Here is a 144,179-nt window from a genome sequence, read left to right on the forward strand (position 1 = left end):
TAATATATAGTTCTTTTTAAAAAAAAAAAAAAAAAAAATCTGTGTGCTTGTGTCTTTTTTCAGTGATGTTGTAATAGGATAGTACAACTACGGTAACTGGTGAGAAACCAGTTGGTGCTCTTAGTTTTATGACAGTCAGTTGCTCAGAGCACTTCGGAAGCTGAATTACTAGTATGTGGTATTAAGAAAACAGAAATTCTTACCTGGATGTTTTTGTCTTAATTTTCCATGGTTAAGCTGTATAATTTGTCATGTATTTTGCAGTGATTTTGATTCGTTCTCAGAAGATGAGACTGTTGAGTGGGTAGATTCAGCTGTCAGGATGAATGGGCGTATTTGCGTAATAATCTTTTTTGTTTGATTTGTTGCTGCTGTTCAAAATCATCATAAAATAGCTTATTGTAAAGCTAATAGACTTTCATATGATGTCGTCTGAAGATGGATTCAGTATGTATAGTTTCACTTTGCAGTGGCCGTGGGAAGAACAATTCGAAGAAAACAGTGCAGAGAGGAAATTTGCATTTTATTTCTTAAAAGTTTTTGGTACTTTTCATTTTTTTCATGGGTAGTAAAATTTGTGCTGTTAGAAATCTTTAACTTCTATATTCAAGAAGCTATAGGATAGTTTGTAGTTGTGTGTATTTAAGGTGTTGATTAAGAAAAGAGGGTGTGAGGAGGGGCACTGCGGCTGGTGGAAGGTGGGTGTCTAAACAGCATGGGGGTTCCTGTAATCATCTCCTCTTTGGCCAGTGCACAAGACCATAACAGAGAACTAGAAGCTTTGCTTGTCACATCATTCGAGGTAATTACTACCATAACTGGCCCAGCTTCCCTGTGAGTTTTTTTTCCCAGTGGCTTTTTCATTTAGTAATATAAGCAGCTGGTTTCCAACTAACTGTGCTGATGAAATTCCTCTTACTTGAAGAGGTAATTATTCAAAAATATACTTGCTCAGGCAAGAAATGCTTCTGAGGAAAAGAGCGGCTGTGCTTTGAACGTTGACGTTCGCTGGGGTTTGGGGCTGGCTGTGATGAGACTAGGATGTGCTCAGCTAGGGTGGGCTCAGGATGGGTTAAACCTCACCCCAGAAGGCTCTCGGTTCCTCCTACCGAGATTTCCAGGCAATATTGAGTCTCTGCTTCTGCGGTTTTAGTCTACATTGTGCTGATTTGCCCATCTCATCTCTAAAACTTATTTCTTATCAACAGCTGAAGGTTGCCACGAGGCCTTTGCCAGTAGCCATGAAATTCATGCAGGACAAGCGTAACAGCTTATGCTGTCATTTTGGTAAGACGTTTTATCAGTTTTGGTCACTCCTATACCATGAACTAATTTTAATACAGCGCTTTGAATTCCAGTCTCCCAAGGTACAGAGACGTGGGGTCTCTCCCATCATCCTCATGCCGGTCGGGGTCCCCCTGCCCGGGCAGCAGCGCGCTGGCGTGGGAGTAAGGAGAGTTTCACCTTGGCAGAGGAGAGCAAAGCATCCTAAATATGCTCTGCATTTCCTCCGTGCTGCTTCCATCCTTGAGTGGAAAATCGCTCCCGATTTCCTCAGATGTGGAAGATTTACACTGGCACCCTTCCCACGTTCCCATTTTACTTAGTTGTATTTATTAGATAACACGCTTGCACAGAAGCTTGTTTATAAGCAAAAGGAATGTTTTTCCTCAATCTGGTCTTACCAGAGTTAAGCAGTTAAATGTTCCCTGAGTCCCAGGGGGGCTGTTTCTCAAGACTGAGGATCATGAATCTTCACAGGATCACGAGGCTGTCAGAAGCACGAGCACCTAGAACTCCGATTTCAAATCGTGTCAGCATAACAGCTGTATCTGAGTGTATTTTCCGAGCTGTCAATGCTATAAAATAAAATTATAGAAGCAGAGGGGATATTAATATTTAGGCAATTTGAATCTCTGAATAACCAGACTTTCTGTGTGAAGGTCCTAATGAAGATCAAGAACGATAAGAGAAACGGCGCAAAGTCTCCCGTGTTGGATCAAATGATTGATCATCTTCTTATATGCTTGGTAATTTCTCACTTGAAGACATTAGTTTGGGCGTAACAACAGGTTTACCAGTATTGCCACAGCATGGGGTGATCACTGCGTGGGCAGACAGTTTAAGTCCAATTCAGGGATCAGTAATAAAGAATCCTTGTTAATAGAGAATTTGTTTCTGTCAGATGTGCTCCATCTTCTCTGGATTTTGGGTATCATGTGAACAGTGATGCACTAGGGATATGCAGTCTGGCTGTCCTGCCCTGAGGATTCCATCTCCTAAAGCAAACTCGGTTTTTGGCACCCATATTGCAGCACGCCTCTCTGGGCTGGGGTAAATAATTGCATGCGTGTGATTTTATTTGTACTAACTCATCATGTAGCTGCTCTACATTGATATAAAGAAGACTCTTGCTATAATTTTTTAGAATTATTTAGGAATTACTAGTTCCCTTATTTATAAAAAAATACGGTCTTTTTAAAAAAGTTGCACAAGTATTCACAGGCAGATTTAAAACCTTTTAGTCTGTTCTTTCAATTTAAAAAAAATTTATTTAGTTACACCTGATGGGAAGACTGTGGAAAATGAGATGTTAATTAACTTTCTTCAAAACATTCCTTGAATGGTTTTGGATTTTGATTGCTTTGCACTGCATTATATATCCAGGAAAAACAATTATTTCAGAAAAAAAAAAAATTTGTATGCCTGTCGTGTGTGCCAGGTAGGATGTTTGGATGCTATAACATTAATGAGTCTCCGTGAATGATCTGTGCTTTTCAGTCAAGAGAGATCATTAGAGAGGATAATGCAGAAGTGGGCAAAATCTGAGTGATACGGAGTAAACAGAGAACAATTACTCATAATTTCACATAACTCAAGGTTTTTAAAACGTGAGAATAAATGAGCAATTTTTTTTTTTTTCCTGAGGTACTTTTCATAGAAGCATAATTATCTATGGAATTAATTACAGCAGTATCTTCCTGTTGCTTAAGATATAAATGAATTTTAAAAGCTGTAAAGCAAATTAATAGAGGAAAGTGTATGCTAGGACTGTTAATCACAAAGATGCAGATACAATTTCTAGCTGAAGCAGCCCCTAAATCACAGATTCCTGGAAAACAGGAGATTATTTTGCAGGCAGAATAACTATATAATTTCCTGACTTTATATTCTTCCCCTGAGCATCTGCTTTTGGTCAGAGGCAGCTTATTGGGCTAAACTGATATTTGGAGTGGTGCAGTCCGTTTACATCCTATATATGATGAAAATTTGGATGGGTTTTTCTCAGATCATTACTACTTGGTCCAAACCAGTTCCAAGCAGGTGAATGTTTAGACGTAATTTCAATTTTCATACTTGGGGAAGAACCTGCAGTAAATAGTGTGCTTAATGCTCTGTTTCCTTAAGTTTTGATTAACTGGCTACTTGGAATCTTCTGTTAAGAACACAAGTTCATCTGACATTTTGCAAGGCTACACTACTACTGCAAAGCTTCATTGTGCTATCACTTGTGAAATAATTGGGCTATTATATGAAAATCTGGAGGATGTTATGATTTTGGTTTTGATTTCTATTTCCCTAAATGCAGGTTGCTATATTTTTTGAGGCAGGCTTATTTTTTTGTTATCTTCCCATAAGCGGTCTGCTGACCTTTGGGCATTTCAAAACTTTTGCGTGTGTCTCCGCACTTTCCCATTGCCTTCAGATGTTGCTTGTCCAAGGAAAACAGATCTTTGAGCTGGAAGTCTTCAAGGCTGCTTGTGGAATTAGAGCTGGAACGTTTCTAGTTTGGTCACGTCCAGCTTCCCCGGCCACCACAGAGGACCTTCGTGTTTGTAGGTAGGACGCACATCGTGACCGCCTTTTGGTCTTGCAGGAGAAGATCTTGGTAACACTTTCTGCTGGACCTCATTAAAACGAGTTAGTTTGATTTCTTGCTTCTGGGTGCTTGGTTAGTTTATGGTGAGAGTTGGACATCAATGACCTTGGGAGCGACTTTTCTGCCTGCTGTGGTGGATGCCTGTTTCATATGTATTTACACAGATGCTCCTTCACTAACTTGTTTTCACTTTCCCACAAAACCAACTTGATTAAATACAAGCAAAATAGTAAAGTAGGTTTTCAGATATTTGTTTTGTTTTGTTGGTCTTTCGGAATGAGGAGGAAAAAAAAAATGGGATATCTTATTCATATCCTTCCTTTCTGGGAAGTACTTGTACCCTTGACAATTCTTCCTGTTGCCCACTCCTAAGAACTACATTTGTAGTCTGCAAAGTAAATTCTGCTTCCCTGGAAACTTTCGGTTTGGGCAAACTTCATTGTTTTGGAAATTCTTGGAACTGTGTAGCTTTGCTCCTGCAAGATCAGAGATAAGAGCTAATTTGGAAATAAAAGATGTCCAACTGTGTGTAACACTATAAATTAAGATGCAGAAGCAGCTCTATCTTTTCAGGATTTGTGAGTGCATGCTTTCATACCTTTTTGGTGCTAAATACATAAATAAGACTTACTCTAGAAGTAAGTTTTGGCCAGGAAAGGGTATATAATCTTTCTTGTTTGATAATCTCTTAATGGAAATGAGATGGCCATACTAATTTATTTGAGTAGGCATTTGTCTCTTGCTATTGATGAGGAGGTTGGTGATGATTTGGGGCTGTCAGTGAGGACAGGGCAGACTCTCGTAGCCCATATTATCATGGATGCAAAATTATTTTTAAAAGCCTGGCTCATTTGGGTTTAAGTGGGAAGGGATTGTGGAGCTCTGTTCTTTGAAATTTTATTGAATACAAGTCCCCGTTAAAGTAAAATCCTGTTGAACCTAATGGTTTTGACAATTAAAACAAAATATCCAAATGGATGAAGTAATATAAGTCAGCTTCTTGTTGCTGCTTCCCTGGGTTTCAAGTGGAATGTGTTTTTTTCCCTCTTCCCTCATGGGAAACATCTGCAGAACCAAATGGCAAATCATTAATGCTCATTCAATAACAGCCTTTGTTCCCAGTGTCTTGTACTTGGAAACAATTAACTGTAGAGTTTTGTTTTGTCTTGTTTTTCTCTTGGAATGCAAACATCTAATTCCAGTTATATATCTAGTGGATTTTTTAGAAGTCCTGCTATTTGAGATTGCTTGAAGTTATTTTAGAATATATGTTCCCTACCTAAATTCAGATTGTGATAGTATGTTTGTGATTAGGGGGGTGGCGGTTTTTTGTGGTGTGGTGTGTTGTTGTTGTTTTGGTTTTTTTTTGGTTTGGGTTTTTTTTGTTTTTTTTTTTTTTAATGTGTAAGTGGCTGAACTTTGTTCAATTTTGTAAAACTATAATTTAGGACACAAATCTCATTACAAAGCTAGGGGAAGACATTTGCATTTTGAAATGCGTGCTGTTTCCTTTAGTTCAAGAAGGTTTCTGGTTCCTAACATCCACCAAACAATCTTGGACGTTTCATAGTAGCATTTAGCAAAAAACCTGTCTTAACTTTGCTACTAAGCAAAGGTGAAGAATATCAAGCATTCAACAACTTAGGTGCAAAAATTGTTTGAACCAGAAAACCTCCTAATCTATTTAGCTGACTGTGAGCAGTTTGTGTTTCAGGACACCTGCCGAATAAGTGACTCATACCTGTACCTGCTAAAACACAGGTAACTGGAATGTGAATAGCTCTTAAACCTATTAAAAAGCATTGCTATGTCTTGAAAGGGTTTTATTGACACCTGTTGCAAAAGTTTTGGTTTTGAACTCTGTGTGGTTTTAATCCATGAACAAAAGCAGGAGATGGAGTAATCATGGTAGCTGAATTAAAATGTCTTTTAGTTAGTATTCACCAGAACTAAACATTCATGATTAATAAACTCTGCATTTTGTTTGTTAATTATGGGCTAAGTGGGCATAATGAATGCACTTAACATTTAGTTTTAGAATATGTGAATGGGGCGTTATAATGACAAGTGGTAGTGGTTAGTTTGATCTATTCTAAACTATCCTGCCTGGAGCTGTGAATGCATGAAAGGAGAATTAAAACCAATAAACCCCCTCATTGTGGTAACAGGGTACAAATGAGCAGTCTGTGTGGTTGGGCAGCATGAGCAAGGAGCCGTAGATATGCTTAAGGGAACGTATTTAAAGTTTAGCAAACTTTTCCCACCCTGCCTATGACAAATTTACCCCAGATGAATCAGGACTAAAGTGTTTTCTAAAGATTGTGTAATCTGCCTGCAGTTTTTCACAATAAAAGGAGCTTGGTTCGGACAGGCACTAACGTCTTCGTGTGTCTATCATCAGGATGTAGCATGGGGCTGCCGGGAGTTCTCTGTTTGGACCTAGGATTTGTGTTCTTCAGTCTGCAACCAAAATGGAATAAAATCCAGCAAACTCCAACTCTAAATGGAGAATCTCTTGAGTTCCATTTAAAAAAACTTCTATGTTGAGGTTTGGTTGTCTCATGCCAACGGATAATGGCCCCATCATTCAGTGGTGTACAGTGGGAATGATAATGTTTTTAAGGATGGATGCAGGTTCTGCCATGAATCACTGGTCCGTAAGAGCGTTCCTCAGAGTGTGGGGTGTTTCCTTCTTCCCTCTTCTCCCCAAATGCATTTAAGGGAGGCGTGAATGAGTCATATTGTGGCTGGAGATGCTGAAGTGAGGCAGGCATTGGGATGGAGCACTGCTGTGTGATGCCCACATGAACCCAAACTTTGGGACAATGGCTCCAGCAACGGGTTCTGTGCAATGTGATGGTGGCCATACTGGGTGAGATCAAAGGTCCACATCCCCAGGACCTGATCTCTGACAGTCGCTGACAGGGTATGCGGTCAGAACAGTGTAATATCAGAGAAACACAGGAGCCTAGAGAGGACAAAATATCTTAGAAGAGCTGACCATCAATTTTAAATTACTTTATGAAGCACGAGTAAAAGAGGCATCATCCTAACTCAGCAATGCCAGTATTTCTGTTTTGGGGAGCTTTTCTGGTTACATCACTTCTAGAAATGCACCAGAATAAGTAAAACTGGCCTTTAACAAAGAGTTGAGGTTCTCTGAACTTCTGCAAGTAAAGTCCTGAAGAGGCCACTTAATATTCACCCCTGCATGGGATTGTAGCAAATCTTCTTTTCAGCTTTCTTAGTGGCAATGCACAAGACCAGGTATCTAAGCATAGTGATTTTCTGTAAGGAAACTTGTCATTCTTGCAGAAAATGAGGGCTATTACTGGTGCAATTCCCTCGTTCATTGATGGTACAACACACCAATGGCTGTTTTCTTCAGGGGCAGTTGCCTTCAGCCTCCTGCCTTTGTGAATTAAGAGACTGTAAAGACACTGGGTCATTTTATTTAGAGATATACCCAGACTGTGTGGAGATGCCGAATGTGAAAGGACATTTAATCACACAGGTCAATACAGATTCAAAGTACAGAATAGAATCAGAGAATTGTTCTGATTGGAAAAGACCTTTAAGATCATGGAGTAATCTCAGCTCTCCTGTGTACTTGACTTTCACCATGAGTTTTGGCCCTGGCACGGACCATGTTGCTGCTGGGACAAGAAACATGCTGTAGTAAGGAAGAAAAGGGGGTAAATTGTAACGGCCGGCTTAGTGCTGGCTTTTGTCCTGTTAGAGTTAGCATCAGGCCATTTCTATGGCTTGAAGTTGTTCTGTTTATGCCACTTTAGTAAATTTGTGTTAAATAAAGAGTCATGCAGAGCTTTTAATAGATCTTTCCTCTATAGTTACTGAGTTTTGAGAAGTAGTGTGGCAGTAATAGTAGTTATTTAGGGAGCAATGCTGGCACATGCACAAGTAATTTGCATATAAACACAAGCTTCTTTTATTTAAATATGTGACTTAAGTGCTAGTAAAAGGCACTGGCTGATTTGGCATCCAGTAGAAATGACTCTCCAGTTTCCTTCCTAGGTTTGTTTTCCCTGAGAGTTATGAAAAGGGATGATCTATTTCTGTGCACCTCTTGTTATAAAAATATACCTTTTGTTACGAGAGAGATGAGCAAGGACTTGGAGGAGAGAGTGAGGAGGGAGGCGGCTGCAGGGCTGGATTCCCACCAGAGCTCCTCCAGACAGCCACTGAGTCCTTCAATAGAATCACAGAACCAGTTTGGTTGGAGGAGACCCTCAAGATCGTAGCGTCCAGCCATAACCTAACTCTAGCACTAAACCATGTCCCTGCATCTCTCCTGATCTTGTGCTGCTCCTCACGTAAGCCCTGATGAACCTTTCCTTTTTCTATTTATTTTAGAGTTCTCCTTATCTCACTGTTACTCTGCTTGTACCTACGTCTCTCCTTCCTCTTGCTGCTCATCAGCTTTCCCTCTTCCCCTGCTCTCTAGGTACCACCTTTCCCAGGGCTCACCTGATGTGATTGGGAGCAATGAGGCGGATTATAAAACAGACACAGTCAATGGCAAAGAGATGTATTTTTTGGAGTCTGGTTTGATGTGCACATCATCTGCCGTGGTACGGGGCTGCAGGAAGCAGATCTTCATGCAGAGGTGTCCCCAGAGAGATGTTTGGCAGGTGTGATTGAACTGTGAAGATCAATCTGATTGTACCAGCTTGGTACAGTCCCATGAATTAGACTGAAAAACTTGAAGCAGCCTTCTGGCTTACACAGGTACAATTATGAGCTACACTATTTTGAAGGAAGCTGAAAGAGTGGAAGGAACTTGTGAAATATTTTTGTAAAAATACACCCAAACACTTCCTCCTTCATTTCCCCTATACATACTCATCCTTTTTATTCTGTTTTAGAATAGACTGAAGCAAACCGAAAGCAATACTTTTATAAGCTGGGGGCAGGTGCAAGTTTTTTTTTTTCTTTTTTTTTTTTGTTTTTTTTTTCAGTAACTTTCACTATCAGATGCTATTTTAAGATGGTTGTAGCAGTTGGTTGTTCTGTTACTTCTTATAGTTACTGTCTGCTCTCAAACGTTGAGAAAAAAGCCCTGTAGATTGTGCAAAAGGGTCTCTAAGGAGTTAGAGCATCCCTGTTCCTCTGTTGTGTGAAGAGTGGAGGAAGATGTGTTCATTTCATGTGTTTGTGAAAGATGGAGCTCATCGTGTTTGAGGCAAATAAAAAAATGAAAAGCCAAGCATGGGATCTAAAAGCACAGAACCTAAAAACCCAGGGATCTGTAAAACCACTCCCCCAAAACCCAACAAACCCAAAACCTAAAAAGAAAAAAAGTGTCTGTAAAAAGATGCCTTTATTATCTGCATAGAATAACCGAGATTTTCTTAAGCTTTGTGTTTAGATAGTATTTGTGATCTTCTGCAAGGACTGTAGATTTATTTTGCATTACATCAAAAATATAAGGCTGGTTTTTCCGTTGGTCATATTACTTCTGCTCAAGCATTGAACCATATCAAATTGTCTTTTGTGAAGCACCTGTACTAAGTTGAGAGCCATGCGTCGAGTTTTTATTTTATATTTGAGTTTGGCATCCCAGTATGCTTTGGAAATGACTCTACAACAATAGACCAACAGAAGAGCAGGATCTGTATCCACAGACTGGCATCATTTGAAGCTTAAGCTCAAATGCAATGGCAGGATTTGGAAGGTGTCCAAGACATGACCCTGCTTTTGCAGCAAGTCACTTCTGCAACGGAGACGTTAGCTACACTTCAGCAGTGTGCTCCCTTTGATGTTTGTTAGCACTAAAAATAATTCTGACACTGATTTCCCCAGGGTAATTAGCCCGGGCAGAATCAGACTTTTTCTGGTGCCTTATCGAATTTAAGTTCAGGTATTTACCCTATGCCGTAAAACACAGCTGCAGGAAGAGAAGGCTGTCTCACTTTCTCAATGTTGTGATGTATGTATTTAATTTAGTCTCCCTCGTTAGCTTATGTGATTACATTCAGAGAGGAATGGCCTCAGGCCCACCTAGGTCAGCCTTTCATTTTGGACTTGTGTTTTCTGCCAAGGAAGCTCAAGGCTCGAAGGTGTTGATAATCCAAGGAACATCCTGTCCCTGGTAAAGTATTCCCTTTTCTTTTAAATATTTTAAATATCATATATGAGTGTAACTGGTGCTGAGTTTGGAACATTCCAGGCGAAACTGGTGACTCTGAACAAAGAGTTGCTTTTTTTGGATGATATTTTCTTATCTCTGTGGCTGATGATGCTTATCATAAAGCTACTGCATTTTCAGATAAGGCACCGAAATAAACCACTGCAAAGAAGGAAGTGTAGGTTTCTTTCTAAAGTAATTCCACTCTTAGTAGTAATGATTCATATTTGACTGGGTTCTAGAGAAGAGTGGTGAGAAAAACCTGGGGTACTGAGTATGATCTGTTATTATTTCCCCCCTTTTTCCTTATCTCTTTCTTCATGTTACCCCTCATTCTCAGAGAGCTGAGTTCAGAAATTACAAATCTAAAAATGATAAATCTGCGCAGCAGAAGTGTCATTAGCTTTGCTTCTAAGTTGTACAATGTCTGATGGTTTTGAGCCACTGCATCTGTGCCAGGCAGGCAGAAACTAGGGTGAATATCCCATGCCAGAACAGCCAGAATCAACAGAGGTTTAAATTTTCATTAGTTCCTTCCAGTCTGAACCTCTGTTAAGTTGTGTGCAAGCGAGGAATATCTTCCTAACAGGCCCTAATGCATGTTAGTATTTTCAGTGTTGGCTGGCCTTTAGCTGTAGCTGAACACATACTAACTGAATCACAGGTGATGAAGGTGCAAATTGACCCAATGTTTTGACTTTAATTGAGCACAATGATTACTAGATTTATGAAAGCTGTCATGGCGGTGTTCTCGTGTGCAGTTGCATTTTTATCTTCTCGCTGGCTTTGACGATGCTTCTTAAAAGCATTAGCAGGGAGCGTTTCAGGGTGCTTCAGTGAGCGGTGTGCAGCAAACGATTACTTAGTGCAGAAAGACAATGTATTCTGTAATCTCTAGTATGTAAATCAGTTTGGTTTTGTTTGCCAGTTTAGTTATATTGTGTACTTTTATAATGTTTTCGGAGTGTCTCGCAGTATTTCTCACTTGTGGCTTTTCTGGCTTCCTGACAAGAGAGTAAGTGAAGTAGAATGGCAGAGCGATTTCTCTAGGTTTTCAACGGCATTTGAAATACCTCTTATAGCCACCTGTTAGAACATCTGAAAAAATAATTTAGTTCTAAATATTATACAATTTAAAGGAGTAAGTAGAGAGTGTTATAGCAAGAGAAACCAAAGCATATTAAAAAAATAGTCCCAAGGACCATAATAAGAAGATACTTAAGGGAAGATAAAATGCTAGAAATATATGTTATATCAGTCAAATGGTGAGCTGTGACCAACTTGTTTGTCTCTAATCCTTTCCTTCTAGCCCCTATTGCTCCCAAAAGAGGAGGAAACACAGCAAAAGAAAAAGGTATAATAAAAGTGGCAGGTGCAATCGGAAGTGGTCTCTCTGAAGGAAGAGATTAAACTATATGGATTCTTCTGAGCACTGGAGATTTAGAAGCACGTTAAAGAGGAGGCTGAAGAAGATAGGCTGAAATGATATTTTTTATTACATAAGAACAAGGAGCCATTCGCTTAAATTAAAAACAAGAAAGTTAAATTTGATAACAGGAAATGTTTCTCTTGGAATAATTACTGCTTGCAGCTTTTTGCTACAATGTGCTACTGATGCAAAGGAAGAATAAAGAGGCCAAGTGTAGACGAAGAAGTTGGCGAAGTGCACTTTTCCCTGTGGTGGCTGAGGGAATACTTGGCAATACAGTTGGCACTGAACTTCTGAGGCTGTGGAAGGAAGGGAAAACTTCTGGCCGGTGGAGGATAAGGAGTACGTGAACAATATGTTGGTACTGAGACCACACTTTTTACAAGCAATGGAGAATTTCTCTCTCTTTAAAATTGTGTGTTTCTATTGACGTTGCTCAGTAGGGAAAAGAAAAGCAGAGAAAAAATTATGTAGGAAGAAGGAATGGTTGTGCATGTGAATAAGTGCTGGTGTGGCATGGGGGTACCCCAAAAAGCCTGGCACCTCTGGTTCCAGCACTATGGAGGGGGGGTCCCCAGCCTTGGTCTTCCAGTGACCTCTCTGAGGATCAGATTTCTGGTCACAATGGTGATGTGTATTTTTTTCTGCGTGAACTGGAGAAGTGAAAAAAAGCACCAGTCTGTAGATGGCCGATGTGAGAGTGGTTTTGCCCTTCAGGCTGTATTTACCCTTTTCTAAGATTAGAACAGATTGTGTGTTTCTTTTTATTTGTGTGTTATAACCATCATTTGGATTAATTTGTTTATAAATACAATATTTATAAAAGAAAAGTTATAGCTGCAGCAGGAGTGTGGGTCTGAAGGTTCTGAGGTGGAGTACGGCTGAACCCCTTGTCAATCCAGGGATGAACTTGCTGCTTCTGTGGCATCAGTTCAGGCACCCTTGTGCTCCCCATACAGTACCCTGTTGCCCCAGAAACTTTTCCCTTTTTTTGTGTGTGGTACTTTTTTTTCTTCCCCTGTGATTCTGCCTGGCTGGAGGATTCTGCTCATTCTGGGTCAAATACAAGTGGGTCTCAGAGATGCGGTATGGTACCTGCATCATCCTTGCTGAGTGGGCATTTATATTCAACAACTGAGGGAATGTAACTGCAAAAACATTCAGTTGGGGGAAAGTAACTGGAAAAAAACTACAGGAACAAGCTTGCTGCTAGGAAACAAAATCTCAAAGCAAACAAAATAAAAACGACGGCAGTGGGTCGTCAAAATGAGAGGGGTGGAGAATAACAGGAAGGGAATAGGAAGCAGTAAGAGCCTTGGGAAGTGGATGTTGTGCTGGGTCCTGCCTTTATTGACAACGTCTTAACTTGAGCAGGTTTCTGTGTGTGTAGGCGAGCAAAGCAGAGAGCACTGGCAGGAGATGAGTTGTTTAAATGAGTCCCAACAGTGGTGTTTCATAATGTTTTGTGCAAATATGTTTAGCCTAATAATTTCTGTTACCGGCATGTGATGTAACGCTACCAAGGATGCCTGTGGCTGCCTTGTCACGTTTTTATTTAAAGAGGAAAGAGCCTAAGTGAAAGCTACCGGCTGATGAGAGCAAATTGAGCCCTGTCTCTGGTGAGCTTGCACAGAGCATCAGGTGATGCTCTAACACGGGCATCCCTTGGTTTTCCATTTCTTTCTTTTCTCCTTTTCTAATAAATATGATCATCTTGCACCTCACCCTGAGTTCCATGAGAAAAGAAGGTCCCTCCTCCCAATGCCTTTGTGTGCCTCAAATTCCACTCCGAGAGTGGAAAATTGTTTTTGCTTCTCAGTGATGCTGTAAAAGGGAAAATAGTAATTTCGTTTTGTCCATGTCATTTTAATACCGGGTTTGACTTCTGGAGATAAAGGTGAAAACACTGTGTTAAGCTGATATATCTATACTAGTACTCTTTCCTATTTGGGAAAAATTTGTTACTGCCTTCTGAATGCATGTAATGCCATTAAAGCTTATTAGTTTTTGTATGGAATATAATGATGCTGATATTAATTTATATGCAAATATAAATGGGGGATTGTGTGGCTTCAGTTATGTACTAAAACAGTTAAGGCATTTTTTGTAAATGCTTGAACACTCTGCAAGTATGATTGGGTTAGTCATAAAGTTATTTAAGTAAGTTATTCAGTACCTGAGTATACAACCTCATTCAAATTAATGAATGTAAGAGGAGATTTCTTTGAAAGCAGATAGTGATTTCTCTACATGGGTTTATCTAACAGTTAAACTTCTATTACTTTTTCTGGCATTTTCCCTAATGATCAGGAAAACAGTGGGATAAGTCATTTTTGGTCAACTGTGCAATTGTTAGAATGTAAAGACGTGAGTTTTGGAAGCAGCGGTCATGTAGTTAGCAGGTATAGGTTTCTTAGCACATATGTATATACTGTAAACTCTGTGTGCATGTCTTTGGGACTGCAAAAGAGTAAATTTGCAGGTTTCATCAGCTTTTTTCTTAATGAGATTTGACTTTCTCTGCTTCACAGAATAAGGATGGTTGCTCAGCTGTTAACCACGAAAGACGCCGTCCGTGAGGATATTCCTGTGCAGAGGTGTCTGTTCGGCTGCTCCCTTACGATGCAGATACAGTAGGTGATTTTGTGTTTTGGGTCGTCTTCTTGTCCCTCCCTACTGTATAAATGCTCAGTATGAATCAACTCAAAGACGAGAGTCCATCAGCAGGTTTTCCAAGTCTAAGTGATCCATCTATCCATTTTTATCCTTATTTTCTCTCAAATTCCTTCCTTATGAGGAAAATTAATTCTTCAGCGACAACTTTCACTGGCAGTGGGTTGACATAAGAGAGTGTTTTAGGGTCTCACCTGGGATTTCTCATGTCTAAAGTGTTCTCTTCAGCCTCAGTCACGTAGTTTATGGAGCTGGTTTTCATGTTGTGCTTGTCCACTAATAAGTCATGTAAGAATCCATGTAACCTAGGAAAGAGCAAAAAAAAAAAAGAAAAAATACATGGGATGGAAAAGCATCAGCAGGAATTATGGTGTCAGCTTTGCCAGCATTTTTTGTGTGCTAGCATTATCACGATTTAACTCCCATCAGTAAGTTTTTTACAGAAACGGTTTCAAATAGGCTAAATCTCAAATTGTTGCAAATTGGGGCTTGGCAGAAGAAGAAATACAACATCTCGTCTTAGCAATCACATAGTGGGCAGACATTGCATTTTAGTGTAGGATTAAATACTTATTCTGGCTGTTTTCCTCCTAAATAATCAAACCTACCCACCAGATTGTATTTGGAAGCACTTACTAATATGGCATGCCTTGTTTTAACTGTTTAGAAAAACGACTGAAAGTTTTAAGATGAGACAATATGAATCATAATCTTCGGCGGCTGTTCATGTTTGTGATTGACTTGCCATCTTCCTACATTCCTTTTAGTCAGCCTGGGAATCGCTGAAGCCATTTCTTGCAGGAGACGTCGCTGAGATTCCCTTTGCAGCGATGGACTTGGATAAACCATCCGTCTGGGGATCCCTGAAGCAGAAAACTAGACCGTTCCTGCGAAACCTAAGCGTGAAGAAGACAAAGAAGAGGTCTAGCAAAATGGTGGAGAGGAAGGTCCACTTCTTGGACCGACGCCTCAGTGTGTCAGTGCCTGACATGCTGGAGGTGGAGACTCTAACGGAAGAAGAAACGACTTATTTGAGCACTCAGGTGTTGTCGAGCTGCTCCCCCAAAAGCCTCTCCGGGTCTGTGGTGTCCCTGAAAAGCAGAAGCGCTTTGGTGAGGCCGGCGGGAGAGGACTGGCCGCAGGCGTCGCAGCAGGCGATGTGCACGGAGGTGACGGTCGCCCACCCGGACACGCAAGTCACGGGCAGCCCCGTGTCCGAGGCGAAGAGAAAATCCAGCGCCGACCTCTTTGAGCTGCTGCAGAGCGCCCGGCTGAGCACCGCGCTGACGGACGAGGGGGCAGAGGTGGGTCCTGGGGCATCGCCCGGCTCAGCGGCTGCCTCAGCCTCATCGTGCTTCTCCTTAATTGTCTGGGGCATAATGGGATGGAGGAGGGGGCCCTATTCAAGGAAGGAATGGGGGATAAAAATAAGCATAAACCTTATGTGGTATTTAAATTATTGGAGACTAGTTCAGATATCCTTTCTGTCAACCTGGAGCTGCAATATAACCCTGCTCCATTTTTTTACTTTGGCAATATTGTGACACTTGAGATTTTTCAGATTTGTTGGAATTGCTCACTTAAGTCAAAAGTCGTTGCAGCCCTCTGCTTAAACTTAAGGCAAAAGTTGTAGCAACTCAATTGGTAGATTGGACATTGTGAACATGTCATTATCAGAAGGTTTTCCAGATTGTTTTAATGATAGCAATTGTTCTTTCCTGCTTTTGTAGACCAGAAACTCTAACCCCAAATTTACTGAATGTATTTGCAGCAGCACTGAAGTTAACCCTAAATCCTGCTTTGACTTTGAGCAAACTGAGTGCTTTACAGGAAAGAGGTACCTCTATAGTGATGCAATAGCTTAACTTCAAATCGGGTTTCATCCAGGTGCACAGTCTGAATCTGGCTTATTCTCTGCAGCATTTAATCTTTCCCAAAATGTGAATTTGTGTGTATGCTTGTTTGTGTAAATTCATTTAATGTTTACTTTTATACCAAAGCATCTCACTATGTGGATATCCTACCTACCTTCCTATAAACCTTTTTTTTTTTTTGAGAACATACAGCAGAGAGTGAAGCAAAGAAAAATAGAAATAGATAAGGAATTAACGAATTTAATTATTTTTAAGTTGAATGTCATAGAAACCTCAATATTCAGCTTTCCTTGTACTTCACTGAACAGCTACAAAATTTGTACTTAGAGTGCCTCGGATGGGGACAGTTCGTTGCAGAGGTTGTTGGTCTCCTGTTACTGGGTGGGGTTGCTGTGAGGAGCGCAATAGCTCACATAGTTCTTTTGTGAGCATCATTCACTGCTCAGCGAGGTAAATCAGAAGGAAAGCATATCCCTGGAACAAAGCAAACTAAAAAAAGAAAAAAATGTAGGTTGAGCTTTTTTCCCCCTGAATTGCTTGTCACATGCCACCTACTCATTTCCTGGTTATCTTTGGTCACCCAATACCGTGAGATCCTTTCTGAGCATCATGCATGAGCTTGGTGTGGGCTTGTGGTTTTTACACTCATCTAAACTCTTGGTAGGTAGCTGTCAGTGCTCAGATCTTGCCATCTTCAGTAAAAGCTCTTGCCATAGGTACCATATTTCCAATTTATTAAGAAATTTACTTCATCTGTTAGCTATTGCAGCCCAGCTGGGCAAATTTGAAGGGTGCAGAAGCAACAGAAGTTGCACTGAACCCCATCCCTGGTTGATGTAGGTTGCAAAGAGCATCGTTCTGATGATCTTCGTGGGTTGCTTCCACCTCAGGATATTCTATGATTCTATGATTAATGTCACTTTTGCAGTTGGGTTCAGTCCGTGGTGACACGTCATTGCTGAAGTTCTCTAACCCCACTTCTTCGTCTTCTAACACCTTGCAGTGAGTCACTGGCAACCCAAAACCTCGTCTCCTTGCTGATGCACTCAATGCCCTTGTGTTTTGAATCATTCTCTGCAGAAAACAAGAGGTTGTAAATCTTATCAGAGGGAACATTTGGTTGAGTTGTGTATATATATTCATATATATACTCCTGTTTGATTTGTTTTTACGCAGATACATTTGGGACTGTGACCTACTTGGTGGATGTGGCCACATTTGTTTATACTTTAAAGTTCAGAAACATCACTGTAGTTCGATAAAAATCAAGATTTCAGGACTATATTTTCAGTGAGGCTTTTGTCTATATTCAGTTATTGCAATAACTACCTAGAATAATACCAATTTACATTACGTGGAGCTAAAATGAAAAAAAAAACAAACAAGCTTTTTTATTTAAAATTATAAGCTTTGTTCAAAATCTCTTGATGTGATACAAGTAAACAAAAAGGTGAATAAAGAAAAAATCGTAACTTGAGGGTAATGTTTTTATTGTAAGTGACATCAAGCTAGCAGAGTTGTTTTATTATTATTATAGTTGTGCTTTCAGTACAGTTCTCTGATTCTGTGTTTATGCCATGTAAAACAAGCTGTAAAGAGAAACTATTATCAGTGCCAATGACGGTGCCTGAAGGAGATTCCTGTGAAGCCAGAGACTATGAGAAATACCAGGTTTCATGCACATAAGTGAGATTTTTATGCATACTAGTCAGGAAATTCAACATTAGGGTTCCCCTAGCAGCTGTAACTCGGCTCTGTTGTGTGAGAAAACTCTTCTGTTGCTCTTTATGATGATAATTTTCCTACTTTTAATGTGTTTTTGCAAGGTGGCCAAGGTACGATTACTGTGGGAACCATAATGTTAAATTTCGTCTGTCATGCAAGTGAAATTTTACTTGCAATGCTGGATTACTGTACTTCCTGATACATAGTATATGTATTTCAGGGGAGGAGAAGAATTACACAAAAGCATATTTAAATTTATTTTAGCATATCAATATCTTTAAGATTTATGATCTTTTGTGCAGGAACTAGTTCTTTTTTTTTTTGTTTGTATAGTGTTCCACACAATGCAGCTCTCATCTGAGGGATTTGGATGTTACCACATTGCACATAAAAACATTTTCACATGAGGATCGAATTCCACCTTGTGTGCATTGCTGTAGACCGAGGTTATTTTTAGCATAAATCTTTGTGTTTTAATGGGCTATGATTGCCCTGCATTGGACCAAAAGATTTGCCCAGGCACGTAGGTCCTCTTCAGCTAAAACGATGGTCAGAGACTGTTCTAGAAGTCAAAACAGCATCAGAGGTTTCTTGACTGATGAATCCCATCTCTGTATCCAGACAACCTAGATGCCGTGCCGTCGTAGCCTCAAGTTTTTGGATGAGTCAGTATTTAAGAAGAAATATTTGACTTCTTCTCCTATGCTGGGCAAAGAAAGTGGGGGGAAGTCAATGTCTAACATCTTTTTTTCCTTTCCCTTTGACCATTTCTTTCTAAATTTGAATATTTTGAAAAAAAACCCTTTCCTGGACCTTCCCGTTTGGGTGATGAAGGAGAAATCGTAATCAAGTGCGAGAGCAGCTGGCTCTCCAACCCCAGGATATTGCTGCTGCTGCCAACACTGCTGGCATTTTTAAATTTCATCTTAGTGAGGGCACTTGGAGATTCAACAGCTAAAATTCTGCTCAGGAATAGGGCTCAGCACTGCATGGCTGTGACTGATCAGTCACCAGATGGAACCACCTTCAGGCGTCAGGAGAGTTTGTGGTAAGGACCTGCAGCACTGAAAGCCCAGGTCTCTACTGGGGAGGAGAAGAATTTAATTTATTCCAATAGGTGGAAGTAGGCACGTATTTTTTTAGATTAGACTCAAGAGACTATGTGCAGTTACCGTAAAACAGGAAAAATAAATTTATATTTAAATTATGGAGGGGAATGTTTCTATAAGCAGAAGTATAATTACATTTTAACAAAGAATTTCACTGGTTACACATATGTATGAGTATTTTCTTGGCTCATACTCAGAGAATTTTCTTGATCCTTATATTACTGTTGTCTAATTCATTGCATTTATTTTTTATAGTACCCTTGTGGAGAAATGGATCTAGACTCTTCCCTATCATCTCAAATTTTTGATGATCAGATGGTAAGTCATTTCATTTTAAAGCATTTTGAAACTTCATCAGAAGCACAAGTTATTTCAGTTTTAGGTTCCTTGCTTCTTACAAGTTTAAAAACCCAGCAGGTGAAGAAGCATTCCATAGATTTCTTCAGTGTGGTTTGTTTGTTTGTTGGGGTTTGTTTGTTTAGTGGTGGCTTTGTGTTTGTTGTTTTTTTATTATTATTTTCTTTTTTTTTCTTTTTAGTATTGCAAAGCGGTTGCTAATGTTTTAAAAAGGTCCAAATGTTCTGTTTTGTTTTGGTTTTGTTTGGATTTTTTTTTAAAAGTATTCTATGTTCTCTATGTTTTACTGGTAACTGATGAAGACATTAGCATAAACACTCAACTAGCAGCCCAGGAACAAACTGGATTAAAATGAAGACAGCAAATATCTTAACATGGCTGTAAGGTTTGATGGACACAAAAAAACCAGTTTTAGGACTGTGCGAAAAGACATAGACAGTTTTGATATGTGCTCTTCTCATGTAAAGCGTATTTGCCTATTCTGGATGAACTTTTCTGTTAATATCTTTGCTCTCTGACAACCTCTCAAATGCTGTCCAAAGGCTGTTTTCACTGAACGCACCAGTTGGTTGATGATGATAATGCAGAGGTGTGTAACCCTGTCTGCATCTCTGATGAAGAAGAGTCCTTTTGAGTTTACAACTGTAAAACCTCACAACATGTGTTGCCCGTTGCTGCGTTTTGCCCTTTTATAACTGCATGAAGAACTGCTGTCCTCTCAGTAGCTGTGAGAAACATGCACTCCCTCCTGAGGTCATTAGATGGACTTGATCCTTATGGGTTCCTTCCAACTTGAGATATCTATGAATGCACAAGAAACAGCTAGAAACAAAACAAAACAAAAAAACCCCAACAAACCAACATAATGTACTAAGTTGGTAGGATTTGGAAGCTGTATGCATGCATTTATGATTGTTAATATTACCACTCATTTTCAGGTCTAACCGTTCTTGTGTTACCCTTTGCTTTGTTGAACATACCTGATGCTGATAATTAGCAATTTGCATAATGAAACAAAGTCTGGGAGGGAATTTTTTTTTTTCTTTATGTAAAAGATTGCCCTAAGGAAAGATGAGAGCTTTGTCTCTGCAAAACACCTGCTTCGTTCAGGGTCCGCTTCAGGAAGTGTGCAGTGGTGACCAATTTCTTTGTTCTCAGGCTCTAGAGGAAGCCAACGATTGCTTGGGTGACCTGCCCAGCCCCTTTGCCTACCTGCTGACCATCCACCTGAAGGAAGGCCGGAACCTGGTTATCAGGGATCGCTGTGGTGAGCCCCACATTCCATCTGATTTCCTTCGAAATTCCCCCAGCTCTCTTTTCACTGACTTCGCTTTGGCAGCAGTTGGCTTCGCTTCTTATCTCTGATGCAACAAGTCATTGACTTGTGTCTGTTGCCCATGTTGGAGCACTCGAGGGTTGGGTTTATCCACCTTAGGTACACAGAGGAGGGAGCTGCCCTCTGCTTGCTGCTCCTCCTGTCTGTGCAGCTGCAAGGCAGCACCTTGGCTGGGCTTAACACCTCTGTCTGTTCAGGAACTGCAAAGTCATTCATCTTGAGAAATTCTATTCGAGCTTAAAAAAAAATAAGACAGAGACTATTTTGAATTTTATGAGATGGTGGAGCTGCTAGAGGAGTGCTTTTTGGGTTGTCTGCAAAGATTTTCATAAAAGGGAAACCGTAGGAGCAGGGCTGTGAGCCAACAATCCCCTCTCTAATCTGAGATGCAATTTAAGGATGAAAACATTCCAAAAAAAAAAAAAAAAAAAAAAATCCACTCCCAAATGACGTATCAAATACATTAGAAAGGATTTGGGGATTCCTGGAAAAACTGTGTGAAAGTGCCTGCTGTTAGCCTGGCTCTTCTTCAGGCTGTTGCAATGGGGAGTAAAAGTGCTTAAGAGCAGCCAGTTGGTAGTTTCTCCGCTTGCCTGTCCTGCCAGGGGCTCTGCAGGGGCTTGTTGGGCTCTGCAGCAACAGCTGCTTCAGGACCTTCGACCTGAACCTGTCACAGAGCTCTTCCATATGTCCAGTCTTTCTGTATTTCGGATTTATTCTTGATATCGTTTATTTTTCTGCATGTTGAAACGTTTCTGATACTTTTGCATTGCAAAATGTATGAGCAGTTTCTTTGAGATGAAGCAATAAGGTTTATTCATACAGGTTTAAAGAAAATAAGCTTGCACAGCCTAAAGGCCTGTGAAGATTTGCATCTGGAGGGAAATGTATGGATTTAGAAACCTTCTTGCATGCAGTGCTTGTTGAGATTTCCATTATCTATTATCTCAGTTAACTTTTCCATGCTGGTTTTTCACGTCTTCACGAAACAGTAACTCTTGGCCAAGTGTATGCTACTTTTTCTTTCCAGCTTTTGGAAGGAATGATTGAATACTTAGGTTAAGGTATTTTCTCTTTAAACAGAAGCATGTATTTCCTGACAGTGTAGCAGTTCATCAGATTTACTAGCAAGCTGCACAAGCCAGGGCACATCCAGCTGCTTGAATGGAAAAGATGCTATAAGTGAGCAATTCCAGCAGAGTAGTATTTCTAAAGAAGACAAAGTATAGTTTGCTCTAGGCTGTGTTTTGTTTTGTAAGCAAGCAAATGCTTTTCTCAGTGGAGCATTGGACAACACAGTGAAAACATATAAGCAAGGGGAAAAAAAAGCATTTTGATGGTCACTCTTGCTTTGTGGCAAGTGACCGCTCATTTAGGAAACTGAGCATGCAAGGTGATGCATCCTTCCATAAAATTTGTGGGTTGTTTGGTTTGGTGTTCTTCAGTCGCCATCATGTTGCAGTGGGTCCTTAAAAAAAAAAAAACCAGTATGCTGCTGTTGCCCTGATGCACATCTAGGCACATCTTCATGAGTTTCTGCTGTCCTACCAGTTACTTAGGATCTTTGCGTGACATTTAGGCCTGAACTGCAACCAGTGTGTTTTTGCAACGTGCTTTTAAAAGTGGGAAGTTGTCAGCTTTGCTCATCTCTCCAACATGAGAAAACCGCAGAGAAAACTTGTGGGCTGGGAGAATGTGACTTCCCTCCTCTTCCCCCATCGCCTACTCTGAATAATCTGAATATAGGAACATGTTGTCTGCAGCCGGTGTATCCTGCAAGTCAGACTGCAGATTGGGCTGGAGGCCAAGTCATCCTCATTCACATTTTGGGAATAGCAAACCCCTAGAGCTACCCAAGCAATGCTGCCTGGCACAGCTGGGAGAGGGTTTCAGGCCCTTTTCCCCATGGTTTTCTGGATGCAACGAGGCGCCTGGAGATCTCCAGTGGATGATGCTGCGTTGCTGGTCCTGTGTTGGAGTTTGAAGCCTCCTCTGGTCAGCCTTGTGTGAGCAACTGCAAAAATGCTGAGGTTAGGTCACAGTGGTGGCAGACAGAGTTCATAGGTAGGAGTAGCACTGTCCTGCGTTTATTCAAATATAGTGATCATACCCAGCAGTAACTGCATGAAGTAACAGCTGCACTGATGGAAACTGTAGGAAACAATTACCTTGCAAATATAATAGGCTGAGGCAGGATCTCTCAGCAAAGCATATTTTAATAACAATTTTGCAAGACTGAGTGTTCTACCTAAAGGCAGGTACACAGAACTGGGCAAAAAGCCCCTGCTTATATCCCCCCAAATCCCGGCTGCAAATTCCCTCTCCTGTTCTGCATTGGTTGGGTACTTCAGGGTTTACAGACTACTCGACACCTGCCTCAGTTTACCTATCTCATTCATCTAATTCTAACAACCTCCTCCCCTTATTGATTTTTTTAATATATGGATTCCCAGCTCTTTGGTTACTCTTCTCCCATCTTAACTTTTTAAAATACAGTAATCGGTTTGCATTCCGGGATTAGTTTGAAGAGACTTTGTTTTATATGAAGGATTCATAGTCTGTCTCTCGGTCCTTTCCCCCTGGCTGGGGTCAGGCGCCAAGTCCCCAGTTTTGTAAAAACAACATGCCTTCATTAAACATTCCTTACGGAAACTAACTCCAAATATGATGTGGGGTATGAGGTATGCTCCCCAGGGAGGTGGTCATGGCCCCAAGCCTGGCAGTGTTCAACAAGCGTTTGGATAACGCCTTCACATAGTGTGAAGTTTGGGGTTGTCCTTTGGAGTACAGGAGTTGGACCCAATGGACCCTCAAGATCATAGAGTCCAACCATAACCTAACTCTAGCATTAAACCATGTCCCCTAGGCATCTTTAGCCTAAGTCAGGTTTAACATACATTTTGTAAATTTGCTAAATGATAATATTTGGTTATTATGATATAAGTAGTTTCTCTAAAAAAAAAAAAAAAAAGTCTCAAAGCAGCCATCACACCTCTCAGTTTACATTTCTGGGGGAACCTCTCTATCTACTCAAAGATAAAGCAAAGGGCACTTTAGCGTAGTGCCCTACCCTCTTCTCCCCCATGCACTTTTCCCCTTTAATTTTAATTTCCTGGCAGATTTTGTTACAAGGACCTCGGTCCAAACGCAGCGGCCCGCGGCGTGTGCTGCTGGTGCCCTCTCGCGGCCGATCCCAGCGCTGCCGTGGCATTTTATTTTATTTTATTTTATTTTATTTTATTTTATTTTTCCCAAAGGGTTGATTGGTTTTTGTTTGTGTAGGGCTTTTTTGGTGGTGTTTTGTTTGTTTGTTTTGTTGTTGTTGTTTCATTTGTGTTTTTTGTATGTGAGAGGAAGACATCATGCTCAAATGTCCTGTACTCTTATAGTATAGGAAAAATGAATGCCAATAATCTTTTTTTTCCATAATACAAATAGAGCTCCACAAATGTAAGAAAATATTTTTATAAGATGATTTTGGATCACCAGGAAATATGTGTGTTTTCTAAACTAACAAAAATGGCTATACATTTTAAATATACTGACTGTGGTGAGAGTTCATGTATATGTCCTGTTGTCTGTGTGACCACAAATATATAGGTGCACACAATAGGGATAACACAGTACAAGGACTGATTACAGAATATCAAAAGGGACGTGGTTTAATGGTGAACTTGGCAGTGTTAGGTTTACAGTTGGACTCAGTAATCTTAAAGGTCTTTTCCAACCTAACTGATTCCAATGTAAGAAGTATATCTCTATATGTATATATAAGTATGCAAAAAGAAATCTAAGGTGTGTGACAAAGGAGAAATAATTCTGCTATTGGAAACAGCTGTTGCTGGAAGCTCCTGGTTCTACTCGGCAAATTCACAGGGCTGTCTCTGAATTTACTCATTATGTGCTTAATGGTTATTAAGTAGGAAATGATTACACTTGGCTGAGTAAAGGTGAGGGGTAGTTCTGCTGATAACTGCAGGTGACTTTAGTTTTTCTCAAACTTTCCGGGTATTTTTCCAGATTTTTTGACTCACTCTGTACTGTTCTTTTCAGGATAGGTTCCCTTTGGTGTGATTGGAACTCCTGCTTTACTAGATTTTTATAACTTCCCCTCCCTGTTTCATAATATTATCCCTGTTAACATCTCCTGTTTCCTGCTTTTTTTTTTTTTTTCACCTTTTGCATCTTGCATTGCTTTTTGTCAGCCTGTTGTGTCTCCCCAGCCCCTGACTTTGTGTAGCTCTCTCCTTGTACCTGCTCTTTGTAGAGAGGGTGCAGTGCATCAGCCCAGGAATCTGGCTCAGCTGCACGTTCTGCCTGTTTCTTCCTGTAGAGTGCATAAGCAATGCAGGAAAAAATTCAGATTTTTAGTATTTCCTTCTCTTATCTTTTTTTTTTTTTTTTAAGAGTAAGGGAAAGAAAGAGCCTTGATGCAGCAATCCCAATAGATGTACCCCAGCCAGGGAAGCAGAGTGCTGTTAGAGTGGGATCTTTGTTCTGATGGAACAAGAAAAATCTCTCTTTGGGGTCAAAATTGCAGTTTCCACTCTTAGGGATGCAGGATGAAAGAGGTGTTACCCGTTGATCATCGGCTTGCTTGGAGCCTCATTTACTTGTTTCTCACTGCTTCTTGGGACCCAATCTAACTCAGTTGTACATTAGGAACTGCCTAAGCAGGTGGTAAGATGCTCGTGGCAAGTGGCATTCTCATTATCTGCATGTACCTTTGGTGCCCAATGTTAGACGGTGCACGGGTCCTGTATTTATAGTTCTTCTAATTGATGAACCAGGCACTGGAGATTGTGGATCTCTGTGGTAACTACACAGTACCAAAAGTTTGTTTTTTTGAGTACTTTGTATAGTATTACTGTTACTAGATGACATGATATGTCATGGCGATGGCGATAAGTGTTTGATCTGTGTAGTTTTAGTACTGTAAGTAGTAAGAAAGCAGAGATATGCGTTAGTAATTGAACAGATGTCTGTGGATTACTGGCAGTTGTGCAGAATATAGAGATAATTATATGTTATTTGCCTTGAAAAATATTAAGCATTTTTAATCACCAATGTCCTAAATGTTGTCATTTTATTGCACCCTTAGTGGTTTTATGGCCTCATTGAGCCTTTTTCTGTGAGGTTCACAACTTCCAGCTCCACACGCTTTGAACTGGGAGAGGCCAGAGCCCATTTCTACTTGCTGGTTCCCTTTCCCCCGGCAGAGTGATGCCTCGTGTTCGTTTGAGTCAGTCTGATGAAATCTGAAACGTCCTGCTCCCTCATGGCTCTGAGATGCTCAGACTGTGCACGTTGCTGCCTGTATGAGTCACCTTTGCAGAACGGCGACGCTGTGACACTGAGCAGCAACGTGAAGCCATAGCTGTGCAGGGCTGACAAACCCACCTCTAACTGCTGAAAGAAAAACCAGAAACGGTGTTTTTGAGTAACTGTAAGGGTGAGGAGCCCCTACCATTTCCAAATCCTGTACTTGCAAGATTTGAGAGTGTTTTTTAATCTGTCAAATGATGTGGTTACAATAAGTATATTTCTCGGATGTGATGTCAGCTACCGAGTGGTAGTGGTGGTTGTCTTTTTTTTTTTTTTTCCCCCCTCAGCTACATTTTTCCAGCCTGAATTTTGTGTGTCTCCCTTTTCCACCCGGTCTTGGGTTTCCTAGATTTTTACAGGACTTTTGTGCCTTTTCTTTCTTTCAGGTTTCCCTTGTTGTTTCCTGTTGCTGCAGTTTGGTTTTGTGCTCTCTCTTTTTTTTTTTTTTCCTTTTCCTGTCTCGTGATACAGTCAGCTGAACGTGTGAAGGCAGCAGGGTGAGTTGCAGAGTAGAGAACATGCTGTCACCTTTACTGGGTGCATCCTTCCTCCCCTGTCCAGGGAACATTGTCACCTGCTCTCACATCTACCACCACGCACTGCCAGAGCATCCCGGTGGGCTCCCGGAGCTGGTAGGGACTATGCCAAAGCTCAGTCTCCCAAGGGCAAAATAAAATGAAAGAAAAAAGACAAAATAAACACATACTTTTAATTTTAAGCAGTAATGAACCTGCAGTAGCCCACCGCCCAGAGCTCTGGAGTATCCGCTGCCTGGGTCCGTGCTGATACGGGGATGCTGGAGGAAGGGATGGTTTTGTGCTATGCTGGGCTTGTTTTCAGCTTTAGAGCAAGTTCATTGTTTGAAAGCAAATGCTCAGAGCAATTAGGCTGAATCGCTCCCTGCAAACATGCTGATTAATTCAGACTTTCTCTGTTTTCAGGGTGTCTGCAATTAGATCATTAGTCCTTCAGATTTATTAATTATTGAGATGTATTAGGCAACTTTTCACACTTTTTGAAAGGCATAATCATGGCTAATTTACAACTGCTAAGAATCTGAATGGTGCTGGTTACTTACTTTGATGTTTTCTGGATCCCATGTAGCTCTGCATACAAGGGCTTCTGCTGCGGGCGTTTGTCTGCCCCAAGTCCAATTTTTGGAAGCGCAATGTGTGCGGCCGAAACTTCGCCCTTATACACGGTGATCCCTGCAAACCTCCCGCCTGGGCTGGCCGTGGGAAACGAATGCACAGAGAGAGGCACCTCAGGAAAATAGAATGAGTTAGAACAAAAGCAATGAATCCATTTTATGCGTAGCCACCTTTGGTTAATTAATGTTAAATTAAGAAATATAGGGATGGCAGCACTGGAAGAGCACACATAGGGCCCAGAGAATGCATATGAGTCTTGTTTGGTAAATAACTGTAATTTAGATAACTGGTTTCTTAAACTGATCAAGCTCTCTGTTGGTTTATTTTCCCTTGGAACATATTGGTGATGCTTGTTTCCAAGCAATGTTTCACTTCCATCTGGTCACGTAAAACTAGCTGGGCACAAAACTTACCAAAATTACCTGAATTTCCTGCCAGCAGAATGCTTTTTTTTTTTTCCAATTTCCCCTTTAAACCTTGATCTCAGCTATTTCAGTACAAGGATATAGCGGTGTTCCACTTAAAAGTGTGTTTTCCATTTTAAAATGTCTTTTCCTCCTTGTTATAAATAACTCCAGTAATTCTATTTCTAGGAAGATTTCGAGGAATTTATTTTTTACGTGCATATAAAATAAATCCTTCATTTCCTTCTTCAGATTAAAATTTAGGTTTTTAACCAAAACTTAAGATGGTCTAGGTTATATTTCACACTGGTCTTTGATTTTTCAGGATTTTAAGGCAACTTGGTGGTAATTTTTGTTTATTTATGTAACAAGACTTGTTTCACATGGTACATTTCCAGTAAGTTTACTCCTATAAAATAGTGTGTGGCTTGAAATGATACCGAGTCTTCTGGTCTGTGCGTGGTGGTCTCTCTTTTTGTTTCCTAGTTATGAAGCAAGTGTGCAACAGTGTTAAACACAGTTGATGATACATCTCTCGGTAGCTGCTAGAGGGCAGCAGTATCCATTTAAAAACACCATTAACAGTTTCTTGGGCTACTGAAGCCCCTGCTGCTGCTGTGTCCCAGGAACGTTTGCTCACTGAAGCTTGCTCAGATTGTAGCTGATGTTTGATCTACCTGCACTCCTTGCTTTTTAGTGCGAGTGAAAGAAAATAGAAGTAAAATTGATATTACAGAAATAAATGCAAGGGAGTATCGATATTGAGGTGCATATTCTTTCTCTAATGAGAAAACAGGTCCAGCTGATGGAATTATTTTTTTTAGAGGTCATCCTTTCTTTTTGTTCTTACTGGATTTATTTTAGGCTGAGCAGCAGATAATCCTGCTAATTTTGTATATTTTGTCCAGATATTTTCCTGTGTGAGAATCTTCTTGTCATTGTGTAACTTTTGAATTAACATCAAAGCATCACACCTTGCTTTTGCCACCAGAGCAGTATTTTTCTTGGGCTAAATTCTCAAATGATTTCAAAAAGAATCAGTCTCTTTGTGTTACCCACTTGACATGTGGCTGCAGCTGATGTGACCGAGATGAACAGGTTCAGACCTTGCATTGCAGAACAACCTGGGTACACGTGATTAAAAGTTGACTTGGTTGCCTTCACTAGGAAATAGCTGCTGGAAACATTGGTTTGTTTGAAGCAGCCAGGCCACTAAAAAACAGAAAATGAACATGTGCCTGTCATGTTTAAAGGAAAATGGCAAAAAAAACCCCAACATTTTTTTTACCTGTTCGTCTCTAAAATCACCAGGCACTTATAAAAAAAGTTATACTCTTTTGGGTAGGTTGCAGGTTGTCTCTAATAAATAGCTTTTAATAGATGCAGGTATCTTTCCTATCTTGAATTCAGAAGCCTTCAAGCCTTGAATTCAAATGCAGTTAATAATTTGCAGTCTGTGCTGTTCATCCCATCAGCTGCAGCTTGTCCACCTGCTTTGTCTCTCGTTCCCTGTCTCTTTTTTAACCTATTTTGATCACCTGGACACAATCTGGGGCATCCTAAAGAAAAACAGAAAAGGGCAATGCTGGCCCAGGGAGGTACAGGAGCTTTGTCAACACGAAAAAAGGGCAACAAAGCTGGTGAAGGATCTGGAGCACAAGTCTTAGGAGGAGTGGCTGAGGCACCTGAAGGTGTTTAGCCTGGAGAAAAGGAGGCTGAGGGGAGACCTTATCACTCTCTACAACTGCCTGAAAGGAGGTTGTAGCATGGAGGGTGTTGGTCTCTTCTCCCGAGTAGCAAGTGAGAGAATGAGAGGAAATGGCCTCGAGTTGTGCCAGAGGAGGATTAGGTTGGATATTAGGAAAAATTTCTTCACAGAAAGGGCTGTCAGGCATTGGAACAGGCTGCCCAGGGAAGCGGTGGAGTCACCATCCCTGGAGGTGTTTAAAAGACACGTAGATATTCTTAGGGATGTGATTTAGTGACAGTGCTAGGTTAACAGTTGCACTCGGTGATCTTGAGAGTCTCTTCCAACCAAAACGATTCTGTGGCATGGGGGAAGCCTTGAAAGCCCTGAAATGGGCTGTGGTGCCGTGTCCATCCCCATCATTTCTCTCCTGGCCATCCAGATCCACCCCAGCAAACACCACCGAGCCCCGGTGCCTGGCGGTTCCCCCCGCGGAGGTGAACGTCCATCTGTTTGCCATCACGGAGGTGTCAGCCCGTCGTTTGTATGATCCCACACTGCCGACCCCTCTCCCCCGCCTGCCTAGTTGAGATGTTCCCCCTCTGACAGCCCGACAGCCCAGCGCCACCACCACCCCCACCCCACCGCAATTATTTTCCCGAACAATTAACGCCGGTACTAACTTGACACCTTTTCCTTGTTTGGCTTTTGTAAACCATCATCCCTTTTTCTATTAATTCCTGGCATTAATATTTTCTTTTTGCGCAAGTGCCGCCGTTCACCCGTGAAACTGTTTGAACATTATGTAGCTGTCAAGGCAGCGAGGGATTACCCGGCGTGCCTTGCCGGAGTAAGTGACACCACTGAGGCCCCGGGTTGAGATGTTTATTTTGAGAGTAAGCTGACAAGCATGAAGGCCTGATCCCGGAGTGGCAATCTTATTTAATTAAAGGCCTCTCTTTATTATAGCTTTTCTCCCCTCTTGCTGTTTTTCATATATTTATATATAAATATATATATTTTTATAAATATATATATTCATTTATATACATATAAATGTTTTTCTATTAAAAATATATGTAAAATATGTAAATATAAAGGAAGACATTCTTTTATGTGTGTGTATATAGATATATCTCTATATATGAGAATGATTGCCAAAGCCTGGCTTACATGAGCAGTGCTGGGCAGCCCTTCTCCCCGTTTGATTTTTCCTTTACTGTAAACCAACCTGGAAAGCTTTCAGAGCAATAATGCAATTGGGATGCTTACTTAGCTATAGTCTTCTTGCTTCCCATCTTGGAGAAAGGGCTTGGAGTTTTACGCTTGCAGATATTGAACCTGCTGGTTGTTTGCTTTCTCTGTCTCCTCTTTCTGTCTCTCTTTTTGGGTTTTGCCCTCGTTCATGGGTTCTCTGTACCGAAAGCAGATGAGTTATGGACGTAGACCACCAGCCTCTGTCGCCCTTTTCGTGCTTTTGTTTCATCAGTTGCTTTCCTTGTCTCATCCAGTTGCTATTTCATGCACAGCATAAGTTGTGGACATTATTGTTACTATTATCATTATTTTTAATAATGCAGCTTGCTCCTGCTTATCCTGTAAATAAAAGCCAGTTCTCTATTTTTTTTTTCTTTCTTTCATTTTTTTTTCTTCTTTTTAAAGGAGAAAGGAATTGGGATCTTTAGAGATGCAAGGGAGTAATGCTAAAGAGCTCGGTGCTGTTGTTTCTCAAGTTCTGTGTTGTCTGAGGGCTCCTGCCCGTGCTGTGGGGCTGCGATTTATCCGTTTGTTCCCACTCGTCGTGGAAAGCGTGCTGGTTTTAAGCGGTACATTACATGTAAGAGGATAATTGTAGTTCTGAGAAGTAGTCTAGTGAAAAGTCTAGTCCTAACCCACAGAAAACAATGAGAAGCTGCCCTCTGGCTCCCCTGGCTTTGGATCAGGCCCGTATTGTTATCTTTTCTTAGAGGACAAGGAAAATAAACACCTCTAAGTTTGCAGCATTTTTCACAAAAAGGGGTTGATTTTTGGCAATTAGTATTTAGGAAAAAGATCAGCTGCATGTAGTATTTGAAAACCAATGGATATTTTCCTTCTCTGTGTGAAACACCCCTTATGTGCAGAATTAGCCAGGACTCTAGGACTCTGCCCTTTTGAAATTAAAACAGAATAAAAACTTTCTATAATTCTTTTAAATAATTCTCTATGTCCTAGGGACACAGTTCTTCACAGCACTATGCTAACACATACCTATTATTTTAATGAGTCCAAGTCTGTCTTCACATAACACTGAGGAGAGCTTTGCATATTTAAATATGGATTTTCACATTCTCTCTGTTTCACCAGACTCTGAAAAGACTGACTACTGGTCTTGCACTGGGTTATCGTGAACTGCTACGCATTTGTTGGCCAATATCTTGGTGGAAATCACCGGAGACAGGCTCAGATTTTTTTTTTTTTTTTTCTTTTCCTGAAAATGTGAAATCTGGTGTAGGAGTTGGTTTTTCCTTACCAGCAACCCACACTGCAGGCTGGGGGGCAGCCAGGACCGTTGTGTTAGCTGTTATTCTTCTTATGAAATTAAACTGTTAGGAGGGAAGTTTAACTCCAAATATAAGGTAAAATACAGATAATATTGAATGTGACAGATGAATGGCATCGGGGATCAGTTAATTTTATGTGCTGCTACACAGCAGTATTTTTCTTTCCTGTATTTGCAGATTATAAGATTTTTTTTGTTTTGTTTTTTTGCAAAGTCTGTTTGTGTTACTGAATCAACAACCTGGTTAAATCTTTGTCTACCTTGTTCCCCTTTTGTCTGGTGTCCTGCACGGTGGTTGGAGTTAGTGCAGATGCCGCTGGTTAATAACAATAATGAAAAGTTGATTCCCTCTTCTCTTTTCCTTTGACAGCTGCAAGTCTTTCTGTTGCTGCCGAGTGGCATGAGCCTGACGCTCTGTCCATGGACATCTGCTCCATAAAAATTTGGAACATTATTGCCGTGGCAAAATGTGCCATTTGGATTAAAAAAATGTGTTACCTGAATATTGTTTGTTGTCTTTACAGGCTCTATTCTGTGTGTGTTTTTTATACTGAGCTGGTGAATAGTGTCAGGATTTTTTCACTGAAACTTAAAATTTGGTTTTAAGTAAATTGGCAAGTGACACCAGCGATGAAATCCTGATGGGTATTTTAGCTGTTGTTACTGGTTTCCTTGGAGCTCCTATCCAAGTTATGATTCTTTTGAGTTTTGGTCTTTTTATACATTTAGAGTCACAGGATCACATTTTCTGTCTTCCACTGTCTTTGTGGTTAGTTGGCCTGTAAATTGGCCTTTAACCCTGCTTCTGTTTACCCTTTTCCCAAATTAAAATGTTAGCTAAATTACTAAAGAATAATTAATGTTCTTTAAGAATAACAAGTAGGGATCAAGTAAACTATGAAGAATTTTTTCTTTCAGACAACTTTCTGGTTCTGTTCAATAGATTTCCTGCATAAACTAGCAATTTTATATAGGTAATTAAGTATACACATGTATATATACGGTAAGCCATTCCATTTATTATTGTTATTTATTGTTTTATGAAAGTGTAATTTAAGAGTGTGGGGTTATGTGGGGGCAGTGCTAATCCATTTTTGTATTAATTATCACAGGTACAAGTGACCCATATGTGAAATTTCAACTGAATGGGAAAACTCTCTATAAAAGTAAGGTAGTCTACAAGAACCTCAACCCGATTTGGGATGAGACTGTTGTGCTGCCTGTACAGACCCTTGATCAGAAACTCTGGATCAAGGTGAGTTTTGGGTTTAGATTTTTGAAAGATAGGTAAATACTTCTTTTTTTTTAAAGCAATTATTTTCAACTTTAGAAACATACTGATTTTTATTCAGTATAGCAGTGTAACATAGAAGACAATCCAGTTTAAGGGTTTCAGCAATTTCAAATTAAAATGCACATATGTCTTTTCCAGATTTTATTCCCGTGTCTTACTTTCTGTCTGCAAAAAACCCGAGTTGAAATAAAGCTCCTTGACTGGATACATTTAAAACTGCGGAGCTAAATTCTGCTCGCTCTTGCTGTGATTGTGCAAACTCAGTGAAATCAATCGCAGTTTCATAAGCACGCGTTAAGAGTGTAATTTGGCTGGCTTGAATGGAATTATTACCTGCGATGCTGCCGTGACAAGTAGCAAAGCTTTTTCTCATTATGAGTAACGTTACAGTTACCAGAACTGCGAGCTACCAGTTGTGAGCACTAATTGCTAAAACATCTGCAGCCAGAAGTACCTGATTTTTGTGCAGCGTTTCATTATCCTATCGCGCAGAGCATAAAGGAACAGGCACAATCCATAGCAGCACACATGTCTCTGTTTACATAATATTAAGAAGATACTTTCAAAATGCTGTTTAAATATTTAGTTAAAAATACAAATTAAATCAGGGAGATGGTAAATTATCCCTGAATTATATCTAAGCTTTGATCTTTCAAATAGGAAATTGAACTGTGAAAGGGCTTAAAATATCTGTTCTTTTATCGGCTGGAATAAATCTGGCTTATGATGTGAAAATTACAAAATTTATTTTATTTTGCTACCAGGTGTATGATCGAGATTTAACGTCGTCAGACTTTATGGGTTCGGCATTTGTAGCACTCACTGAACTTGAACTCAATAGGTAATACGTTGGTTTAATTAAAGGTTGTTAATGCAACTTAATTGAGAAGCATAGGAAAATAATTAAATGCTTTTGCTCTAGCTTGGAATTTATCTTTTCATGAAAGCTTATTTTGATAGAAGGGTGGGGAGCGCATTTAAAAAAAAAAAAATAAAAAAAATGCCTGAGAAATCCAGTGTACGTATGTTTTCAACCAGCGTTAGGTTTAGGATTCAGATCCAGCCTGGATGAGCCCAGTTCAGCAGAAAGAGCCCTAGGAAATAAGACCAAGATTTCCTATATGTGGTGGTGTTTAGGGAGAGCTACCCCAGAGTAATTTATGGAGGTGGAAGAAGAAAGAGTGGAGAAGATCAAGACTCCTCCTTAGCCCCAGATAGCATGGGGCGCCTTTTTCCGTGTCTAACGGGGCTGGGGAGCGGTTTGCCTGGCCGTGAGCGCCCCGTTTCCAGCCTCCCCCCGCAGCCACCCGTCCCCTGTCCGCTGCATCTGGCCCTGATTTAGTGCAGAGGCAAGTCCTGCGCCTTTTGTCTGCTGCTGCTGGGGCTCAGTGTGGATCTGGAAGCCAGGAATTCAAGTTTGGGTTCTCTCTCTTATTTTCACTCCCTGTGTGACTCTTTTTTATTGTTTGTTTGTTTTTGAGAGAGAGAGTTATCCCTGTGTGAGTATATTATAGCTCCCATGGCTGCTGTATCCAAATTTCTAGAAAGCTTAATGAATTAAATTTCTAGAAATGTTAATGAGTTGAATTTCTAGAAACATTAATGGATTTATCCCTGAGATACTACCAGGTAAATACCAGTATTCCTGCTTTCAGAGAGGGAACTGAGTCACAGAGGGAGATGAAAAGTGGGCAGGGATAAGGCAGAATAAATATATCTGGAGTCAAATCCCAGCCATTTATGTTAGAAAATTCACTTGGATGAATTTCCCTGTCACTCTTCTTCCCTGTGAAGTGGAGATAGCAGTAACTTAATTCTGTGTATATCTGCATAGGAAGAGTTATGAGTATTAAGCAATGCTATATAAACACTATGCTGTGTTATTAAAAGCGGGGCTGTATTTTGTCAGAACTAAGAAACCCTTCTGATTTCCCATTTTAACATTTAAACGCAATATTGGGAACTTCAGACAAGAAGCTGAAATTTGCACAGCTTAGTATGACCTTTAATAATGAACTCGAGTTAACTGGAATCAATAAAGGCATGGGTTTTTTTTAATTGTAGAACTACTGAACAGGTGTTAAAACTGGAAGATCCCAACAGTTTAGAAGATGACATGGGAGTGATTGTGTTAAACTTGAGTCTAGCAGTCAAGCAAGGAGACTTCAAGAGAAATGTAAGTGGCTTAGGAAATCAAATTTAAAGCTGGAATGTGTAGGGGGGGACAAAAAATATCCGGCAATATCTGATTTACTGGGAATTGCCACCTTTATTTTCATCCTCTGAGACTCAATATTGAAATCGAGGTCTGTCATAACTTGAAAAGAAGTCCCAGTTTTAACTGGTAAAAGTTGTGTGGACGTCTGCAGCTGGATGCTGCTCTCTGGTTGCTGTGACGTGCACTGTGGCAGAGCTCTCTGGGTACCGAACGTGTCGTATCCATCACCGCAATGTGCAGGTTGCTGACATGAACCCCTCAACCACACCTGCTGGGATTGCTATTCCAGGGCAGACTATTTTCTGATTTCTACCTAGGAGTTTAGATTTAAACACTTAAATAATAACTTTTTTTTTCCTTTTTTTTTTTTTTTTTTCTCGTCAATGGAAAACAAATCTGTGTGAAATCTAAAAGCAGGAATTTGATGTTAAAAATTAAATTGCACCAATCCTGCAGAAAAGCACACTGGCTGAGAGAAAGAGATGGCTTGTAAAAACTCCAATTGTGCCACTGACAGTTTCTTGGCTGAGTTCAATTGAACTTGGCTCCTGATGCTGAAATACGGTGCATTTAGTGATGGTAGAAACCCAGGAGAACCTGGGCGGAGACTGGGAACGCCACAACTGAAGCTGATGGCTTTTGAATTTCAGGTCCTGCACATGTTTTTTTGCTTTTGTTTTCGTCTTTTAAGATTCCTGCTAGTGTTTTACATAAAGTGTGGAGCACACCTGTGCTGGTGAACTCATGCTGCTCCTGTCCAGCAAGGGGTGGGGAAAAGCCAAGATCAGGCATTTACTTGGACTGGCTTGAAAACTAGAGCTAATTTTAAATGTATGTAATAAATATATATAGAGAAAAATCTTCCTACAAGTCTTCTATGAAGTCTAGTATGAAAGTTACTGTTTACAGCACATTATTGAATTATAGGTAAGGAATTCCAGTCTGAACGGGACTATTTATAGAAACGTAAATGTTTCAATGGGTTGGAAAGCAAAATAAGAAAAAGTTAATGTGGGATGTCTGCTGTTCATTATTTATTTTTCAAACAGTTACCTTTTTGAGAATTGTAAAATCTCAATATTAAGATAATTGTAGAGTTATTTCTCCCTCAGTATGTGATTATTTAAGAGCTAAATGACATCATTCAGAAATCTGTTGTTGCATTTACATACCTGTATTATGAGATGGCTTTGATCTGGGAGGTGAATTCTCCCTCTAACTTGTACAGGAGACTGTTGTTGGCACACGTGTCGCTGGATTGCAGGATAGGAGGAAGCAAAAATTAAAATTTTCATTAGCAAAAAAGCAGTTTAGCCAAAAGACCCTCAGGAATTCTTCTGAGATTTTTAGGAAGGCATGGGCTAAAGTGGACTAGCCAGTGAGGCAGAAAATACATTGGTTTATAGTAGTAGCTTTTGGTACTCTTGGGTGCTTAGTTAACATTCAGAGTGCAGATGATAGAAGAGTTGGTGCACACTGTAATTTTTTTTTAAAGACGATGTTTTAAGCCCTCATATTTCAAATGCAAATTGCTCAGCCATTTCCAGTGGAATCAGAATAGTGAAATGGCTTTGTCCACATTAGCACTTAACAGCAAGACAATTTTTTTTTCTTTTTAAATTAGCTTACTGTCGAACCAGATGGCACCAAAAGTATAAACCATGTTTCTTACTAATGGCTTTGGGTCCCTTCACTTTTTATTCTTGATTACTTTTTTAATTTCTTCTTTTTTGGTGCAGTGCAGGTATTTTGTGTTTGTTGATTGTTACATTCCATGAGGGAGGGAGGTGGATGAATTCAGTCGTAGATCAATCCCTCTACTTAGTAATAAGCTTTTCTAACACGTTTGATAAGCTGCTGTTTGAATTATTTTACTAAACACTTTCTCCATTTTACTCCTTCGCTGTTTCCTCTCTCTGGGTTCTCTTTGGTACAATGGTGGGGACCCATGAATAGAGATGGTCAAGTCGGAAGAAGCGACCTTCATCTAAGGTAATCCATGTTTTTTCTCTTAAAAAAAAAAAAAAAGCCCCCTCCCAAAATCTGTGCCCTCCTCTGAAACAGAAAGGGTAAACATAGGAAAACTCTGAAGTATAGATGCAACCTGTCTTAATATGGTGGCTGTGGTACCCTTCATTTTTTGGATTTTTTTTTTCAATGTGATGGGAAATTGCTGCTGTTTTCTTATTGTAGGTGCTACTGTAGTCACAGTGGTGTTGGTGGCAAGTGAGAGTAAGACCCCATAAAGCAAAGAGCTGTAAAAAAAAAAAAACCTGTCTGTACTAAGAAAATGGGTGTAAATTCAACAACAACAACAAAAAAAGCAGCTGTGGAGGATTTGAGTTGTTTAAGGATACCCGAAAGGCAGCGGGTACTGGGTTTGAACATGGGTCTTCTGGATCCCTGTCTGATTGTTTGGGTCGCCTCTCACCACAGGAGGAATTTTGTGAAGCAATATTTCTTCTGGTCGCTCCTGTGGGTTTTGAAATTCCTTTTGTTCTTGGGATGGGGACTGAGTAGGCCGTTTTCATTACCAGCAATGTAACAGGATTTCCAAGATTTGTGTGTTGCTACATATCTGCATAACTTGCTTTCCTTGGTCTCCTGTAGTATCCCTGCAGGCTTCCATTACTTTTGCATTCTTGTGCTGTCCCATTCTTGCATTATATTTTAACTTGTTCAGGAAACAGACTGTGGCTTTTTATTTGTTCTATAAAGCTTTAATTTGCTATTGAGTAAATAACAATGATATAGAAACTGTAGACCCCAGTATGCAGCTTGAGAACTATACAATATAACTTTCTGCAAAGCAGAATTTGGCTTTTATGAGAACAGTATGCATCTTGATATTTTCCCCATTGGTTTGTACCTAAAATAGAATAATTAACCTCCACTTTTTTTATTCATTACAACTGTGATGTGCTATGTAGAGGAGCCCAACCCCCTCAGGTATCGTGCCAGCAGGTATAATATATTTTTGTCAACAGAAGATGTGCAAAATACAGCCCTTGGAGCTGGACGGCAGCTCAGTGAGCCCTGGTTCCAGGGATAACACTGCCCTGAATGCCGTATGACAGAAAGTGATGGAATAATTGAAGAGCTCAGCACTCTGTTTTTTAATGAAAGCTCTGGAAATTACTGTGCCCTCACTCAGAGTAGCTGGATCCCCCTTTTTCTCAGGTGTGCACACACCACTGTCTCCTGACGCTGGTTGGCTTTGGGTCCTGAGAAAGGGAGACAGGGTTTTAAACTCTGGTCCTTTTTGTCCAGAATAGCCAAACTTCTGTCTTGGTTGCTGTCACTGGAATTTTTTTGGTTGTACCCTATATCTCATTACATTTTTGAATCTTTTTTTTACAGACATGTTTTTTGGACCTTTAGCTGTAAGCCGTAGTGGCAGGTTGTTCAGTTCTCAAGACCTTGGCTTGTGCCTTAGCATCTTTTTAAATAAAATTAAGAGATGCTGAAGCATGGTGTTGAGTTAGAAGTCAAAGCATTGTTTAAAAGAGGAGGAAAAAAAAAAAAAAAGAGCTGCAGCCCTGTGCTCTGTTCTGTTCCAGTCACTAGAGGGTAGGAGAGCTTCAGTTCTTCCCAGGGAAGACACAGTTCATGCTCCAGTGCGATCTCTAAAGAAAAGCTCTGTGACCATCCAAAGGCAGTAAAAATATTTCCCAGCATGCGCTGGAAAAATCTGACAAAGCAGTATTTCCTAGTTTATCGATTCTGCTACTGCACTAAAACACTAGTACTGTACATCAATAACCATCTTTAGTTAGGAAACTCTGGTCTGTGGAAGCTGTACTAGCAGTTTGTGGCAGAACATAAAGGCTAGAAAGAAAAATTGAGTGCATGGGGAATATAGGTGTCTAGGGAAGGCACAAGAGGTTATGGAAGAATAGCCAGAGAGTATGATGGGGTAGAAAATGATGTTGCTGGACGAGATAAAGATACAGGAATAAGGAGAGCAGGGGAAATGGCGAGAGCTCTGTAACGGATACACAAACTCTTATCTTTTTTTTTTTGGCTACTGAGCTGACTCTGGTTGTTGCAGAAGAAAAGGGCTGTATACTTTCTATTTGAGCAGCTGAACTGAGACAGATCTAAATTTCTTCTCTATAGATTTAGGCAAATGAAAGTTTTCTGTTTGAAATGGTTTTCCTGGGTTTTTTCACTGAACTGTAGCTGACCTGTATTGTAATATTTAGCTTTTCTTCTACAAATACAGGCAGAATTACTTATTTTAAAAATGGATAAAATGAATATAACTTTTACAGCTTTTTAAAAAATTCTATGGCCTATATGAAAGAAATCTGTTTATACTCTAATTTGACCATTTTATGTTATCTAAGTGCAGACTGGGCACATCAGTGTCCTAAATGAGCCTTGGCACAACAGTCACAGGGTTCCTGCAGGCTTCCCAAATTCACCCCTGTTGATGGCATTAATACCTGATGCAACCCCATGTCAGATGGGCAGAGGGGTTGACGTGGGCACTGGAGGATACCGTGCACTCCTCACGTGTGTTCTCTGAGCTCCCTTGCTTTTTGAAGAAAAAGCTCCGTTTCAGACAACAAGGAAAACAGCAGCAGTACAAGATCTCCACTCTAGCTACAGTTGCTTCACCGTTGTTACAGATGGTATGGAGGAAGGATTTCAGCAACTTAGTATTGTCTTTTAAATCATCTTGGTTTGAGAGCTGTTGAACTGGATGATTTAGCTATCTGTTGATTACGCAATATATATATATTTTTCACTGTAGCTAGAAGGGAACCATCGCACATTTGGGCGGACTCCCAAGACATGGGCAGCACATCCAGATCCCTCATTTTTTTATGGGAGCTGATAACAGCGTTGTCCTCTGTGGGAGCTGTCTCCAAGAGTGCAGCTTTCTTCTTTTTCTCATGGAGGGTGGCATTGCGAAGGGATGAAGATGCCAGTAGGCAGTATTAATATATGCAGTTATATCTGTATATTGGTGAGCTCTCCTCTCTTTTCTGTTTTTCTTTCTGGGGTGCAGAGGGAGTTGATAGCTGTCCCTGCTGGAGCCCAACACGCTGATGCTCAGTAGCCTTGTTTGTCCCGGGTGGCTTGAGTCTCACTCCGAGTGCCTCACGTGCTATTTCCAGCATTTGTACAGCTGAATAACCTTTAAGTGTTGAACATCTACGAAGCAAATAAGCAGGTTTGCTTGGGGTGGATTGACCCGCAGCAGTGCAGTCCTGAAACAAAAGCGACACAGTTGCCACCTGGATAGCCGAAGCTGATTGAATAAATTGGCTGAAAGGCTGGCTGGACCCAAGTGCTCCTTGGTGTCTCATCGCGGGCGAAAATCCCTCACTCTCCTTTTTTTTTTTTTAAAAAAAAAAAATTCCGAGTGGGCTGTTAGGTTTCATTTTTGCCTGCCTCATTGTATTTGGCTTTCTCCCACAAAACCCCGTGGGCAGCGGTTCTCTCCGAGCGTTTCGCGGAGCAGAGGGACTCGCTTGCCACAGGGTCACGCATCGTGGCGGCAATCTCGTGTCGGTTCACTTGCCTTTCTCGCTGCCCTCTCCTCTTTCCCAGGGGGAGACTGCCTCTGCAAAATGGTTTCCCCTGCCTAATGAGGAGAGGTCCGAAGAGTCTTCCTATTTGCGTGTTGTTGTTTTCTCAAATGGCAAATTACGTGGCCCAGTTTCGATGCTGACCTCTTCGCAGGAATTGCAGCAGGCTTTCTGTTGTCCTGTCTCATCCTTTTAAATGAAAGATGTGAGCGATGGGCTCGCTTCACACTTGGCCACCTCGCCGTGTCATTTAAATGTACAATTTTTCTGCATCTCTTTATTGCTTCAAAAACAAGTTTGAACTTGGGGCATGTATGTGTGTGTCAGGAAAAGAGACAGATTTGAAAGCCGCCCTGATGCACCAGCGGGGATTCGCTGGGTACCTATAGAGGGAAGATTATATACAAATGCTGTTATCAGGGAGACTCAAGCTCCTAAAGGATTTTGTGAAGCTGGGTCAATGAGCCACTTCTTTCCCCTCCAAAGCTCTGGCATTCTGGCTTGTCTCCTGTTTTTGCCTCTCGGAAGGCAGAATATCGCTCACCTGCTCATTCTTGCCCAGCTTTCTTCTTTAAACCAGAATCAGAAAATAACAAAAAAATTGAAAATTGGTGTGAGAAGCTTTTATATTCATTTTGAAACCAAACTCTGAAAATGGTGTTGTGAGCACTGATTTTTAATTTTTCTATTCAGAGATGTGGGATGTTTTCTGGGGAAATATCCTTTCTAAGCAGTAGGGAGAACTGTGTTCTGTTTCTCATGTGGCGGGGTCCTGCTCCATGACCAGGCCATACTTTTGCTTCAGAAAGCATTGCTCATCACTTATCTGATGTTGCACAGTCCCTAAATCTGCAGTAAACATGGGCTCTTAGACTTTTAAAAAAATCTAGTCTGCTTTTGAAGAGTAAAGCTTTCTGGATATTCTGGTACTTACTATTTTCTTTGTCTGGCTTGTTTGAGGGATGCTTTTTGTTCATTTTTTTAATCCATTTTGCAATGGTGAACTGCTCATAAAGGTGAACTTTGTAGTATCACCGGCTATTTGCTCCCAGAGCCCAGCCAAAATTGGAGCTCTGTTTGGAGACAACCCCTCAAATTCTGGTTTTAAGACTATCTTGATTTTCAGAAGTGATGGGGAGAGAGGGGCAGGAAGGAATAAGCAAACTTGTCCAATATCTTGTGCTCGGGACACGTGCCAACTTCCATCATAAAGCATATGTTTCCTAATTTCCAGCCCTGTAGCCTGATCCTAGCTTCAGCCAGCTTTTCTGTACCTCTGCAAGGCACCTTTACTTTGGTCTGGGATGGAGCCAGAGTGTGAGCTGGCTGACTGCAGAGAGTTTACAGGAAAATCTAGCAGGAGAGGGCTGAAGGACCTGGCATCCAGTCTGGGAGCACAGCTGGAAAGAACTCGGGTTCAGCAGCAGGAGCTGAAATACTCAAGTGTGGAGGCCTCCGTAGCCTGGGAGGTAACAGAGAAAGGGAAGAGCTGGAAAGATGAAACCACTTCAAAATTGTCACTGACTGAGCAGTGATGTCCTACTTTTCCAGCCAGTGTAGAGGAGGGCTTTGATTTTTCTGGTGTCTCATTGTGAAGGCAGGGTGTTTGTTTTTTGGTTTTTTGCCTTTTTTTTTTTTTTTGGCTTGTTTTGCCCCTAAATAACTTTGGACTAATCACTGCACTTCTCTGCCCCATAATAGTTTTGCCAGCTCAAAGAGAGGCTCTGAAGTTTAATCAATTAACTCTGTGTAAATCAGTTTGAAATGAGTAGGTACAGGGTATCAGGGAGCAGGTAAGACTTTTAAAATAAATAATGCGATATCATTTTCTTGCCGCCTGGGAGGCATTTTCCATAGTGCAGGCTTCCTCAGGCAACACTAAAGTTGACTCATTGATGGCCCAGGTCTGTGGGTCTACCACCCATCTGGGTTTCCCCAGACGTGCTGCCTCCCAGAAACTGTGAGTGGAATCTGAGACGCTGCCTGTTTGGCTGGGATTTCCATCAGGGTGGTCAGAGGAACAACCTGCCAAATATCTGGGGAGGCTGCAGAGGTGACCACAGATCATGCACAGAGCGGTTCTTTGGTGTGTGTGAGTAGATGATTGGAGGCACAGGAGACCTGCTGAGCACACGCTGTGTGAGTGACCTGGGCACGTCCAGGAAATCCAAAGCATTCCTAAGGTGGTGGGTTGTCTTGCAGGGATGCGAGGCAAGAAGCCCTCCCAGGTTCTGTGCTGCTGTGTTTGGAAAGAGACTTGTGGTGGTGGCAGAGCTGGGCTGGCGGGGGAGATAGGAATTCATCAAAACATCTCGGCTTCTCTATCCATCGCAACGCTCTAAAGTGATGCTACGTCTTGTCCAGAAAGTAGTGGCTGGAGATCACCGTACTCCTCTTCTGAGATGAGCACAGAGCACTTTTGCAGCTGCGCAGCCATCGGAAAGGGGGTGCATGAGGCTGTTTGCCAGGGCCCACCTGTTTTAGAAGGTCAGAGTTGATGCATTGCAGTGTGCTCTAGTAATACCTATCTGCAGGCACCGATGTTTCCTGGGACCGTGTGGAATCTGGGATGGTTTGAGTACCTCCCAACATCCTTTGAACTGAAAGGGTGGGGTTATATATGCTACAGAACTCGGGTAGGAAGGCCCCCAACACTGAGTGACTCCTTGAAATACTGGCCTAGTTAAAAAATGAGAAGAATCCAAATTTGATTTGAAAACTGAGTGATAACAACTGTTTTTTGTGTTCAGCCTGGAAGCTTTGCAGAGAACGGAATGTTTTGTTTTTAAAAGAAATTGTAACACAGATAATAAACTTTGTCTGTTTTGTTTGGTTTTTTTTCTTTTTTTGTGAACTTACATCAAACACCTCCTCCTCCTCCGAGGAAGGAGTGAAGGGGGAGGAAAAATCCTTGGTCCTAAAGCAGCGAGTACATCACATCAAACATGACTATGTTAAATACTAAAACGTTCAAAGTACAACTGAGATAGATAAAGGCTTTGATGGGAAGTGGATATTTCCCAGGGACATTACAAGCAATAATCCAGATGTTATAGTGTAATGCAACGAGTGTCCATGGATAGATGGGGAGCTCAAGCCAAGCAGAGCCTGCTGTAGGCCTTAGCCCTCCACTCCCATGCTGTTACGCCATATGGAAGCAATCTCCAGGCCCCTTTAATAGCCAGCTTTGGATTCCATTTTCACAGGGCTCATAGAGCTAAGTGGAGCTGTTTTATGGACAAGTTAGATAGAAGCCTTTCCAAGATAAACATCCAATTCGAAATTAGGACATACCAAGCTGCAAAATTATTTTAGGGCATATTTCATGGAAGCGCTGCCATTTTTCTAAGGCGATTGCCAGACTGTAGAATGGCCTTTGATCCCTTGTGGACATTACTCCCTTTTTTATAAAAAGGATTTTGAAATAGTTGCAGTGTTTAGGGAGGAATATATCTGCCGGGACTTTGAAGTATGTCCATGGGAACAGTCATGCTTTAGCTTTTTGGCCTAAAAGATGAACTTTTTTTTTTTTAAAAAAAAAAAAAGGAATAAAAAGAAATTACATTGCAGCTGGATTTATGAATCGAAATCTCGTTTTCTATTTAAAGGTAGGAATTTTTAATCAGTGTGCCAGGAAAGCCAAACGGGGTGTTTAAATAGAAGTATATTAATATGCTTGTGGGATTCAGAGTTGGGTATTTTAACCAGTAAAAAGCGAGTAAAAAATTTTGTGAGTTCACCACCTATGATTTAAGAATTTTGTTGCTGGGTAATTGATCCATAAAAAGTAATCTTCAGACATCAGGTACTTTTGCAATCGTTTTATTTAGCAACAACATTTTTTACTTGCTTTTAAAGCTAACACGTCCTGTTTTACAGTGACTTGTGAAATCTTCTCCTCCATCTCGCTCCCACCTGTATATGACATGATTGAAGCTCCAAAGTGTGGCAAGTTAAAAGTTGCTTCGCGAGAATAAAATATGGCAGGATTTTTACTGCGAGAAGAAAAGTATAGCCTTGAGTTTTAATGTTTCCAGCTCACTCCCCCCAAATAAAGGCCTATTTAATCATCCTCTGTCCAATAAAATATTGCCAGTTAGCAAACCGTTAGCGCAGCCGTGCTGTGTAGGATGAAGCTGCAAAGGTAACAAATGTGGCTCCCAGGTAACCATAACTCCAGGTAAAGTGGCCGGTGGTGTCAGTATTTTTTCAGCCGGCATCAGTATTTTTGATTCGTGAGCTTGGTTTCTGGAAGCAGGAGCTGCAAAGGCAGCAGGTGAAGAGCTAACGCGGACAACGTGCAGTTGAGTGATTGAGGATGTGGAAGAATGTGTCTCAGCCTTTCACTTGGCCATAGGCTTTATGGTTGTGGGCTGTCTCCCCAGAAAGGACAGACCTATGTTTTATGGATGTAGCTGGACACGTTTAAGAGTTTACTTTTAGTTTCTCCCTTCTTACATCTCTCCTCCCCATCGCTCTCCTGTGTCTTCCCCTGAGCTAAGGTAACAGATTGCTCTCAACGCTCGAGACCTGCTCCTGCTGACGCTCGGCCAGGTTAGCTGAATTTGACTTCTCTGGTGGTTTAAGCTAACCCTGCTGATTTTGCTCTGATTCTGAACACCATCCCTTCATGGGGCCAGCTGTGGCAAAGTATGGGCAGCAACTCATCCTACCACCCTCCACTCCCCGCTTACTCCAAGTACCTCTCTCACTTCTGGTGCTTTCATAGCACAGTCAGTTCGAGCACAAAAATGTGGATTTGGGTGTATAAATGTTTGGTGACTTTGCTTTTCAGTCGAGTTTCATGCGGAGCGTGCGACTCTCTGACGTTTTGCGCAAGAACCAGTTGTGGAATGGGCTGGTCACCATCACACTCTTGGAAGGGAAGAACATGCCTGCAGGGGGCTTGGCAGAGGTTTTTATTCTCCTCAAACTGGGAGATCAAAGATACAAGAGTAAGGTAAGTATTAAGAATTTCCTTAAGTTTGCTGAAGCCAATAAGGTACTTGGTGTTTCTTTTACCAGTGTTCCTACCTCACATGGAACTATTCTTGAAACTCTTTTATATAAGCGAGATCAAAACCAGGAGACCAGATCAGGGACATTAACATTTTACTAATATGTTTTACATGCCAGTATAGAAATAGGAAGTTAGGAGTATTGCGTGTATCTGGTTTTGTGCGTTTAACATACTAATCATAATGATGAATGTTTGAAGTGAAATAACGCTACATGCATCACACGTGTTTTGTTCTCTGCCAATACAGAAGTTAGGTTTGCAATGTTAGGTATGCTGGAAAAGCAAACCTGAAATAGTTCTCAGTGCAGGGGAATATTTTTTGTTTTTTAAAGTACCTTGCTTAAAAAGTATGTTACCTATAACAGGAGAAAAAAAAAATCAAACCTCAAAAACTAAACCAACCAAACAAAAAACAAACACTCCTCCCAACTAAAATGAAACCAAAACTGTTTCATGGAAGTCTAACAAATTAATGGGGTTCCCAAAGATACGTGTTTCATCTCCAAAGTCTAATAAGGAGAGGGGCTATAATTAAAATAATGTTCTGTTGGGAAGGCAAGAGCTCTGCGTGTCATGAACTGGAAGTGCAGAGGGAGGAGGAGGAAACAAACCAACCCACTCATGTACAAAATGTACAGAGCAAATTCACAGAACATAATGTTCAGATGTAGATGCATCTGAAACCTGCACTTTGTCCCCCACGTCGGACCTCAAACCAAGGTCACAATATAATGTTTTTATTTAGAAAAGCAGCTTTGAAAAATAAATGGGATGGTTATTTCCGAATAAATTTATGTTACTCCAGTTAAGATCCCTTTTTATGTTTCTCTTTAGCGGTCCATAGCCTGTGTCATGCATCTGCAAAACTGCACTGTTTGCGGTCACAGAAAATGAAAAAGTTTAAAATCAGAAGTCAAGTACAGTGTTGCCTGCAGTGAGTTAATTGCTTAGTATTTCTGCCCGGGGCCCTGCAAAGTTGGGGACTGCTGCTTATACACACTAATAAGACTACAAATTGGCAGTATTTCATGTTCTTTCCTGGAGTTTCTTCAATTTATAAAGTATGATTTCTCATGGTCCAGAAAAGCAGACAAGGTGGGAGAAATCTCACTAGTGGTCCAGCCGATCCTATCTCCTGTTCTCTCGGTGGCCATGCTGATATTGCTGGTGGGTAGTGTAGTGTGATAGGAATTGCAAGTGATTTAAGTTCCAATCTGGTGAATACTCAGAGTAACCTGAACACGTGAACAATCTCACTGGACTCAGAGGGACAACTTACAGATATCAAATTAACTGGATGTTAGTAATTTCAAGGTGGCTCCTTCTTTGCCTATATCTTAACATGGAAGGATTAAAAGTTCTCATTTGGATTCCTGAATTAATTAAGACCTGTTTTCAGATGATTGTTCTCAAAAGGTTTATTCTTGATTTCTTCCAGCGTATGAGCGATGTTGAGTTATGACCACAGTCCACTGAAAGTGGAGTTGATGGATCTACCTTGCATTTCAGAATTTCTCCAGCCATTCATTCATGTCACAGTTGCATATTTATCATTACTGGGAGAAAGGAAAGATAGTTTTTTAACAAAGATGAGGCTGTATGTTATAGGCTGGGGAGCTTCGGATAGAATGACCTTAGTATTTGATGCCCTAACAACTGGCCTTACTCTTGTAGAAGAATTGATATATGCTTTACTGTGGAAATAAGTACCATTTAAGAAAAGTAAATATTATAACTGCATGTTTTCTAGACACTGTGTAAGAGTGCAAATCCTCAGTGGAGGGAACAGTTTGATTTTCACTACTTCTCTGACAGGAAGGATATGTTGGACATTGAGGTCTGGAGAAAGGATAACAAAAAGCATGAGGAGCTTTTGGGAACGTAAGTTGGTAGTGGTGTTTTTTTTTTTGGAGGGTGGGGTAAAGATAATGTGACTTTTATTATTTTTTTAATTGGTCCATTTATCTTCATTACCAGTATCATACTATATGTTTCTCTCCTCTTTGTCCCTTTTTTCTGTTAGATGTACTTTTGTGGCCTTGTCTACATGTGGGTCCTGTTACCTGGGTTTGCTTTATTTGGGTAGTCTCTTCCCAGTTGCCTCTGGGTTTGGTGCTCCACACTATTGCACAAGCTTGTGCTGTTTAAAGCATCATTTTCAGGGGCATCCTCATAGGTGATCTACCCATCTCCTTGACTGATACCAGATATTGTCCCACTGCATTATTCTATTATTGCTTCACATTCTCAAGTAATGATCTTATGGTGCATTAGCAGATGAGACTTTTTGTAGTTTAGCAGTTGAACTTTTTTATTTCTTAACGGGAACAGAGTATGGTTCCTACTCTTATGTCCTGCTTTTTCCCACTCCATTCTTAACTCCATATTATTTTGTACAGTATTAGTGCAGTCTTGGTTTCCTAGTAGTAACTATATCTTTCCTCCTGTTGCCTCCTCCTTTCTTCTAGCTCACAGTGTTTTCATCTAGACCCATCTCCCCAATCTTTGCACAGTTGGCTACATGCAGCAGCACCAAGAACCATTTAATTTACTGGAGTGCCTCTTGGGTCTGTCCGTGATTATCTGCTTGCAGGACCAGTGCCCAAACCTCTAGATTCTTAGGAGCAGGGATCCTGTTTGCCATTCTCACCTGACAAGCGTTTCACAACTTGCTGGCTAAATAACAGTAACTCATAAGAACATTCTCTTACTTTAAGCATTCAAATAGTTCAAAACTATTCACTGAAAAGAACAATGCCCTTTGGCTCTACAAATGTTTGTGGTTTTGCAGAGCAGGAAATGCTTTCTGGCTGAATACTGTTGCTCATCCCATGGAGAAGTGGCTGAAGATGAATCTGTTCCTTCCATTCTCACAGTTGCTTTTATTACTTCTGATATTCTGTTTAGAGTTAGGAAATGTAACAGCGTTTGTGGCTTGTTCAGTCTTCCTGATGCTGGAGCAATTCTTCCTTAGGTTTTTTCCCCCTCTTATTTTTTTGTTTTCCTACTGGTTTCTGGCAGGTGGTGTTCAATGTGGCAAAAAAAATCATCAGCAAAAGGCTTATTCTATTAGTAAAGATGTCAGTACTGGGAAAGTCTGTGTGTGTTAGATTTACCTTACAGTTATTTTTGCTGTCTGTATGGAGAGAAAATATTACAGTCGTTGCCTTAAGCACAGCAAATTCACTGTAGCATCAAACCAGGAAAAAATTATACTAGATTACAAAGAGCGATTGCAAGAATAGGTAAACACCAAATGTGTAATATCAAGTCTTGTTTGTACACTGTGGAAACTTTTGACACTCAATAAATAATATTTTATGGCAGGTTCAAGTGCAGTCTGATCTGGAAAAGGAAAACAGCATTATGAGGTGCCATGCTTACTGTCTCCGTGATTTCCAAGTTGAGTTTTGAGATTTCTGGATTTCACAACATCACTATAAGAAATAAAATGCTTGATAGTTATATGCGGTCATTACATACAGACATACAATCCAACCGCCCTCAAGTAATTTACATGTTTTTAAGGAAAAGGGAAAATTTGCTGGATCTTAATGAATCTGTGGTCAATTTGTGGATACAATTTGGATTCATTATGCTCCCTCAGGGTTGTGTAGGTTCAACTGTGTTGGTTAGACCTTTAAAAAAAAAATATATATATATACACACACACAATATTTAAATGAAGTTGAGGAGATGCACAACGTGGAGTCATGTCTGACAATCCAGACTGCTGAACTTTTGTGGGATAAAGACTTCTGTTCGTTCCTTTAGACTCAGGATTTTACGTAGGATGGATGCGTTAAGCTCCTGGAACATGGCTCTTCTCCCAGGCATAATTTGGTTTCAAGGTAAAATATTGCTGTTCAAACAGGACCTGAAGTGCCTGTGGAATAAGAAATGTGTTGGACCTCCTGTACTTAACACTAACACCTGCGGCTTTTGTTTGCTGCTGATCAAGCAAAGAAACTTTCAGTGCGATTTCACATCGCCATTCTACCACGAAATGAACCCTCACTGTCAGTGCACATCACACGCCAAATTATTCTGTTCAGCCTACCTGCCTTCTCCTTAGGTTTTCAACTGGATCCAGTTTCTCCTCCTCACTTAAAATGCTGCGGCATTGAGAGGTTCAGGTGCCAGGGGCTGACATGGAGGGGTGGCTGTGTTTTGGTGCTGGATGAAATAATCCCTCTATTTAGTCTGCACAGAACTGTTAGTAACATCTATTCAGTGATTTTTTGTGTCCTTGGGGATAAGAGGCGTGCTATAAACAGGAGATGTTAATGTAAATTTATAAACAAAGGTGTTAATGTGTGCAGAGTTTGTCCAGGCAGAGTCACATTGTTTATGCCAGGTTGTTAGAGAGCGTTTCTGCACTAAGGGATGTGTTTTGAAAAAGGGATGCTGCAGAACGTAAGAGTTTTTTCTTCACGCATTTACCTCAAGAAAGAGGTTTTACAAAAATTGCTAGACTTAAGCCATGAGTTATGAGGCTGGAGTGCATCCAATATCTTCATGATGAACGTCGCCAGGAAACAGTGTCTTTGCAACAAGAAACAATCCTGATTTTAAAGGCAATGCCGTTGGGGTGGAGCAGTAAAATCTGCTATAGCTGCGTCCAAACCTGTCATTTAAATTTCCTTAAGCTATATGAAGAATCAGATAACCAAAATTTAGCTGTAGAATTAGTCAGAATAAGACCTTGTTAATTGTCTCCCTGACACCTGTGGCAATTGAAATTCCTTTTCAAGTATTAATCATAGATGGCATCATCCTGTATACTGTGATCATGATTCTGACCTCTTTTGTGAAGGACTTTCAAGAATTGCAGGGGAAAAAAAATCACAATGTTGTGTGCAGATTTGTCTATATTTATTTCTGTATATTTAAGGATACTTATCATAATTTGATAAGCTGTGGATTGAGTAATAAAATCCAACTCCATGGCTACTGGTAAGAGGCTAAGCTCAGCACCTGCTAGTGAAATTTTAACATTTGATTCCCTGATAAAGTGAAGCAAATAATTTAACCTCAGATTTACTGTTCTCAAGTAATATTTATCTGCAAAATGAATAAAAAAGGGAGGCAAAACAGTTTGGCAAATGAAGATGAGGGCTGTAAGTCAAAAGAAGAATCTTAAATGAAAACTAAAGCTGTGGTGTAATTCTCTATAGGACTAGAGGTTAATATAGAGGTGTAGACCTCAATATTGATCAAGAGGAGGGAGGAAAGCATTTAATTAATTGTGGCTCAGAAAAAAAAAAGTTATACATTCGTGTGCACAATGCACTCAACTTACAGAACTGTGTCCCCTAAAGATAGGTCATGTATATAGCCATATGTGTGAAAGCTTATACCTGAATTTAATATGTGATGTAGCAAAAGATGACAACAAGCAGAGCTATCCTGTTCTGAAAAAGGCTTACTATCCTGAGAATTTAACTCAGGAGATAACTTCTATCACCTAAATTACAAATAATCTGAGAGTTTTGCCCTTTGCATTTGGATCAGGCGACTTTTGAGCAAAAAGTGGATTATCTCCATTAGTTTTATACTGTGCCCATCACCATAGTGTCCTACCACTTCCCTGTGAAATAATTTTCCATAATAAGTCTTGCAGATAGAAAGCTGAGAAAGAAGGAAGAGTTTCTGTTTCAGGAGTATGTAGGAACTAGTTTGGAAATCATTAGACTAATTTTAATAGTGTAGAAGCGTTTATGTGGAAACTGCTGAATTTAGACAGCAAATCGAATGTCTAATTGTTTTGCTAAGCTGCATGCTTTGCAGTCTGATCAATGATTTTATATAACCTAAACGAAACAGATTTTTTTTTCTTAAGCCTTTTGCCATTTGCAAGTGCAAATGTGGATTTTTCTTTTCGGTTCCTCAAAAGAAAATACAGAGACATACCATCACCTTGAGTGAACACAGATGTTTTAAGAAAGTTAGTTTGCATGGAGATCAGACATGATTTGAGGAAGAAATGCTTATACTCTACCTCCTGCTGTTTTCCTTTCCACATGTGCATCCCTCCTACCCTCGTGCCCTTATACTCGAGCTTTTCTTTGACCTTTGGCTAATGAAATCCTCTTAATAAGAAAAACAATTTCAATTTATGAAAACAAGCTGGAATTATATTTAACTTTGCCTGTGAGATACAAGATATTTCTGAGCTTATCTGTTGGTGGGAGGTGCACCGTTGTCTCTTCTCGCTTACCCCATGGAAAAGTTCTTAACATAAGAAAAGCAATTGCAGCGTTTCGTAGCTGTGGACAGTGTTGAGTGGGTGGTGTATGAAATGCTGATGTGGGAGACGTGGCCTGTATTGCCAGCTGAACCACAGACCACCTGGGTGACCCTGAGTTTTACCTTCTCCTTACTTCAGTTTCTTTATCTGAAAAACAAAACAAAACAAGAACCCGAGATAATGATACATGCCTCCTTGTACACTGATACTTCAAGTATCAGTAAAACTGCTGAGAAGCAACTGTGCTAATGCAGCCAAGGTGATGTTGACCTCCAGGATGGAAGTCATAAGGTCTTTTTTTCTTCAAATGCTTGCCTTTTGTGTGTGTGTATGTGTGTTTTGTTTTCTTTTCTGCTGTACCTTTTCTTGTCATATCTTTCTGAAGAGTTTGGGCATAGCAATGAGCTTTAAATGCAACCTCTCACACTTGGAAATTGTGTTGAGAGGCAGCCTATGTGCCGAAAGGTGTTGGTACTCTTCCTGGTTTATTTTCTTTCTCTTTCAAAGCACTTGAAAGCAGTTAATAAGAGTAAACTTGCAACCTGTTGTACGCTCAGTGCGGTGAATAGCAAAGAACACGCTTAAAGCAAAGTTGTCCCCATTGATTCTGGTCAGAAGGTGCTCACAAAAAGAGCTGAATGACTTACAAACTCATCAGAGCAATGACTTCTAGTTCATAACATAGCTTCTTGGGTTTTCAGCCTGAAATGTTTTGGGATTTTTTTTTTTTTTACCTCTCTTAGCATTCACAGAAAATAGGCTGTTAAGAAGCAGAAAGCATGCAATTTATAGCAGATGGGTATAAACCGCTCCAGCTCTACTACTGGAATGGGATCAATCAGGAACACTACATGCACCATTTATCCAGAAGAAACCCACCTGGGGGAACCCTGTGGAATTTTAGCCTATTAAGACAACACCTTAACAAGTTTAGTTTAAATAAAAACTTGTCGGCAGGCATTAAGCGGAGCGAAAGCCCTCAATCTCGATCATTCTCGCTGTCCCTTTGAGGAATGTGACTCCCGTCGCACTGTGGCAACAAAGCTTCCCTTACCTTATTTTTGTTTTTTTCCTTTTTTTTTTTTTTTAATCTGTAACTTTTGTTTGGCCTGTTCTTGAAAGCCAAGACCCACAGAGGTTCAAAAATGTTCCACTCCATTTACTAGACTTCTAGGTAGAAGGCATTTAGCCGAGCCAAGTGATTAGGCTTTCGGTTGCATTTAACCGCTCCTTTCAAATCTATCTGGCCGTCTAGTGATCTCTCTCTGCTTTAGCCCATATTAATCTTTTATTATTGCCTCTTTATGAATGTTTCTTTTTTTTCCTTATTTTTTGGGGAAGTATCAGGTTAATGATACATATTATGTACCGAGAGTGGGGGGAGACTTTTAAGACAATCCCTCCCTTTGGGAAATATAACAGTATGCTGAAAATGCGGCTCTAGTAAGGCTTGTAAAAGAGACTGGGGCATACAGTATAATGTAGCATAAAATGGAGTATGTGACTTTAAAGAAACTAATCTGTTTTAACCTAATGCTTTAAATTTTGCGTTTGCACCTTTTCTTTTCCCCCAGGTGAAATAAAATTGTGTTTCAAATCCATCAGAAAGCACTGGGGGATTTTAGAGGGGAAGTGAGGCAGGCCAGAGTTAAGTTTTCCTCCTGTACTTGCAGCCCAAACCTTTTACCTCTGCTTACTAGTAGGTGAACCAGAAAGCAAAACTTGACAGTAAGTGCGATAGAAACTGGCTAATTGGTTTCCCATGTTTGATTCCGAAGTGCCTTTTTTTTTTGCATTCTTTCCATCCTAAACAAGCAAGAAGTTTTGGTGCCTGCTTGCTACTGAAATCAATATAAATGTTGCTTTATTTTTTCCTTTTCCAGCTCTTTTTTCATATTAATCCTTGGCAATGTCATTCTAGGTGCCAAGTTGACATTACTGCGCTGCCGATGAAGCAGACCAATTGCTTAGAGCTGCCTCTGGAAAAACATCCAGGGTCCCTGTTAATGTTGGTTGCTGTTGCCCCGTGTACAGGGGTGTCCATCTCTGATCTGTGCGTCTGCCCTTTGGGAGACCCCAGTGAACGGCAACAGATTGCACAGCGCTATGTGAGTTTGCTTTTTTTTTTTCTTCTTTTTTTTTTTTTCTTTGAGTTTTGAAAGTAGTCGAAATTGCAGGAAAAAAAATTATCCAGTCATAATAGCATATCTCCTATGAGAGAAAACTATTACATGGCATAGTTATTATGTTTAGAATGACAAGGAGGTTGACAGGGCAGATAGACCCAGGCAATTTGGCTGCTTGTATTTGATGAGTTTTAAACTAATATTTTTCTTTGCAAACTTGAATTGTGTCAAGATATTATCATGGGGAATGAGACACACTGAATACCATGGAGAAATCATAGTATACCTAGGTTTCTTTCTTCCTTTGGGGAGGGTATGTTCTGAACTTTGAACTGTTGGAAGATGAAGCCCTATGATGGCCTCCATGCCTTAATCCTCAAAAGCTGGGCAAGAAAGAATGAGTGTGTATCTCTCTAAAATGGGGTGCAAGACGGAGACACAAGGAATTTGAACAACGCAAATCAAAGCTACTTTTGAGGGCAGATTCCCCACTCCCAATTGAGGATGCTGCTTTCCTGACTCATGCTGCCTCTCCACATCTACCTATGTCCTGTTTTCTGTTTTAGTTAGCGGATGATACTTGCATAAACACGCAGGACTCCTCTCAGTCTCCACCGTAAAGCTGAGGTGTAATTTATGTGAATGGAGAATTTCCTTAGGAGCAGGTAGCTTGGGAAATTGTGAACTCACAGGGTCATGATGCAGTGAGGCTGGGAGTAGTGGAGATGTATTTTGGGTCTATCAGCTGCTGAACGGAAATGCTGAAGAAATAGCGATGGGTATAAAAACGTAAGTCATTTAGTAGTTCAATATTTTCTGTTTCTTACCGAATTAAAACCAAAATACATCTTTATGCTTCCCTCCTCACAGTGTATAAAGAATTCCTTTCGAGACATAAAGGACATTGGCTTCTTACAAGTCAAAGTTTTAAAGGCGGTGGACCTACTGGCAGCAGATTTTTCAGGTATTTTATCTCTATTTTCAAGCATATGATGCTATAATGTATTGTGAGTGCCATAATGTATTGTGAGTGCTATTCAGACTTTGTGCAGTACTGTCAGTTGATCAAGGAAAAGTAAATTTCTCATCATTTCTCCAGTGGTGAAACCTGCCTCGGGGAGCTGAGATACCCAAGGGTTTTGACTCCCAAAAATAAGTGGGAAGGTCCAGTGGATGGAGATCCGATTTCCCCTTGAGATCTGAGCGATGTGGCCAATAACTCAGCACTTAGCATGGCGTGCTGTTGTATTTTGCAGTAGGAATATGTGAAATAAGAGTTGATATAAAGTGATGGTGCCTGCAGAGCAGCCTCACCATCTTTTAACGGGTGCCTTGTGAGTTTGTGAATAAGACTTGAAAGTTTTTTGGGGGCATCTGACACGGTGCTGAGTGTGTGGGTTTGGGTGGTGCTGCAGGCTGTCACCCGAAAAAGAAAGTTTACCAGCGATGGGGATGCGAGTGTGATGGTATCTCCTACAGCTTGTTTGAGACTTCTATTTGGGATGATCTTTTTGGTGCTCCAAGAAAAAGACAGATTTTTCCATTGAGCTGTACCTCAAATTGTGCTTGGTCCCAACAGCAGTGGACACTAATACTTTTTAAAAATACAATTTTTTATTGCTTCTCCAGGGAAGGTCTAGGGAATTGATACTTCTCTGTAGCGACTGCATGGATATCATTATTTTTATTATCATCTTCTCCGGGATTCTGGAGAAGTTTTAATTCCCCTCTGTAACTTGCAGCAGCCCATAATTCACAAACACAGCATTGTTTATTGTATATTTGCTGGCAGTTATTTTTTAAGATAACTTGTTGAAAAAGGCAGGAAAGATGCTAGAGAGAAAACACCTTTGCCCCATTCCCTGGTATTCACGAAGAGATTGTAACATAAGGTAAAGTTGCTTCTAAAATAGGGACCAAAGGAGAAAGCTCAAGATTAATCACAACACTATTTCAGTTTCAATTTGCTGCTTAACCCTGCAACGGAAAAAAAAAAATCCAGTTACTGCAGGCAGCAGTACTTTACAGAACTGAAGAATTTAATTTGAAAACAAACAAAACACCTGCCAATAACTAAAGGTAACTTGTAGAGACACGCATTTCTAAATTGGCATAATGTATACATCTATAGGAAATTAGGAGTGTAACTGCACCTTACAGACGAATTTGATAAGGACTGTACCACAGCAAAGCAGAACCTTTGGCAAACAGCAAGGCTGGGGCTATCTGGAAATATATGAGGTTTTGATATAGATAGTGTCCCAGGAAGGAGCTGAGCCTGGCAGGTTTTTTACCCCTTGGAAAACTTCACTGATGCTAATGCGTTTTCATCAGTGATGGATTTGGCCCCCTTTCCCTCAATACTTAAACAGGAGCACGTGGGTGGATAATGAACATTGGAAGAGACACCCAGGTTCTTGATTCTGCAATTCAAAGACTTTTCATACAGGGTATGTGACACACATTCCTTGTGCGTAGCGCAGAATGAAATTCTGCTTAAGTAAAAGGTTACTCAGTCTGTCATTATATTCAAAATAACCCAGGCTTTGAGCCTGATTCATGAAGCAAATGACAAATTGTTTTTCAATGGCAGAGCTGAAAATATCCTGGTATTATGCTGTAATAGACCCACCAAATTGCAAAAGGATGCAGCCATTTTAGGTAAAAATAGCATAATTTCTGATCGTGAAATGAGAGACATAAAGATTAATTATCTGTTCTGAGCCATTCATAAATGATTAGTGCAGCAATTATGGGCTTCCATAATAGAGCCCTCCTAGAGCAGTGCCATATTTCCTGCATTGCCAGGGAGACTGCTCAAATTTACTGTTATTGATAAAAGTAAATTCAAAGTCCAGCTACAAATCTGATAAAGGGAAAATCACAGAGACAATAAGAGGCACAAAGATTTCCAAGGGTTAATAGAGGAGCAGTACAAGCAGGTAACATTCCCTCCTTGTCCCATCCCACAGCAGTCATGAGTCTTGGGTGGGTGAACCTCTGCAGATCAATCATCTGATGACAAGTATAATGTCACCTTATACATTTTTACTTATTCCCATAATAAAGATTGGATTTTGGTGCAACTGGGATTTCTGTTGTCAGTTCATTATACACTGGCACTATAGATTTTAATTCCAAGGTTTTAGCCTACTATGATAACAGCTATCAGAAAGCAGCATAGTATCTGCTTTGGCTTTGAACAGTGTCTTGAAAATCCATGTTTTCCATTTGATGTAAATTTTAGGCTACTTTCCACACAGATACATCAAGTACGTAGAAGCTCTTCAGCCACAGCCAGCCCAGTTTGAGCCTTTCATACTTTTATATTCCTAGATAATAGTTTTGTTGACGTGAAAATGACTTTTTCTGCTTTGTTGGATGTTTTCTGCGTACGCATGAGAGTTCTCCTCAAACACTGCGTTTGCTCACTGACCAAAAAAATAGCATGCAGAATACCAAATTATACAGTGGGATTGTTTTTGTCATATACCAGTTTGCATTTCAAGCAGTTTCTCTGAAAGGCTACATGTATTTTCCACACTTATCAGGGAATGGGAACGTAAGCTGAAAAGGAGCAGACAAATAGATTCCAGTAATACACATGGTCTTTAAACTTTACCAATATTGACTAGTTAATATCCACTGTTTACATACTGAAAAGGTTCCTGTTTAGTTTATAAACTTCTCAGAGTAAGAACCTTACAAGCTTTGCATTAATAATCCAAAAAATTAGCATTAAGAAAAAGACAGTTTTTGCATAAATATCTTGTTTGTGTGCTATCTAAATTGCTGCATTGGTGTCATGGAGTTGCCTACATAAAAGTTAGGCTGGAGTGTCTGTGGCTGAGTTATACATGAGCACTGAAGATGTGATTAAATCAGGTATTGAGCCAGACACGCTGATAAAGGGTACTCTGCTCATGACAGAAACCGCAATAAGTCGTGAAAGCTACGAATTCATGCAATGTGAGTTATCAAAAAAATACATTAGAAAACACGTTTTCACCATAAGTTCCATATTGGCATTCTTCATTTGGGAGGAGCTTGTGGTTTTTGGGTTTTGGGGGCTTTGGTTTAAGCATGATACTTGGTTCATGTATGGATTGTCCAGTTGCTATTGGATTTTGTTTAAGCTGTGGTGCTATGTAGGGTCTTCATAGCTTCAAGGACTTGCTCATGTGGAGCTGATTGGAGAAACGCTACTGACACAAACGCAGCGCTGTGCTTCTCTTCTCTTCTTGAGATGAGGGTGCTGTGATCAACTGAAGAAGACCACAAACTCTAAGCACAGGATAAAACAGCTGTAACGGCAGCACTGACACTTACCTGGGTCAGAAAGACAGTGCTGCTCTTGTGATGTCTGAATAATCATCAACATGAGCAGATTTTTCTTACTGTGAAGATTTAGAGACGATTCACTGTAAGTCTCAGATTCAGGTATCAGAGTGAAACCACCTGAACGAGTTATAAGGTACGTGTGTTAGAGTTTCTAGAAATGAAGCTGCATGGGAAATACTGTTTATTTAGCAAGCCATTCCAACAGAAAGAGGCAATTTGCAGTTGTCTTAATGGATTCTATTTCTATTTGACCAATCGCTTCCTCAGCCCTACTGCAAAGCAAAGCAAGCATGTGCATGCTAAATATAATAATTGATCCACTTCATTTTTTTCTTCTTTCTTTCTTTTCCCCCACCCGCCCCAATCTGATCTTTCCCTAGGTAAAAGTGATCCTTTCTGTGTGTTAGAGCTGGGAAACGACAGTCTTCAAACACACACCGTTTACAAGAATCTCAATCCAGAGTGGAACAAGGTTTTCACATTGTAAGTGGATTGCTTTTGAACGCATACCGCAATACCAAACAGTTAACTAGAAAAGCTATCGACTTTGGGAAAATAGAAAGGTCAAGTTGAAGATATGTCATTTTTTCACAGTCAGGGAGGATGTTGTAGAAATATCAAATATAACTCAATTAAAGCCTTTTGCCTTTTACTCGTTCTTACATGGAGTTTATTAATAGAAGTCATTAAAAGAAAAATTACTGTGATATTTATAGGAAGAATCATGACTAGACATAATGGAGTCATAGCTGGATCCAAGAGGTAATATAACAGAATGTAGAGACCTGATACCCATGCCTACATTTTTCATAATTTAAAATACGTTTCATTGAACCATGCTAGAATCCTTGTTTAATTTGTAAGTAAGCAGAAAATTAGGGCTCATGTTGCTCCTGGTGTATCTTCTGAATTTAAACTAGTCAACCATAGCGTAGCCCAAAATAGGATCTTAAATGCTTTTGGAAATCAAAGTATTCTCTTTTTCTGGTTACTTTATTAATAACAAAAGTGATAATTTAGGTACTGCTTTTTGACAGCACAATTTTTTAATCTTGGTTTTTGTGAATAACTGAGTAAGATAACTGGTTGCAAGACTGTAGTAGTGTGTGGCAAGGAAGGCAACTGCGAGGGGTGGCAATGGAGCATTTATGACATTTGCATCTGTCCACTGGAAGAACAATTTGGAAATGATGTACTTCTTGCAAAAGCAACATTCATAAACACTGGGCTGGATGCAAACACAATAAAAGTATCTGATGTCTTTGACAGAAGTACCTTGCCAGATTTCTGTTTAATTCATGACTGCAGCTGAATGTGTGTCTGTTGGAGTCCTTTCTCTTACTTTGTCTGTTCTCAAGAAACTTCTACTCATCACTGTTTATTCTGAGATTGCGCCAGCAGATGAGTCTTGTCGGATGTTCTGCCAACAAAATAGATCTAATAAGAATCCAAAATTATTTCATTTAAAAAGAGAGTTTGCCTCTATACTTCCTGTGGGTCTCAGAAAGGTCAGCTGTGGACTTTTGCTAACTTTTATTGCTGTCGCATGGCTAATGCAAGCACCAGATCTGCAGAGCCAGTCAGGCTCTTGCATGTCTCCTTAGATTTTTGGCCATTTAAAGAACTTCAGTTAAGCACCTTAAAAACTATTGATTATTTAGATTTATTTTGGAGCAGAGTGGATTGTTTTGAGTAGATGAACCCATTTCAGTTGGAGTGTTCAATACCACCAGAGAGCCCTTCCATCATATTCAGATTTTCTGCAGCACACTTATGTGTGTGTGTCACTGTGGGGTTTTAGTATTTTGTACCACTGGCAGCTATATTGTATGGAACATGATAATGGCTTGGAGAGGAATATGGAAGTATCGTTGCAAAAGTGGCAGGTTTCAATGTATTTTAAAGCCATAATGTCTTGGAAAAAGTTCATTTCATGGTGGTTTGGCTGCCACTAGTGCCTGGGTCACAGAATGTGCTACACCTGCTAGCTAGAGGGACAGCCAGGGGTTGTTAGGTTTTTTTGGGTTTTTTTGTAATTGGTTTTGTTAATACCTTAAAAGCAGGATAATTGTTCGATAATTGTTCAAGTCAAATGAATTATGTAAGTTTTGATTCCTCAATTATTTCTTTAATGCCCTGAAGCCTGGTTTTGAATTCAGCCCTTAACCTCTTTCAGTCACCAGAGCTTTCTCTGTTGAAGAGCCAAGTTTTCTACACTGTTTGCATCAATATCGATGCACAAAAAAAGTCACTGTCTGGTAGTTATATTCTTCCCCTAGTTACGGGACTGGAACATGAGGGGAAAACTCGGGGAATACTCATAATTTGGTTCATTTTGGGGGGGAATTTAATTAAATGCTCGTTTTATACTCCAGGGTAGTACAAACTTAATTAGTAAAACAGTATTCTCAGATCTTTGTGGAGGAGGCTATATGCATGTGTATCAAATATTATTTTTTTTTAATGTGTCTGCACTTTTTGTTCCAGCCCTATTAAAGATATTCATGATGTTCTGGAAGTGACAGTGTTCGATGAAGATGGAGACAAACCTCCTGATTTTCTTGGAAAAGTTGCCATCCCTTTGCTGTCTGTAAGTTACCTTTGCCACGTGCATCATTCAAATGTTTTGCTGGGAAGGAGATGCATTTCTTTTCCCTGTAGCACAAAGCAATACAGATTTAGAAATAAAGAGGTTTTGTGATTTGTATGTGCCTTAGTTGGCAGTGTTTATAGTTCTCCTTAGTGTAACGAGCATTGCCAACCCATTTTAGTACAAATTTGGTTGATTGGAAAGAAAATTGCAGAAGTGTCTGTACTTCATCAGTACTATATGCCATGTAGGTCTGAAAACATACTTGAGTTGTTCTGTATGTTTCCACATCATCTTCTGAAGGTAACATTTGAAGCATGTCTTTTGTTCTGTCTGGCTTCTTTTTACTCCAAGAAAGTAATTGCACATCACAGTAGGATTGACTAGAGATAGCTGTTGTTATTGGCACAGCTGAATAAAATTACCTAAAAGGGGTGTTTTCTGCTCTGTAGTGCTTTTAAAGATGGGTGGTTTTTGTTCTGTAAACAAATATGTGAAGAGTGAGCACTACCATGGGAGTGTAAAATCAAAACTGGAAACAAAGTGAGCTCAGGGGAAAGTGGTTGCTCTGGAGATTAAGGAGAGTTGAAGCTTTTTCAGAAATGGCCAAAAAGGCCAAGCTAAAGAGAGGGGAACATAAGAGGGTCATTAAAAAACATTAATAGAGAAACAGAGGGAAAGCGGCTTTGTGTTTGGTAAGACTGATATTAATTTTGGAACAAGACTGGGGGTAATAGAGTGAGTAAACCAGATGAAAAGAATGTAAACAGCTCCATGTGTATGTGCAATTGCATAGAAGATTCTGGTAACTTCTGCAGTAAAGCCTGAGAAGAACTTTCTAGGCTGTGGCTTTTATGAAATCAATGAGTAGATGAGGCTGGAAACACCACGGGACTCTTGTGCTCATGTAAACACGTTTAACTGCAAGCATGGGGGTTTCCTTGGGTTTTGAGGCAGTAGGTTCCCTATGCAGAGGAGAGGGTGCGACAGGTATTTATGCCCTGAGCCCCGTACAAACACTCATGCTTGCAATATATAACATGATTCAAGTGATCCATGCAGTAGTGAGACGCTTTCAGTAATGCACAGTGTGATGCTGTGGGTAATAGTGCTCTCGAACAGGCAGCCAGTGAATCCTGATCGAAATTGTAATTGCAGTATTGTCTTGAAACATCTCTGTGGAAGCATCTTCACCTCTGCAGAAAGGCTGGCACACATCTCTCATGGTAAGGCAAGAGTTTGCCTTTGAGTTCTGGAGATGGGCTGCCACGGGAAGGCAGCGTTGCAATAATGGGTTAGTGGGGCTCTGTCCTAGCAGAGATTGGACAAATTGGAGGTTTCTGGAAGGAAAGGAAAGGTCTCATCTGATCAAAGCAGGCCATATTAGCCCCGCAGAGTCAGCATAGTTTAGGTAAGGGACCAATCAAGATCAGAGAGGGGAACTGCAAATATTTGATGTTTCCAAATAAATAATAAACTGCCCAGAAAACTCTCGAAGTGACTTAGAGGATATGATCCCAACCTAAGGAATGCTTTATAGTGGTAAAGAAATAGGCCAGTGTGCTCCAGTTTTGTTGTTATTTTGTCTACATAAGCGTACTTCTTGTGTATGCGAATTAAAAGCAATGTGGCTTCTGAATCTCTTCAACAAAGTGTGTTTATTTTCATCCACCGTATGCTCCTTTCAAGTTACACTGGTGTCCGGAACAGGGGAACTCCTGCAATTCGGGGATAAGAAGAGCCTAATTTATAGAAACTTGAGTAAATACTGGGCTTTTGGTGCCCCACGCACCATCGTGTGCTTTGCAGTCCTCTTCCCTCTGTGGCTCGGACTGCATGTTCTATTTGAGGCTGGGGATATTTTAGATTGTTTGTCTGATTTAGTGACTTGAGTTGTCAATCTCTCTAGTTTTAGAACAATATTAGAGTGAGTTGGGCATGGAGGATGATTTGATGTTTATGGGAGGGGAAAAAAAAAACCCACCCCTCTTAGCATCTTTTATTCCATTTTTGATCACTTTGTTAATTTTTCCCCAAGTCCTCGTATCTCTGATGTTCCTGGAAGAGAGTGGCTGGAGCAGCTGCTCTCCTGCAGATCCAGCGCTTGCCAAATGGTCTGTGCGATCGGCAGCAGGCTGTGTGGGCTCACAGTGAGAAGATGTTAGATTTGGATTTTCTGTTGATTTTATAGGCATTTGTCAAGTATCCCTCAGGAAGCATGTAACAAGGCAGAGGAGAGGAGTGCATGTGTGTGGTAATGTCCAAACTATTCAGCATAGGGGTTTTTTTTGTCCAAGGTTTGAGAAAAAAAAAATAAAATGAAAATTGTTTATGCTTTCCTTTGCCAACTGATCTTCTTCCTTCCTGTCCAAACTTCTCTGCCTCCTATTTCAGTCAAATCTACTGTAAATATATTCATCTCTGCTTCTGATTAAAAAACATTTTGCACCTATTAACTTAGATGCTCAGACAGAGAACTGCAATTTTCTAAGCTCTTTTTCTCGAAATGGGAATTTCGATGTATGTTGTCATTTTGACTATAAATTTGAATGTATCCTTTGAACCACTTAGATAAATATGCTAAAAGAGAACAATAGTTTAAGACTCAAGCCTTACAAATCATATAGGTTTAATTTCTCCTAGGTTATCAGGCCTAATATTTACCTTGCATTAAATTCCCTTTTGAAAATGAAAGTGCCTTCCTCCCCCCCTGTTAAAAATGCACAAGTTTGACTTGTGAGCTGTCAGCACATGAAGTAAGTTTACTTCAGGAATTGTTCATGGATGACTAGATTCTTTTCTTGATGAAAAATTGCCTTGAATAAAGTATATGTTAGAGGGATATGAAATGTTTAATTACTTTGACAACGAATTTTGGTTTAAATGTGTTCAGGAGTCTTACACTGACATTTTGCAAACATGTGTACACCTTCATCATCATGTTAACACACAAATAACCTTACTGCACAACAATTCAGAGATAGTGAAATTACTTATGCTTTCCATTCATCCTCGACTGTGATCTCGCCTTATTTCAGGCACCAAATAAGAAACATAACAAATTTGGGCTGCTTGAGAAGAGTTTTAAGGTGTCAGATGATGCATAAAGCTGCAAAGTTCACATTCTTCTCATAGACATGATGAAGATATTGGATGAATACACATTTTACTTTGTTTCTCGTACAGCTCTGTTAATAATGCACTGTAGAGACCTTGATTTTGGTAGCAGTACACTGAATTTGGGAGACAGAGAGAAGTTGTTATTGACTTGCATTATACCTTTAGCTTTTCCATGTTATTCAACCTATTGTACTTTTTTTTTCTCCTGCTCTTCTTTTTGTGAAACTACTGTCCTCCTCTAAAGCATGTGTAAGAGACCTCATCTACAATAGAGCTCTGGCCAGCCACATTCACAGAAGCAGAATTTAAACTGGAACAGGCAGAGATTAGTGCTACCAAGATATTCAGCAAAACGGATCACTCTTGCCAAAAGTGACTTATAGAGTCTGACTTGCCCAAACTTGGGGCCAAGAGGGAGATCCCTTTCTCAGAGCCTGGGAAATGAAAGACCATTTACAGCACCCAGCAGAGCAGGCTTTTGTGCTAGAAACTGAAGAAGGTCCTGGGGAATGGAGAAGTAGGGCAAAAACTTCCTGGCTTCCAGAAAGGATTTTGATAGGTTTAGAAGTTTTATAGCTTTTGGGGGACTTGAACTAATTATCAAAGAAGTCCTTTCCATCTCTGTGTTCCTTTGTGCCCTAGTTCTTAGCAAAAGCAACCCTGTTTCTCTTTGTGAGGGTTTGTCTTTTTGGTTTTGCTTCCTGAGACTCACATCTCCTAGAAGGCTGCAAGTTATTAGAGACATGAGAGCAAGCATATAGTGTGCTTCAATGAATTTGAAAGCAGAGTATATCAAATACCCCTATGTAGAAAGGCCTTTGAGTGAAGAGTTGTATCACAGAATGGAATGTTTTTTATTCGCTGAATTATCAGCTCAGAGTAGTCTTCAGCTGCACCCTTTTTTTCGGCAAACAGGAGCAGGTCTATGAAATATTTTCAAGTGCCAAGCAAGGTCGGTAGCCAACAATACGGTGAAAACAAGTCGTATGACTTTCGCAAGCTTAATTGTCTAAAACATGGCCTGGATTCAGAGAGCAGACACCTGACCATTGTAATTACTTAGCACTTGACCATGAGTGCGCAGCCTTTTCCAGGAGAAAGCTTTTAAAGTTTGAGAAAAGTGAAAATGCTGCATCTGTGCAATAGGGGCGGCTGTGAAGTGCTGTCCTCTGTTCTGACATTTGTCCCTATCATGATCCAGAAATTCTGAAATGGGGAAAAAAACCCCCATTTCTTCCAGAAAAAATGAAACCTTGTTTCTGAGATTAAATTCTCCCCCTACTATGCACTACTCACTGAAATAGTATCAACAGGAATGTACTTCTTGAGTACGACCTGGGATCTTTGTGCTCCTAGGGTTTTCAGCTCCTCCTCAGATTGCCTGGAAGCCCTTGTGTGGCTGCCTGCTTTTTTTCAGACCATCAGCTCCATATCTGTTTGGTCTTTGGATAACAATCCTCTGCCAAACCCCCAAATTTTCCATTCTACTTTGGATCCCACAGAAGGTTGTTTAAAGGGAAATGTTTGAGGCAAAGAGGTTTGGAATGAATGAATGAATGGGCATTTTGTACAAAATTGAATCAAGGTATATTGCAAGACTGGGGAGAAACAAAAAACCTACTTTATTCATGTCCAGGTGGATCAAATATGTGGCTTGCTTTCAACTTTTCCTGGGGAAGTATGTCCGTTGATAAGGGTAGGTGTGTGTCTATTATAGGACAGCTTTATGTTATTCAGGGCAAATGGTATGACATTGTGCATCAGCAATGAGCTCAAGGAGGAATATCAGAGGTTCCCAAATGCTTTAGATGAATTACCCTTGGAGAGTAGCCATTACCCTTTCCACACGTCACGGGTGTTGATGTACAGAGGTTTAACCCAGCGTTCTTCTGTCAGGTCATCAATATATGACATTGAATCTACATCAAAGCAGGATACAGAGTGAAGTTTTCTTAAAATCAATGTTAAAAAAAAAAGCGCTACTAAACCATATTTCTTTGCGACAAGAGCAATGAAAAAACACCCTTTGCTGCGTAAGGGTCCTGTCTTCTCCGTGTTTTGTGTCATATCAATCTCTGCTTTCGCTATTTCATTAAAATTCCCAAGCGGTCAGAAGGTTGTTGCTTAATAGATTTAGCATTGGCTGGCTACATCAATACTGTGTTTAGTCACATTTGTTTTACTGGGGACATCCGTGCAAAGAGTTTAGCAAATATATTCGTTCATTTGAAAGGAACTTGGTGCACTTTGGGCCTTGACTGTACAGTGGTCTCCTGTACTTGAACATTTCCTTCAGGTAAAGCACTGCCAGAAGTTGCCTCTGTAGGTCCAAATACTTAATGCACAAAGAATTCTGTCTTTTCTTCCAACTTGAAATTTCCTTTGCATGGTTCTGTGTGGAGAAGGGACTGTGATATAGAATATATGAGTTCTGTGAAAATATTGATGCATGTTGATTCAGAACAGAGAAATGTGTCAGATATCAGCAATTCCCATGGCATAAAAATCCTGACTCTTTTTCAGAGGTTTTCTGATGGTGACCTTGCAAGATGAAGTATGTCGGTGGGGTAGGCACCGCTGTCCTCATGTTAATCATATGGACATGGGCTGTCTTGGTTGGTGATTGAGCCCCAGTATGTTGTATGCTATTAAGAAGCTTTCAGAGAATGCAGGCATTAATATTCAGTGAGGATATAAAACATCAATAAAGGAATAATATTGATTATGTCTCTTTGAGCGCCTCACCTGCAGATATTTTCACATTTAATTTGAATATTCCTTTCCTTCCACTTTCCCATAAGTGGATGTCAACATTCATGGGAAAGATATTCTATTTTAGACATAACTATCAGGAATATTAATTGACTGAAACCTGTGTGAGATCAGGTACATAGCAAAACGTGTTTGGGCGATAGAAGAAATCTGATCTTTCTGACATTTAGTTTCGTCCTAGGACCCCATCTCTGGCTGCTCACCTATTCCACAGCTGAGGAAGGTATTTAAGCAGTTTTTGTGAACAGCAGAAACTAGGGAAGAGTACCCAGAGAGGAGAAAGAAATAGATCCAAAATGAAATTAATATGACTGGCTGTCTCTTGAGATGGAGGGAGACATTGAACAGAGTCTGAACTCTGGCCCAAGAACAGCATGCAATGAAAATGCAGAGTATTAAAAGCTATTTTGGATGTTTTCTTCTGGGCACAGTTGAGACATGCCACCGATCTAATCTCCAGGCAGTCATGGGTGTTAGAATTACCCTACACCTTCTGCTGAACTGCACTGGCTTAGCACGTTGCCAAAACTGTAAAAGGTATTATTCTTTGACTTTTTTTTGCAGGTGTTTTGTTTTTTTTCTTTAATCCAAATGGAAATGCAATGTAGAAATGCCATTTTGTAGCCAGTTGTTCTTCTGTTGCTCTTTTTTTGGCTCTGAAGAAGGTCAAAAGTGAGGATATCTGTATGAATGTTTAGTCTTGGGCTGAGTTATAATTGCACAATTACACATCCTTTACCAGACAAGTCAAACACTTAAAATTAAAGATGCCAAATGAAGCTGATTATAAAACTGTGTTTGCACTGCTTTACTTTCTGCCCTGTTCAGCCTTAAAATAGCAACAACAACAATAACCACCATTTTAAAAAGTTTCCCAAGTGGCAAATAAGCCCCATTTCCAAAGACAGGGAAGTTATTTCTTGCTGATTTGAAACTTATGGTGTGAACACTCCTGCAACTCCACCCAAAATGTTTGATTCAGCTCCAGCTCTTAAAAAGAAGAGCCTTTTCCCCAATGTCAGAAGCATTTTCTGAGTGCAGAATACCATGATATCAGGCTCGGACCTTCTCAGTAGTGGCATCGTTTCTTTTCCTATTTCTGTCAATTTAGCGGCACGTGATGTTTTTTTCCTTGTTGGTTATGTTCTTGAAAGATATAAGAAAAAAGTATATCCCAAGGAATATAAAGAAAACTTTCCACCAGCTGTTGTTCCTAGGGCAATAGGATGAAAAGTTATGAGAAATATGTGTATCTGAAATACATGGAAATTCAGCCCTCAAATTAATAACTATAGAGAATCCAGAATTATGACACTGTGATATGTATTGAACACCTACATCTCTGCCGACACACTGGGAACAACATACCTTCTACCCTGTTACAGGAGAGTCCATGAATCAAAGCCCAGTCTAAACCTGCTGCTTGTGGCATCCCCTTGGACCAAAGGGATGACAACCTCAAACCAAGTCCTTCTGGTCCTGTATCTCTACCGTTGCAATTTTTCAGTTAATTTGGGAAATAGAACAACATCTTTCCGAATAAATTTTGGTTTGTTTTCATTCGGTGGCTTTTAAAATTATTTTTTGCCCTTGCTTGAGGTGGGATGGAAACAAACTCTTGAAATAGCAGAATCCTTTATGATGGGCACTCCATGTGGCAGTTGACCTGAGGACCTTCTCGTGCCAGTCCATTTGGCCCTAAAAGAGGGGGCAGACACTTCAGCAGTTCTTCTGTTTTGGGGCTGCAGGATATCTGAGCCTTCTGGTCTTCAAAATAGTTTTTTGCTTGCCCCTTTGTTGGGAGCTGCAGAATCCTTTACCACCAACTCCAACCCTATGTGTCCTTCCTTGTAGAGAAAGCAAAGGCACTTTGTGATCCATTTAGTGCAGTGCCTATTGGTGTTATTTTTTATTGTTATTGAATCAGTACCACATATGCCTGCATAACTCCTAGCATCCCGTTAAGCAAAGCTTTGGATGAGAACATAGTAAAAGCTGGAGTTCTGGTTGGACACCACTGAGGATGCAAAGTTGGTCTTTGTGAGAACCCTCTTCCCTTCCAACCATTACCCAGAAATCCCATCTACCCTTTGCTGAGGTATTTGGTGCAGAAGGGTGGAGCGACACTGGGAAGGAAAATGACCTTTCCCTTGTCTCCTGAAGTCACTCGGTTCCCATTATGCTTTTTTTCCCCTCACTTACTCATTTCTACCATGGTTTATGAGTGCCTCTTCTAAATGCCAGAGCAGCAATAGCCGTTTTAAATATGGTTGCAATTTCATGCCCCCAAATTTCCTCCGTTATCTTTAATCTTTGATCATTACAGTCCCTGAATGTAGCTTTTTGGTAAGCTGCAGTTTTTTTATGTTACTGCTGTTTAGAATTAACTGGTCTGCTTCCTAAAAAGCCAAATGTTTAATCAATACATATCCTACTGTGTATAATAAATACATTTCTGCCATCACTTTTTGAAGAGAGAATGCTTTTGATTTGAGCCAAATAGTTTACAAAATGGTAAGAGAGGTTTGTTGCTTTTTTTTTAATAGACGTTTAATGCGATTGAGCCAACCGGCAGATTAGAGCATAGAAATGGTATTGAAATTCAGGGGTGAGGTGGGGGGAGAAGTCTTTTACAGGAATTAGTTAATTTTGAACATTTGTTACATTAGCATTCGCTCCACTTAAGCTGATTAATTGATTTGGATTGTGTTTGTTTCCTGGGTAATAATTTGACAACTTTGCAATAAACTAAGCGTTAAGAAGTGGGTTTGTGTACTGGAGTGTGCAATAGGCAGGTAAGTTGTTGTTTGTGGCTCTTTTCCTGAACTTTGGAAGAAAAATCCCATTTTAAACCTGTAATAACAGAGGCTGATTACTTCCCATCAACTCACTGGCTTCCAGGGCAGAATTTTCAGACTGGTTATTGTGTGCACTGCTCTACTATAAAGTATAAGGTCTGTAAATTAAAGTTGGACCATAAGAGATTTAATCTGCAATTTTATAGGTCTCTAATCCAACGATCATTTTGTATTTCAGACTCCGAGCATATTAGCAGGGTTTGGGGAGGGTTTTTTCGTGCTTGCAATTTATTTATTTGTTTGTTTGTAGTGTCTTTAAATTATATTGTGAATTACAGCTGGGAAAATATTGATGCTTTTTCTCTCCCCAAACTATAGATTAGAAACGGTAAACAAAGTTGTTACACGCTGAAGAATAAAGACTTGGAACATGCTTCAAAAGGAGTAATTTACTTGGAGCTGGATGTCCTATTTAATCCTGTAAGTTGAAATATTTTCTCTTTGCTTATCGCTGGTGTAAGAAATGTGTGAAACTACAAGGGCAAGGGTGAGGGATGATGCTTTAAAAACCAAGAGCCAAGCTGGAAAAGTTCCCATCCAGTTGCATCTGGTGGTGGAGGGGTGTTTCATAGAGTCATAGAATCATTTTGGTTGGAAGAGACTCTTAAGATCATAGAGTCCAACCATAACCTAACTCTAGCACTAGGCCATTTCCCTAAGAACCTCATCTATGTGTCTCTTAAGCACCTCCAGGGATGTGACTCCATCACTGCCCTGGGCAGCCTGTTCCAATGCCTGACAACCCTTTCGTGAAGAATTTTTTCCCAATATCCAATCTAACCCTCCCCTGGCACAACTTGAGGCCATTTCCTCTTGTCCTATCACTTGCTATTTGGGAGAAGAGACCAACACCCTCCATGCTACAACCTCCTTTCATGCCATGGATGAAGAAGTATTGGGATATCAGAGCTCTGTGATGGCCCCTCCAGGTGGATGGGACAGTGCCAGGGCATTTTTGGACTGACAGTGACCACAAGTACCTTAGGAAGGAGATGCTATTTACTGTATGCCACAGCTTGATTTGCAACAGCTAAAAAAGGGCTTAATGTCTAGATTATTGTACATTATTTTTAACACCTACTTTCTCCCCAAAAAGCTGACCCACGATGTTCTCTTGCCAGGGCGTTGACAGGAAAATTAATGGCGCATGAACTCAGTGCACATAGTGGTTAGGTGGCTGAGTCAATCGCAATTGTTTATGCCCTGCAGCCTTTTACTGAGTTAAATCCTATTTATTAAGGCAAATGTGGGCTGCACTACGGCTCTGCTCTTGCTGAAGTGAGTCCAGCTTTGCCCAATTTAATTCATCCCTGCTTTTCCTAGCAGCTCGTCCTAAGTCTCATGGAGGCTCAGAAGAGTGAAAGATCCTGAAATTCCTAATCAAGACTGATGATACAAAACCGAAATAATGAACTTGAAAGTTCAGATCTTAAATTTTATTTATTTATTCTAGGTAAAAGCAAGTATTAGAACATTCAAGCCCCGAGAAAAGCGCTTCACTGAGGAGCACCGCAAATTTTCTAAAAAGGTGAAAATTGTGTCTGGGCTGAGCTCTCGCATCTGTTTTGGAAAGATTTGAATTGCTGTAGCATGGTTGCAAGAACAAAACCTGTTTTTGCATAAAGTGCTGAACACATGTAAATTCTGCGTATTTCAGTATATATGAAAAGGTTCATTTGTGTTGACATGAAATTGCTTTCTGATCTAGTTTGCATCAGTAGTTCTGCTTCGTGCTTCAGAGTGGGGAAAATGATAACTCTGGATGTTGCACTGTTCGCAGCACCTGAAGCTCAATGATAGCCTTATTCCCTTCTTTGGGAAGGAAGAAACTAAGTCTAAATTTGTTACTTAAAAAGTCCATAGGATTTTAGAACATTTGCCATTATCCTTTTTTTTTCATGCCCTATAATGAGGCTAAAATTCCCTATTTATTTCTATGGACTAGTCCAAAACATGTAGAAGAGGTTCAGTGTTTTGATTCCATTCTCTCTGGCCCACGTCCTGAGACATTGCTATATTTTTGAGAATTGAAGGGGAATGAAGGTAGGTTTATTTTACTGTTTTATTTAGTTTTGGCATCAATACCTGCTTTTGTAAGGGATGAGGAAAATCTGGAAGGTTTGGGTGTGATGCAAAAACAGACAGGAGCTGGAGTGTGTCTCTGAAATAGAGGCTTTATTTGTAATATGTGCCCTGGCAGGCATTCGTAGCTTATATTATCCCTGTTTCTGAAGCAGTAGTACGATACTAGAGTGTTTGATTAAACTCCTCTTCTCCTCCCTTCCTCCCACTCAATATTTATCAGATCTTATCAAGAAATGTTGATCGCGTGAAAAAAATCACCATGGCAATATGGAATACAATACAATTCCTTCGGAGCTGCTTTCTCTGGGAGTCCACGGTAAAGAGTGTGATCGCATTTGTGGTAAGTGCATTTCTTCTTTTATAGCATGAGGCGAAGTGATATAAGATCTTGCGTGTTACCATGCCTTTAATCGTTTGCTGTTATTGGTGTTTTTTAGCTGCAGGGCTGTGGGTTTCAAGGCAGTTTTGGGCCACGATGGGCCTGATGGGCATGGAAATTAGACCTTCAGGAATAGCCTCTTCTTCCCTTGGTGCAGAGGTGTTTACCAACCTGCACTGAGGATGCCCATGGTGGGTGATGCCACCTTGTGAAGGCTGTGACCGTGTGATGATTCTGGATTTATTTTATTTTTAACCATGGCAGCTGGGTGGTACAAAAGGAGAGAGGTGGTGGCCAAAAGAGTGATGCAGGGTGATGCCTTTGATTTGGGTGATTCAGTGAGCTGATGGGTTTGTCCCTTCCATCCTCCATTGCAATGAGGCAGCACTTCCCTGCAGGTTATCTATGCCGGCTGTGCCCGTGTCCCTGTGGCACGTAAGAAGCTCTGACATCACCTGTTGCAAATCTCTTCTCTTGGCAGTAATAATACATTGCTTTAAAGAGGAAAAAAAGAGAAAAGGCTGATCAGTGAGTTCTGCTGCTCTCTGTGAACAAAAAGCCAACTTATCCACCTGCCTATCCCACTTCTCAGCCCTCTCCTTTTTCCTCTTGGTAGTAAATACCCTGTTTGCAGTTTTCTCATAATCCACTCAAGCACAAAAAGGTTTTTCCCACTTTTTATTGTGTGGTGTGACATTTTCTTCATGCTTGAAATATTTGACATGCCATTAAAGGTTGCAAAATCATTTAGTGGTGGTCCAGCATGCAGGAAGAAAGTTTTCGAGTTGAGTGTTTATTAAGCAAAATAACAGCCACATCTCCAAGATTTTTCTTCCTCTTTTACTGTCTGTGAATTGTAAGTCTCTTAAAGGTTCTTTTGAGGAAAACACTTCACAGTGTATTTGCTATAGATGAGTAAAGTGGACCGTCCCTGACTGAAAGAAGCTCCAGAGCAAAGACAGAGGAGCCGTTTCACCCTGCAGGTTAGAGGGATGACTGACACTTAAGAGTAGGTAGGACAAGAGAGTCTTTTATCTGTATTTTTTTTTTATCCTGTTTCTTGAAGTTTATTTAGATGATATCTAGAGTTGATGGTGGAAAGCAGAGCAGAGACTCCTTGCTAAAGCAAGTACAGCTGTGCAAGGCAGCTCTGTGGTTGTGTGCAAGGGAATCTGGTGGTCATGGATGCTGGGGCTGGAAAGAGAGGGACATAAGTAAAATCCCAGTGCTGACGTCGTACCATCACCATTCCACAAGAATCTAGGCATGTACTTAAGAGATTTTGCACCAAGGTACTTGTAAAGTTATAGCTGTGAAGTTTAGTTTTCTAGACTTGGGGAAAGTTTGGAAGTGGTGGAGAGCCAGAAAAGTAAGAATGTGGGAAAGTGGGTCTACAGAAAAAGGAATTGATTCTTAGTGAAAAGGAGGATGAGCAGGTTACAAGTTCCAGGTTATTAACATATTTACTGGATATCATAATACTGGTTTTCTGAAAGAAAGTGGGTAATGGGAAAGGAGTAAAAATACGCGGCTCTAACTACAATTACTGCAGGTTTGTTCTACAAATCAAAATTTAAGTCTGTCTGACTTTTTCCACATGGAAATAATTCAGCTCTGGCACTTAAAATGAAGTGCTAATTATGTATCTTTCTCTCACTATTTTGGCGTGTGTGTTCTTAGTATTGAAAACACGCACACAGCGTGGTAGGTGCAGCATCCCTCCCTGCCCTAATCTGTGTGTAAAATCCACCCTTAACAGGTTAAATAAAAGATGTACGCAATATTGCATTTTTTAAATTGTCATTCCCCAGCAAGCAACATTTATATACCTTCAGTACCTGGTTTTGTATCAGTTTAGCCTGTACCAAATTTGTCCTTATTGACAACCTGCCTGTAGCTGACATTGAATACCAGAGGTGAGGAAGATGCGCAAAGTTTCTCACCTATTTTTCAGCTGTGTTTGTGAAACCATGACTGGTAGCTTAAGGGCCACCCAGGCCCTCAGACCATAAAAATACCTTTTTTTTTTTTCTTACAGACTTTGTCCCTTGGGCCACTGCCAATAACCATTGTGACCATATTCCACAGAACTTCCATGTGATACCCAGAGATTGGGTGGTCCCAAGCACCCTCCTCCCCTGTTGTATTGCCCCTGGTTTCCCTCTACAGGTAGCCCATGCCCCATCCTCCAGGGGGAAATAAAGGGAGGGAGGAGGAGGAAGATAAGCAGATAGTATAATCATGTGAACCTCGATTTCTTAAGCAATCAGACAAAAATCACTGCCAGAGAGAAGAAGATATTTGTGAAATCGTCAGAGCTTGGCAATAGGTGAAGACGTGGTGTGTTACACTTTCCTGTTTCAGTCTTCGTTACAGAACACCTCCCTCCCCATTAGTGCTGACAGCTCTGGTGTGTGACAAGGACATTATTTCTGGGTGCAGAAGAGAAAGAGGGGCAGATAAAGAGGGAGGAAACAGAGGACAGTACAGGCAGGACACAAGTGAATAAGAAAAATACTATCACCACGTTTTCTCGTTCGTAAGATACATCATCCCAAGTTAAATTTCTTTATTAGTTTGTAATGATGAGAGGAGACAGGCCAAGAACATGTGAGTAGATTAATTTTTTTTTTTTGCTATAAAAATGAAATCCTATTTTTCATCAGCATTCTGCAATTTTAATCTGATAACTTTTAACCTGACTTATTTGTATAGACACAGAGGACACCGATTGACCCTGCTCAGGCACAAGTAAAATCAGAAATTTTTCTGGTTTAGAGGCTTTGGAAAGAGGGTTGAAAGGGCCATGAGGTGAAAAGCAAAATTTCACTTTTGGTGACGTTTGCCCTGCACACAAAGGGTTTGGTGCAAATGGTGTTACACAAATTCTAGAAAAAAAACCATCCTGGGTCGGAGGAAAGAGTCACGTGTAGGTTTTCTAGATTGTTTATAGTGAACATTTCATCATTAGTCTGGTGTGAAAAATGGGCACACATGTTTGTGTGTGCCTGGGAATATCAGGAATATTCCCACATGTGGAAAATGTAGCCTGTAGAGTTAATAGTGTTCATATATTGGGAGAGACCATGTGTTCTCCATCAATTCAGGATTTGGGGAGAACTGTAGATTTTTGAGACTAAAAAGCTCTTCAGGCATTCTACTCCATTTATTTAATTTTAATATATTTATCTCTTTATTCAACTTGATATGTTGTGTTCTGACTGAAATGCGCCTTTCAAAAAGGGCTTTGTTCTGAAATCACCCAGACACATACTCCAGTATATCCCTGTATGGTTCTTCTCGTGTGCCTGACACTCTTCATATCCCACCTTGGACAATTTGCTGCCAGTTGAGTGTTGTAGATTTAGCCCGGTCCTCATCACTCCTTCCTCTTGTCACACCTTTCTTCATTGAGACGTCACTTCCACACTGCGTTACTGGTGTCCAAAAAGCTGAAGCTGCGTAGTGAAATGTGCCTAAGGGAATGTCTGCTTATAAACCGTGTTGTATATATCAGTATGGTTATAAACTGTTTGTTTTTCCTCACTTGTGCATGTGAAAACTTGTGTTCTTACCTTTTTGGTGCACTTTTAAAAACAATTCCTGGTCCTTCCTTCTGCATGCAAAGACGCTCTGCTCCCCCTTCTTCCTTGGTCGTAGAAGTTAAGTCCATAACAACTGAATCATTCTTACTGTATAATATGTATTTTTAAAATATTTTAAAAGTTAATTTTTGTCACAGAATGATTTTCATGAGGAATTATGCATCATTGCACATTGTACTTGTGATTTTATACAACATAATTACACCTTCTATTGACAGTTTTCTCTGCATTAATGGTAATTATGTCATTTAATGAAATTACAGTAATTGCATTAAAAAAACTATAATCTGGTGCAAATTAAAAGGATATATTGACTGGAATTTTTACTATCATATATATTTTTTTGAAAGTTTGCATGATAGTTGCAGGAGACATTGACAGGATCAGGCAAATGGTGGGAAACCAGCCACCATAGCACCTCTGGTGTGACTGGCATTGCTCACTGCTGATTTCCTTCAGGGTCCCTGCACACTCACCCATGCCAGCGTACTTCATTTTTACTGGCAGCATGTCTCACTGCATCAGGTTTAGGCTTTTTGCTAATCAAGGCTGCTGCCAGGTTGGGTACAGGTGGGAGCTATTTTTCAGGCTCAGCCCTAGCTGGCAGCCTGGGTTGGCCAGACAAGGAATTGAGCATGCATAGGCAGTATTTATTTATTTTGCAGTGTGTCTAATTATTTTATGATGGGTTAGTACCGGGAGGAAAGGAAGGAATGTGTGGTGATGCAACGTAATGTGTTCAAAACGTGGAGTTTTTGGTCGGGCTGCCTGCAGCTATTTAATGATGGGCAGCTGGGAAAATGGAATCATTTTGGAGCGGTTTGGGCTTCCAAAAAACCAGCTGATGCAAGAGCAGGGAAGCCCTGCAGGTTGTGGATGCCCAGCAGAGCTGCTGGGGGTTGTGGATACAGCAGGAAACCCAAAGTTCAGCTTTTGAGCTCCTTGCTGCAGAGGTGAGATTTTGGCACCCTTCTCCACTTTGTAAATCCGGAGGGACCTGGAGGATGCCCCGTTTTTTGGTGGGGGCCTCTTGGGCTGTGGGAACTGGAAGCCCAAGGAGTCACAGGGCAGCTGGGTGAGGCTGCACATATGGGCATTGCTGCCCCAGTTTGCTCCAGTGCTTATCTGGGAGAGCAGCAGAGAGATAGTTTAGACTCTGCAGCCCATGAACTTCTGGGCATCTCTGCTGAATGTGCCATTTCGCACGCAGCCGCTTAAGCTTGAGATATGGGAGCTGGATCTGAGCCCAGTTGAACTAATGTCACAGAGGAGACACCAACTTTCTTATTAGACATGAACAATTTTTAATCTTTGAGCTGGGCTATATTTATACTGACGACCTACAGGCAAAGGGCCATTAGCTTGTTGACAGCATCCTCTAAAATTGCTAATTGTGCATCAGTAAGAGGGAAATAATCTTTTCCCTCAGGAAAGATGTTTGCTAACCCGAAATCTAAGCCTTCTGGAGTTGACTTGGGGTAAATCTTTCATTCTGCATGTGGACAAGTGTCTCCTGCATGGAATGGTTAGACTTTCCCAAGAAAACACAAAATGTTCCAGTCCTGTTTGTACTAAGCACAATTGAAGCCCGGACTTGACAAGGATATATGTGTAAAACGTCCAGTTTAGCTTGTGCATTGTTTTGCAACACAAGATGATTTTTTTTTCCTAGTTGGGAAGAGAGTTATAGATCAATAAGGGGAAATTATTGGGACAAAATTTTCGTGGAGAACATGAGGAATCTATGGAGAAGGGAGACTGGTAACAGCTCTGAAAGCCAAAGAACTGAGGATAGAGATTGTGTCACCAAATATCTCTTGGACCTCTGGCCAACCGAGCAGAGGACAGAGAACAATTTTCACTGAGACTTTGGTCGTGATTTACAAGTAGATGATAATAAACCACTTTTCTATAGGGTGTGGAAGGAAGATGTACTCACATGAGCTTCCCTAAAATCTTTCTTATTTTCCCCCTGAATTGGCTGCTAATTTTGAACAAGCTGTTCCCTGACACAAAGCACAAACCACCCCGCCATGACTACATGTGTAACTGATGAGTAGTGTATAGTCTTTTTTCTCTCGCCCCCTTTTTTTTTTTATCCTCATAGCTGAAGATGAAATATAAATCATTGTTCCCAAACTCGTTGGGAACAGCATTAAAGTAATAGTAGATTAAAATGTCTCCACATTAAAAAAGCTAAATAAAATGAATAGATGTAATCCTAAAGCGAGAAGAATGAGTATTCTTCAAACACTGAATAGGGAACTTGGAAAAAGAAAAAGCTTTAAAAAAAAAAAGTATTAATGCAAAAGAGATGGTCTTTACTTCCGCTTTACTGTAGCGCTTTTGCTAAGGGCTTTTCTCGCTCATTTGCAGCTTGTGTTTTGCTCCAGTTTTACAGAAGCAATCAGCAAAGGGCCAAACAGTTCCTGTTTGGATAGAGGAGCTGTAAAATAACTGTCCGATGTAAAAAATTGTTCATATTTAAGGCTAGAGCTGGTGCTAGAGGAGCAGTGAAAGGCAGGGTTTCAGGAATTTGACCTAATAAGTAAGTAATTCTTGAGAGCCCCTAACTTTTCTTCTCCTCTGTAAATCTCTGGCAAAGGCACATCTTTAGAATTATTGTCTTGAACTCCACTGAAGAGGCTGGATCAGAGGTATGTTTTTATTTCGAGCTATTATATCCCAGTAAAAGTGTTTTCCTAATGACGGAGGAAATGTTTACGTCCTGCTCCCCCCACGCTGCTTGTGGCAGCGCCTGTGAAAAATTCCCCCTTTGTGCCTGCAAAGCCGTCAGGAGCACGTTACCTGACACATGCAAGTGATGGCTCAGATGAGAAACAGGCTTCTCTAGACAATTAAATGAGATGGTTTTACCCTTCTCCCAGCAATTTTTGCATTTCCAGTATTACTCTTCTGTGGTTGAGGGGAATATGATTTAATTTCGAGATCCCAGGTTTTGCTTTGCTGCAGCAGTTAAAATTCCTGGAATAGCAACAGTGATATTGATGATGCTGAGAGACACATAGCAAAGTAAACACATGTTATTTCCAGCTCTTTCAAAAATGCAAGAACAAACAAGGACAAAGTTAATAAGGAAATAACCACTTAGAGGCTTACAAACACGATAAGCAAAATTTAAAAAGCAAAGTTTGAAGCTTTGGAGTCGGGGTGAGCTGGAGCTGAGCAGAGACCAATACAAATATGCTTTTTAACTTTAAAAGGGATAGATGGTCTTATGTTTCCAGCTCAGGGGTTTTGGGAATTTGCCTTTTTACCACTTAATTTTTCCAAAATAAAAATAAAACCATATTTTGCATCTGAGGAGTAATACTCATTTCCTATTGGCCTCTTTAACAAGTCAGTTACCCTATATAGTCTCTTGCTTTTGGGATTGGGGAGCTTCCTCTTAAATTAAGTCTGTGCTGTGCTCGTATTTTTGAGCAATAGTCGTGCTTTCTGTGTGGTGTGCTCAAAACTTGCGTGCATCTCATAGGAACAATTCCCTCGTGTGGTAATGAGAGAGGCTCAAATCCCTGCCTCTCACTCTGTAATTGCACCATGTCATTTTTACTCTGATAAAGTTTTTTAATACCTTGGGGTTTGTGTGTTAAACTTTGTAGTCCAAGTATTCAGCTAAAAGCCCAGATGTGTGAGGATAAGTGACTGTACCGCTGGTCAGCGGGAATGCGCAATAAGGAAGAAATTCAGCTTTGTTAGAGTATATTGATGTAGCCCTAGAAGGTGCCTGTATTGAGATACACAGGTCTGTCTGTCTGTCAGTCTGTCTCCAGAACTGGATTAGAAATATGTAGTTTTCATCTGTTTGGCTACCGCTCACAAAAGCAAGCCCAAATGTGCAAACGTTTTATCTAATTAAAAAAAAAAAAAAGGCACTAATGAAAAAGGGCTCTTTATAGCTAAAATCTGGACTAAATGCGTCTGCAAAGAGTTCTGACTGGCTTTCTGCTGGAGTTGTGACCTGTTGGAGAACTCTGCTCGGTGCTTGCATTCCAGCTAATTTGATATTGCTTTTTTTTTGGTGGTCGAAGCTTTGTCATTTGTTTTGAAGTTGTCATTTTTATTAGTCTCCCTGGCTGATCTTTTTGGGCTCTCGTCAGGTGGTGGATGTTCTGCATTGTCTGCCTGGGCTTGGCAAGCTGTAGGTCCTTTTATTGCCATATGACGTGGGCGTGCTTGCAGCAGTAGCCTGTAATTATACCCACCACAGGTGACAGTTACAAGAGGGCTTTGGTAATAATTTTAGCTGCCTGATCTGATGTTTATGAAGAGCAAACCCTCTTTGTGGTCTGGCTGGAGTTTGCTATATTGTTTTGTACTTTAGCCGTTAGATTTATGAAGCCTTTTTTCTCCCCCCCCCCGCCCCAATACACAACATCTTGTGTCTTTTGAAGTTCTGAAGTTTTGTAAGAGATTATTTTTGATATTATGCTGTTTTGTACATTTTTCTTTTTTTCTCTTTTTTTAAAAAATATCTTTATTTTGCTTTGGCAGGGTAAAATAGTACTGTTGCTGGTTTTGTTTTGTATATTTAACATTGCTGAACTCCTGTTTCTGACCACTCGTTAGCAGATCTGCTATGTTCTTCTAGTTGTGAGACTAATCACAGATTAGCATTTAATTAAGAGGGTTTCTTTCGTCTTTTATTATTTAACTGTTTTATAAAATATCAAGTTACTATCCATGAAGGCAGCACTGGCTCCTTTGCTCAGGATGGAATTGCAAAACTTGCATATGCCAAAGGCGAATTTAGCTCATGACTCTCTCTGTTACCTTACAAACCTACATCCCAATGTGGGGAATTTACTACAAAAAAAATGTGGGAAAGACTGAAGTGCAAACTGCCTGAATGCTGTCTTTATTCTCTTTTGGTGTCTTTCTTATTGCAGTTTCAGATTCTTTGGAGGAACTTCAGATTAAATGTCTTGAGCACCTTCTGAATTTGTAAGAAAACAGTAATTTTTAACTCTTATCATTTGACTGGTGTGTTGAAAAACAAGAGGAGTTTAGTTGTAACTATTTGCTAGCTTATCTGGTCCTAAAGAGATGGTATTCCACATCAAGATCCATATACTTATTTTCCCTATTTGCCTGTTGCCTTTCCTGAAAGTTCACTTTATTCATACATTAGAAATTGCATAAACAAAGATGAAATTAGTATTCTAAGTTTAATGAATGCTGCATCTGTGTGAGACTCATTACTTACCCACTACTGTTGGAAATACCGGAATTTGAGAAGCTTTTGTGTAAAATTTACAAAATTTGGCATGGATTTGTGCTATGAAAGCTGTATGGAAAAAGACTTACAGCTCAGTCCAAACAAACAAACAAAGAGTAGAAACTCATGCTATCTATTATGAAAAGGAAGTGAAATTGTCATTAAAGGTAAAAATCCTATACTTTCGTAGTGTGCACGTTTTTCTCCCAGAACCTCAACTGTATTGATTTTCTTTCAGTCAGGATCTGCTTGGTTTTGTCTCGTTATTCACATCACCTTGACCTGGCACCTCTTAGAAACTACTTTAAAGGACTTAGTTTTACAGGAAGATTGTAGATGTTGACTATGGTCTCCCTTGTCATCGGTGGAGCAACCTCATCACTATTTTGTGGGGGTTTTTCCTTCCTTTTTTTTTTTTTTTTTTTAATTTTAGAAAAGGGACAACCCTTAATTTTTAACACACGTGTAAGCTAAGAACAGGGCAGTCCCTTGAAACATATAGACAGTTTTTGTTTTTCTGAAATGAGGGAATAAGCAGAGACATGTCTGTAAGTGGTTTAAATCACTTTAACTCCATTAACCTCAGCAGACCGATGTTATTTAACATCGGTTAAAAATCTCCATCCTCATTTTGGGGCAAATCCTGTGCGAACAGAGGAGGAAAGTCCTGTAGGTGGCGACGGACCCTCAGGAATGAGCCAGCTCTGGCATTTCAGGCTTTTGTCAGATTTTTCTGGCAGATTTCCTTCCTCTTGCTTGAACTATTTTATTTTTAATTTAATTCACCCGTTCTCCCAGTGCTAATCTAACGCTAGTTGCAGAAATCTTGACAACTGGAAGAAATTTCCTATTTGAAGGTAATGCAACATTTTGGCTTTATGATGGAGACAGATGCACCTTGAGGGGTTTCTCTTAGTGTTCTACTTCTTGTGGGGCTTTTTACTTTTCTTGAATAAGAAAGAGTTGGATCCTTAACAAGATCTGAAATAAAAGGGGATTAGTATGGAAGCTACAGAGCAAATATTTATTTTTTTTTTAAAATTGTTCTTTTTTAGTTTTTATTCATTAGCGACTAAGATTTGTTTTGACTGACAGGTTAGTCTTAAGAAACCAGGAAGTTCTCAGGTTCTTTAAGGATAATAATAAAAATAAAAAGACCCCAAATCAGAATATGTCCCTTCCATTTCTTTTTTTTTTTTTCAGCATTCATGGGATAACAAAGCTGGAACAATGGGGGAACTACAAAAGCCCAGGAATCTGCTTAAAAACAAAAAAACTAACCCAAACCTGTCTATTAATTATTACTAAATTTGACTACTTCCACAGTAAAGGATTACACTGATACCAGTAGCATCAATACAGTTTTGATCACTTCCTCCACCACTTCATGAAAATTAAATCTGTTAACCTTAATTGTGACATCTACACTGCAGTCAAGCTTAGCTTGGTTTCAGTTATTTTTTTTTCTTTTAAAGGCAGTGCTATGATTATGAGAAGTGTTAATAAATATGTAAAACATGTAGTGTTTTGTCCTGGTCTAACATGCTGATGTATTTTAGCCTTAATATTACCCATGTATAATCAGCATGTTTACTGAAAGACGAGTGTCATATGTGAGCAAAAGTCTCCACTAAAACAGCTTTTATTTACTCTGTTAGCTCAGGTTCAGAACTTTCTACTTGCTTTTTGGGAGAATTCGCTGTCTTCTGTACTTTTCTTCAGCTTTCATCTTTTAATGGAACAGGAGAGCTGCACAGCTCTGTATCAAAGCCAATTGTCAACTTTCATTAGATGGATTCTATTGTTTGTTCAGATTAGAAATAACTGCATTACACTTTGACTTTGAAGGCTTGTTTGTTTTTAAATATACTAGGTATATGTGACCTTTTTGTCATTTGCGATGCACTTGGCTTGACAAATTTGAGATACACATTTAAGCAGCAGCAAAAAATATTTGTAATGCAGGTACTTCACAAAAGGCACTTTTTGTAGGTCTAGAAAAGTAAAACAAAACCCTGTGGCTGATACACCCGTTAATAGATTAATGTAAGGTACTGCTAATTAGCACTGTCCGTCAAAAATATTGCATGGGGGAAGAAAATCACTGCTTAGTGAAGCTGCAGCACCCGATTTTAGCAGTGAGTGGGAATGCATTTAGCTGGGTTTAAAACCCTGTTATGCATTGTCCATATGAGAAAGGTTCAGACATGGCCTCTGTCAGAACACAATGACACAGGGAAGTCTAATTCCATTAATAAAATACACTAAGCAATTTTTCTTAAAATGTTTAAAATATTAAATGGGAAACGCATAATTGATATTAGCTGCTGCTTTTTTTTTTTTTTTTTTTGTATTTAACATGCCCATCAGGAATTAGATGATGACTTGTTCTAGCAGTTAAGAAAACTTCCCCAGATACTTCCATGTCCACATTTGGGAAAATTATGTGCAATGATATATTTCAATTTCCTTAATAAACTAGACCTGTTTTCCTAATTCCCTTTCCATCAGGTCCCTCCACAGGGGTTAAGAAATGAAGTATTTTGAAATTATCATCAGATAACTGTTCCTATGAATAAAGAACTAGTCTATGCTTTTTAAAAACACAGATTTATGTTGCAAAGCTGGGAAATAAACAGAAAGGAAATATGAGGTTAATAAAAATGAAGACATTTTGGAGGGCTACTCTGGATTGTTTAATTTTTTTTTTTTCTGGGAAGTAGTACTTCTGTAACAGCGTGCATTGCGATGGCTTTCTTGCTTTTTATTTTAAAAGTTGTATGAATGCTGGCAGAGGTCGTGGTCCTTCAGTGTCCAGTGAATACTGTCTTACCCACTGATACCTATAGTAACACATATGGAGTGACTATGAGATCAAATGCTCTGGTTAAAAAGCCTTAGGGAAGCATTATGTGTCTGAGGTCTGATCTATTGTCTGGGAGGTCGGAGAGTGTTAATGCACTCTGCAAAGATTAGACTCCCTCTCTAATTGCTCCAACATTTCCTTAAAGGATTTAAACAGTCAGCAAAGGTGATGCTCCTTGTCAATTTTTGTCTTCTGACAGCCGTTGAAGTTTATCTGTCTTTCCGCAGAGACCACTAGATCACATAAACCAGGCAACGTCAAAAGCGTGGACCCTGAATTAGGACTGAGAGCAACAAATGCCATTATTTACAGCTTCGTTATTTCAGCTTTTAAATACTTCAAGGGTTGGGGACAGGATTGCTCTTACATGCCAGGCCATTTACATTTGATGATGGGAACTCCCAAAGTCCCACGAAAAGTTTAACTCTGCTGGTTTGATGAAAAGTCACTCTTCTAATTCTGAAGTGGATCATGTTATTGTCTGCATCCCTTAGAGCCTTAGAGATGCTCTTCCACCACATCGCTGTGGTACCAAGTCAGTGCACGTACCAGCCGATGCTGTTGTGTTAATGCCACTTATTTATTGTTTCTCTTGGTTCGCAAAACCTAAATCATGTATTTAAAAAAAAAAAAAAAAAAAATCTTTTAAAGCTCATGCAGCAAAGTTTTTCTGCTGCTTAACCAGTGTGTCCACACTGACAAGTACCTGACCCCCACCACTGGTTTTGCAAAGCAAAATAGGAATTTGTCCAATGGATCAGAACCACTTAAAAGAATCAGACTATTATTTTGCAGTCTAGCCGTTTAAAAATCAGCACCGAATAGTCTTGCTGCTGATTTAGAGGACTAACCTGTTATAGTGGCTTATATTTGCAAAAGATGCTTCTTTTGCTTGGAAAAGCCCTTTAAAAGCAAGGGATGAAAAAAGGTGAACGTTACTGAGAAAGGAGAAGGACATCTCAACCCCCAGAGAATTTGGAAGAGTTAATATTTCTGCAACAAGGCCATGGTCTCCGTTCACAGTAGGGTAACATTATTGTAAAAAAAGTGGAATTTGAACCATCTTTTTAAACATGTCCGTTTATGTTTCACAGACAGATGTGTGTCCTGTTTCACTGCAGCTCACGCAACGTGACAGGTCCTGCCAAACAGAGCGTCATCCTGTAGCTATTTTTTTCTGGTGGCTTTTTAATTTGAGATAGTGTCTGTGTTTTTGCTAGTCTTGCAGCATCTAAATATGTTGGTGTATATAATCCATTTCATACATATAAATGTATAAATATGACCTATATAAATATACATATATTTAATGCCTCTTTTCTAGACTCTGAGCAGATGACTAGTACAGCTGTTCAAAGGAGAAAAGGATTTTTTTTTTTTTTTTTTTTGAAAAAAAGCCCTCTTGGCTCTGAATCGGAAATTGAGGAGCAGAATTCATCAAGTGTATTCTGATCATTCTCACATGGGTAGTTCTTCCTTCCCTTCCTGCATAGCATGTTCCTTTGCACTGTTGCTATATTACATGAAATGTTTCATCTGTATATAAAAATTAAAAATTCAAACAAAAATCTGGCCCACATGAAGAACAGGCCCTTTGGGCATATGGTTCATTATGCATATTCGTTTAATTACTAAAACACTTGGGATGTCTCTACTGCCCTTGCTTTCAACTTGCAAAGTTGGATCTGTTCTGCAGCACAGAATATACTGAACAGGCATGTGTCATAAAGGACTTCAGTTTTCTCCTACTTAAAACTCTATATAATGTTCTTGGCTGAATTGTTAGAATTTACTGAATATTAGTTCAATCCACTGCATCAAAACAGCAGTTTGGGACCTCTTTTACCTTAACACCTTCTCTAACCCCAAAAAGGCAAGTTTTACAGTGGTTAGTTCAGAGTTGTGTTTAAGATCGAAGTAACATGATACTAAGGATTTAGATTTCAGGCACATTCCCACAAAGCACCTAAAGTCGCATGTTGAAGCCGTATAACTTTTATTAGCTAAGAAGGGATTGCTGTGATAGTGTGACTTTAATTGATTTTCAGGGCAAACAGGTGGTGATGGTTTAGGCATCCCCTAGTCTCCTGCCACTCCTAATTTGGAACTGCACATATAATAGCTTTATTAAAATAAACAATCTTCTGGCTTTAGTTTTACCTGAACAGCTGCCTGAAATTGCAGGAGTCTTGCAAGGGTTTTTTTGGTTTGTTTTTCTTTTTGTTTTTCTTTTTTTTTTTAATTTTTTTAGATTGCTCTAGATTTTGGAAAGCAAGATGCTACAGGGCTGCTAGAGGAAAATCTCTGTTACATAGTCACGCTGTCAATACTTGGGATTTTTTTGTGTCGCTGCTGTTGTTGCTAGCTTACAATAGTAACATATTTAGGGTATAATTACAGTGAGTCTCCCAGTCATCTTCATGCAGTTGTTCTGTAATGAAGCAATTTTGTCACACAGCAGATTATGAACCTGCTGAAATTGTTTAAATGTGTTGTTAAATCACTGTTCTGGGTGTCCAGGGTGTGTGTCAGGTGCGTGAGGGGCTGGGGTTCAGTGATGATATTTGTTGTCTTCTCGACTTCGGGAAAGGGGTCTTGGGTAGATGAACAGACCTTCTGGGCTCCGGCTTGGGGCTGTGGAGGGGAATCCCATGAGTGCAACATAAGGAAGGAGAATAATCTGAAATTCTCTGCCTGAAAGGATGTCATCTTACTGCTTTATATGTGTGTCATAGGTGATTTAAAATTTCTGGTTTCGTCATCTGTGTTTACTGGGATTTTTTGGTTTTAATTTCTAATTTTTTAAATTTATTTTTTTTTGTTCCTACTGCTATGTTTCAGTCCGGAAACATTTCTGTTTCTGGAGGCTTCTGAAAAGAGGGTACCAGACAGTTTTACAGCTGTACAAGCATCTATTTCTCATTTATGTGGGTTTACTGAAACCTGTTTGTTTGGGTTTTATTTCTTTTTTTTTTTTTTCCGTGCCATATTTGGAGACTGCCAGGGAAGTAAGCTTATGTGTGATCCTCCTGCCACTGAACACTGAATTAAGTCTAATTAAACATTATACTTGCTTTATTAGAGAGCCCTTTTTCCTTTAGTCATTCAGCTCTAATACAACTATGATTGTGAAGGAGGAAGACATTAATGTATTTTAAATGAGTCGTTTGTGCCTCCCATTTGCTGCCAATTGGAACCCAACGTTGAGAGCCCAAAGTTAAAGAAAATTTCCACCAAATACTCTTTCCACTCGCTGTACAATTACGTCACCATCTGACCCTCACTGCTAATGTTTCTCACGATGTTAACAAATATGTCTCCGAAGTAAGTGGACATTTATCAGCTCAGCTAATGATAAATTTTTTCATGACCCTTTTAAGGTGTTCACCTTATCCAGAATAAATAAAATTAACCTACATTTTTGCCTCCTTTTAAATAGCACAGATATTTTTTTCTGACACTTGTTGGAAGAATTATTTACAACAAGATCAGGCTTTTAACTTGCATAATGCCTGTCTTCCCTGCAAATAGATTGCTGTATGAGAGTAATTCCAAAACTATGACCATGCTGATAAACAAACCAAAACATTAGAGATAAAAATGACCATTTAATTTAGCTACAATATAAAACATATTTTTTTTTTTTAGACATGCTAGCCCCACTTTATTTGAGGACCTTCCTCCACTGCCTTTCTCCGTGATAGTTAGCCCTTTAGAAATAACATGCAGATTTATTCCCTTGACCCGTTCCCAGCAGATTACCCCAAAAGATAGAAAACGGTTTTAATATTTTTTCCCTGTTTTTTTTCGTTTTGCTTTGGGGGTTTTGTTTGTTTGTTTTTCAATTTTAAGCTTTATTGCTTTGAGGGTTTTAACTGTATTTTACTTGGCACAGGAGATGTAAAATATGTTAGATAAAAGCATGAACGAAAAATTAGAGCACTCAGCACGCCAGTAAACATCTATTTCTTCAGTGTCTGCAGCCTAAAAGGATTTGAAGTCTTTAAACTATTGTACGGACATAATTATAGAGCCCAAAACTTGTGTTGCAGCTGGTTTTGTTTTGATTGACCTCTTTTGGGGTTAGGGATAAAGAGAAAGTAGCAGCCTCAAGACTGTAAAGAGGTGCCCATTTAGACTTCTGGTGGATTGTTAGACTTTGGGGTCTAAATGTATTTGTCTTAAAGAACAAAGATGACACCTCCAGAACACACCCCCCGTTTTGTGTTGAAAATTATCATTCACACTGACCAGTTTGACAGATAATCTTCAAATGCCTGGAATGCAATATATAGATGTTGACTTGTACATAAACTTAACAGGTGATAAATTCAGTGAAATAAACTTGAACCAAGCGGCTCTTCCCCGACCCGTCCTTAAAGGAAGTCCTCTAAGGATCTTGTTTTTAATTTCCTAGGCTGACTAATCTAGTTGATGTAATAATAATCAAAATAAAGGAAAATCCTCCCTTTTTCATTAGTTTGATTTTATTTTGTTCTTTTTTATCTCTTTCTGATTCCAGGCGTTGTTATGAATAAAGAATAAAGCCATTGAACACGTTAATGACAAAAATAATTGAGGATCAGAGTGTGGACATTTTGTAAGTGTTTGCAGTCTGAAGTGTAGCATCCCAGCCTTCCCTGATGGAGTTACCAACGGCAGTGTCCCAAGAGGGTGGTGGAGAACAGATTGTAATATTGTCAACTCTTCTGTGACTTTTGCAGAATAACATACTTTTTTCTTAAAGCACCATTTCTTAGAGTGCTGGGATTGCACATGAATCGCAGCTTTCATTTAAAACACAAATGAGTTTTCTACTTCCTAGCAGCAGCAAAGAAAATGAGATCCCCCTGAAGAGTCTAAACCAGACAGTGATAAAAAAGGCCCTAACACAAATTGACTTAAACAGTATGAGATTTTTTTGTATGTTCTTTGGGGATTTTTTTTTTATTGGTTGTTTTATGTCTTATTTTGTTGGAAATGGGGCACAATGGCTTTTTTCTTTTTGAATGTTGAAACTGGTGTTAAAATTGTGACCCTGAGAGTATAATTCCCATCCTCCTGCCTCCTTTCTTCAAAGACTTTATTCTGTCACTTCCTTTCCTTGTTGTATCCTCCTTGTTCCATCCATAACATAGATTGTTAAGTACAAGTTGGGCGTTTCAGGTTTTCCTCCCCGCTTAACCTCCTCCTGGGCTGCTATCTCAGCAAGTTGTGGTTGGGACAAGCCGGGGTGGGACCTTTGGGGGTGGCAGCAGGACGTGGCTTCACAGCTGTGGCATTTAGCCCACGCAGACAACTGAGGTGCGAAAACATGGCCGTGTTGTCCCTGTCACCCAAAGCACCTTCTGAAAAGAAAAAAGAAAAAAATCAGCTACATCGACGCGATAGCAAATTGTACGAACATATCCTTTATTCCTACTTCTTAGTTCTGTGCAGTCATGCATGTAATACAGAGGGAGTTATTTTAGGGCTTGGTTATTTTAGGCCTTTAGTTATTTTAGGGTTTGGTTTTGGGGTGCTTAGGGCAATTTTTAATTTGTGTGTGTTCGGTTTTAGATTCCAATTGTGTTTGCCCTTGCAAGAGAGAGCTTGAGCTAAGCTTTTTGCCTGTGATACACGGTTAAAAAATTAGTAACTTGTATGCTGATGTGTGGAGCAATGCAGAGATAATTTGTAACGTGGCATAAATATTTAAAGATCTCTATTCCTTCAGATCATTTTTGATGTTAGTCATTGCTGTTCAGTACAGCACATGTTTCATACCGATGTTGAGATGCTCTGTGTTCTTTTGCTGCAGACACAAAAAGCAAATTGAATCTAAAGCAAATAGGTTTCTTCTGACAGTGCCGGTTTATTTAAGTATCATTTATCTTCCTGCCACATTCTTCATTATTGCATCACAATGAGAGAGCAACTCTGCTCATGACCGACCTCTCCTTGAGCTCCAGCTTGGTGGCTATGAGGTGGCAGAGGAGCACTCTCACCTGGCCATGGCACGCTGAGAGCATCATACAGATGCGGGAAGGAGAGTTTTATTAATATTAAGAGTGATTTTGGAATGCATCTTTGGAAGAGGATCTGTTCTTAAAATAGAAAAAAAAAATCTTTGGGACAAGGACTTCAGTGGGAAATAAATTCTATACATGCACATGACTGCCTCAACTTTTGTTTGCCATGCCCTGCGGTGGGGCTATAGTAGACATTTCCAGAATTGTTATAGGCTTTTTTTTTTTAACATTCTCACTAGCCCAATGCACAAGCCTCGTTGCTGCACTCACATCGGGCAGAGCCCACACCGTGTACACTGATTTCAGCGTGGGCTCAGTGCCGACATGTTCCCGCATCCTTGTTACCCGTATCTGGAAGGAGACCTCTGTATATACAGATATATATACACGTGTGTGAATTTCCTGCTCTATATGAGTATGTTCATTCTCTCCCCTACTCTTTTACTCTCCTTTTCTAAGGGCAGACATAAGTATCTGTCAGAAATAATTTCTTGTTGAGAGGCTTATTGCCTCCAAGGGATTTGAATGCCCTTTTGGGAAGCCAGTATCTTATCTTATTGGCTAATATCCTGTATTTTGTTTGGGGCAGAGGGGCTGAAAGCTTAAAAAAAAAACATGCTAGAGAGCTTGTCCCTGAATATTTAGGTGCAGAAATTTCTCCCCTTTTATAGAGTCCATTTGTGTGTACATGGCAACTTGTGGCTACATAACCCAGAGATAAGCTAAAAATACATAGTTCCTTTCCCCTCTGAATAAAGGAGAGCGTGTCTTTGTGCATCGAATCAAAATCAGTGTTTTGGTTTAGTTCAAGACATAGCTTGGACATCGACAGCAGTATCAGCTCAAGATTTTTTCCTGATTTCTTGAATTGCATAGACCATGTTTAGAAATTGCAAGGAAACTTTTGACAAACTGTTAGTAGTTTAGAATTCAGTTAAATTGTGTGTGGTTTTGAAACTTGGAGTTTCAAATAATATTTTTCACAGCTTTGCTGATGAGGCATTTCATTAGCATTGGAGCCTACGCTGGCTGAGAAAATAACCTTTTACCATAGGTTCCTTGCATGCGTTTAAGCTCCTTTCGCTTTTATTTTTTCCATCTGATGGAATGTATCCCTCTCCCATCACTGCTGTTTTCCAAAAATGCTTCTATCACACAACACAGCATCTTTTACTTCTCCTCAAAGTCTTACCAGGTTAAAAAGAGCCTGGACTTTAGAGTTAAATTCTAATTACCGTGTAGAAAAATTACACAGAAAATCCTATCTAATGCCAGGTTTCTAAACCTCTCAAAACTCTTCTATCCCATGACTGTGGGTTTGCTGGTGACAAATGTTTTATGGGCATACTTTAGTAGACACCCGTCCAAAATCTGTTCTTAATAGTCAGATCCTAAATTGGAACCAGAGGGGCAGAAAAACCAGATTTGAAACGTGTTTCTAAGGGTTTGTTTTTACTTTCGGTTGAGACCGCCTTCTCTCATCTTTTGTACTGCTGTCAAAAGGGCCACTCTCATGGTGGTTCAAACTCCATGCTTCTTGACAGGAACAGTTGGACTCCTCTTCAATGATTTTTAGATGAAATGGCTTCCAAACCTCCAGAGCTTTGACTTGTAGCTATTAGGCCCTTTGAAATAGCAACACATTAATCAGCTGAAATCAAGTGGTCCTTTCTCCAAGGCTGTGATATTGCTGTTCTCTTCTAGGTAGTACTCTAGTCTAAATATTAGTTTCAAGAGCTCTTTTTGGTTTTTTTCCCCCCTCTAGATATGTCTATCTCATTTATGTTTCTATTTTGATCATTGTTTTATAATGCTGTGAATTGCACAGTTCTATAATAGACTTTTATAGGTTCAAATTGCATTAAAAGAAGTAACATAGAAAGATAGCTTCCACTTGTTTGACTTTTTTTTTTTTTTCTTTTTTAGAAATTGGCTACTGTGTCTTAACTTCTGTCATGCACAGTTTAAAGCCCAGCAGAAAAGGTGTCAATGACATCATGGATTATGTCTGACAGAACTTGGTCTAATGATGATGTAAAATATTGTGGGGGGAAAAAAAAAGTATGATTTGCTAAAACCAGATCATTTGAAACTGAGACTTGGATTCTGGCCCTGACTTTTGTGGTATTGAGCAAGTGATCTGAACCTGTTAATGACTTCCTTTACCAGCCTGTGGATTAGGCAGATTAGGGATTATAAGAAATCAAGATGTTGTTGCCTGCAGTGGCCATTGTGTACATGAGCATCTGAACCATTCTTGAGTTTTGGCCAAAGATATTGCTAAGAAAATAATTTAGGGAGCATAATGGAGGAGCTTCTCCCAGGCATAAGATATTAGTGGGGAGAAAATAAAAGCATGCATGGTTGAGAACCTTGTAATTTGAGGAGCGGGTGTCCATATCACAGGGCTGATGATGGTGTAGTCAGTGTCAGGGAGCTGCGTGAGATTTGATAAAATGGCACGTGGGCCTGACTGGGAACTGCTTTGAAAGCTGGTGCTGCAGAACTATTCAAAAGGCTGTTAGAATGCAAACGTATTTCTATTCGCTTTATAAACACCCTCTGAACTTTTATTATGTACTGTACGTTCGTAGCAATCATTTCCCATACCTCTGAGGCGAAATAATTTCTGAACAGCTAGACCAATTTGTCTTGTGTCTGTTCTGTGTCACAGCAATGAAAGTTTCCTCTACCGCGGCGCTACCAGTAAAGCGACTCTTCTTAAGGAGATGTGGGAGCTCTATCAGAGCATCGCTGTCTGAGTTAGAACTCAGCGACTGATTAACCAGTCGGCATTAGAAAGGATGTGACAGTATGCCTCAGCTATCAATTTGAGACTAAAGTGAGATTTTGTAATTAGGTTTTAAGTTTTATTTAGGGTCTGAAACTTAATAATACACAAAATGTACTGTTGGATCTAAAATCACCAAGGTCCTGATTTTGTATCTTGCCTAAATGACCCGTGATTGCAAGGTTGTATTATACTTGTAACTGTGCAGAGTGATGTTCATATAGGATGGTGACAGATGCACTAAAATTGTTTCAAGTCCTGCAACTGAATGAATGAAGAGAGGTTCTTCAAGAGCTTCATTGACTCCTGTAGGACTTTGCCTAGCTGACTGCTGATGGAGTCTTTTTGCTGCATTAAGACTGAGTTTTCTAATACCCCAGGGAGCTGATGTAAATACAACTTCCTCCAACAGACTGAAGCAAATGGTTTGAATTAATACCTAGCAATATGAATTTCCATGAAGGGGTTTACGTAAGGATCAGATGTATATTTATATGTGTGTGTCTATTTTTATCTATCTGTACCTGAGGTAGATATCTGGATAGATATGTACAATAACAGGTCCTTGTTCTTTAGAGTGACATTTGAAGTAGGGCAGGAGCTGATATCACCTTCACTTTGTCTTACAAAACAAGTAGTGATTAATCCAAGGGAGTTGGAACAGCTTCAGAGGAACTTGTTCGCGTTAGAACTTTTCATTTATGGAAGACTTTTTAGCTTGGAATATCACTTTTTTTGAAGTCTTTATTAACTAAAGCCATGCAAGACTCCTGTAAGACAGGTCAAGTACCATGCCTTCTTGGCCAGGGTTCTTGTGTTTCTGTTGCCTTGCTTACGCATGAAATGTGGCTGTTGGAATCATTATCACTTCTAATTTTTTAGTGTGTTGAAAAGCAGGATCAAAAAGAAAAAAAAATAAATCAAAACCAAATCCTCTTCTATGTTCCTATGCTGCAAATCAATAGTATGGGGATATATAGTCTGGATGTCAGCCCATTTTATAAATGAATATATCTCAAAGATTGTTTTACTGGCCTACAAATGCCAAGAACTGGATGACAGTCTAATTCCTTGCATAGCAACAGCTAACATAAAATCAGGTTCACTAGAAAATGCAACTGCTGTTTGGGCAGGCTTACATGTACAGTCATTGTTTCTTGTTTTATGTTTTGTAGATATTAAATGGCCATTTGTCTGATGTCAGACAAGTCTTTTTGTATAAAAGTTACAACAGCTGCTGTTTTGTAGGCATGTAAATTCTCACCCAGCTGAATGCATTGGGAAGTGCTTCTTTGGTACAGCATGGTTAGACTTTCAGGTTCATAACACAAAATATATTGCCATAAATATCCCATTCTGCAAGTACCAGCATTGCCTTTATACGTAGTATCTGACGGGCCAAGGATGAAGGGAGGTAGACATTTAGCTTTCTGATCACGCATAGTTTTCTCCTTTCATTGCAATTTGAGATACATTAACTACATCTGACTAATTTTCACCTGCCTATATTACTCTAAAAAAATGTGTTGTGGTTGTTTTTTGTGGGGTGTTTTTTTTTTTTTTTTTTTTTTTTTTTTTTTTTTTGGTGTTTTTTTTTTTTTTTCTTTCTGATCATTCCAGGTTCCTTTGGGGGAAGAAAAATCAAATAAATGTGTTTGTGCTTTGTCTTTAAAGGAGATAATTCAAAATAGCTTCATGTTACTAACAACATTAAGCAGTTCTTCTGGAAACACTCTGTATGAGTAGAAAAGGAAATGGGATCACAACATACATTTTATGGCAGTTCTGGATTTAGTTTATTAACTTTGTGTTGCCAGCCACTCCAAGTTTGGAGTCTGTTCAGGTATCATTGGTAAGATAGGATTGCAGTTTGGCTTGGTATCACTTTTTTGAAAAATCCTAAGTGCTTTTTTAAATCCCCATCATGTTAGTTACATGTTTTGCCGATCCAATTTGTAGAACAGAACTTCAAAATTTGGCTTCTGGTTTTACTATTAGTGGATTTTGTTAGATACCACTCCAAACACAAATTCATACCGTTTCTGGGCAGAGAGACTCCAAGCAACCAGTGAAATTAAAATATGCTATGCTGAAAAATGGCAAGGGTATGGAAATGGAGACTCGGTTTAGTGAATCCCTTTCCAAAATAGCGCATCGCATGCAACCTAGAGCCTTGTCTCCTGGAAGGTGACGGTCATTTTTTTGTGCTGCTATGTCAAGAACATAGGTGGAGAAATGGTCAGGACGTATTATGTTTGCTGATCATCCCCTGTGGAGTGACAGGGGAGCTGGATGGCTCCTGTTGCATGAGAGGAAGAAACTCTCCTTTAGCCTGTGAAAGACCCCCGGGCAATTAGGGTTTGATGAAGTGGAGCAGGTTTACCTCTGTAAGTGGGTCTCATGCACTAGGGACAAAGGGCTTTCAGGCTTGATGGGGTCCCAGGAAGGCGTAAATAAAGCCTTCAGCCTCACCTTATGTTCATGGCCTCATACTTCACCAGAAACAGGGGAGGAGAAGCTAACAAATGGCAGCCTAATGGATTCAAACAGAACAGAAAGAGAGCACACTTTGCAAACAGATTTTCTTTGCCAAAATAAGAATGCGAATGAGGTTAACAGAGATTCAAGGATGAGTGTACATGGGAAAATGACGGAAAGTCCCTCTCGTATGTCTTCCTCTTTAAACACTTGTATGCATTCCCTTCTGCTGCTTTATTTCTCCCAGGTATTTGTGGTCACCGTCTGGAGCGTGGAACTGTACATGGTGCCCCTGGCTCTGCTGCTGCTCTTTGCCTACAACTTCTCCCTCATCACGACAGGGAAGCTCAACAACACCCAAGATGCCCAGGCAAGTAAAGTGGCAGGAGCATTTCTGGCAGCCCCAGCTTCAATTTGCCCTTGGGCAAAATGTCTTGCGTTTGAATGGTATTAAGCTAGTTGTGTAGCTAAACGGCATTTTTATTTGGAAGTTACTGAAAGGAAACCTCAATCCTAGCAATTTTCCGGATTCAATTCAAGCAATAAACCATTCAGAGCAGTAGGAGAAGATGATGAGAGTGTGTAGGAGGGGGATTTCACTTGCTAAATAACTACAAATGTTTTTAACTAAGTTGAATTAAGACTGACTTACAAAGCAATCAGTCCCCAAAACATGTGCCCCTACTGCTCTTACACGGTGCATCATGCTGATGATTCATGAGTCACAGAAGAGGAAAGTCAGTAGAAGCTGGAAGAGAAGTCAGTTGTTTTTAAACATTGTTCTGTGATCTGAGACTTTAAGAAGCTCTTATGCCTCGTCCCCACCCCCTACTTTTAAATGACAAATGCTTTTTTCCACCCCAGAAATTTAGCCTCCAGTTTTTTAACATGATCTGGGACAAAAAAAAAAAATTAAATACAAAAATAATTGCAACATGTTTGGCAAAGTGCTACTGTTGGGGTATGAAATGCTGTTTGATGTTGACCACTGTCTTTACTTGCATAACAATGGTAATTACAGTTAGAAATGAGAGTAAGTTCATGGATGTCCGTAATATTCTGTTTTTAAATGTGTAACAAGTGCAGTAATGAAATACAGGCTAAATTATAGCTCCTTTCTAACTTTTGGTTAAAAGATGATTGACATTTGTACCCATGAAGAATACCTTTACGCAAACCAATCACGTGGATTTTAGACAGAGAAATAATATCCTAGAATTTAAATGGTCAATAGCTGGTTTATTAGTTTTAGTGAGGAAAGTTGCTCCTAGTTCAGTTTTCATCCATTCCCAAGTGGAAAGATTGTTAGAAAATAGGGAAAGTTGCATTATCCAGACCAGGACATAGACTTGATTTGAAAACAAATTATCAAAGAAATGCCTTTCTCCAATTTCAGCCAAGTCCAGGTAAATGTAGAAAAATATTTTGTGTCTTCAGTGACTACTTTATTCCATCAAGAAAAACACAACTTATCATGTGGGAGGATCCCAGGCAAACAGTTGGTTTTGTTTTTAATACAAAAGACAATATAATATACTAATAACTTACCTAGGAAAAAATACACAGAGAATACCGTCCAGCACCCATCACTCATCCTATGGTGAGTTTGTTGCAAAGTGTGGAGTGTCTCACCTAAGTCACCAAAACTGAGTAGTACATCATTCAGGCGGATGCTGCGAAAAGGCTGTATCTGAAAATGCAAGTTAATTGTAGTGATACCGAAGAAAGGTCCATTAGAATGTTGGCCCTTTCCCTGTCACTTGCATCGTGCGAGCAATGCGATGCCGTGAAATTCAGGGGTGCATTTTGCATAAGCAGTTACACATCTGCCAAAGTGCTTTGCAGGATTGGGATCGTATGGAACAAGTAGTCAAAGTGCCTTTAATATTACCCGATTTCTTTTTTATGTGTGTCTGTGATTCTAACCATCTGTAGGTCAAAAATAGACAATCAGGTGCTCCCCCAGTCACATCTGTCCTGCAGATGAGAAAAGGTTTTCTTCAAAATACCAATGCTTTTTACACAGTCATTTATTTTTCACGTCTTGAGCCCTTGGCTGCATGTGCACTGCCTTTGGTTTTTGTGTGCCCGAATGCACATTTCATGTACGTAGAGGAATGTAAACAACAGTCTTCACAAAAGTGGACCTCAAATTCTCTCTGATTTCTGTGCTATAAAATGGGAATAACAGTATTAACCTTGTACACATGATCCAGTTGCCAGGAGGCTAAATTCATGAATATTGGTAAAATGGTTTATGATTTACAGGTGGGGAGGTTCTGTAGAACTGTAAATCATGATCAGTGTTAATTCAGCTACTCAGGATATTCTAGAGAGCCGAAGAGTAAATCTGGGTATCTGAGCTCTTAGTACCTCCTGCATACTAGATGCAACTGCTTTTCTGGAGGAAAAGACAAAACAAAACAAACAAAAAAACCAAAACAAAACCCAAAAAACACCCAACCTCCAAACCAAAAACACCCAACCCCCTACAAAAAAACCCAAATCCAAAACATCTTTTATTGTGATTCTTCACATTCTTTGCTTGTTTGCTGTATTTAAACTTTGTAGTACACTGATTCAAATGCACCTATTAAATAACCAAGAAAAACTCCGAGGGCCCTGTTAAAGGCTCAGCTTATTAACTACCTGAATTGAAAGACAAGTGCTCCTCATTTCAAGCCTTAGCCGGGTCTTTTGTTTTCTCCCCTACCTGTCAGCATAGAAGGGAAAGTGAGGAAATAATGCTGAATAGAAATCTGTGATTTGTGAGATTGATTGCATTCATACTAATGTGTTTTCTAAAGTCTGATGTTCCTGTAATGGCCCTAAAAGGAGGACACAGTCATTGTAGCAGTGAGGATGGAACAAGTTGAGTACAGAGTCCTCAGCCTTGACATATCAGCTGGTTCATTTGTCAAACTAAGAACAAAGCTGTTTACAAACAGTCCAAGTTGGCAATGAATTTGAAAGCCTGTCTCCTTCAAACTACTGGACACAGCCACTAATGCTTTATTTAGACTTAAAATTTGTATAGAGTATTACATGCTTTGTTCAGGATATCACCAAAAAAAAAAAAGTCCTTGGATACAAAACATTATTTCTGAAAGGTGAAAGTGGTGGGTTTTTTGATGACTTGCAGTAGAAGTGGAAGAAAACAGTGTAATGAAATGTTGTCAGAGTATCATATGTTTTTGAACATTGCCTGTCACTGAAAAATAAGTGCAGTGTTGTGTAATATGGACATCTGCTTTTGCAGGAGCTTATGGGCCTGGATGAAGATGAGGATGAAGATGATAAGGTAGGCATATCTCAAGATTGCATTAGCTAGGATCAGAAGGAACGTGGAGAACCATCATATCTCCACAAGATCTTTGTTTATTGTCTCTGTTAACTGGGAAAACAATTGTTACCAGTTCGCTGATTGGCAAATTTGAAAGCATGGAAAGATTGGTTTGTGTGACATTCAATAGTGGCGTTACCCACACGGAACCTCTGAACATTAATTGAATCTGAGCAGCTCCCAGTTTGTGCTTGAAATTGCTAACAGGCACATGTTCATGTATGGGCACTTACAGGTACGTGTGTGGGTGGACGAGGTGCAAAGACACGCACAAGTATGTAAAATCCCCCATCGCTTCCATTGTGAGTGTTGGATGACACTCGGTACTAATGTCTGTCCCCAAATGATTTGGCATTTCCATTTCTGCAGGCCAGAATTGGTGTGATTTGTGGAGGACTGGTTAGAATTTTCTCAGCATTTCTTTCAGAGCCAGGGAAAAAATTGTTTTAGTTCATCTACTGAAATGTAGACGGAACTGGAATTGGCAGAACCTTTTTCTTGTTTTGTTAGAGTGTACTTATTCATTCTTCTCACTATGAAAAATTTATTGGATTTTTTTTCCAAGTTTATCAAACCACAGTGACAAATGATAAAAGGATCAGAGGGCATGACATATGAAGAAAGATTAAGAGAACTTAATGTATACAGCTTAAAAAACATAAGTAAGTGAAGGAGGATCTGATAATCTATAAATACTTTAAAGCTAAAAGGTGAGGAATTATTTAACGAGCAACAGCATGCAAAGGAACATTAACTGTTAGGAAGAAAATGTTCACAAGGCAATGTGAAACTTTAAAATTGCATACTAAGTTAATAAACCCCTTCTTGAATATTCCACGTTTTAAGCCTGTTACAGTGAAACTGTTGATCATTGCGAAGTAAATCAGTACCCCAGTCAGCAAGTGCACCTTAAGTCTTCTCAGTCACAAATACTGGAATTGAAGCTTAGCAGACTAATTGATGGAAATAGTTATTTAAATTTAACCTGGTCTTCTGTGGTGGTTATATTTTAATGAGCAACCAGAAATCCATCAGAGTTAGAAAGTGAACTTCAGACAATCTTGTTGAATTACAGGTTTCTTGCTACTCACAATTCTTTATATGTTCTCACTTATAATTCACTCTTTGCATCACAAAGTTGGTCAACTTAATTGTCCAATATCTGGAACTCATCAGAATTTGCTAAATGAAAGTTGCATCCTTTTCAAAGGAATACTGTATATGTCTATTTTCTGGGTACTCAAAGCTAAACACCTGTAAATGTTGATCCTACATCTTATTTGTGTGATGCCTAAAGGTGTAACTTATTTGCTGGAACCAATCCCATTTAATTGCTTCTTTTTTTAATATTCCTCTTTTTCATTTGCAAGTGCTGAGGTGGGAAAAAGAAGCAAAAATGTATTAAGTAGGTATTTAATCCTCCATTTCCTGTGCTGTGAAACAGATTCATTGCTTCAAAGCTGAAATCTTCTAGGTCAGGTTTACCTTAGACATAACTCCAATTACCTAGGTTCTCTCTATAAATACAATTGGGTCACTTAAATACGGATCTAATAACTCAGTATTTTTGATACCGCTTTCCCACCCCAGCTAAACACTGTCATTTTCTTTCTTGGTTTCTTTTAACCAAATATGCAGGTTTGGGAAAACTCCTGAGAGTCAATATTGAGCTGATGATGATTTGGCCCTACTATTTAGTAGTCAGCATTGTTTCTATCTCCGTTTCACGCACCCGTGACTCTTTGAAATGGAGAGCTGGTAGAACTGGCTAAAGCTACTCACAGTAAACACTTCCAGCAGGGTTTCTCGTCAAGATAAAACTTTATATTCCAATATTACAGCAATAATAATTCATAACTTGTATTAACTGATGTATTAGTGTTATGGGTCTATGGGATTCCGAGTTACCAGGAGAGAGAATTGCCAGTCATTACATGTGTCCCACATCAAACGCTGTCCAGTGCTGCCTTAATGTCTTCCCTGGGTCCTGGGTATATCCCTTCTGCATCAGTGATGGACCATGCCTGCACTCTGACTTGCATCTTTCAGTACATTAGGTTATTCTAAGTGACTTTTCCAAGTCTGAGGGTGGCCAGTGCTCTCTAGGGAGTGTAAGAAAAATGTAATTTTATGACATTATCTCATGGCAATGTCAACATTTAAACAGAGAACTATACTTTAAAAAGAAGTCTGTGTATTTTTTTTTTCCCTTCCCTGATACAAGAGTTCCTAAATTTGAAATCTGCTAGTTGGGTTGTGGTATACAAGGTCACTGTTTCTGTTTCCTATCATCGTGCTGTATCAAAATACTCACACACATAGCCTTTCTGGTTCTCCTGCATGTTAGACATAACAGACCACGCTTCTGGGAATTGTAACACACCCTCTAAGATGAACTGTTTACAAATTATAAATGCACGGACTCTTAGTTCCAAAACCCAAGAGCAGATTAACTCCCTCCACCTAAACTATCTGTCTTAAATGACAGGGCTTAATTGCCAGTTCCCTCTTTCTTTCCCCCTCTCCCCTCCCCAAATACCAGCATGAGGGACTGTAAAAGATAAGAGAGCTCTGTCCCTTTGGCACAAGCTGCTCGGTGGATGAACGCCTTCTCGGATTTGTGCCATCTTGGACATGGAGTTCAGGCTGTGTCATGTCAGCTCTGGGGTCTGTCAGGCTGTCTGTATAAGGATTATTTTAAAATTACATCACTGAAACTTCTTTCGCCTGTCAGTAGAAAGGTATAGACAAATTACATGCAGCTCAATCTAAGTCGTCTGATTGTTGACTGTTTCTATTTCTTTTACTTTTTTTTTCTTTTTTTTTTTTTGACAAAGACTGTAGAGCTTCAAGAGCAGATAGTTACCTTGTTCAATGACTGTACCATAGCACCCGACTGGAAAGAGTCTTGGAGTCTCTCAGTATCTGAAGTTGTCTGGATAAAAGTTTTGCATCTCCTCCAAAACAGACAAAACTTAAATTACTACTGTTTCCAGGCCTCGTAACTGATTCCGAAGAATATCAGGCATAAAACGAAATCAACAACAATTACTTTTTTTTTTTTTTTGGTCAGAGTGTGTGTGTGCTTTTTTGTTTGTTTGTTTTCTTGAAGGGTTTCTATCTGGTGGTGAGCCAACATAGCCATGCTTGGCTAATGGGATGTAATAGGGAAGGATCAGATGACACTGTGGATTTAAGCCAAGTTATTTGGCAGCTTCCAAGAAATGTTCAGTATCTCATGTGTTGGAAAAAAATCCCCAAAGAAGAAAAATCCAATGTTCCTAATGTAGGAAATTCTCTGTCAAAAATAGGTACCAAAATATACAAAGTTTTATGAGCACAGTTCAGAAAGACTCCAGCCGAACAAATTAAAGTCAAATTCGTCCAGTAGCAAACAACTGACATTTTCCATTTGAGTTAAATTCAGCATGTGGAAACCTTCCGTATGGATCTTATTTGTACGGGTGGATTACGATGAAAGTTGCATTAATTTTCTCCACAGTAAAGGTCAGTAATTGAAACATGAACCAAGAGTCTATTGTGTAAGATGCTATATCCCCATACTTAGGAAAGGTCATTCAAGACAATATCATCTCATTGTTTTCTTCCCTGGAAGTATAAATAATTTCATTAGTTGGTTATTTTTTGTTGTTGTTTTCTTTTTTTTTTTTTTTTTTTTTTCTGTTCTCTTCAATACAACAATTGCAATATAATATTTCAACACCTCCCATTAAGATTGCTGAAGAGAAATGATGGTAAATACTTGAAAATACCCCATGATACACAGGGTATGTTCAGACTAACAAGGAGCAAGCACCTTCTCCACAAAATTATGAGCAAGATTGTGTCCTAAAAAAGCCCATGAGATGTGTGTTTGCGTAGGTGTGGACTGCCTTAACTTGCTGCTCTTTCTTCAGTTGGCTCTTTGTGGCTTCTCTTACTGCTTCCTCATGATTCTGTGCACAGAGCAGGAATACGTTAGTGATGGAGAAGCCTAAGGGACAGATTCTGCTACTTGCCTGAGCTATGCTTGGTGCAAAGCTGGATGATGGGACACTTCTAAGCACACACAATCATCTGGTCTTGCAACCATCTTGACTGAAGTGTAATACATGGTGTCACTTAAGACACAGTTATAGCTTCTGTAAGTTCTCTCCAAGCTTCTTATTAACCTAATCAACTTCTGGTTAAGACACAACATGGGTTGCTCTTGTTGTGCTTTGCTCTTTTCTTGGGAGCCTGTGTACAAGAAACTGGAAGATAAGCCATCTGTTGTTATTTCTTATTTACACTGCAGCATTGTTTAGGACTGCTCTTATCTGCAGGTATCCCATAAATCGGCACAATCCTTATCCCAGCATCATGACCCAGCCATTCATAGATTTAGGAGTCATGGGAGAGAGGAGTTCAAAGGAGGGACTTGCAGAGGACTTATAGATACCCTGGGGACTCTGATATTGCTCTCCTTGCATAGAAACCTTAGCGTCCCTGTGGCAGTCTAAAGTTCTCCCTCTTGCCCTGGAAGTAGGTGAGCCAACACTGTAACTTACCTAAATTGCTGGAGGAATATTAAATGTCACTAGGCAGGTCACTGGACCAAGCACATAAACCTCAGGGAGTTCTTGTCCCGTAAAAATTCCAATTATTTAAAATATTATTAAAATTACTTTTGAATTGGTAATAGGTCTATCTTTCTGCTGTACCCCAAATTGCTAAAGATCCTAAAGATTATAAATGATGATCCAGTAGTTTAAGTCTAATCACCGTGAGATTGTTCTTAGGTCTCATGTGCGTTTCCAGGAGAAAACAGTTGTTTTGACCAAAGTTGTTTCCTTTCCCTTTTTTAAATCAAAGATGACTGATGACTTTTTGTCTCCTCTCAAGCTTCTTTCTTGTTGCTTCTTACGAGTGTGTTCCTCATCTGAATGGTGTTTTATTCTGTTGTGACTGCCAGTATTGCTTTAAAACTTGTAGCAATATCACCAGACTTCGGGTGAGTTCACGTGTCTATGAAAACGTGAGCAAGTACAGAAAATGCTTCTTAAACCCCCTGCATTTCACGCCGGCATAGAACGAAAGCAAGAGAGTTATGCCCTAAGCCTCTCCACATTAGCTTTTTCTCGAGTTGGGTTTAGGAGACTTTTGCTGGTTGTTTGTGCACAGATTAAATTTGTCTACTGTAAGGAAAAAAAGTGTAGGCATTGCTGAACAAGATGTGGTGGTCATCTTGTGCCTTTTAGCCAGTGGTCCCCCAGCCTCAGCTGTGGGATGATGTGCCCTGCTTTTAAAATGTGTCCTCTTAAAGCCAATGGTGCTCTCCTTCATATAAGTCTGGAGTAATTCTATTGGCTGTGGTGGAATTATTCCAGATTTCACACCTTTTTAACTGAGAGCATAAATTGACCTGTATGTGTTGCATTTCCTCTATTTGGTAATTATTTCAAGTACACTCAGATTCGCTACGTTTCCACAGCCAGGCAGGCACATTTGCAGCATGGTGTTAATAAACAAAGAAGATCTTGTGATGCACAGTTTCGGGACTGTACGAGGCAAATCGCTCCCAGTTTGGCAGCTGTCCTCTCCGGGTCCTTGTCCCCCTGGAAGTGCCGAGAAGCCCTCGACAGGCAGCAGACATTGCAGCGCAGGGCAAGACGGTGACTCGGCGAGGCAGATTGCTGGGACCATTTCAACCGCTTTTGGCTCTCTCCGAAGGCAGGATCCGGTTCAAGGTTGCTGTGGTGACTATTTTCAAAGCTCAGTCTGGAATTCATTTTAGCTACCAAGAGACTGTCTGTCACTCCATGGCTACCACCTCCCACAAGAGCTTCATTCTGCTGCGAGACTGAAGCTGTGAGTGAACGTTCCCTGCAGACAATAGAGGACATTGCTCTGCTGTTATACCCAATAAAATCTTTTCGGTTTCAGAAGTTCTTCGTCTACAAGGATTTTGGCCTCAAGATGTTGTTTGGCACAGGTTTTGCTGGACACCACTAAGGTTGGTGTTTTGTAGTCTAGCACAGAGCAAGTTGCAAGTGACATCCAACTTTGGCTGTCTGCTTTTCTCTAAATAACTACAGCATGTGTTGGGTTTTTTTTTTAAACCCAGAATAATAGTTGAGCAAAAAGGCATGCGTGCCTGAACTTTTTTTCCTTTCTTTCCCCTTTCCATCAATCTTGTTTGTTGCTAATACACTTGGGAATTCGTATCTGGTACGTGGGATAAATCCTGGTAAAACATTGCCCTAATGTGCTTGTAGCAGCAGTGACGTGATGACACAGCTTCTGTTAAAAAGCTGATCCTGAAAACTATACCAGCCCAGGGCTAGGCAGACTAACTCTTCGAATTCCTGAAGATATTAAAGATTTTCATTCCTGACTTAGTTGCCTGTATCCTGTTTTCTTCCTCCTTTTGAATTAATCCCTGTTTATTTTTTCTCCTCCCCTTTTCCTCATCCTTGCCCACAAGTGTTCCTGGGCTTGATATATTGATTTTTTCCCTTGACATGCCAAAAATCTGATGAATACCACTTGTTCAAAAGTTGCATGGAAGATTTCTTTCTGTGTGAGCATTTTCTATGCAATCCAAGTGAGCAAGTATTTAGAACTTGCTTGTGACTTCAAGCCTAAGTTTTTAGTTGTGTGCATACAATATTTGCGGTACACATCTGAAATACTCTTAGAGAACAGCATTAAAAATTATCTATGCATTTGGAGTGTTGCTCACTGGTTTGGGTGTATCCAGAGGGAAAATAGCTGAAGGATAGATTGAAAAAATATGGGACAATTTTTGTAAAGATTAAAGCTATTCGTCACTGAAACAAATGATCACAAGAAGTGGATTTCCACCATCCAGGCTTTCAATTCAGTAACAGATGCCTTGCTAGAGCAGAAGCAGTAAGGAGTGTTATTTGGTCTTAGTTGTAGAAAGAACGAGGCTATTGCTGATTTTTGCCTTCAGTCCCTTCCTTCTTAGGTCTTGTGGTTTCCCCTTGCAAGCCCAGCTCTGATGATTGTAGCTTGTCCATCGTGAATTCCTGTGTTAATACTGGAAATGTCCCCTCCTGACCTGCCCCATATTTCACACTTTCAAAGTCTTTGTCGTTGGAAGTACCTCAATTTTTGTGATTGTGTGACAGTTTCTTTTGCAACTGTCCCTGAATATCTGGGAGCAACATAAAGTCATAGGGAAGGGAAAAAAGATCACAGAGCTGTAGTAACTCTTTGAGTGTGTCTACATGTCCTTTTTATTAACTGCTACATATTTTGGAAATACAAAAATACAAAAGCACCTCTCTTCCAGTATAGCAGAGGTTTGGTGTCTTCATTTTCAACTTTAAGTTGATGTGTATTAGCTGGGCACAAAAGACAATTTCTGAAATTGCTGGGTGTTTGTTTTGGTTTCGTGTTTTTTTTGTTTTGGTGTTTTATTTTCCCTGACATGCTTAATCTTTTGTACAGCCATTTTTGTGGTTTTGTTCAGGCAATTAATGTAGCAATGAAGGTTTCTTAAATAAGGATATGCAAGGAAGATTCGAAGTAACACACTGATTATATAATTAATTCTCAGCTGTAGATTCATTTTGATGGAGTTAATTCTTTCCCAGAGGCTGAAGACTAGTTTTGATCCACCCACAGTGCTGTAATCAGCTAAGAAATAGAGAATAAAAAGACTTTGAAGGAATGGAAGTTTCATGGCTGGTTTTAGGAAAAAAAATGACAGAAACAGGCAGAATATTTTATTTTTAATTTAAGCAAAAGGTTCTGACTTGTGGGTATCCAAATCCTGTTTTGAAGTAGCATAATATGTTGAGTCCAAAATAAATCAGAAAGGAATGCTACCTGAGAAGGATAGAGAAAAAATATCTGGGTGATGGGACCTTGAATAGATGGGAAAGTGTGTTTAGTGGAAGATGCATTTAAGATCATTTTTTGCATCTTCCACAAATACGGTAATGTTAAAATACAGCTTTCTTTCTGACAGTTGCCCATTTGCTAATAAATATGGGCCAGTGACTGTCGTCTTGATGGACGTTGAATTCCTTCTGCTTCCAGCGATGTTTTGTGAGGTGCTGACTTCACAAGGGATAAACAGCAGTCCAAAACCTAAATAATTTGGAAAATCCTGTTTGTTGTACTTCATTTGTCTGCTTCTCTCTTGCTTAACCAGTGACCCTAATCATCCTGTAGATGTGTTTAGACTGCAGGTTTCCGGAACAAAACACTAACAAAGAAAAGACGTTGACAAACTCCCAGGGTTTTCAAATGATTGTACACACGTATTGCAGTGCACACTGCAAAGGCAGTTGCTAGCCTATTTTACTCTCTGATTTCATTTACAGGGCTTTCTAATCCCAGTCTGACTTTGCCTATTCCTTGTTTGGGCATATTTTGTATTATCATTTGAAAAAGCTATTGTCTAGGGGTGATTTTAGCATGCATGCTAGGTAATAATATGCATGCAATTGTCATTATATCCTAGGAACTGGTAGTATCTGTTTTATTTTCTTAGTCTGCTTAGTGGCTGCAGCAGAAGTTATGTTGTGTTGGTTAAACTATATTATCACCACATTTCTAAGCTGAATCAAAGACATGTAAATGAAGTCAGCGTGATGCAGATAGAGCTGACAGAAAATCTTCCTTGCAGCTCTGGGTAGCAAGAGTGGGCTTGCCCTGGAACATTTACTTTAGCTAAAGTGGTTTCTTTACCCCTCTGTCTGAATTTGGACAGAATGAAATCCCCGCTGGCTGGTTCTCCATGAATTGCTCCCCAGCTTCTACGTCCAGGTTTGGTGAAAAAAAAGCCAACAATAGCTAAGGGAATATTGTATCATTCTAGTGAGTGAACAGTTAAATATAATCTTAATGTGTCGTTTACATTTGAGCCTTACAAAGTTACAACTGGAGTTGTGTGAAAATGACTTTTGGTGCTATTTTCACATAAACTCACTATTTATTTATTTATTTTGTTCTGGGGTTATTTCACACCCCAAGGGTTTCATTTTTGCTGGTTGTTTTATTAATGTAAAAATACTCATTTTCACGCCCAAATGTGTGATGATTTAAAATGCCACTTCTATTCATTGTGCACTCACTTGCAACCTACAGGCAAATATTCAAATGTCTGGAGCTTGATAACTCCATGGTGGTTTTGGCTGGCTTTTTAAACTCAAAAAATTGCTGTGAAGAGATATGGGCAGTAAGTAATTCAAAGGGTTGTGAGGGCTGTCCTGTCACGTCTGTCTCTCAGCACCTGAGGATGGTCCATACGTTATTCCAGCACACAAGGACGTGGCGCGGTGCCCTCCCTGGTGCACACAAACCCTCTCCCAGCACAGGAGTGCCAAAAGGCTGCAGGGATGAGTCTTTACCTCTCCGACCCCGTGTGACTTTAAGTAGTCTCTGACTCTATCTCCTGTGTGGAGAAATAACGTGGGTTCCCAGCACAGGAGCAGAATTGCAGCAGTGTTGATCTGAGCATCTCTCTTTATCTTGACCATGGGGAATGTGGATGCAACTTGCCTTTTACCAACATCTCCCCTCTCTGGGCAATGACTGGTTAAAACACTTTTTAAAATGTCTTTTTTTCTTTTTTTTTCTTTTTTTTTTTTTTTCCTAAATTGGGCTGATTTTGGAGAGTCTAAATGTGATGTAAAATCAGTGTCCAGGGCTCTGCATTTTGTAATAAGTGAATGTTTTGCTGATTTCTTGCTAGAATATCTGCAACCACACCAATTTGCATGCCTGTATGTGTGTTAGATTGCTGGCAAAGAAATGCTGAATGCTGATAATTGTATACTGATTTCCAAGGCTGATTTAAGTCATTTTGATTTTTTAATTCATTCTGTGCTTTCTTTTTATTTCTGCACATGTGTAGTGATGTCCTGTAATGTTGTTGCCTAAAATAAGCAGTAAGAAATGAAGTCGTGAGATGGCTGCTGTAAAAGGAAAATGACATTTTTTTCTTTGATTCTCTTTTTTCAGTAAAAGAATAGGTCTCCATATTCAGAATGTTAAAAAAAAATATTGCGTTCACTGTCCTACGGCTAATTAATATAAAGGAAACAGCATGGCTGTTGCAAGCCTACAAAGCCCAGAAAAGTGATATTCAGAAGTTCTGCAAAAGAATATTCTTGTCCTTGAGAAGTACTGAGCACTCAGCACTGCCCTACAGGTCAGCTGGACTTGGGGGTGCTCAGCATCTCTTTTGGTTTGGCATTCAGCTGGGTTCTTCAGTGGAAGCCTGGTTTGAGATCGAGTTGTGTTACAAGATGTAGAAACCTCTGCCCATGTGCTGAGGAAGAGGAAGAAAATATAGGGAACTCTATGTCTTCATGTTAATTGTATGTGATAAACCCAGGGTGTTCTCTCCTTCCTTGAGCGATATACTTGAGTTCATGGATGCATCAGCAGTGCTGGGAATCTTACCTTCTTTACGTGAAAGTATTAACAGATGCTGAATGTGTAAAAAATTTTGGTTTTCCTTTTTTTTTTTGTTAGGAATCTGAGAAGAAGGGGTTAATTGACAGAATCCACATGGTCCAAGAGATCATCATAGCTGTTCAAAGCATCCTAGAAGAAATAGCATCATTTGGAGAGAGGATTAAAAAGTAAGTGATTATTTTTTCCTGCTTAGCCATGATTTGCAGTGAAGCAGAGCCAGGACGATTAAGGTGGAGTGAAGGTCTTGTTCCAAAAAATGGTTGCAAGGTGCAGCAGGAGAACCTGGCCAGTTCCACTGCTGCTTCTTATCTTGGAGTCTTTTACTCCAAAAACCTTTCCAAAGCACAGAGAAGGAGTCGTGTGCTCTGCTGATGTAGCTCTCACAGTTACCCAGATTCCTGGTGTTGTCCATTTGGGATGGGGTGAGGAGTCATGATGCCACACAAGGAAAAACATTGCTTGAAGATGTGGGTGCAGAAGTATCAGGCATTTATTTTCTTTTCCTTCACAGAAAGTTGGTAGGAATTGATGGTTGGTGTTGTCTCTCCCACGCCCTTCCCGCCCCAGCCTGGTTACAGGGGTCACCATTCACTTATTTCCCTGCCCAACGCGTTGATGTTCTTCTCTCTTTACCATTTTGAGCTGTCTGCTTCCTGCTGGTGCCACGAGGAAGCCCAAAGGGGCTTTTCTGTGTCTTGTTGCAAGGAGAGGCACATAGGGCATTCCTGACCTTACCAAGGAGGAAGGTGAAAAGCCTAAAAAAAAACCCCAAAACCTCACACACAAATACACACAAACTTTTATAACCCGATCTTTATTGGCGCTTAATTGACCCACATTGTTTTCTGTTTTGAACACAGCGATGGTTTGTGATCGAGCCACACTTTAATGAGGAGCTGGGTTCAAGCTAAAAATATAGCAAGCGCGTGTGCTGTGGTTCCACACCGGACACCCCAGCTGGGGTGGAAGTGGCCCAAAGATGTATTCCAGTTGATGAACAGGGCACTGTTCTGCCCAGCTGCATGGCAGGAAGACGCGAGAGTGCTTAAGCACTATTAATTCTTGTATTCATTTTGGTAACAACGGTCTTAAAGAACAAATTGGGTATTAATGTGGATACCCGATGTAATTTCAGAAGAATTCAATTGTAACTCAACAGTAATGTACCATTAAAAAATTGCCACCGAAGTTTTTCTGTAAGTGACAGACTGAATTGTGCTACAGTTTCCGTCTGTCACTCTACTTATACAATCACAGAGAGTTTTAATAGTTTAAATGAATTGAGCTGTTTTGCTATTTTTTTTCCTTTAACTTAAGCTACGTTGATTGATAATGATGGGTCTTCTCCCACTTCTCTTTACTTAATATTTAATACATCTATTGAAGCTTAAAAGTAATTCTTGTAGCATCCTACTAATTTTATCTGTCAAGGGAAGTTCATCTTATTTTATAGCCTGATAAGTAGTCCACGTTCATTCTCTCTTCTTCCTACTCCCCGTCATCATGATGTGATGAAGTTAGCAGGCAGATTGTATGAAACAGAGATGCCCAGATCCATAAATCCACCTATGGATTAATCTGCATTCATGTAGTCCAGGTATCTCAATGTTTGGTGTGTTGCTGTATCTTACAAGGACACAGGGGGACAAAATAACTTCAGAGACGCATTAGCAATAGCTGCTCACCTTAGGTCCATTGTGGGCTTACAGATGAGTGGTCTGAGTGAAAAGAAGTCCTGTTTTGTGCTACTATGCTGCAAAAGTCTGGATGACAGTTGTAACTGAGCCTCTTGAGAGTGCTCCCCTCGAGGAAAACCTGATGCAGGTTGGTGTACAGAATCTTGGTCATGTGTAGAAGCTTGGACTGCTCTAGCATATTGTAGCTTACTCAAGACGGCCTCCTATATACAGCATAGTAAGGAATTGTTGAAAATGTAAGGAAATATTAATGGAAGCAATTTTATAAATATTAAGAGAGTTTTATACAGAATATTATTCCCTACTAGTGTACAGAGAAATGACTCCAACTGCTCTTTTAAGGTTTAGTGTCAGTCATTGTTAATCACCTCCAAGTTACTGGCTGGGCTGAGTCTGGCTACCTGCCACATTTGAGTCGTGCACTGACACGTGTCCCATGTCACCTCCGCTGTGGGCCAGCAGAGCCAGCTCAGGCGGCTCACACCTGCGGCATGGCCTCGTCTCCAGATCAGATCATCTTCCCATGAATAATGGAGAGCTGACCAGTGAGCAGAGATGTGTAACAAGTGTGACACATATGAGAAGAAACAAAAACAACTCGCTACATGCCTAACAACTTCACTGAGCCCCCCAGAGCCTATCTTCTCTCTTCTTATCATGATATCTGCCTCTCAGATATCTCCCTTAATCCATTATAGCATCCAGATACAGCAATCTGCTTATCCACCTTCCGAAAGGGTCTGCAATTTACAGTGCATTTGAAAGCACTGAGCACTGCAAAGCAGTTATTAAATTATTATTGTGTAGCAGAGTACAAGCAGTGTCCAAGAGCAGAAATATTGAGAATGATTATTGTTTTTCTTTACAGCACATTTAACTGGACGGTGCCTTTCCTCTCTGTCCTGGCCTGCTTGGTCCTGGCAGCAGCAACAGTCATTTTGTATTTTATACCACTGAGGTACATTGTTTTAATCTGGGGTAAGTACTCCACCGTGTTTCAATTGCATGCAATAAATACAATATATATCTACAGAATGAAATCAAACAAGCTTTAAATGACCCGTTACACAGACAATCAAGTGCTGTTGTTTACAGGTGAATAACTGTGTTATGAACTTCTTAAAATTACAATTTTTTCCCCCTGGGTGATCTGATGACCTGCGTTTCTTAAGGTTCTTTAAAAGTTTCCAACAGCACCACAAGAAAAGCGTTAGTCTAGATAAGCTTCTTTCAATTTTATTATTATTATTCTGCAGCAGAGTAATTAGCTTTCTGGTTCTGGAGCCCTCTGCTTGGGAAACAGTAGGAAGTGGACAAGATGTGTTTGAAGAGCTGGATCCCAGGAGCGTTTTGGGTCTTAACTCCCTGCAGCTGGGAGGAGCAGTGTGCCTAGTACCCCATGGTATGGGAGACACTGTGAGCATCTCTTTGTGTCATGGGTTGGAAAGTATTTGGATGAAGGTGCATCATGAAGTACAAGAAGAGCTTTTAACAATGAAAACTTTCCTTGTGGTGTCATGAGGAAGAGTGAGATGGCCTTTCATGAAAGGAGATGGCATCCCAGCTGCTGAAGGTGTTCTTCATCTCAAAATGGCCTTCTGTCTTATTTAGGGTGATAGCTTTTATCTCAGCCTTGAGGCGAAATGGCTGAGGACATAATGCAGGTCATCCTCACCAAACCCCTGAAGCTCAGCCCTGGGGTGGCTCTGGGCTGTAGGAACCCCCCGTCACCTGGCCGGGGTTGAACCATCTGCTGCTGTCTTGGCTCTTCTGGATGCAGAAAATGGAGAGAAAGAGAAGGTGGCAGTACAAAAAGCTGCTATTGGGAGAAAATAAATGAAATAAGGGATTAAATCAAACTAAAGAAAGGGCAAAAGGGAAGGAGAGAAATTGCTAGGAGCAAAAAGTTCGGTAACAGAATATTGCTGTTCTTGTATGAAAGACATGGTGAGTACATGAAAACTATACATCCGTTCAACATCATCTAGACTGACAGGGCCTTCAAATATGATACATGTTAAACAACTACCCTGTGGCAAGGCCTCAAAAGACCTTATGGTATTTTCTGTTTTTTAAAAATCAGGTACACAGAAAATTGTGTTGGCATTTTGCTACAAGTATATGGCTCAAAATCTGAATCTCAGATGTGAAGCAGGTACACTTTAGAGGGAGGAGAAGGCTGGAGCAGCCATCACATTTGAAATCACTTTCAGGGAAACTACTATGAGGTTTTGGACAGGGGCATGATGGAATTGAAATGCTGTATTATGATCCTCAGAGGCAACCAACATCTGTATTTTTCTGCTCTTCTCTAAATGGGTTAGCTGATTTTAATTTGTTTAATGATCTTTTGTTCTTCTACCACACCCTTACGTAGCCACACTCCTAGCTGCTATTTCGTAGTGGGGAATTGGTGGTAGTGGGGTGTTAAGCGGCTGCGTTGGCACCATGGGAGAACTGGGAAGGGTGCTCAGGTCTCTCACTTTCTCATCCTGATCCATGCAATAGAGATGGCACTGGCTCATCACTCCCTTTCCTCAAAGACAGGAGAAGATCTCATGATCTCCACAGTAATAGGAACAAAACACTCCTATGGATCTTCTCCCATCAGGGACCACCTCTGATAGCTGAAGCATAACTAAGTCCATGGAGAACACTGGTAGTGCTATTGCTGCAGTAAATAAGCCAAATTATTCACTGTAAGATCAAAATAAAGTCAACCTTGTGATACGTTTTTATAGTGTCCCACAGCATCATAATATGACCAGCTTGTCAAATCCAGTTCTGCAAAGAGAGGACAAGCTATAAGATGTGATGGAGAAGGGGAGCTTTCATTTTCAGAAGAAATGGAAGGAAAAAAGCCTTTGTCCTGCCGAGTTCTTTTCAGAGCCCTGCAGTTCCCTGAGCTTGACGAAAGGGAATGTCTTTGGTCACATAGAAGAGCAGATTCAACAGCAGTCTCAGCTGTAAATTTGTATATTCTCCCCACGATATCCCCCAGAATGAATGCATGCTGCAGTCTTTTTTTGCCCTGTTGTTGACAACAGATGATTCCCAAAGTAGAAAAATAGTTTCATAAATAATGTCCTCTACTTCTTCCAGGAAGCCCTTGTGAGTGATTCCCCATGACAGGGAACATGTGCATGGCTTTAAATCCAAGCCACTGTTTTCACACTAATTTTTACTTGTGAATTCCTCTTGCCTTTTTCACCTTGCCTGAACAATTTAGGAAGAGGGGAATAGAAAAGGGTTGTATTATTTTGTTTGCCTTTTTTTTTTTCTAGGCATAAATAAATTTACTAAGAAGCTTAGAAATCCCTATGCCATCGACAATAATGAGCTACTAGATTTCCTCTCCAGGGTACCATCTGATGTTCAAAAGGTAGGTAATGAACAGCCACCCCCAACAGAGGCAACATGTGGCACGGAGAGCGGCTGGGTGCTCTGCTTGGGGAATACGATGCCAGTGCACTTTTGACTGTCGGAAATAAGGAATTGGGGAAAATCCACAAAGGGGGCGGGGGAGGGCGTCAGAAGAGAGGGAAGCCAAAATCCTTTGTCAGAAGGATAAAGTGATTGCAGAAAAATTATCCTGAAAAAACCTACTTTAAATTGATCTGGAAAATCACCCAGCACGGTTACTGAACTATGGTTTCTGTCACCTTTCTGCTCCAGTATTTATACGGAGGAGAGAGAAAAATAGTCTCTTTGATAGAGATAACTATCCAAAAGGATTTGCTGAATTCTCCCTTTTTTCAAGGATTGGGGAGGGGGCGGCGATGGGACATTATTTCTGTGACTTCGTGCTTGCTGTATTTTATTGTCACATCAGCTGTCCCTCAAAATTCTTCCTCCCCACCCACCTTGAGCCCCAGACCTCCCTTGGACAATGCTCTGCTCTTCTTTTTCTTTAAAGAAAGCCTTGAGATGTGTTTGAAAAACTCTGCGGTTGATCAGATCAATCTTCTACCATTATGGAATTATAACTTTTAATCTAACCAGAATCTATCCTCCCTCAATTTCAGTCAAGTCTTGTCTCTTCTCCTGTTTCTTTTAAACAACAACACTGTCTTCAGTAATCTTGCCCGTCTTCCTGGAAATTATTTGAACAATAAGTCCTTGAGAATGTCAAGATCTGTTTATTTCTCTTGGAGGAAGGAAAATAGTCTTGCTGTGTAACAAAGCCAGACGATATAAAGGATTCTTTCTTTTGTTTTAATCAACTGGAATCTGTGTCCTCAGGCCCTGATCCTGATGCCCTGGATCCCACTGACATTGTACCTTCCTCTGTGAATCGTGGTACTTTCACGGTGAGGTGCTGCTCACTGTGAATAAGGGGATCACAATCCTTCCTATAGTGATTTTACTCTGTTGGAGACAGAAGAATAATTGCCCACATGCAGTGTTGAGGCATCTTGTGGAAACAAGGTTGGAAAAGGCTTCTGGTGACATTTATCTCAAGAGGCCACCAGATTGGCTGGCGGCAGCACTAACAACTTGAGAGAAATCTCGCCATAGACTGGTGGGAGGGAAAAAACTAAACAGACATCATTGTAGAGACGTTAAGCTTCAGTGTATTTTTATTTTTTGTCATTGCTTTTGTAGAGCACTCTGGGTTTGCAATGATGGTTTGCATATGCCCTTTTAGTGTTTATGTTTAAAGATAAGCTGCTTTTCTATTTATGCTTTATTTAACATTTACATTTATAGCATTTCCTTGAGTGGTTTCTATCATTTTGGGATCCTTTGAGCTCTTCAAGGCAAATGATAACCATTTTCTATGAGGGAGGAATGATAAAAGTCCCTAGGATGGGACAAACCTCAGAGTTTTGCAGGAGCGCTAAAAATAGTCAGTCTGTGTGACAGCCACACGCTCTAGTGAAAAGTCATCCACGGCAGCTCCAAAGCTCCTCTGTCTGCTTTGTTTTATGTGCTATTAATGCATCATTATTTCAGTGTGTACTGCACTGAGTTAGAAATTACCTCTATCTGTACATTAGCCATTTACAATCCACGCGTGTTAGACAAAAGACAGAGGAGGAGTGAAAAAGACGGCATGTTCAGCAAAAGTTTCCCCGTAATTTCAATGGGGATACTTTTCTGTAGCACAACAGACAATTTGGAGGTTACACCATTCTTGTCACTTTATCACATATGCTTTAAACATTATATTGTATATGAAATTGTTTTGAAAAGTGGAGGCAGCTTTGTCCAGGTTCTACTTGGGAAAATATTTTCTTTTTTTGAAATGTTTAGATATGTCAGCATCCCAAGGTGTGTGTATGGTTTTGACAACTGTCATCTTATTGTGTAGTGGGATCTACCTCAACTGAAACTCCTAAGAGAAGTTTATTAAACTTATATAGGTTAATGCCAGAAAGATAAGAAAAACAACTCCCAAACCAAAGCAAATCCAAAAGTTCTAGCCTACATTGCTGAAATCAGCTAGAACCCCACGTATCTCATTAGAAAAATCTGCTTTTAATATTTTCGTTTCAAGAAATGATGCATGACTTCTCAAATCCTTCCTGCAATTAATCCCCCATGTTCCTGTGTTTAGAAAATGATTCATTACTTTTGAACCTTCCTTAGTTTCCCTTGGTTTGTCCTCAGGGAGCCATTAACACACACTGTAGTGAGCTAGAGTTACCTAACTGCAAATGTCATGTCTGTTTGTTGTTACAGGTGCAGCACGCTGAATTGAAACCATCCAGCAGCTCCAGCCCCATTCGGAAGAAGTGGAGTGGGCTATAGGATACGACGCGGTTTTGGAACGCAGCATCTCCCCCTGTACCCACTGTGTATGCACATCGGCTTTCCCCCTGCCCTTCATCTTGCTTCAGAACAACACTATAGTCACCGCCACAGACTATGTGGTTTTTGAGAAACACCTCTCTTAGGTTGTCTTTTTTGGGTCATCTTTTTGGCATGGAGTCGTAGCCCAAAAAAGAGCAAGGTGGAACATATGAACTGGTTTATGGGGTGGGGAGGAGAATGGGAGAGAATGATGCAACTGCACCTTTTTTTTTCTTTTTTCTTCCCCCCCCCCCTTTTTTTTTCCCCATCAATTGCAGAGGCAAGGCTGGATATGGCAGCACTCCCTGTTTTATGTAGGAAGAGATAATTCCGCTAGTGTAGCAGATCAGCTGAGTTGATGGGAGGCGATGCTCTGAACCAGTTTTTAACATATCCAACAGATTTACATTAAGATATGAAAGCTATTCTTTTCTGAGTTAAATCGCTGCGCTTAGAAAGGTTTAAGCGCTGAATTAACGAGTCTTTGATACCCATCTTCTGTTCAAGCAGTGTACATTTTAAAAAGTTTTTTATCATAATTAGCAGAAAGAGCTAGGAGCTCCAACAGTATCTCAATATTTCATCCAGCACTTGTGGATTTTTCTTTCCTTTTTTTTTTTTTTTTCCCCCCTTCTTTTTTCAAAGCCCACCCTGTGGTTAACTCTTGGGATACTAGAATCGTCAGGGATCCATTGCTGGCAATGGATACATGAGAACCTTCTGCTATGAAAGGATTGAGAGATTGTAGAGCTGCCTGACTCGCTGAACAGAAAAGACTCTCTTGACTTGCCTTTTTTAATTTCATCTCATCAGATATTTTCAGCATGGCTGTTGTTTTCCTGTCTAAATACAGAGGGGTCAACACTACAGGTCCAAGAGAAAAAAACATTTTATAGCCTTAAAGAAACAAGTACTTGTGCAGAAGGAGAGCACGGTGCACAAGGATGTGGTTGTGCAATAGTGTGCAGGCTTTGGTCCACCACTAATGTCTTGTTGGAGTCTTTCCTGGTGGTTCACAGGGAAAGGATCAGAAAGTGAAGTCATATGGAAATCGGGCAATGAAGAGACAGAAGAAAGGACCCCGTTTTCTGTTCTGAGGAGCATGTGATTTCTTGCCAGCTTATCAATCTTTCAGCTATTGTGCTTTTGCTTTAAATAATTCAGATGATCAGCATTATTCGTGTTTGACTGGGGAAACTGAAACACAGAATCATATGTAAACCTGCTTAATTTTGGTGAGAGTTTAGCCCCTGGTTCTTTAGGTGCTGTAGGATGTTGTGGGAGCGACTTGCCACCACGATGAGACGTTGGTCGCACGAGAGCTGGAGCTGCTACTTGTGATCCCCAGGCAGGGGTTACCATCAGCATCCCCTGGGGTAGTTCACAGTGCCAAGAAATAGAGTCCCAAAAGACAGGTTTCTTTTTATCAAGACTTTGGAAGGCATCTAATTAAAGGTAAAATGGGTAAAACTAGTTTATGGATCCGCGATCCAAATGGAGTCGCACCATGTGGTTCGGTAATGCAATCCTATGGGCCTGTTGTGTGAATTTGAAGAAAGAAAACTGACATAAGAGTATCTTCCACTGGATTATTAGTCGGATTCAGTGATTTTTCGAGAAGTTTATTCTTCAAAGTAACGTGCCCCACTGTGCCTTTGAATAAGGAGAGGCACATTTTCACAGACTTGATTGTATAAAGAATGTATTTTGCTCATGCAAAGCTGTGTGTAGCTGCAAATGGAAAGATAGAAAAAAGATTATCCTTGTTTAAAAACCCACCAGAATGCCTCTTTGTGTGCACGTGTGCTAGTGTACCCATGTGTATACAGAGCTGTGTATAAAGTACATATATAATGTATTTATTGGCGAGTGCGTGTTGGAAAATGAGTGAATACACAGATTTAAAAACCTTGAAAATGTTTATGAAAAATGCCAAAGATTCTAAAGCTTATCATCTTGCGTCTGTTCTTCTTCATTTTGTATCTTTCCCGGCATGTTTCTCTGGCTGAGCCAGATCTCTGTATGATTTGATTTACTTCAAGTTAATGAAGCTGGTTGGAAAGAGCCTTGTAGAAATTATAAAATCTCCAGTAAATCTCTCGTACATACAATAGATGTCCGCGGACCCCTTTTGTTAAACCGATTTCTCAATCTTTTGTGTAAACAATGCCTCATTGTCTCGCTTTAAACTATCATCTGGTTTATCGTACTGTAGTCTTGTCATTTTGTAAGGACCAAAGTCAGACATATTTAAGCAGGCATGTGAGATCTGTTCGTTGATTTGAGTGAAAACATTCAACTGCAGGAAAAATTGTTTATTTATTCTGAAGTTGGGACTGATACTTTAATAGTTGGTTTTTTCCCCCCCGCCATAGATTTTTCCACATGGAACTGATTTCTCTTCATGAGACAGAATGATGTCTTTTTTTTTTTTTTTTTTTCTGTATATATGTTGTGTTTCAGAATAATTTGTATTAGATTGTTATGCTGGAGACATACCAAAGGGGTTTGGATGGCCCAGTAAAAATATATATGTTGTAATGAGCTCTCTGATAAATGCTGTTTGAAATGCAATAAACGTTTGAGGTTAAAATGACACTTTGAATTTATCTGCATTAGGCGGTATGTTTCCCATTCTTTGCAAAATGCGTAGTGTGCTATAATATTTAATATCTAACTAGTTAAGCAAGTACGTCACTTGCCAGTGCAGTGTAACAACTAATGCCGGAGGTTACTTGAGATGGAGCCTGTGCTGCAGCAGGAGATGAGGTAAAGCCTTACCCCACATCTTTACTACTACTCAGTGGGATTTCCTAGGCCCTACCTAAAGGAAAGGAGGGTTATGTGCATTTACTGCCCACACCAGTAATTAAAGGCTTTATTCAGATTTTTCATTTGGTTCTTAAAGCAAGAATATTTTTATCATATTCTTTATATTATTATATAATATTTTGTCATATTGATGCATATCCCCATGTGTCCGTTTGCCCGTGCAAGTTTTTGCATCATTAATATATTCGATGTATAGCATGGAAGTGATAAACTTACATTTTTAATTTAAGGTAATCATTTCAGTGTAATATGTACATTTAGAGTCTAAAGTCTCTAAGACCAGAAGGCATTCAGAAATTTAAAACTAACTAGGGGTCTTTTGGGTGACTGTGGATTACAGAATCATGGAGATATTGGAATATGACTAAACATGTTGACTAACTGTACAATGTATAAATAACTGAATTTGACATATATGTGCAAACGCAATATGTCCTCATGTTTGCCCAAACATAAGCTGCTGCTGAAAGTTGGTTTCTTGAATAATCACGAATAGGACTGAGGACTCAGCTCCCCTATGGGTCACTGTCAGTAAAACTCAGTCACCAAAATGCACCTTGTGGAAAGCAAGCAAAAAACTGAATAAAGCAAAGTCGGTGGAAATGTCACGCACCTTTTTTTTCTGCTTGCAAAGCTTTGATTTTAACCTTCAGCTGTAGCCGTTCCTCCCTCTGCTGCCCCCTCAGTCCTCTCCCAACCCACCCACGGAGCTGTGGGAAGCCCCAGCTCTGCCCCGCACCCCTCTGCGTGGGAAAGCGCCTGTCCCCTCCAAATTAGACTGGCTGCCGCTGATTCATTCACTGCCTGGGGTAACTAACAACTCCCCGAGTTGGGCTGTCCCACTAGAAAACAGACTCACCATTTAATTTCCTGTACTCTACATGGGGTTACTTTTTTTTTAATTTGGAGGGCCTGATCCTGCAGGCATTATCACAAATGGAACTGGAGTTATTTTCCCATCAGACCGGTAGTTTCACACTGGGAAGGAATTTGGCGGTTCTGATGTGTCAAGAAAAAATTGGCAAAATACATTCTAATCAAACCTTAACCTTTAGATTCTCTGTCCTTTAAACTAAGCTGATAGACTGTTTGGGAAATGTTAGCTTTGACTTTAGAGACTGTGGCATGTGTTAGAAGTGAATCCTGTTCTGACTTAATATTGTACGTGTATTTTATCTGCAAAGCTACATGTGTCAGGGCCCTGGTGCATCTACCCCTTCAAATCACACTGGGACATGATAAGAATATCTGCTCTTTAGCATCCTTGAAGTTAGCAACTCGGAAGGAAGCTGAGATACTACAAATGATTGTTAATCTGCTGTATTGCAGATAGAGTGTTTTAGTCGTTCTCAAATTGGGATAAGTTAACACAGGTGAAATTCCATTATTTTGGGACAAAGTATCTGCCTGACAGTTTATCGGTGGGGAAGACCCTTGGCAGCAACAGTAATTGTATAGTTCAAGGAACGCGTGAGCAAAAGATACGATGAATGTAAATATTCACAAGCATTTAGAAATAATGTTGGAGTGAAAAAACAGCCTCTTGAGATTATAGCACTTTTAGTCTACTTTTCTCTGTGGTTGCTTGACTTAAAACAGTGTGGCATTTCAAGATAACTTAGAAGGTCATTTTGTTAAAACAAAAGATGTGCTCTTCTGACACGAGTCATGATGCTGAGCATGGGGAAGCAAGAGGCAGCATTCAGGTCTCGGTGTTCGCAAGAGCTGCAGCACCTGGGCAGGCATGAGTTCAAGTTCTCAGCATGGCTTTAACCTGAGGGCTGGTGATTCTTGTTAAATTTTACGTGAAGGAATGTTGCCAGTCGGTTCCCGCGTGTTGGATTGAACACCTGCAATTTCCCTCTGGGCTGAACAAGATGATATGCCTCTTACAGGGGAAGAGAGTGAGAGCTGGAAAACTTGCCCATGTAAACTTTGTTTGCCATGATGTCCTAGTGCAACCAGCCATCAAACCTCTTGAGGACTGCCTTGGAGAAGGAAGGTAGGACAGGCTCATAGACTGGGCACAAATATCTGGCTCTGAGTCTTTCAGGGTGACGGTCAACAGATTGTACCTCACACTAGTGCTCGCTGGCTGCTAGAATGGCTCCACGAAGCCATATTCTCTTAGCTAGTACATTTAAAGAGTGTCCTTTAGCCCATGAAGGAAGGATAAGGCACTGGGCTTCAATGATTTGAGGGATAGATGGATGGGTATGAGTAGGAAACCTACTTCCCCAGGAAATCTGGGACTGCTTTGCTATGGATTTCTCCTCAACACCTGATTTGTTGTCATCAAATTTCTGACAGATGAATGAAGAATTTTTTTTTTTTTGCTCCTGATCTCTACATTTTTGGTAAGTTACTTCTGTGACTCAGAAGAATATTAAATGGTCACCTGCCAACTGGAGATGATAAGACTTAAAGTTTTGGGGCTTATGCTTCCAAATGCATAGTCAGTCTAGATTGTCCTTCAGTCCCAAAAGGCTGTGGGGATAAGATGGTGATGGGATTGTCTTAGTGAAGCTACCCTTTATTCCTACTATGGGTATCTTTTTAAGATCGTCTGAAAACAAGCAAAACAAAATGCATTATTTTTATTTCTTGAGTAAATACTTGCTGCTACTTCTATTCTAGTTACTGTATGTGGAAGATGGGATTTGACTGCTTCTAAGGTCCTGAGTCTGTGCACAGCAAAACCATGTATTATTCACTTACTCAGTACTGCCACCTCCCAAAGTAGAGTAAATATCTTCATTTCCAAGCGGAGATGCACAGTGGAAAGAGCATATGTTCTTACAGACAAAAAAAAGACTTAGTTTTATTGACTTAAGTGCTAAATTTTGCTTTGATCATGGCTGTCTGATTTCTCCCTTCACCTTGTGTCTGCCTGTGGTTGGCTCACTCCACAGAGTTTCTGGAGCAGCACAGCAGGTACAACCTTAGAAGAAGGGGCAGGGAGGGGGGAAGTCTCCCTCCATCTCTAGCAATAGATGACTTTACTGAAAGTCAATGCCATTCCCTTGCATTTATCACTGCCACTCTTGCTCTGCATATTTTTTGGTATTCGCCATGCATTGTTAGCGGTGATTGTCATGTAATTAAATCACTGCTCATCACAAGAGCCTATTTTTATGCTGAGATAAGCATCAGAAGTCTACCGCAGCGTCCTCCAGATCAATAAAGATGTTCCCTGTAGGATTACAAATAGTCTGGGGTTGTACAGGGCACTAGAATTAATTAGGAATGATTTCTCTTTTTCTTTCTTCTTTCAATACATTTTTAATTGTTTATCCATTTTCGATGGGCTTGTTTTTAACTCCACTGTGATGGCCCAGATGTTTCTGTTCAGACCTTTTGAGTATGATATGGTATCAATTTGGGCAATACCATTTGCTGTAATCAGTCACTATTAACATCCTCTTTCCATAGTCATGTGCGACTATTACTTCAAAATGTAATCTGTTTCTGAATGAGATGTTTGCATCTCAGGCTTTGTACTTAAGATTATGGTCAAATGGGTTTATTAAGAGGTTGCACTTGGAGATGCAAATACAACGTGTAACTTTCGGGTGCTATCCTGAAGATTTTGGCATTTTCATCAGAAGACCAGAGGGCAAGTGGGAGAAACTTGAGCCAATTACTGACGAATCAAGGTTGCAGAGCAAGTCTGTGGCAAACAAACAAAACAAAACACACAACCAAAACTTAACATCCTTAATTATTGTCATTTACGCTTTGTTATTCTCAGCTGCCTTCTTTCCTTTACCTTGTCTTTAAGTTTTGTCCTCCTGATGTGCCAAACTGGTTTTATCATCCTCCATGGAGCACTGATCCAACACCAGAATCTGCTGCTCCTCCCTCCCTGCTGACTTGTCCCACCACAGGGAAGTCCAGGATTAGCAACAGCCTCGTGTCGGAGTCCTACTGATACAAGAGTGTGCAGACCACAGGAAAGCCCCTGGAGACCCATTGCTTTGCAGTAGAGGTAAGAACAGTTAAAGATTGCACTGGATCATGAAGGACAGGATTATTCAAAAGAGTTATTTAAAAAGAGGCAAACCAGAACAAAGTCAATTAAGGTGTTTGGGAGCAGAGTAAACGAGAAACGTAGTGTTGAAATTATATACTATTGACGGGGTACGTGAATAGAGGCTGTGGACCGTCTGCATAGGACACTACAGTGAGACAGAAGTTTCTGGAGAGTTTCTGAAAACAGAGTGATGGTGTCCACAAATGGGTAAGGTATAGGGAAGGTGGAGGTCTTTATTTTCACTGCCCTTTAGTCAAACAGCTGAGTGCCATAGAGTACCTCTATGAAAGGGATAAACAGTGTCCACATTTGCTGCTGATAAACTAGGTGCACCTAATGCAGAGAGGATAGTGGTACTCTGGAAGAGCTTTCCTAAATGCAACATGTTGTTCGTTGGAAATGATTCTTCCAATTGAGTTGTGCCCACAGCCAAATGAGGGAGAAGCAGCAAATATTGCTGTAAGCAGCTCTCACCTGATTGTGCGTGCTCTATCTTCACTCCAGCTTGGAGGAAAGGGCTGGAGCCTCATACTCTGCTCTCATTCTGTCCACCCCGTTCCTTCATGGTGGTAAAGATTAACTGGAGCTCAGTGGCCAGCCCTGCTGACAGGGTGCCAGGGTATTCCCATTTTCTGAAGAGCAGAAAAACCTTTGGTTCAGTGGCAAAGAAGTGGGCAGCAGCTGTGTTTCAAAGAGCACAAGCATCCTCAAGAGCTACAAGCCTGGTGCAAAGATGCTACTTCAGGTGTAGCTTCATCCAAAGGCAGTGTAGGACAGCCCATGCCCAGATCTGCTACAACTGAGATGAAATACTTTAATTTGGACCCATCAGGATCCAAGGCCATGTGAACTTATTGCCTGCCTTCCGCTTGCATTGCAAACCAGCAGAACATAATGTCCCTGTAGGTGGTGAGGTTTTGGGGAGCACAAAACTCAGCAAATCATCTTGATGCTCCAGGTAACCTGGTGTAACAAAGGCAAGCTTTGCATGGCACATGTATGTGGCCACGAATGAACCTCTTCTCCTATGACCAGCCAGGAGGGAGCTGCTGCACAGCTCACATTCTGCAAAAGTGCCATGTTTTCTCCTCCACTGCAGCACTGTGCACTATTAGAAAGTACCACAGTTCTTGTTTGTGCCAGCAACGCTCTGGCCACTTCAGCAGTCCCTCCTGGCCTGCCTCTGTACGACAGAAAATTCAAGCTTGCTGCTTCTCCAGTTGTCGCCTCCCTCGCCCTTGGGAAGGGGCTCTGAGGGATTTCGTTTGTCCCCTGAAGCTCTGCAGAGCTGCTGCTTGCCAGAGGCAGGGCCCAGGGGTGCGGCGAACGAACACGCTCAGAAAGTGAGGAGTCTGGGGACACGAGTGGGGTTCTGCAACTCTGCTATTGCACATGCGTAGCGTTAGGCTTCTTTATAGGGGATTTGTTTCCAGTTATTTTCCATTTTCTCATGTGTTCAGTCTTTTCCATTATCACAGTATGACTTGGATTAAGGTAAGGAGACCCTTTCTATAAAATATATGCTTGCCCCAGAAATTTTTGTGAGAAATAATTCTTCCCATTGCCAGCTCTTAAGGTCAGTTCTCTTGCCATCAGCCTTCCTACTTTTATTATTAGTAGTATTATAGTTCTAGTGTGTATGAGACAAATTTAACCTTGTTATACATATTGGTTGACTGCAGTTTTTGGGTAATGGTTGACATTAGTGCTATGTCAAAACATGGAATGTTATGGAAAACTGCACTACTTAACCAAAGGGGAAGCATACTGAGATTTTCAGTGGGCAGTTGCCTTAAATTCAGCAGGCACCATCCCAGTCCTGCTGAAGTCAATGCAGCTTTCTCATTGCCCTGAAATTAACCCTGGACAGCCTTGTTGGGTAGTCACGTCTGTGGCAGTTGCATGGTTGCCTCACAGATAATTTGCAAATTGTCCGTGAAGCATGTGTACAAACATGTCTGGTATGGTGCTAATTTACTGGCAAGGTCTGGGTACACAGATCCAACACGCTGCTCAGCAGGAGCTCCGGCCATGCCTGGCAGCCGGTTTAGAGGTTTGATTTCTATGCAGCATGTCAGGGATGGGCTCAGCCTCCCCTTCACGTGTGTTTGGAGATCTCCAGCCAGGCCGGGATTTGCCAGATGACCATGGTGGGGGAGGCAGCAGAAATATTTCTGTAAAAAAAACCAAACCAAACCACCCCAAAAAAACTCAACAAAAACTTCCACACCCCCAAAATTTTATCTCGTTTGTGCATGAGTGTTACAAAACCCTCGTTCAGGGCTACAGGACGTGGCTGGACATTATCTGTCCTGTGTTCCGGCTGGGTTTATTTTGGGGTGGTCAGAAAGGAAATCCCAGCGTAGAGGCGGGTGGAACATTTTTGTTGAACTGATGTGAAAGAGAATGGTACCTGGCCATTTGGAAGGGTTTGAACTCTTAGCATAAGGCTCTGGGAGATGGATGAATAGTCAGAGGGGAGGTGACGGGGGGTCAGAGGTCCTATGGCATAACTCATGACCGCAAGAAGTCCCTACCTCACAGTGAAAGTTTCAGAACTGGCTGGCAGCAGCGTGACCCAGAGCAGTCAATTCATCAGAAGGATTTCCTGTCTGAGTATGCAGATGTATGCACAATTATTTTACCTATCTTTGCAAACACACTCCACGTCCCCGCACGCTTAAATAAATCTTGGCGCTGTCCCTTTCAGAAGGCATTTTCAGGTTGGGTCTGGTTCACCTGCATCCTGCACAGTTTCGTCCAGCAGAGTCCTTGCAAACAGCCCGTCTCCTCTTCCCTTTCCGCTTCCCCTTCCTCCTCCTCCCATCCCGCGGCAATCACTGCTGCCCAGATCCATTCCTCACTGGCACAAAACTGATTTCTGTTTACGGAGCAGCTGGCAGCAGCCGCGCTCAAGCGCTGAGCGATGACTAAGAAACAAGCCCACTTTTCCCTTAGCTGTCAGGAGCTTTTAGAAATAACACCCTCCTCTGAGGAAGTCAGAATAGCAACAGGAAAATAAGTAAAACCTATTATAAAACAGTTGTCCAAGAACTTAGGCGCAGCACGGGGTAGAGATCAATATGCTGTGAAGGTTAAATCTATTTTCACACAGTGTTCTATTTCACAGTTTAATGGTGTTTTAATGTGTCTGTCACTGAGCCCCCTTCATGTTATGCAGGTAGAGCCTTTACAAAGAAGAAATAACGTTGGCTTTTCAAGCTTCACAGTAACATCTTATTTACCAGCTGAGATCTGATGCTTTCCTCTCTGGAGGTACGCCAGGCTTTGACTATTTTGTTTTATTTTTTAGAAGACATAATGTGGTGTTGCATTTACAATAATTTTTAGATGGCTTTTGGGGAATGCCTGTAGAGATGGGAGCAGCAGGAACGTGTGTGTATGTCTGTGTAGAAGGGACAGAAATATCTGCTGCTGTTTGTACAAGCTGAAAACGTGGAGGATATGCAGAATTCCCAAGCTTGAGCTTGCATCCGATCCAAAATGGTATATTTGAATGCTTTAGCCTGAACTCAGCTGACACTGGGATGTTGCATCGGGCTTGGGCAGAGCGTAGAGGACAAAGCCAGTGGACAAAAAGGAGCCATCACAGCCCGAATAAAAGATGCTGAGAGAGGATGGGGTAGAAGAAAAGCTGATATCAGTCTGTGCCGGTGGAAAGGATGAAAGGAGAGGGAGAAGGGGAGAGGGAGCAAAAGCAAAGAAAGAGGTGTGGTATGAAATCCAGGGCATGTGCAGTGCTAAAGCACCCATACAGGCCTGTCCTCAGTGTCTGGGATGAAGCAGTTTATATCTCCACAGTTCAGCTCACACTCTTTGCCTAGAAGTCAAAGAAGGAAAAGAAACCCCTTGTTCTGATTTAATTACTTCTCTTGAGCTTCAGCTAGAGAAGGAGGGAGCTCAGACATCCTAGTCAAAGGCTACTGCTGTTTTGGGGCTTCAGATGTGTAACGGGGTGTGCAAATGCTGCATGTTGGTGTTGGTGCCCTGACCTGCGCGGTGAAGGTGCTTTGACAACCCTCGCGCTGCCCGCGGCTGAGCCTGCACCTGGGCTCAGCCTCCAGCCGTTTACATCTCCCCGCGATGAGCCAGGCATACACACAGCCATATTTTCTCTCACTGGCAAGGCTGGGTAAGCTGCAATAGAGTCACTCCTCTGGTTTTACCACAAGGGAATCGGTGTGCCAGCGTTATCCTGACATCCTTGCATTGTAATTGATGTGCGGAGTCGGGGAGGACAACCTGCGTATGCCAGTGGCTTCTCTCGCATGATCTCTCTCCCTCCCGTCTGTGCCCTCAGCAGCTCCCTCGCATCGCTGGGAGAGCATTTTCCTTCACAGCTGTGTTGTCTTCCTACCTCTCCCATCTTCTGCTCCCTCCGTTGCTCTTTACCCTCCTCTTACTTTGTCTCGCAGCCAAATGACTTAACTCTGTGCAGCCTCCTGGGAGGGCTTGGCTGTGGGAAGGGAATGCATCAGAGAAGGAGATACAATATTAAATCTTCTATGGAGCAACTTGTTAAAAAACTCAAGCTTCCCCTCTACTAGTTGCTTTGGCGGAATAATATGACTTTGCTCTGTCAGGGTCTGCTGAACGCTGGTGCTTGCTGGACTGTGAGTTTTCAGACTTGCAGAGCATCAACTTGGCTTAACCTGCATAACCCACTGTAGCAGAAATGTCTGCAATGTGTGTTTTGGCATTGGTGTGCTGCATGCTCTGAGTTCATCTCTTCCCCCCTTCCGTTTTCCATTGTTGGAACAACAATCTTCTGCTGGATGCAGAGTGCAACTGGCCTTGTATTGTGGGGCCAAAACAAACTCACTGCTGGTATGTTTTCCATCCTCCACAAGGTAAAATACCAGCGCTAAGAGCAGCTGACCCCCTGGGTGGGAGTCTGTTGTCTGGAAATCCAATGGCTGACTTCATGGGCAAAACTTTGGCTCAAGTAATGCTGCTGAGAAATGAATTTGTGTCCTTTGGAGGCTGGTGGATCAAAAGGTTTGGACCCACTAATGGGGTGACTTACCTTTGGAGGGCTGCAAGGGTTCCCTCCCCAACCACTGCTGTGACCAAAGTGCAGCCTGTTGCATTAAAACACCCCCAGCTTTCTGGACTGCAAACCACAGCATTGCAGCACTTGCTTTAACTGTCCTTTCCAAATGGATGGAAACCTCTGAGAAGGTCAGAGCAAGGGATAGACAACTTTTGAGAACCAGAGTCCTAAGGAGCTTCCAAAATCATTTTTCTGCCCCAATTTTGCAAGTCCAATATATTCAAGGAAGGTTGTCACCCTATAGCCCTTACACAAAACCTATTCACATCTGTCCTTATGTGAAATAGAAAAATATTTTTTGCTCCATTGCAGAGCTTAGAGTTTGAATCTTGTGCCTTTGGTTTTTGTTTTGTTGGGAGGACTCACTTGCGTATACTTTTTAGGGGCTGTTTCTCCTACTTAAACCACTAGAGCAAGTCCACGAATATTTTAATTATAGGCTTGGACATATGCATTGCCAAACACTTGCCCAAGTGAGGCCACCTTTCTGAAAACAGAACTGGATAGTTGTTGTGGTCCTAATATTTAGACGCCAAATTTATATAAGTTTGCCTCCTTAATCCTGGAGTTACAGATTAAACTGAAAATTTGAGAAAGCTGCTGAATCAAATGGCTTTGAAGTTTAATGCCAGCTTTTAGAAGTAAAACTTTAATGCCTTTGGCAATCCATGGCCATGTGCCTTATATTAGGCACTGGAGTTTTGGAAAAGTGACAAAAGTGCCACTAAAATAGAAACGTTTCATTATTACAAACTCTCTTTCTTGCTTTACAGAGGAGACCTGGGGAAAAAAAAAAGTTTGTGCTTTTTTCTTGCTCAAAAGAGGCATTTACTGAGGTCATTAATGCAATAATATAGCTTGTATAAAACCTCAGATTTACTGTGAGTTTCCTTCTGAAATATTAAAAACATGAAATCACAGAAGAGAAGAAAATTAAAGGTTAGAGACAGGAGTGATTAATACACAGTGATACGACAGTTGGGTGCTGGCTAATTCATATTTATAGAAGCTGCGGATTGGAAAAGAAATGGGTCTGGATGCTCACAGGTAGGACAAGAGAATTACTGAGCATCAGCCAGGAAGGAGGTGGTGTTACTCTCTGGAGAGAGAAAGAATGATGCAGGTTTGCTGGCATGGTCCATAGAAATGAATAGAATATAATTTAGATTTCTTGGTTCTACATATTCTGTTTATAAAGCTTGGAAAATATTGTTCAGAATTTTTTCAAATGAACATTTGAAAATGTTGAATGATGTCACATGGAGACCTCGTCCTGGTGGATTGTCTCTGGCAGCCTGAGAGGAGCTCACGGTCCTGGACTTTGAGGTAATGAAGTTCTTCAGAAGTTCACATCCAGTTCTGCTTGCATTTTTGTATCATTTCCAGTTCACTCTTTCCTGGGGAGATTTTCAGCTTCTCGAGCACATTTTTGAAGTCATGTTTCTGATACTGATGTTCACTTATGGTTGCTTGTGTTTTCCAGGTATCTTAAATTTCCTTACTTCACATAAAATTCTTTCCCTGTAAAAGTGACCCCACAAAACACCAAAGAAGCATCAGCACCACTGAAACTATTCAAGTGAATTCAAATATCTACAAAACCTTGTTTGAAACCTTTACCTAGGTCTAATACTTTATGAAATTTAATGAAGAATAAACATTATCAAGAAATCTCACATGTTGCTGCTCAATAAGTAGTTTCTTTTAAGGAGCTCCTAGTAACACAGCTGTGACATACAGATACATGCTGCTAGAAGTTATCTCTGTGTTTTTACAGTTATAGGGCTCAACTTTACATCACCTAGTTTTGTCAGTAGCGCTTCTAGGATTTCTCTCTTTTAATGCTAAATTTGCAGGTGTCCAGTCAGTTACGTCTGAGGAGCAAATCAGTTCATAACCTGACAGTAAGTAATGCGATTCAAATACAAATTTATACATTGCTCTGAAATTCCAAGACCTTTTTTACTATTTCCAAAATGGAAAGTGGCAAACTGACAGTTAAAGCTTCTAATCACATTTAATGTTCTATTTAAATTCCAGCTGTGTTTCATTACAAGACTTCACAAAATATTTTGTAACAGTGCAATAGTTCTGATAAGTCAACCTAAGATATTGTAGAAAAAAAAAAAACTCAACGATTATCCTTCCCACCCAAATCTTTTCTTAGAAGCAGTATTAGAAATTTTTAATGGCGTTTTACTCCCACTATTGCCGAAGAGAGTTTTATCATTGACTTGAAGGGAAACAATGTTTAACCTCTTAATCTTGTTGTTATAAATAAGCCTAGTTCCATTTAACCTGAATTGAGCAGCTCCCAGTTCACCTCAGTTTTGATTCTCATCTTCTGCTTGCACCCCCTCTAAAAATCTCTGCTCAGGTGTCATCATGATGCAATGAAAAAATAACTCCACTGATTATAAAGAAATTGCTGCACTCTGCTGCAGGCAATGCATAGGCTGAAATGCGATAGTCATGGCCCTGACACAATGCCAACGGGAAGCCAGGAGCTGTCAGAAAGGTCAGAATTTCAATAACGAGTCTGTGCATTTCCAGCGCTCATCGCATTCCCTTCTCCTGGTCTGTTGTTTCCCTTCCAAACCCCTTTGGAGCGTACGCATCCTCTCAGCAGACCTGCCTGGACACAAAAAAAAAAAAAAAGTAATGAGTAAATAAATGAGGAAAGTCAGAAATCTCCTTCAAATCCTTATGGAAGAACATATATTTTGGAGCATGAAGACCACTCTGGTCCATTAAGCTCTATCGATTCACACTCATAGGAAGTGTGTTAGTAAACCAAGCAAGCCAAGGTGTGTGGAGAAGGCTAGTATCTTTTATTTGGCAAACGAATCTCTGTTGGGGGTGGGAGGAAGACAAGCTTTCAGTTATACAAGCCCATTGTCGGGTCTGAGACAGCACATTGGTTTTCTTGCTGCAGCTCTCAAATTCAGCATTGATCATGTCTGATCCTACTTCAGGGGATAAAACCTCTGCCAGAAGCTGCATGCCTCTTTTAGTGGGTCTTTCTATGGGGAACGTAGTTCTTTTCTTCCATTAAATTCTTTAAGAATGAAGTATTATTCACAGATGCTGGGTTTATGAACTGGGCACAGCAACTGTGTGTGCTAGATCCCTAAAAATGAAGCTAACTTTGACTTTCAGTTTGTTCTTAGCAAACTGGCCCTGTGTATTCCCAGCAGGATTGCTGGAGAGAAACAGTGTCCACTGTATTCCAGCCCACTGTGATCTGCATTTCTAATTAAGGCTATTTGCAAGTTCACTTATCTGACATGTGCAAAGAGCAAATAATAAAGCAATGAGAAAACAGCAATCTGCAATGAAACCTTTGTTTTAAAATTCCTTCTTTTATCTCTCATATAAATGTCAAGTGCAGATGGCACAAAGGATGCCTTGATAATGGTACTCAGAGGACTGTGACACTTCCAGTTGCTCTGGTCTACTTTCCACCTCCAGCCTCCATCTCTAGAGAGTTACCCACATGTTTGGTCAGAAATGGCCCCGAGTGCTTCTAGATCCTGCTGATTTAGGTGGGATATGGGAGGTCTGCAACTTCAGCTTGACATTCATTCAGCTCAGTGATCCTTTCCTCTTGGAGTCCTCCATGGCTGGTTCAGGGACTGAGCTGTAGCACAACCATGTTCAAAACCAGACCTTCCTAAACCGCTCACTTGTAAGGTGTCCAGTCTTTGGCATCTCATCTCTTTTGGAAGAAGAGCTGGATTTTGAAACTTCTAAACCAGCTGATGCTTTCAACCTTTCCTCTGGTGGCTTGACACACATTTTGCAAACACCCTCTGCCTTCTCCCAGTTTTAAGTCTCAATTAGAAGCTGACCTTCTTTCACCCACCTTACCAATCTTCTTGCTTGGTATCTCGTGAATTGACTTTGGCTCTGGTGTTTGAGAAGGTACCATGCTCTTGGTGAAGCCCCAGGCTGGGCGAGATAATTATCTAGTCTGCCCCACTGATTAGGCTGGTTGCCCCTGATTTGGAAACTGCTTAGAAGATGGGAGAAAAAGGAGTGGAAACCAAATCTCCAAAGGTATCAATTATCAAGGGAAAGGTTAAACCCACCTCCCTCTGAGAGTTTATCAAAAGAAGCTGCTCTGGGTCAAAATTTAATTTAATTGGAAAACAGTCTCCAATGGCATTTTGTTTACGTTTCCAATTTTCAATACAGGAAAATGTTTTAATGGGTTTAAACACCACATTTCATTAATTTTCCTAGGGAAATTGAGGCTGTCTTGTTTTTGGTTTTGTTTTATTCTTTCTATAAAAGCATAAACTGCAAGAAAATTTTATGATTTCTTTTCAGATGTACGTTTCCAGTGCTGAGAGAATACAAGCCTTGAAGGTGCCTTGGCACAGGAGCACTCAGACACCACAACCGCTCTGTGCATCCATCTCTCGGTTTGAGAGTCCATTTTTGGGGTTGGTTTACCTCTTGAGACTTCTGCCGTTGCTGTCAATGAAGGCACAACCTGCAACATTAGATCACGGTTTCACTCCACAGAGCTCCTTTCACCTATGACAAATTTTTCTAAAACCCCACAACTCAGTCCCTCTCAAGTACATAATCTAACGTGGCGTATCCCCAACATTCAGAAGCTGCGACAGGCTTCTCTAAATCATGGATTCCTTTAAGAAAGCAAAATAATGCAAAGCTTTGTGGGGCTTTTTTTAGGCTCCCTCTCACTGCTGAACCTTTAGCAGTCCCATCTTTCTATTTTTCATGGTTTCTTCACTGTTGTCATACTAAGATGTTCATACTGGTTTTTGGTTTTAGAAGTTAGTGCTAAAAAAAAAAAATATTATCAAAATACTTGCTCTGTATAACCACAAGACTTGGCAATACTTCATTTTCCTTCAAATTTAGCATGTTCTTTTCATACACAGGTTTTTTTCAGACTTCTTTTGCTTGAGGAAGCAGCCTGGAGCTTCAGTTTTGCTGGGCATAATATAGAAAAAGAGAGGAACAGTGGGACATTGCTACAATTTGGAAACCTAATTTTTACCTCAGTCCACCAGTGACTCAATGCTGGATGGCTGGCTGGCTGGATGGATGGATGGAGGAGCTTGCTCTTGTGACCAGATGGAGGAAAGCTGGAACTGGGATGTGTAATCTGAGAGCTCTTTTACGTGAAGAGATGGGAAACGTAACTGGAAGGAACTGTTCAGAAAAAAGGTAAATAATCTGTGAAACCATTAATCTTTGTCCGTTTGGGCTGTTTTGTCTGTCAGTCATTGTGTCGCTCTTCCCATCCTTGTTTTTTGTTGGAGCCAACATTTGCCATGCACATCACCATTTATACCTTTCACAGTTTCTACTACCTTTAGCCTTTGGCACTACAATTTGGAGAACTACTTGGTGAACAGGACGAAAATAGATCTACTTCAGTTATTTCTCACTTTCCACGTCTTTCTGTGGGTTAAAATTCAGCAGGATCTCATCCCTGGTATGACTCATAGCCTGGAGACAAGAACACAGATGGGGGCTGCAGTATGCAACAGGTATGATAAGGAAGATACTTTATGCTGCTGTTGTCACCAAAAATAGTTCTGTAAGACTGATAATAGAAACCCTCAAGATACGAATAAGAAAGAAGTGAATCTTACTATTTTGCTGGTCACAGAGGAATAGATGTTACAAATACATACGCGCTTCACAGATAAACCCAGCCTGTGATATGCAGGTTTTATTTTCAATACAATATTAAAATAACAGCATGTAAAATAAGAATTTTCTGCTTCTCCCAGTCCTCGCAGAGGTTCAAATCAAGACATCCCCTCTGTGACCCTTGGGCTAAGAAGATCAGACCCCAGTGAGTCTCACCTGCTGTGTGAGAACAGCCACAACCCACCTCCCTCGCCCATCGCGGGCGGTGAAAATGAATATATGGGGGTAAATCGCTTTGAGATCCTTAGATTGGGAAAGGTCAGGAGAGCATCACTGCCTCTTTCAGGAGCTCCAACACCAAGGGGAAAAATAAATCACACAAAGCTTAAATAGGAAACCGCAGCTGCTGTCAGATTAAATCTGTTACAAGTGCATTCCCCTGCCTTGCTGAACAGTGTTTTATTTCACACCTCAAAATGTGAGGCCCTGTGCCACGGACTTGCTCCTTTTTCCCTATTCCCCCTAGATGACTTAACAAGCTGAAAGTGCAGCTGGAAATTAATGCTTCCTGTCTTTTTAAATAATGTGACATTGAAATCCCGGTATTTAATGCGTTGGCATTTAACATGCCACAATATTTCAGTTACTTTGCACTGGTTGGGGTGCAGAAGTGTTATTACAGCTGTTCTGAAATTCTGACAAAGAGATGCATTTCTCCCTTTTTTTTTTCTTTTTTTTCCTCCACTATGTCCCACCATAATTGCTTTTTGCTGCATCTCTGAACCGTAACCATGGCGATCCACCACATTCATCAGAGGACCCTCTTGTTGTTTTGCTTGTGTGAATGTAAGAAGAGGGGAAAAAATTAAAAAAAGAAAGAAAAAAGAAAGAGAGGGCATGAAATATTTGCAGAACTTTCCAAAAAAAGCAGATTTTTCTTTTTTTTCTCTCTGACTTTTTTTTTTTCCTTTTTCCCCATAATGACAGAAGCTGTATTGGAAAAGTGGCCTGTCCAAAACACCAAGGACTTTGTTCATAGTCTAAAAAAGGGAGAGAAGGGGTCTGGTTGTGGAGGTGTTGCTCTTCATGGAAAACACTTGGATAACTGGATCTTTCAAGCCATTTGCCCCTGAAAGGAGGAATTGTTGTGTACAGAAGGGGCAGGAAAGGTTGACCCTTTTCTATTTCTGTCTGGCAACAAACTGGTCCTTGTTTGGAGAAGAAGTTGATGCAGAACATCATTACTATATTAAAGTCATGCCATATTTGACTGGGGAAGGAGACAAAGATATTTGACCTGGCTTTGGATAAAGGTTTGGAGCTGCCCCTTTCTGGATTTGTGGGGTACATGGTCTGCTACTCATCCCATGTATGGTGAGGAAGGAGAGGTGGCTGTGGTGTGGCAGGCAGGAGATGAAGGGGAAAGGGAATGTTCTTTCTCTGAGAAGTTTTTTAATGCCTGCTACCTCAGTATACTTCTGCTTCACTACTTCAAAAAGATTTGAATATTATTAGCCTGGAGATTTTCTCCTTGAGGGACTTGGGCACCCCGTCTTTGCTCTGTTCGTGTCTTGGAGCTGCTTAGAAGAGATGGAAAAGCTGCACAATGTTCAAAGTAACCTTTGATCAGCTTTGCCCACCCAGGCTAGCCAATTCCAACCCATAAGCCACTGTTGGTGGATCTTCCAGGACACAAGGACAGAAGAGCCAGCAGTGGTTCTTAGAGGGTCTGTCTAGGATCCTATAATGGGGAGCGTGGACACGGTGCGATCTCCACCGTCCAGTCTGTCAGGTGAGATGGCTGGGGACAAGGGTTTGGTGCTCTGTGAAACCTGGCTGTTCTTTCCTGAGGAACTCTAGGAGCCACTCCACACGTATTCATGCAGTATGATTTAGCCGTAGAAGAGATTTGTTCCCCTGTAGAGGTAATACAGCTTATTTTCATGGAGTATGAACAAATACATGATATTATTTTATTATCCTTCGACATGACAGCCAGGAATGGAGTGATGAAGCAGCTGTGCTCTGGACCCTATGGCAGCACTCACCAAGTGATCTTGAGAGATTTCCCAAATGTCCTTGCTGTGGCCGTCACCTGTGTCAGTACCTGAGTGCCTTCTAAAACGGTAGCTCTTGACATAAACCTCATCTGAATGAATAATTATGTGTCTCAAGGCTGTAAGTTTTTATAGTCCGGGACTAGGCTTTGTACAGGGCTCTGGTCTCTGGGACTTCAGTGCAGCAACAGGCAGGTGCTGATGCAATTCACCCCGAAGTCCGGTTTGAAACTCCTGCACTCAAAGCCCTCTGGTGTCCCTGTTCTGCAAGGGCTGGTGGCACTCATCAGCAGTGATTGTGGAGCTATGGCAATTAGAGGGGCTTCTCTGCTTCCTTGTTTGCTCTCCTTTAGCCAGCTACACCTCTGCCCTCTCTACCTTCCTCACTAGCTGGTGGATCAAAGCTTATGTCCAAGCTGCAGATGCCCCAGTTTGCAGTTGGGGATCTCAGCACGCACCCAGCCTGTGTCAGTGGTTTCACCAGCTCACTGGACCATGCATGGTGCTGGCCGAGGCAGGGGCACGTGTCTCCTCCTGCCATCAACACAGAAACCCTAGAGGAGGAAGGTTCCTCAGGCAAAGCTACTTATTGATGTGCCTCATCGTAGGCATTTGCTGGCAAGGCAGAGCCACCAGAGCATTGCTCAGTGACCTGAGAGGTATTTGGCTGGAAAATGTCTGGTTTTGTTCTCATCTGAGAGCCATTTGATCCATCCCCAAAGATGCAGGAGAGCAAAGGCCCTGGGGCCCTCCCATGGGTGACAATGGATACACTGGGGTCTGTAGAGCAAACTGGGTTGTCTACGAGTCAAAAAGTCTTAGAGACCCATTTGTAGGTGGGATTGTCAATATAGAATAACAAAGCAAAAATCACTCCAGGCTAAATGTTACCAGTGATTATTTTTAACTTTATTTTTACTGTTTCTGATGTGTTCTTCAATCTGTCTTGTTGATGTTTATTTTTCCATTTGTGTTAAGGGTCATATGTCATGCCTCCCTTGCATCAGGTGCTACACAACCATGTAGTGTCCTTCCCCCAAACAGTTCACAAAGTCTCTCTCTGTGGATGAATTCTTACTGCAGTCACCGCGTTGTACATGCCCTTTAACAGGAGTTTCTTTAGGGGATATAGGATTCCTTATTTATCTTCCCCAAAGCAAAGAAGAGGTATGAACCTCCTCGTTGAAAATAAAATAGGACATAAAAAGCCCAATAAAGTTTCAAAATATTTTCCATAATCAAAATTCTTATCTATTCACTGTAATTAACAACAGCTGAATAATGAACTATTTGGGTGTTTAGTATTATGAAACCTGTCTGTCCTTGGGTTCTTTTCTTGATTTCTGCTCCGTTTTTCCACATAAGGAAAATGAACTTCTTTCACACTCACTAAAAACCTGGGACCTAAATAGTAATCTCAAAATGTCTTTTCAGATATTTATCGGCCATAACGTACAACTTCCAAAATACTCAAAATTCTCTGCTAAATTCTAAAGAAAGTGTTTGTCTATGGAAGACAGTTGTTTATGCTGTTTGCAAAACACAATCAGAGGACAAAGGTAGAGTCTTTTTTTTTTGATGACTAGGACCTATACTAATGCCTATTTCAACCACATTTGGTTAGGGATTCACTCAGTGTATATTTGCAGATGTAGAAACCTATTAGTGAAAATTTTATATAAAACTACTCACACTGAATGAACAGTGTAAATTAAGCGGTGAGTAATAAGAAGTGAAACAACAGCTTTTCACTAAAGACTTGTCTTTTTTGTCAAGGAAAATGGCATGCAGAAGGAACTCTGTAAGGTCCCACTGGAACATGTGAGGTCCAGCCTGTGAGGCCACAGGAGCTCTGGGAATGCAACAACTCTTCATCTCAAGCAAAAGGGCCACAGTATCAGCTGGGCTCTGGCGCCAGTTGTCAAACAGTGGATGCTACAACCCTGAGGTGCCAATTTAAACTTAGCTTTCTTTTTTTTTTTTTTTTTCTCCTTAGATTTGAGCAACACCCAGAGTTTTCAGTCTCCTGCGGATGAAAAACAATAAACAGGTTCTCCAGGGATGTGTCTTGGTGGGGCTAGAAAGGTGCACTTTCCATATTGCTCATCTCCAACTGAATTGCTCTGGTATAAGGTAGGTTCTGAGACACAAATGGCTTTTTTTTTTTTTTAAGTTCTCTATTTTGGTTATTACGGCTGAACACAAAACAGGGCTCCACAGGGCCATTCGGTGGAGCTGCCACAGGCAGAAGAAGCTGCTTGAGGTTTCCTCAGAGCAGCGTTGCAGCGGTTTGTGTGCTAAGCAGCAGAAACCATAATGCCGGGTAGAGCAAATGGAACTCGGAGCTGAAAATTAAGTATTTTTAATTAAAATCCACATCTGCAAGCCGCTTGCTGGCAGCCGGGGTTTGGCTGCTAAATTATGCTGACACACTGGGATCACCAGTGTCAGAGACGGTAATCCCAGAGAGGCAGCCAGCAGATCTCGCTGGTTAATATTTAAAAAGCTACTGGCGCCTGATGGAAGCTGTTCTGCAAAATATTCTGTCAAGGCTGGTTGTTTCTGCTTGTAAGTAGTGCCATATGTGGGTAACTTAGCTGTCACTTCTGTCTATGGAGCAAGCCTGGCCTTGATGCAGGTTCCAAGATGTCTTTAAGTTCTTTCGATGGCCACGGAATTTGGTGTTAGGCCAACATTGTGCCGTGACCTCAAATTAGGCCACCCCCAGAGCCCTAAATTGCTCCAGCTGCTCTTTCAGCAGCCGTGGGTACCATCTCTTGACCACTCTGCCTTCTCTCCCAAATATTTTTAGGCAGGAGGAGGCTGAGGAGAGATGGCTAAGTGCTGCTAGGGTTACCAAGCTGGGGTTTTGTCCTGCGTGTCTGTGTGTCCTGTTCCACTGCTGGCTCCAACCCCTCTGCTTCCCCAGCTGCTCCTTTGGCTACCCTGCAGCCCTGACCACAGCGCAGGTTGGACATTAGGAAAATGTCCTCAGACACATGGCGTGAATTTTGGGGTTGTCCTATGCAGGGACAGGAGTTGGACCGGATGATCCTTGTGGGTCCCTTCCAATTTGGGACATTCTATGATCACCCTGAGCAGGAGTTTGGTCTCTGTGTGGTCTGAAGAGACACTCTGGGGCTGCAAACATGTGCCAGGAGAGGTTTCAGTTTATTATTATTTTTTTTTCTTTTTTTTTCTTTTTTTTTTTTTCCTGTTAATGGAATAACTCTGAGTCAGTCTCACACAATCCTTCCTAATACAGCCACGGAGACAGGGAAGAGCCAAGGTGGAGTTAATTACGTTCCTCTGCACCACTCTGTGTATGTTATATGCCATGAGAGAAAGGTTTGGAAACCTTTTAGCAATCCTTTCAAAGCCAGAAAGTACAGCAGCACATTTATACCTGGTCAATATGCCTCAGCTCTCATCAGCATTTACTGCTGTGTCAGTTTTCTATGCAAATGGATCTAATAGTATGTTTTTTCATTAAAAACAAACAACAACAAAACTTGCATCCTAACTTCTTTTAGCAGGAAAGGAATAACGTCAAGTGGCAGATTATGAAAGGGGTGCCAGAAATGTTTTAGAAAGCCTTTGGGAAGAGAGAAGTCGGAGCTTTCTGTTCTAAATTTCAGATTTGTTGTTCAAGTTTCTGTCTATTTAAAGGGAGAAACAGGGATGCTAAGAAAGAGCTGAGAATTTACAGACTTCAAATGTGAAGATCTCTGCAAGACAAAAGCTTGTCACCCTCATGTATCTTCCCAATCTGTTGGGAAACAAGACTTAATCAGTTGAGACGGTCTGAGCAAACAGGGTTATCTTTCAGCTTTCTCTACAAGTGGCCAGATTAATACTTAATTCTGTCGAACGAGAAGTGAAGTCGAGAGAAGGCGGCCTGCCTCGAAGAAAGGCTGCTGTCAGTGCCACGGAGGAGGCGATGAAACACGAATGGTCAGGTTCAGTTTCATTTAAAATCAATTTCATTTGCTCTAACACAAGCTGGTTGTGTTTGTATTTTCAGTAATGACTGGGAATAATTAATTCTCCTTCATTTAACAGATCCCTCTCTCTCTCGTCACTCGAAAGAAAACCCCCAAATTATGTTAAAAAATGACTTTGACAACAAATTAACTGAAGATTTTAAAGTGGTTGTCAGTGTCCCTTTAAGTCAAATCCTCTTTCCACTTATAGCACAGACGCATGAAAGAGGAGGCTGGTGTTCCTGAGCGAGCACGGAGGAAGATTGAGTTGTGCGTGGGAGGACAGAACAGGAGAGAACACTCCAGTTACTTGGGCCACTCCTCCAGCAAAATTATTAAGTATTGTTAGAAAGTACTTTGCGGGGAGGGAGGGAAAAAGTTAATCTCCTAAGCATAGCCAAATGATGGGGCTGAGCTGGCAATAACAATAATTAAGAAAAAAAAACCAAAAACCAAAAAACAAAAAACCAACAAACTTTATTGAAAAATGTTGGCTAAATTCCACCACCATTCAGCCTTGTTCTGGGGAAACAGCAGATAGCATTTTTGTCACTGTTTCCAAACTGGATAAATCACCCAATCTACAAGCCATAACAAATTCTTCTTCTGTTCCAGCTCTTTCTGAAGTTATTTTTCCCCCAGAGAGGGAGAATTGCAGCCCCAAACTTGATTCAGAAGGGTCCAGGATATTCAAGCCATCAAAGGTCATTCAGACACAAACTAAGACAGACCATCTAGCAAGCATGTGGGGATTGAGTTCGAAATCAAATCTAGGTAGTTCAAATACCCAGAAGAATTTTCTTTCCATTTTCTATTTTACCCCATCACTCATATATTGTGCTATTGAGTTATCTAAAGAAATAAAGCATGTTTATGTTATCTAGGTATATTCAGCAAAGTTTATTCTGCTCCCAGGAGTTCATCCATGAGTTGCAGCCTCCATCTAAGCTGGGGACGTCTGGATATGTAAGTATATCACTGCAACTTTCTGCAGCCTGTTCCTCATGATGACCGATCAGCAATACTTCAAAGGAAGGCCAAAACTGAGCCCAGACAGACCCTGTAAGCCTGCCAGAAGACAAAAAGGTGAAGGGGAGATAAATCCTCCTTGCTTTCCAGAAGTAACCACAGAAACCTGATGCATAAGATAAATACAATGCAAATAAAGAGCAATCCAGCCTCTTTTCAGCTCTTTGGGGAAATTTTGGCATGCAGGATCCATGTCTCCTTGGAAATACAATGCCTTTCAACGTCTTATCAAATTCCAATTCAGATTCCTTAATATAACAGCTTAATTTTAGAAAACCATAACAGAGTTTCAATGCTCCAATAATCAATACTTGTACTTTAATTTTCATGGTAGAGATTATTCATGGCCAATCTATGATTAACTGATCTAGTTCCAATAATGTCCTTCAACTTAAATAATCTTTCTTTACTGTTCCCCTGGCTCCACTAGCCTGAACCATGAATACATTGAAGAAGTGTTATCATAACTTGTTTTAATCTTTAGCTGTTTGAAGAAGTCCCTTAACCTCTTCATAAGAGAGCCATTGCATTTCTGTCATGTATTTATAACTTCTCTGTACCTGTCCTAGTAAGGTGATTGTTCTTACACACAGGTACCAGAATTAGATGAATTTTTTCCACAGACTTTTGTCAGTGCTTTCAACGTTTATACTGTTGTTTTCATTTTTACCAAAAACACTTCTCTTAATGCATTCTAGTCATTCCTTGGCTGATCAATAAACCCGATTCTTTCTTTCCTCTGTGGCATTTAATGGATTATTTTTTTTGACAAGACTTTTGATGTTCCTTTTTCCAGGACTTGGTGGATCTTTCTTTGGAAGAATACAGCTGTAGCAATTCCAGTTTGATGAAGCTGGAGAATCATTGACCTTTGCCGCTCAACGAAATCGTCTTACTCCATTTCCTCTCGGCATCTCTCCAGTTGTTTCTGTGCCTGGACAGGACCGGTAAGATGAAGAGAAGTCACAAGTATGTAGTAATAATAATAATAATAATAATAACAATAATAATAATAATACTTGCATAAGGATAGTCTAGGTGATCCTCTCGGCCTGTTTTCCTAATGTGGTTCCAAATTAGCAGATAAAAGGGGATTTTCAAACACACTGAGAGTGTTAGTCGTACTCTAAGTATCTTTTGCTACCAAGTTTTGCAAAACTACAAATCAATCTGTGTTGCCTATCAGGTATTCTAAGAGACACAAAACCAGCTGAAGAAAATTATGGGGAGTATGTGGATCATACAGATGTTGCTTCAGCAGATCTATGGTGGTTTTCTGTGTGTCACCAGTTTAGACCAGTAAGAGGCTGTCCCAAGTTATCATTCACTTTTGGATCAAAGATCATATTTTTATATAAATAATGCAATTATAAATAGTTTATAAAGTGTTAGTAAATTATTAATAGAGAAGAATACTTAAGTCATGAATAACACGTTATAGATTATTTAAAGTGCATCAGTTCTAGCAGCATAGATGACTATAAACCTGGCCAGTAAGCACAGTATTGAACGGTACATAACAATTGATTTGCTCACTATTAATATGTCTATTACTACTTTATTAACCTGTAGTTCTCTATTTAACGTTATTACTCCGACAGTAAAGGAATCTAAACTGATTTCTTTTGAAACAATCATTTGGAAAAGTCATTCTTCTATACTCTGAATTTTTAATTTATTGAAGAAAATTTGTAAGCACTTTTTTGTCCCTGTAATAAATTTAAAACGTGATTAATTGTTTTTTGTGGCTTCTCAAAAGGTTATATTCCCTCTGCCACTGCTATCAAAACTGTTTTCCATAAGCTAATCAAGTTAATGTGCAGTCAAAGGAGTAAATGAAAATAATTATGTTTATTTAGGGCTTTGAAAGGAAAAAAGTTTACTGCTTGACAAATGGAAGTTAACAGGACTGCTGGAAGTGTGGTCCATGTGCAAGCACAGTAGTGAGGTGGATGTGATGTGCAGCTCTGGTTGTACACGATATTATCTGAGCACAGTTCTGGGAGGACACTGAGGTAGGGTGAATATCACGAAGCTTTTCCTGGCAGCGAGGTCTGTCAGGTGTGGTGGAATGATCTCCCTGGAGAAATGGAAGAAGTCCTGTTGCTAGAGCCGATTAAAGGGTAGTCTAGACAAAACCCCCATTAGGAGATTCTCCTAAGGACCAGTCTTGTAGATGGGGAGGGAAATGACATGAGGGATGGGAAAAAGACTTCATCCATCTCTGAAATCTTGAAAACGCAGAGGCTATGTTGGTGTTGGCTACCCCTCCAAAGAGGATGCCAGTAAAGATGTTAGTCATAGGGATGGTTTCGTGATATGAGTGAGAAGGAGTCAGTAAATATCAGTGACTCATAAGAAGTGGCAAAAAAGTCCTTATGATGTGTCTTCTGGTAACTATTTTTTGGGGTGGTCTGTATGATAAATAGCTAAGCACATTGAGAAAAATAAAAAAAAAAAAAAGCTTTAGTCCATTAATAGTGTCCAATCAGGTAATGTTTGAATTTCATTATCTTAAATGATAACAAAAGAAATAAGATTAAATTGCAGTACACCTAAAAACATTGGAGCATCGTATGCTGGAGACAGTCATCTTGGCTCCATCCACAGCTGCATTACTCTAGAATTAATGCTGTAGCATAATCAATAAAAAGAGCTCAGCTTATACAAGGGTAATTGCACTTGGTTTTATTTTATCTCTTGTGACAGACCTTGGCCTTACGATCTCTAGCAGCAGGGGATGCTTGGTAGCCCATGCCGATGCAAAGCAGCCGTCCCGGTGGAAGGGTTGGGCTGCCCAGGGCAGTGGTGGAGTCACCATCCCTGGAAGTGTTTAAAAGACGTGTAGATGAGGCTCTTAGGGACATGGTTTAGTGCTAGAGTTTGGTTATGGTTGGACACAATGGTCTTAAGGGTCTCTTCCAACCAAACTGATTCTATGATTCTATGACCTGGGGTACCCACCAGCAGTCACTGGCAGCACAGGAGGGCTCTGCTGATGTCTCTGCCCTCTCTGTCCTGGTGTCTGGCAGATGGGA

At 40.4% G+C, this 144,179-nt stretch overlaps 1 protein-coding gene across 1 annotated transcript; it reads left to right on the forward strand.

The window, feature by feature from the left end:
• Positions 1 to 14,942: 14,942 nt before the first annotated feature.
• MCTP2 (multiple C2 and transmembrane domain containing 2) lies at positions 14,943 to 119,038 on the forward strand. The gene is made up of 22 exons (XM_065641376.1): positions 14,943 to 15,434; positions 19,094 to 19,156; positions 20,354 to 20,462; positions 32,753 to 32,895; positions 33,699 to 33,775; positions 34,999 to 35,110; positions 37,109 to 37,144; positions 45,488 to 45,652; positions 47,463 to 47,593; positions 53,884 to 54,070; positions 54,959 to 55,052; positions 58,810 to 58,912; positions 60,917 to 61,019; positions 70,088 to 70,189; positions 71,223 to 71,297; positions 72,075 to 72,194; positions 95,471 to 95,602; positions 98,483 to 98,524; positions 109,064 to 109,173; positions 111,572 to 111,681; positions 113,988 to 114,085; positions 116,389 to 119,038. Exons 1-22 carry the CDS (start codon positions 14,961 to 14,963, stop codon positions 116,455 to 116,457), a joined length of 2,655 nt encoding a protein of 884 aa, XP_065497448.1. The 5' UTR covers positions 14,943 to 14,960; the 3' UTR covers positions 116,458 to 119,038.
• Positions 119,039 to 144,179: the final 25,141 nt, after the last annotated feature.

Source organism: Caloenas nicobarica, chromosome 10, assembly GCF_036013445.1.
Source record: "Caloenas nicobarica isolate bCalNic1 chromosome 10, bCalNic1.hap1, whole genome shotgun sequence".
NCBI lineage: Eukaryota > Metazoa > Chordata > Aves > Columbiformes > Columbidae > Caloenas > Caloenas nicobarica.

What these genes read in the sequence shown, in the direction of transcription:
- MCTP2 (XM_065641376.1), top strand. Translation starts at nt 14,961, where the DNA reads ATGGACTTGGATAAACCATCCGTCTGGGGATCCCTGAAGCAGAAAACT. An exon ending in AAGGAGACTTCAAGAGAAAT is followed by an intron (nt 35,111 to 37,108) that starts GTAAGTGGCTTA and finishes ACCCATGAATAG; the next exon opens with AGATGGTCAAGTCGGAAGAA. An exon ending in TGGAACAAGGTTTTCACATT is followed by an intron (nt 58,913 to 60,916) that starts GTAAGTGGATTG and finishes TTTTTGTTCCAG; the next exon opens with CCCTATTAAAGATATTCATG.